This window comes from Miscanthus floridulus, chromosome 1 (genome assembly GCF_019320115.1).
Source record: "Miscanthus floridulus cultivar M001 chromosome 1, ASM1932011v1, whole genome shotgun sequence".
In the NCBI taxonomy this organism is placed as follows: Eukaryota; Viridiplantae; Streptophyta; class Magnoliopsida; order Poales; family Poaceae; genus Miscanthus; species Miscanthus floridulus.
This window is the reverse complement of record NC_089580.1, coordinates 135,953,820-136,097,998: the sequence shown is the minus strand read 5'-3', so window position 1 is coordinate 136,097,998 and position 144,179 is coordinate 135,953,820. Positions and strand designations below refer to the sequence as shown.

At 43.4% G+C, this 144,179-nt stretch overlaps 5 protein-coding genes across 14 annotated transcripts; 1 reads left to right on the top strand and 4 right to left on the bottom strand.

Moving 5' to 3' along the window:
• Positions 1 to 58,287: 58,287 nt before the first annotated feature.
• On the bottom strand, positions 58,288 to 59,394 carry LOC136494582 (uncharacterized). The gene is made up of 2 exons (XM_066490742.1): positions 58,834 to 59,394; positions 58,288 to 58,763 (listed from the first exon to the last, which is right to left on the bottom strand). The coding sequence occupies exons 1-2, from the start codon at positions 59,378 to 59,380 to the stop codon at positions 58,288 to 58,290; spliced, it is 1,023 nt and encodes a 340-aa protein (XP_066346839.1). The 5' UTR covers positions 59,381 to 59,394.
• A 617-nt stretch (positions 59,395 to 60,011) lies between these two features.
• Positions 60,012 to 60,963, bottom strand: LOC136494589 (L10-interacting MYB domain-containing protein-like). The gene is made up of 2 exons (XM_066490749.1): positions 60,658 to 60,963; positions 60,012 to 60,563 (listed from the first exon to the last, which is right to left on the bottom strand). Exons 1-2 carry the CDS (start codon positions 60,961 to 60,963, stop codon positions 60,012 to 60,014), a joined length of 858 nt encoding a protein of 285 aa, XP_066346846.1.
• A 2,675-nt stretch (positions 60,964 to 63,638) lies between these two features.
• Positions 63,639 to 72,749, bottom strand: LOC136542119 (disease resistance protein RGA2-like). 9 transcript variants are annotated; one of them, XM_066534422.1, is made up of 5 exons: positions 69,904 to 70,452; positions 69,681 to 69,772; positions 68,694 to 68,810; positions 64,562 to 68,353; positions 63,639 to 64,478 (listed from the first exon to the last, which is right to left on the bottom strand). In XM_066534422.1, the coding sequence occupies exons 2-5, from the start codon at positions 69,686 to 69,688 to the stop codon at positions 64,412 to 64,414; spliced, it is 3,984 nt and encodes a 1,327-aa protein (XP_066390519.1). In that variant the 5' UTR covers positions 69,689 to 69,772; positions 69,904 to 70,452; the 3' UTR covers positions 63,639 to 64,411. The 9 variants fall into 9 exon arrangements, with proteins under 9 accessions (XP_066390519.1, XP_066390549.1, XP_066390510.1 ...); XM_066534452.1 differs by lacking the exons at positions 69,681 to 69,772; positions 69,904 to 70,452 and adding an exon at positions 72,546 to 72,749 and having other exon boundaries at positions 64,562 to 68,350; positions 68,689 to 68,810; XM_066534413.1 differs by having other exon boundaries at positions 69,681 to 70,452.
• Positions 72,750 to 99,135: 26,386 nt separating this feature from the next.
• Positions 99,136 to 100,903, top strand: LOC136463825 (uncharacterized). The gene is made up of 4 exons (XM_066462812.1): positions 99,136 to 99,289; positions 99,371 to 99,648; positions 99,916 to 99,973; positions 100,857 to 100,903. Exons 1-4 carry the CDS (start codon positions 99,136 to 99,138, stop codon positions 100,901 to 100,903), a joined length of 537 nt encoding a protein of 178 aa, XP_066318909.1.
• A 1,773-nt stretch (positions 100,904 to 102,676) lies between these two features.
• LOC136494570 (PI-PLC X domain-containing protein At5g67130-like) lies at positions 102,677 to 105,215 on the bottom strand. Of its 2 annotated transcripts, none has more exons than XM_066490722.1 (9): positions 104,989 to 105,215; positions 104,749 to 104,871; positions 104,404 to 104,541; positions 104,204 to 104,302; positions 103,806 to 104,109; positions 103,468 to 103,691; positions 103,254 to 103,340; positions 103,046 to 103,146; positions 102,677 to 102,936 (listed from the first exon to the last, which is right to left on the bottom strand). In XM_066490722.1, the coding sequence occupies exons 1-8, from the start codon at positions 105,091 to 105,093 to the stop codon at positions 103,117 to 103,119; spliced, it is 1,110 nt and encodes a 369-aa protein (XP_066346819.1). In that variant the 5' UTR covers positions 105,094 to 105,215; the 3' UTR covers positions 102,677 to 102,936; positions 103,046 to 103,116. The 2 variants fall into 2 exon arrangements, with proteins under 2 accessions (XP_066346819.1, XP_066346826.1); XM_066490729.1 differs by having other exon boundaries at positions 103,263 to 103,340.
• Between the last annotated feature and the right edge of the window lie 38,964 nt (positions 105,216 to 144,179).

The following is a 144,179-nucleotide window of genomic DNA, read 5'->3' as shown; positions in this document are numbered from 1 at the left end:
GTGCATGTGTGTGGATGTATATGGTGGATATATATGGTGGCTAACCTAATTCTACTTTGCTCCTTGAAAACATATCTCACTTTTGAAACTTAGAAACAATTTTGCAAGAGAACATGGGCTATCTTATTCATCTCTTTCTTTTTTAGGCAGGCATAGGAGTAAGCATTATTTTCAATATCTCGAACACTTGTCCATTTTTTTCTTTTTTTTATGAATAACTTTTGCAAAGCCCCATGTCTCGTTTGATTGCAAATAAACTTTTGACAGATAGAAACAAGAACTTGGAGCGTTTATTTGGTGGATATCCTATAGGGCATATTTTTGGTGTTTTCTCCTAGTGTAGGAGTAAAACATTTTTGGGTGAATCTAGATGGATGGCATGTTGTTATGCCTACCCCTAGTGTAGGAGTAGTGCATATTTGGGTGGTGTGTACGTGATCTTGATTTTAAGAGCATGACAAACCTCTCATAAGGCATCAACAAAGCTTGACTAAACTCAATGCAAAACAAGCAGCGTATATGAGTGGAAGTTTTCCTAATCTAAATATCATATATGGCTTTGGTAGGAATTCAAGTTTTATCATACAGGAGCTCATCATGTAAGATTTTTATGTTTTTCAAACGATAAATCTCTAGAACTTTAGTATCACTAGGAACAAGATAAACAGCAGCTTAGACCTTCTCATATCATATCTGTTAATTACCTAGACTCAGATCAAGCATATGCTACCTATGAGTTTCAAGTTTAGAGTAAATTCTTAGATCAAAACAATCTTATCCAAAACTCGAGAGAATTCAAGGCTGAAAACTAGATACTTGAAAGGAATTACGATAGAGCAACTAGTCATCATTTTCATTGCAAGAGATTATCCTCAGAGCTCATTTATTTAACTCCTAAAAACTAGACACACTCCTTTATTTTGTTTTTGATTTTTAAGATCACACTTACTATATATATAGCTAAGATGAATTTTTATTTTGTTTTTGTTTATTATGCATCTTTTTATGACTTTATCAAATATATAGAAAACTCAAAGATAGTAAAAATGAAAAGGGAAAGAAATACTTAGCTAGATACATGGGGGATGCTCCTCCCCTAAAGCTAGATGTTATTGTGGTCTTTCTTAAGATCTTTCTCATCCTTCCAGAAGTTGTTTTCCTCGTGCAGCGGGTGTAGTAGCGGTTCGAAAGAATGTACTTCGGATGGATGGTTTTACTTCTGATCATCCTACAAAATACTCCAACAAGAACACCAAAGCTCATGGCACATATTAGGATTAGGGGTTAGTGGTCAACCATTTAGAGATTTTTTCTTGTGGGTTTAGATAGATTTTCTAATGGTAGAATTTTAACAGGATGTCTATCTAATATTTTTTGGATTTTCTATTTTTTTATATGCAAGAAAGAAAATATGTAGGTATAGTATATATATATATTATTTTTATGCCACCACGGTGAATATTCCTTGGGCTTGTTACACCATGAAAATTATTCACATGGGACTTAAGGATGCAATAATATTTTTATTTTCTTATTCCTTGGGCTTGTTACACGATGAAAATTATTCACATGGGGCTTAAGGATGCAATAATATTTTTATGACCCTGACATGGGAGAAGAAGAAGAAGAAGAAGATGTACCTATTATTCTTGGAAGACCGTTCCTCAACACCACCAATGCGATCATGTATGTCGGATCTGGACAAGTCCACTTCCAATTCCCTAGACAAAAGATATTGTCGGTGTTTTGTAAACCAAACTCATAAATTTATATGATTGCCGCGCTGCTCTAGGAAGACGATGGTAGCATCTAAAAGATATGAGGATTTATACTGGTTTAGGCTAGAGCCCTACATATAGTCTCAGAGATGATCGAGTATGTGTTCCTTACTTGAATGCTCTAAAGTTCTTATAATGGGGGGGGGACAAGAATGGTGGAATAGGGTGGAGAACTAGAGCTAGGAGATGGACTACCTGAGGGGAAGCCCTAGGAGCCCTACTATGATGGATAATGAGTAAAAATGGTCGAGGATGTCCTAGATGGGCGCCCTGGCTGCCCTTATATAGAGTTCGGGGCTAGGGCATATACAAAGAAGAAGGTTCTCCCAACCAAAGGGTTGTAGCCTAAGGTAGGTCCTAGCTAACTTAGCTTGCAAGCTATGCCATCTTGTGGAGCATGTTTGGGCATGGTTGTCTTCATGGTCTTGTGGCCACATCATGGCATGGTGTGACATGGTGCTATTGTGCTGGCCGTAGCGGCACTATAGGCATGGTGGTGGCTCGGTAGCCATCCTATGCGATGTGGTCCTTGCTGTGATCTTTGTCACCACCTCCTGGTTTCCAAGGGGCATCGTACAGGAGTTGGTAGCCACCCCTAAGATGTTGATCGTCTTGTTGGTTTAAGGAGCTATGGGCCACGGTCATGATCGTTGGGGTCGTAACTCCCACTAGGTTGGATGGCTTCTAAGTCAAGGCCATCGTCGTGGATCCCATCCCATAGTGGGTAGAATCGTACAGGCATCTTGTCGGGCCATATCTGGATGGTGGGTTCTATGCCGGCCATCACTGCCTTGGGCGGTGTTGTCTTGTCCATGCCGCGTGGCATAGGGGTGACATCTGACCGGACTGAGGTGACAATTGTCCCCTCGATCCTTGCGGGGTTAGTGCGGCATGCCTACTCTTATCAGAGTGGGCATATTTGGTAGGGTGTGACCTCTCCCTGTTCCTCCCAAGGGTCAGGACGGTGTGGAGGTCATGAGTCTTCTGTTCGTTATGCGGCTGAGACAGAAGGAAGAGGTCATGCCTGACCCTTGCCTGGGCATCTGGCCTGGTTCACTTAGCTCAACTAGGCTTTAGTCGCTCGGGCTTTCGCTAGCCGATGTCTCATGGGCCGCTTGGCCTACTAACTAATCGGTGCCTTGAGACACCCCGAGGTTATGACCCTGACATGTACATTGCTATTTCAATAGTTATACCACTTATAAATAGCCAAAGAAGACCCACTCTAAGAGAAGACGCCGAACGTCCCAACGCTGGAGGAATCAACTCTCCAAGAATGAGGATGAAGAAGTAGAAGTTCTAAAGGATGAACCTACTCTGCCAAAATCAAGTTCACAGACCAAGCAGGTCTGGAAGGAAAAGGTGGCATCACTAGAGTCACCATCACAAGAGGTGCAACCATCAAGGTCTCCATCTCTAGGACCGACTGATGCACCCAAAGAATGAACAAGACTAGAGAAGAGTCCTGTCCGGAGGACTTAAAAATCCAAACCCTCGCTGGGAGGTAAACTCAGTAATTATCCATATTTATCCTTTAGCATTGCATGAATTATTTTTACTTTAGCACATTTACTTTTCTGTATTAGCATTGAATTTAGAAAAGAAAACAAAAAGTCTCATTATTGCATTATAAAAGGGAAAGCCCCATGTGAATAATTTTCACGGTGTGTAAAAATCCGCAAGAATATTCACCATGGTGACATAAAAATAATTAAAATATCATGCATACATCTAGAAATATTTCATTGCAATATAAAGTATTTTCTGCGAAGCACAAATAAAAAAACCAACATGAGATAGACATCCTGATAAAATTCTGCCAATTCAAAAATATTTCGAATTCCAAGAACAACTAATCTCCGGATGGCAGACCGCTAACCCCTTATCCTAATATGTTCCACGAGTTTTGGTGTTCTTGTTGGTATTTTGCAGGATGATATGATCAAGAGCAAGTTCACCCAGTCGTCTTCATCTTGTTCCACCCGAAGTACATTCTCCCAAACTGGCTCCAACATGAACAAACCACTTAGAGCCATTGCCCAAGAGGGAGCCCAACTTCCTGATGGACGAGAATAATATCTACTAGTAAAACTGCTCTGAGAAGGATCACTCAACTTCAACACTCAACCACGACAACAACCAGCTTGGGGGAAGGGCATCCCCATGTATCTAGATAAGTATTTCTTTCCCTTTTGTTTTACTATTATTTAGTTTACTTTATAGTAGTTAAAAAAGATGCATAATTGAAAACAAAATAAAAGTTTATCTTAGCTAGTTATATATATTAGTAATGTGTGATCTAAAAATGAAAACAAAAAAGTGCATGTCTAGTTTTATGTTTTTAAGAGCTAAATAAATAAAAAGGACTCCGAAGGTAATCTCTTGAATGAAAATGATGAATAGTTGCTTTATCGCAATTCCTTTCAAGTACCTAGTTTTTAGTCTTGAATTCTCTCGAGTTTTGGATAAGACTGTTTTGATATAAGAATTTACTCTGAACTTAAAACTTGTGGGTCGCATATGCTTCATCTAACTCTTGGTAATTGACAGATATGATATGAGAAGGTCTGAATTGTTGTTTATCTTGTTCCAAGTGATACTAAAGTTTTGGAGATTTATCTTTTGAAAAACATAGAAATGCTACATGATGAGTTCCTGTATGACAAAGCTTGAATTCCTACCAGAGCCATACATGTTATTTAGACTAGGAAAACTTCCACATATATACTACTTGTTATGCATTGAGTTTAGTCAAGCTTTGTTGACCCTTATCAGAGGTTTGTCATACAATGGAAGCTTTGAGTTTTATTTTGAAAACCTATAAAAACTCCAGAATAATGGTTGAGCAAAGAACTTGAGACAAAGTGCTTGACTTGATCGTTCTGTCTTTCAATTGCTTAAGACCCAAGTGAAGGCTAAGAAGCCCCATGGTTGAAGGTAATATGGGTCGGTTTGAAAGTAAGATTAGTTTATTCTAATCCGGAGGAGAATTCTTGTTTGAACGCCTGTGTACTTTTGAGGAATAAAAACATTGAAGAAACTAATGATCCATTGCTGAGTTTAGCATTGCTCAAGGACGGGCAAAGGTTAAGCATGGTGGAGTTTATTGATGGTAGTTAACAACCATTATAATCCATCAATATAACTTGTATAAGGGCATAAAATAATCACCAACATAGGTTTAGGGGCTTAAACTAACAAATTCCATAAGTTTTGGTGAATCTATGTCTTCAGCAGGGTTTATTCAGAAAACCATCAAGGTGCACCAAAATTTTAGAATTAATCTCGCTTATCTACAATGAGAACAATTCCTGAAGGTTCTAGAGGACACTAGAAGGCAAACCACCGAAGAAGACCGTGGGAGCATGATAGTGGTATTTGTGATCCTCACTAAGGCAATAATCATGTTATGCCTTTTTCTCTTCCTACCACTAAGGCTTTATGTGGAGTTTATAGGTAGGGAGAAAGCTAGAGCATACTTGCAATGCATATATTGTTAAGTCAAACAATGGATCCAAAGAGAGTTGAGTCATACAACCAAATCAAGATGTGCATGTGTGTGGATATATAAGGTGGATATATGTGGTGGCTAACCTAATTCTACTTTGCTCCTTGAAAACATATCTCTCTTTTGAAACTTGGAAACATTTTTGCAAGAGAACATGGGCTATCTTATTCATCTCTCTCTCTTTTCAGGCGGGCATCTAAGTACCCATTATTTTTCAATATCTCAGACACTTGTCCAATTTTTTTTCCAATTCTTTTCTTTTTTTTCTTTTTTTTATGAATAACTTTTGCATAGCCCATGCCTCTTCTCTGCAATAAAACTTTTGAGAGATAGCAACAAGAACTTTGGAGCATTTATTTGGTGGATGAAAAAACCTATCAAGCATATTTTTGGTGTTCACTCCTAGTGTAGGAGTAAAACATTTTGGGTGGATCTAAATGGAAAGAATGTTTTTGCACCTACCCCTAGTGTAGGAGTAGTGCATATGTGAGTGGAGTGTACGTGATCTTGATTTTAAGAGCATGACAAACCTCTCATAAGGGTCAACAAAGCTTGACAAAACTCAATGCAAAACAAGCAGCATATATGTGGAAGTTTTCCTAGCTTAAATAACATGTATAGCTCTAGTAGGAATTCAAGCTTTGTCATACAGGAACTCATCATAGCATTTTTTTGTTTTTCAAAAGATAAATCTCCAAAACTTTAGTATCACTTGGAACAAGATAAACAGCAGCTCAGACCTTCTCATATCATATCCGTCAATTACCTAGACTTAGAGCCTCTTTGGTAGGGCTCCTGTAGGGGCTCCAGCTCCAGCTCCTGTAGGAGCTGTGCCAAACGCCTGTTTTGGAAAGGGCTCCGCATGGGGAGCCAATCAAGAGCCGGAGCCATTTTTTGCCTATGTAGGAGAAGCCTCAAAAATGAGCTTTGCGTGGCTCCTTGTTGTGGGTTCACATCGTCTAGTGCGAAGGAGCCATTTTGCCAAATGTTTTCTAGAATGGCTTCAGCTCCTCCAAAGGAGCCAGAGCCCTACCAAACAGGCCCTTAGATCAAGCATATTGTTGACATAGAATTTTTGTCCCCTATCGAGGACACACGTAGTAAGCCAGATGGGTCTGCTCAATAGAGCTGTAGATCCACCTAGCTTCAGCGCTGGGGTGGTCGATCCTACGCACTCCTCTCGAGACGTGCCAATCAATTTGACCCTGTAATTGATAAGGAGAGAAAACTTATCAGTAATTAAGGGCGGAACTTGCCAGTGTTGCCAGACAGTCCCGAATGTGCGGCTCTAAGAGCCGATATGAAAGGAGATCGACTAAATAGTCAATTTTAGCATATTTATGAGAATAAATCGGTTAAAGCTCATCGAATTGTATAAGAAGAATCAATTATCATTCAAGATAAATGTCGTTATTTGAGCAGATACTAATCAATGGCAATAAGATATCAACAATGATTGGTTTATGCTGAGCCAATGATTACAAGCAACCGAACCCCTTTTTTATATAAAGAAACAATTCAACATCATTTAACTATTTAATAATGATAAATCTAATGAACATGTTAGATCTCATCTATCGCTAAGACTAGTGGGACATGAGGCAGAATCATAAAGGCCATAGAAATAATAATAGACTCAATGACCCTAACTCATTACTAATATCAGTGGAGCATGAGGCAGAATCATGCAGGCCGTAATACAATAATAAGATCATGGGGCTAACACATCTTTCAACCTATCTTTAATTCAATGGTCTCGTGATGCGAACTGCTCGTGAAAGCACTCAATATCAGCTAAAATAGTCTATTCAGGCATATCACACAGTTAAAGTCATGCCTTATCAGGAATAGATCTACCGAATAACGATCCCCACTTCATGGTGCTAACAGTGAGGTGCGAGGCAGAATCACATAGGCCATGATAACGGGCCATGAAACGGTTTTCGCTAGCCAATAAATCTACTCAAGACACAACATGCTTTAACTACACGCTATGCATGATCAAGATTGATGTAAAATAGCCGATAAAACGTAACTCATCGTTTAATGTATAGATTAGATCAGTTTTTGATTAACAAACGATGGTCTAAACAGGATATAAGGCCGATCTAGATCAATCCCAATTGGGCAGAGTGATATTGCTATAATTTAGATGAATAATGAAAGCAATAAGCAATATCGGTAACTTAATGAATCTACCAAAGACTGCCATTCTAAGGTAGAGCCGATAACTTGACCTTGATCTAGTTCATGCAGTGGGGGTCGACCGGATCGATGCAGCCATACTTAAACTAGGCAAGAATCGATAACTAACTTATACCAGAGTCATAGTGGAGGTCAACTGGATCGATGCAGCCGTACGAACAGAGGTATAAGCCATGACGATACTTACAACAAGCAGTGGAGGTTGACTAGATCGATGCTGCCGTACTTACTAAAGAACTCGCTGAGATCTACTCTACTCCTACTCCTAAGGGTGGCTGGAGCCAAAAAAGTAAATGACTTATATTGGATTGATTGTGGTCCTTTTTACAATAGCCGGGGTTCAGTATTTATACCCAAGACCTGTGCATGACTCATGTCTAAGCACAACTCATCACAATTTTTGACCCTAGAGAAAACATTCATAATTTAAGATAACTTGGACTCTAATCTTTCTCCTTTTGCAGAGTCCATCATGTTTCGTCCTGGTGTCGATCGTAGCCTTTGTCATTATCTACCAGCGGTGCCTGAAGAAAGCCGATTCTAGTGCTGCATTCAAATCAGCTGATCCCGATCCGCACGCAATTGATTCCCTGCTGACATGATCTTGGGAGCTTTTGAGTCTCTATGGCTCTTCTTCCAAATTTGGTGTAAACACATGCCCCCAATTTTGGGATAAAAGTAATTTTATTCCAAAATTATCACACCAACGCCCTCAATAGGTCCGCAGTCATGGGTAAAGAATCTTGATCTGGGGTCTACTGTTTGTCCTCATCTATGTTTGCTCATGAGCCCATGCTTCAAAACTTTTACGAGAGCATCATTGCTTCACGGGCACTTGGACTCATCTTTCCGGGCCGGCTATAAAATGCTTTCTGACCCTAGCGGGAGCAACTCAACAATTCAGCCATGTTTCTCTTCTGTCTGCCTCCTCGAGTGCTCCCAACTCCGCCAGACCCTCCATGGTCTATCCTTTTGCTATGAAGGTCTCAAGCGGTTAGAAGAATTCTTATGCATAGGGTGATTGTGTCACTTATTCTAGCACCTCGTTGAGCAAGAAGACCAGCCATTGTGGTTAGAAGAATTCTTGTGATATCACCTAAGTCTTCTCTCCATGCTCACAAAGCTGTTCTAGTGTTTTGTGAGGGCTAGAATGTGTAGACACCTTCCCCTTGTTGCTCCTCCAAACGCCCACTAGGAAAGCCTCAGGCTTCTTTCCCATAGTTTCTCAATTTATCAAGAAATTTGCTGAGCATATGTTAGGCGGGTGACCATTCCTCTTCTTTGGTAAAATTTTATCAATGGGCCGATGTGACTCAGTTCACAATGAGTTTCGGCCTTGTGGAGATCCAGACTCCCTTCAATCTAAAGAAGTCTTGGTGGGTTATTCTCTGGTCAATGTATCCTTCCCATGATATTTTGTAATCTAGCGAAGCAATAAATTTGAGTCTATTATCTCTTCGTTATTCGTCCCCTAAATTTCTGGAGTGTTGATTCGTTTCTGTTTCTGATTTCAATTTCACACCTCCATTGAAATCTATCTTCTTGCTTTATTGAGCTATATATATGGGCTACGGCGTGGATCAAAAAACAACCCTCGTCGTCTCAATCCTTTTCCATCTTTAGTATATTTCCTGCCTTTCCGTAGGTTCAAGGTCATGGAGAACAACAAGAGGTCTACTAAAGAAGCCCTCAACATATCTGCATCATCACGCCAATGCCTTCATTGCTAAGAGCATGCATCTTGGGGTACTCTCATCGCTTCAGATTAGAGGGCTGGCTCCGCCCAGCCTTTGGGGTCATCTTTGGCACCAATTCGCCGCCAACTTCCTTATTACTCGAGGCAACTGATCGATAATGATGATCTGCTGGCCTCCATTGATCGGACTAACCAGCATCTAGCCAACTGCCTTTTCATAGTGGAATCAGCTTTGGCCATGATTGAAGAACGACCCCCCCCCCCTAAGGTCGGCCTAGTGAGAGAAAGGTTGGCCAGGGCTGAAGCTAGAATGATGGGTGAGATGTCTGCCATTATCTCTCTGTTTTTCTTAATTTTGCCCTCAAGATTTCTAATCACTCTTTCCTTGAATATTTTAGATCTAATTGTTCAGTTGGAGAGTCTTCGATCAGTTGCGGATCATGCGGCAGGATTTCTCAATGTCAGGGGCATCGTTCTAGTGGTTTGCTTGCATGACATCCTGAATCGTGTCAGTGAGGTCGCCCTTCATGGCATTCGTCATGGCGCTGCCATGGTGTTGACTACTGCACAAGCCCGTTTGGGCCGTAATCTTCAGCTTCTTCCCCATGGTTTTCTAGACACAACGTACCCTAGGGAGCATGAGCGCTTGGTTGAGTATTTTATGAGCGCTGCCAACTCTGTAGCTTTCAATACTCTAGCTGATGATATAGTAGGCAAAGTGTTTTCTGATCCGTAGCTTGTAATAGGTGACGTTTAGCAAACAACCTCCTCTCCTTGAGTGATTTCCCTTTGTTTCATGCTTCATACCCATCACCTCATTCGTGTTTGCTTTGCTTCTATAGGCGATACACATTGTATCGGCTTTTACTCCTTTTGGTTCATTTTTGCACTGGAGACGATACCTTTTCGATATCGGCTATTAAGGCTATCGACCGAATAGATCGCTTATTAAGTATTGATCCAAATGCTAGGATAATATTTTTTTAAATATTTCCCATTGATTGCTCGACCAAATTCTTCCTCTCCTTTTAGTGTTTCCAAAATATAAGCATTACCAGGCGCACGCCGTTTGATCCGATAAGGTCCTTCTCAGTTAGGTGACCATTTGCTGAATTTACTGTCCTTTGATCCGATCAGCAATTTCACTTTCCAGACCAAGTCTCCTTCATAGAATCATTTAATCTTGACCTTTTTATTGTAATATTTCGCAACCCTCGGTTTATTGGCTTCGATATTTTTAAGAGCATGTAGCCGAAGGCAACTCAAGTCTTCCAAATTGTCTATCATAAGATTCTTGTAGACTTCAGCTGACAAATCATTCTGTAGTGTAATACGCCTCGATCCAGTCTGAACTTCCTAAGGAAGAACTGCATTATGGCCATACACAAGTTTGTAAGGTGATGTTTTAATTGATCCATGGCAGGCCATCCTATATGCCCACAGCGCCTCATTTAGCATCGAATGCCACTTCCTTGGCTGTTCCTCGATCTTTTTCTTGATCAGCTTAATCATAATCTAGTTGGATGCCTCTGCCTGGCCATTAGCCTGGGCATAGTAAGGGGATTAATTCAATAGCTTGATTCCCATACTGGCAGCAAAATCCCTGAACTCTTTTGATGTGAACATTGTCCCTTGATCGGTAGTTATGGTTTGAGGAATCCCAAAATGATACACAATGTGTTCCCTGACAAAATTAATCATGTTCTTTGAGGTTACTGTCTTCAAAGGAATTGCCTCAACCCATTTAGTGAAGTAATCTATTGCTACCAATACGAACTTATGTCCTTTTCTTGAAGGCGGAAAAATCTAGCCAATTAAATCAATCCCCAACCTCGAAACGACTACGGTTTGATTATTGGATTCATGGCCGATGTAGGTGATCTCTGGACATTACCAAAACATTGACAGTCCTGGCACCCCTTATAATATTCAAAGCAATCTTCCAGTATCATTGGCCAGAAATATCCAGTTCTGTGAATAATCCATTTCATCTTATAAGCCGATTGATGAGCTCCACATATCCCTTCATGCACCCCACCCATCAACACCTTAGCCTCTTCTTGGTTCAAGCATTTGAGCAACACCCCATCGACTGTTTTATAATATAACTGATCATCTAACAAAACATATTAGCCGATTTATACCTTAGCTTTCTGGTAACTTTCTGAGATGGATTTCTAAGGTAATCGGCTATTTCAACTCTCCAATCATTACTTGAGGTTTCACTACTCAAGATTTTTTGAAACATTCGATATCTTGATGCACTTTGAGCTAGATGATTAGCCTCTTGGTTTTGTGCTCTTGGAATATGTTGGAAAGAGATACGAAGAAACTCCATGAGCAACTTTTAGCACTCATCATAATATCCTTTCAAAGTCTCTTCTTTGCACTCATATAGGCCGATCAACTGATTAATAATTAACTATGAATCTCCAGATACTTCAATTGCTTCGGCCTTTACTTTATAAAGAAGTTGAAGTCCCTTGAGAATAGCTTCATACTCCACTTGATTGTTAGTGATCGTTGGTTCAGTCAGAAAAGCAAACTCAAAACTTGCTCCCCCCCCCCCCCGAGGCAAAATAATAACAATACCAATGCCACCACCCTGCTTGCATGATGACCCATCAAAGAACAGTGTCCAAGGCATCGGCTCTACATAACTAATGCTTGGCTTGTGATGCTGGGTTATAAAATTAGCCATTACTTGTCCTTTGGCTGCTTTAGCCAATTCATACTTCAAGTCGAATTCCGATAACGCAAGAATCCACTTTCCCACTCTTCCATTCAGTATTGGCATTGATAACATGTGCTTAACCACATCAGCCTTGGAAACAATTGTACACTCGGTCGATAATAAGTAGTGTCGTAATTTAGTGCAAGAGAAATATAAACACAAGCATAATTTTTCGGTGGGAGAATATCTCGTTTCTAGATCCAGTAGTCTTCTACTCAAATTGAAAACAACTCTCTCTTTTTCTTCAAATTCTTGCATCAGGGCTGATCCAATTGTCTTGTCATCAGCCGATATGTACAACTTAAATGGCTTACCTTGCTGAGGAGGGACCAGCACAGGTGGACACATCATATATTCTTTTATCTCTTCAAACGTCATTTGTTGTATGTCACCCCACTTGAATTCTTGATCATTTTTCAACTTCAACAAGGGAGAAAATGGTAGGATCCTTTCCGACAAATTTGAAATGAATCTTCTGATGAAATTAATCTTACCAAGCAGAGACTGCAATTCTATTTTGGTACTCGAGGGAACTGCTTCATCAATTGCCTTCACGCTTTTTTGACCAACTTTGATTCCTCTCTCATGGACCATGAATCCTAAAAATTGTCTAGCTGATACTCCAAAAGCACACTTATGAGGATTCATCTTCAAACCATGCTTCCTTGTGCATTCTAGAGTCTCACGCAAGTTAGCCAGGTGTTCTTTATACCCTTTGGATTTTATCATCACATCATCGATATAGATCTCAACAATCCTACCGATCAACTTATGGAAAATGTAATTCATCGCCCTTTGATAAGTTGCACCAGCATTCTTCAGACCAAAGGTCATCACAACCCACTCGAATAGACCGATTGCGTCGGGGCACCTAAAAGCGGTCTTTGCTATGTCTTCCTCAGCCATGAAAATTTGGTTGTATCCTACATTATCGTCCATGAAGCTAATAACCTTGTGCCCGGTTGCTGCATCTACTAACATATCAGCTATCGGCATCGGATAACCATCCACAGGTGTGTCTTTGTTCAGATCCCTAAAATCAATGCAAACCCTGAATTTTCCATTCTTCTTATATATAGGGACAACATTCAATATCCATTATGCATATCGGCATGGTCGGATAAATTTTGCTTCCAGTAACCTTTCAGTCTCCTTTTTAATATCATCAAGCATGTTCGGGTTGAATCTCCTTGGAGCTTGTTTAAACGATCAATATCTAGGTTTGATTGGCAACCGATGTTCAACAATGGACCGGTCTAAACTAGACATCTCATAGTATTCCCACGCAAAGCAGTCTTTAAATTCCTTTAATAAATCAATTAATTCCCGCTTATACTTCGGATCCAACTTAGCAGTTATGTACGTCAGCCTAGGTCTATTGTAACACCCAAAAATTTCGGTCTTTTAAAATAAGAAATTTTGATTTAATTATGTTATTATGTGAGCATTGAAATATAGGAAAGAAATATTTTTTGTGAAAATAAAATCAAATATAAGGTTAGTAACATGTTGATGCATACATGCTGCTGCATATTCATTCTTGGGATGATTGGTTTGACCAAATTTGAAAACAAGAATTCAAATCCATTTGAAAAATACTTTTGAAAAACTCTAAAAAAGGGATTTCTTCTTTTCTCTCCATCTCTTCCTCACTTTCGGTCCGCAGGCCGTTTCCTTGGCAGCCGGTGGCCCAGCTCCCCTCCTTCCTGGCGCACGCAACCGCCCGTGCCCTGGGTCGCATGGCCCAACAACGCGCCGGCCCAGCTCAGGCGAAGCCATTGCCGCGCGCCTCCACCCCGCTCTCAGCCGCTGCCAGCCCGGGCCCACACATCAGCGCCATCCCTCTCCTCCCGCAACCGTCGCGCCGGGTCCAAGCCGAAACCGCTGCCACGCCCACCTTGCATCGTGGGAGCGTCGCCCCACGCCCGGCCGCTACAAAAGGGTGTCGTGACCCCTACGCGCACCCCTGCTGCCTATCCCCGCTCCCATTTCGCACTCGCTCGAGCCGTGGAAGCCAAAAACCGCCACGCCGAGGATTGCTGTGGTCCGCCATCCGCCTCCGCATGGCTGCCGTCCCCGAGCCGCCGCCGACGTTGATTCTCCTCGCTATGAGCATCGCCGTTCTCCCCTCTCTCTCCCCGTGTAATTTATTTCTCGTTTTGAGGCTTCTAGAGCCTTAGCCGCATGCGCCCATGAGCTTCGGCCACCAGCCATGGCAACCACCACACCAACCACGTCCACCGGCCCCATTCTCGGCCTGGCCGAGGTCTCCTTCACCCCCTCTATCCCTCGGTGTTCTCGGATGCGCAAACCAAGGCTTCAAGGCCTTGTTTCCCGTGCGCCGGTGAGGTTCTTGCCATCGGCCATGGCAGCGCCGCCGTCGGGCCACTGTTCCGGCCGGCGCCTCCCTCTCTCTCTTCCCCTCTCTAATCCAGGTCATCCCTTGATTGATCGACGGCCTAGAATGGCCGATACCCTTTCGCCCTGGCAGTTTTGCTTAAGAGACCCTAGGTTTTTCTAAGTCCTAACCCACAGTCCAAAGCACGTTTCCTGAGTACGCTTTCTCATTTTGAAGACATAAAGTATATTGTTTTAGTCCAAAATACGTTTTCAGTATTTACAGAAATGCCACTTGATTTGTTTTGCTCATAAAAACTTTGTTTTAGCTCTGAATTAACCCGATCAAATTGTGTTAGCTTCATAATTTCATAATCTATGTGTTAGTACCACTATTAATCAAGTTTGCAACTTTTAAATTTCATGGTTAGGTTTAATTAAATAGAGTGCTACAGGAAACCCCGTTTAATTCATAACTTTCGCGTTTTAGCTTCGATTTTCGTGAACTTCTCGTTGACGTGATCATAGCGAGACAAAGATTCTTTTCATAAACATTATTTCTTGTTTTCTATACTGCTGGTGTACTATTCTAACTATAGGATTGTTTGCTTTGCATGAATGTTCCTAGAATGTTGTGTGATGCCATGTTGGTCGTGTTCAGACGGTGAGGAGAACGTTGGAGATCAAGAGTTCTTCGATGACTAGCAGGACCAGCAGGAGTTTGTGAACCAAGGCAAGTATAGCATGGGCCTACCTTGATGTCCTATTCACTTTAATCATTCACTCATGTGCATGTGTCTAAATTTGATAACCATAAGGACATCCTAGTTACTTGATGACATGTTCCCTTGACTCCTTTGGGTTAATTGCATATGGGTAGATTGCTAGTGCTCTAACTAAACATGATCTATACAATGGTTAATGGTTCTATGGAACTAAAAGTAAAACATGATTTATAACAACTGATCCATAGGGCAAAGGTGCAAATGACTTTTGATCATGTTGCTCCCGGCCCTCCATAAGGACTTATCTGTCGGCAAAAGCTAGGACTGACAGTGCAACCATGAGAGTCATATGGCTCTGGCTTTAGCTCAGTAATAGGACCTTTTCTAGCTTGTTAGAGGTTACCTTTATGGCACAAAAGGGGCTTGCCACGTTGGGTATAGGGTTGCCTTTGTTCCTATGTGTATAGCCACGATGGATATGTGCCATAGGAAAGGGGGGTTCCAACATCTATCTACCGAGGAAACCTAGTGGCCCTAACTTGTTAGAGAAACCTATGAAATGGCTTCATAGTGTACCCTGCCCGCTCACCTTGGTAGTGACATGGGAGTAATTAACCCGGGCATATGGGAATCACGACTCGCGGTGAATGTGCACCACCTCTGCAGAGGGTTACAAACTGTTATAACAGTCGTGCTCACGGTCACGAGCGGCCTAGAAAACTCACAGAATAAATGATTACTCATTGTGGTACATTTATGATGGTATACGATGATACTATGATGCAAATGGTTCTGATATCTGATTATGTGGGTATAAATGGGAGCTTAAGCATAACTTGATTATACTTGTTAATAAAATCTGGACTTACTAAAAGTGCTAACTGCAGTAAACCTATGTCATTCTTTTTGAGCTACATAACCCCATGTTATCTTGTTAAGTATGGGAAGTACTTACACTTGTTTACTTTCTATATTTGGATAAAAATCCCAGATGGGTAACAGATGACAACGGGTATGAGGAGTTTCCTGAGGATTATTAGGCTTGTGGTCAACTAGTTGACCTTCCCTGTGATGGTGTTCCACGAGAGAGAGTTATCTTTTATTTTCCGCTGTGATGTGTAAGACTAAGTTATGTTATTATCGTGATGTAAGATACACTGTGATGATACTCTTTTATAATTTGTTAGCTTGTGTGTGTGACTGATCCCTAGGCCCACATGAGTTAGTGCATTCAATTTTATCCTTAAAATTGGGTGTGACAAATTGGTATCAGAGCCATGTTGACTGTAGGACGCAAGCCTAGTTAGAAACGGTCGTTTTAGCATCTTTGCTCCTCTGGTTTCTTGCTTACTGTCTTAATCTTGTTATTTTATTAAAACATTTATGTTTTTCATACCTTAATCTAGTATATAAAATTGTTGATTCTAATTCTATCTCACTTTAAATCTATAGATGTCTCATAACCCGAAGATCGCTCGCTTCAGCACTGCAGGCTACTGTGCCTTGTTCACTCCACGTGCTCCATAGGTGGAGAAGTTGATTGTGATCATCTCCGATGATGAGGAGATGGCTACCCCGACACCTGCACCTGCTCCTACTCTAGCTGTTGCACCGGTCTATCCTGCTATAGCTACACCCGAGGAGTCATCAGCTACTTCACCTACACCTGTGCCATCCCTAGCTATCCCTGTGGTGGATGAGGAGATAGGCTGGAAGTGCAAGTACTACTTCAAGCCATCCCCTGAGACAGCCTACTACCACACCCTCCTCACCCATGTGCTGGATGACTACTACCCTGATCTGCACACCTCCATCAACTATTATTGTGCAGAGTACCAGCATCCTTTGGAGGCAACCTTTTGGAAGGTAGAGCCGGTTGTCACTACTTGGAATGACATTAAGAATGGACATGAGGTGGAGATTGTCCACCATGCCACTGCTAGGAGGGCCCATGCATTGGATGAAATGGAAGATGCAGCACAGGACGCCTACATCTACTACCATGGTCGTCGCTTTGAGGCCATGAGGGAGGATCATTTCAGGTTTCTTCCTCGCAATGATCATGAGGGTGTTTGGCAGGTCCTGGCTCCACTAGAAGGTGATCCAACTCTGGAAGCAACAGTGCAGCATGTCCATGCTATGCAGGGGGTGGATGAAGAAGTCAAGGGAGAGCCGCGTGCATCATAGAGGGCCGAGAGACGCCTCCAGAAGCAAGTTGATGAACTACATGCTCAACTTGGGCAGCCACCGATCTACAAGAAGAAGCATCGGTCATTCACCATGATTGACACCGCCCCATAGGTGTTAGGTGCCTTGTTAAGATTTCAACATTGTTAGTGTGTGTTTCATGTTTAGTCTTGTCTGGTCTTGTGAACTTTGATGATTAGATGTTTTTAATTGTGAACTTGGTTGATTTGGAGTTTGGTTGTTTGCTGGAAGTTCGTGGGCATGTCCACAAATTCCATAGGTTGGAACCTTAAGTTTAGATGAAATCTTAATGCAGATGGTTTGCTTTATCTTATCTCTGCTGTGCTGTTTTCTAGAGCAGCCAGTGATCTTTATTTTGTATCTTGAAATCTGGGCTGTCAAAAATTCTAAAATTTTTGTGGAGATAACTAGACTTCTGTATCTTTCAAATGTCTCTGGAATCACGTCAATAGCTATTCTGGTTTGTGAGATCTAGCTGTCACAAGTTGTGGTTTCTGCGCAGACTGGAACCCAGAACAGATTCAGTTTAGCTCTATTTATGACCATGTGTATATCAGAATCTGTAAAAGTGATCTAAATAAAAGTTGTAGCTGATCTCCTAAGCTTTCCAACTGTTCTTGGTACATATCTGTTGGATCTCTAAAACTCGAGTTATACCAGATTTACTGAACTGCTGAATTTGAATTTTGTCCAGAAAATTCTCAGCATTGTTTCTTATCTTTTATAAGCTCTCTATAATTTAGAAATCTCTAAATTTTGCGCATTGGTTGGAAAACAGATGGCTGCAAGAGGAGGAAGAGGTAGAGACCGTGGTCGTGGACGTGCTGCTCTCATAAATCCACCACCACCGACACCAGTGACTATGGAACAATTGATGGGAATGCAAGCATAATTGATGCAAGCTATGATGCAGCGCTTGGATAACGAACCTGCAAGAGGACCACCGCATGTTTAGGTCAGAGATAAGCATGGAGAGTTTATGAAGGGTCGCCCATTGGTGTTCACCCATGCCTCAGATCCTATGGAGGCAGATGATTGGTTGCGTGCTGTGGAGAAGCAACTTAACATAGCACAATGCAACGATCTTGAGAAGGTGTTACATGCTTTTGGTCAACTCCAGGGAGCAGCTCAGGATTGGTGGGATTCTTTCTAGTATGGACACCCCAACAATGCTCCTGCTATCACTTAGCAGGAATTCAAAGACAATTTCTAGTCTTATCATGTCCCTGATGGACTCGTGGAATTGAAGCAGGAGGAATTCAGATCTCTCAACCAAGGATCCATGACTGTGGTGGAGTATCATGACAAGTTTGCTCAACTGTCATGCTATGCTCCAAATGATGTAGCTAAGGATAAGGAGAAGCAACGCTGTTTCCTTAAGGGACTTTATGATGGCATGTAGCTCCAGCTGATGTCCAACACCTACCCTAACTTTTAGTCCTTGGTGAACCGCACTATTGTGATCGATGATAAGCGCAAAGAGATGGAAGCCAAGAAGAGGAGGCTTCAAGGGCAAGCTTCTAGAAGCAACACACGCCCACAAGCCTATCCCCAGTAGGGTTTTCAATAAAGGAATCAAGGACAATCTAACTAGGGAAACCGTGGTCAGTATCCATAGCGTAACCAGTTCCAGCAATGCCCTCAGTACCAACAATAGTTTGGTAATCAGCGTCCCCCGCAACAAGCTGACAATCCGGCAACACACCAGGGAATGCCCAACAATGCTCCAGTGAAGAGTGGTGCACCCAATAACCCCAATGCATGCTACCGCTGTAGAGAAGTAGGTCACTATGCTCATTAGTGTCCAAAGAAGTAGAACCAGCAGGCTCCTCAGAACTAGACTGACAATCAAAAGTTCAACGTCCGACCACCTCACACTGCGAAGGTGAACTATATGTCATCTGATGCAGCTTAGGAGACGCCAGAGGTCATGTTGGGTACGTTCAGCGTCAACTCTATCTCTGCTATAGTACTTTTTGATTCTGGTGCTTCGCATTCCTTTATTTCCCAAGCTTTTGTTAGAATGCATAGCATACCTTTGTGTGCCATGAAAAAACCCATACTAGTAAATTCACCAGGAGGTAGTATGCCCGCTTCTTATTGGAGTCCCTCAACTAGCATTTCCTTAAGGGGGGTAGACTTCAAAGTGAAACTAATTGTGTTGAGAATAGCGGGAATTGATCTTATCCTGGGAATGGATTGGATGAAACAACACCGAGCAGTGATTCAGTGTTAGGAGAAATCTATGGTTGTGACATCACTCAATGGAGATAGAATCTGTGTGGAAGTGGTAGTGCAAGCTCAGCCTACAGCCACAGTGAACCAGCTAGATGGTGATGCCCATAAACAAGATCGTGTTGTGGAGGAGTTCCCGGATGTCTTCCCCGATGACTTGCTAGGTATGCCACCTAACCGAGACATTGAATTCATTATTGAATTATTATCTAGAACTGCACCAATAGCTAAACGTCCATATAGAATGGGGGTTAATGAATTAGAAGAGCTTAAGAAACAACTAAAAGAGTTGCAAGAAAAAGGTTTTATACGCCCCAGTTCTTCCCCATGGGGGCACCTATGATATTTGTGGATAAGAAGGATGGTAGTCAACAGATGTGTGTGGATTACCGTTCACTTAATGAGGTTACAATCAAGAATAAATACCCTTTGCCTAGGATTGATGATTTGTTTGATCAGTTGAGATGAGCCTATGTATTCTCCAAGATTGATCTCCGCTCAGGATACCATCAGCTTAAGATTCAAAACTCGGATATACCCAAGACAGCATTCACTACACGGTATGGCTTGTATGAGTATACTGTTATGTCTTTTGGATTGACCAATGCACCTGCATACTTTATGTATCTGATGAATAAGGTGTTCATGAAGTTTCTAGATAAATTTGTGGTGGTATTCATAGATGACATACTGATATTCTCCAAGACTGAAGAAGAACATGCTGAACATATAAGGTTGGTCTTGCAAAAGCTTAGAGAACATAAGTTGTACGCTAAGCAGAGCAAGTGTGAGTTTTGGTTCAAGGAGGTCTCTTTTCTAGGTCATGTTGTCTCCAATGGTGGAATAGCAGTGGATCCAGGCAAAGTACAAGATGTGTTGAATTGGAAGCCACTAACCAATGTAAGTGAGATTCGTAGCTTTTTGGGATTGGCTGGTTACTATAGGAGGTTCATTGAAGGTTTTTCCAAGCTTGCTAAGCCTATGATAGCTCTATTGGAAAAGAATGCTAAGTATGTATGGTCTAATAAATGCCAGGCAAACTTTGATGAGCTAAAGAAGAGATTGACTACAGCTCCAGTATTGATTTTGCCCGACTTAAGCAAGAACTTCTCTATATATTGTGATGCATCCCGTTTGGGCCTTGGATGTGTGCTTATGCAAGAAGGAAGAGTGGTGGCATATGCATCTAGACAATTGAGGAAGCATGAGTTGAATTACCCTACTCATGACTTGGAATTGGCAGCTGTGATTCATGCTTTGAAAATCTGGAGACATTATCTAATTGGGCATAAGAGTGATATCTATACAGATCACAAGAGTTTGAAGTATATCTTTACCCAGTCAGATCTAAATCTGAGACAACATCGTTGGTTGGAATTGATCAAAGACTATGATTTGGAAGTGCATTATCATCTGAGAAAAGCAAATGTCGTAGCTGACGCACTTAGCAGGAAGAGTTATGCTAATGAACTTGGGAGGACATTTATGTCAGCAGAGTTGTGTGCTAAAATGGAGTATCTCAACTTGAGTCTTGTCACTAATGCAATGGAATTGGTGATAGAGCCTACATTGGAGCAAGAGATACGCAAAGGTCAATTGGAGGATGAAAAACTAAAAGAGATAGCAGAGAATGTAGCGCTTGGAAAGGCACCAGGATTCAGGATGGATGAGAATGGTACTCTTTGGTTCAGGAAAAGGATATGTGTACCTAAAGTGAAGGCTATCTGTGATGCAATTCTGTGAGAGGCCCATGAATCTGCTTATTCTATACATCCCGGAAGTACCAAGATGTATTTGGATCTCAAGGAGAAGTATTGGTGGTATGGTTTGAAGAGAGATGTGGCAGAGTATGTGGCTTTGTGTACACTTGTCAAAGAGTGAAAGCTGAGCATCAAAGACCTGCAGGGTTGTTACAACCAATGAAGATTCCTGAATGGAAATGGGAAGAAGTTGGTATGGATTTTATCATAGGTTTGCCTCACATTCAAATAGGATATGATTCAATATGGGTAATAGTGGATCGACTCACCAAGGTTGCTCACTTTTTACCAGTCAAGACTACCTATATGGGTGCAAGGTTAGCAGAGTTGTACATGGAAAGAATAGTGTGCTTACATGGTGTTCCCAAGAAAATTGTGTCGGATAGAGGCACTCAGTTTACATCACAATTCTGGCATAAAGTACATAGATCTTTGGGGACAAAGTTTAATTTCAGTTCTACTTACCACCCGCAAACTGATGGACAGACTGAAAGAATCAACCAGATTTTGGAAGATATATTGAGAGCTTGTGCACTACAGTATGGTAATAGTTGGGATAAGAGTCTGCCATACGTAGAGTTCTTGTACAACAACAGTTACCAGAAGAGTCTCAAGATGGCACCTTTTGAGGCACTGTATGGATGTAAATGTAGAACGCCTTTGTTCTAGAATTAGACTGGTGAAACTCAAGTGTTTGGACCCGATGTCCTTAGAGACGCGGAAGAACAAGTGAGAATGATTAGAGACAACTTAAGAGTGGCTCAGTCACGACAGAAGAGTTACGCTGATACTCGCAGAAGAGAGCTGACTTTTGAAGTTGGAGATTATGTGTACTTGAAGGTGTCACCAATGAGAAGTGTGAAAAGATTCAATATGAAGGGAAAGTTGGCACCAAGGTATATAGGACCTTTTAAGATCCTAGAGAGACGTGGAGAAGTAGCCTATCAATTGGAACTGCTAGAAAGTTTGTCAGGTGTGCATGATATGTTCCATGTTTCTCAATTAAAAAGACCAGATTCCTTTGGAAGAGCTTACTGTTAAGGAAGATCTTACATATGAAGAGTATCTGATAAAGATCTTGGAAACTACAGAAAGAGTTACAAGAAGCCAAACTATAAAAATGTGCAAGGTGCAATGGAATCGGTATACAGAGGATGAGGCTACTTGGGAAAGAGAAGAGGATCTGAGAAAATCTTATTCGCAACTGTTCGAGTAAGCAATCATCCGAATCTCGAGGACAAGATTCATCTTAAGGGGGGTAGAATTGTAACACCCAAAAATTATAGTCTTTTGAAATAAGAAAATTCGATTTAATTATGTTATTATGTGAGCATTGAAATATAGGAAAGAAATATTTTTTGTGAAAATAAAATCAAATATAAGGTTAGTAACATGTTGATGCATACATGTTACTGCATATTCATTCTTGGGATGATTGGTTTGACCAAATTTGAAAACAAGAATTCAAATCCATTTGAAAAATACTTTTGAAAAACTCTAAAAAAAGGAATTTCTTCTTTTCTCTCCATCTCTTCCTCACTTTCGGCCCGTAGGCCATTTCCCTGGCAGCCGCCAGCCCAGCTCCCCTCCTTCCTTGCGCACGCAACCGCCCGCGCCCTAGGTCGTGCGGCCCAACAAAGCGCCGGCCTAGCTCGCGCGAAGCCATTGCTGTGCGCCTCCGCCCCGCTCTCAGTCGCTGCCAGCCCAGGCCCACGCGTCAGCGCCATCCCTCTCCTCCTGCAACCGCCGCGCTATGTCCAAGCTGAAACCACCGCCGTGCCCACCTTGCATCGTGGGAGCATCGCCCCACGCCTGGCCGCTACAAAAGGGTGCCGTGACCCCCACGCGCGCCCCTGCTGCCTATCCCTGCTCCCATTTCGCACTCGCTCAAGTCGTGGAAGCCAAAAACCGCCACACCGAGGATTGCCATGGTCTGCCGTCCACCTCCACATGGCCACCGTCCCCGAGCCACCGACGACGTTGATTCTCCCCGCTGTGAGCTTCCCTATTCTCCCCTCTCTCTCTCCCTGTGCAATTAATTTCTCGTTTTGAGGCTTCTAGAGCCATAGCCACATGTGCCCACGAGCTTCGGCCGCTGGCCATGGCGACCACTGCGCCAACCACGTCCACCGTCCCCATTCTTGGCCTGGCCGAGGTCTCCTAATTTGTCACACCCAATTTTAAGGATAAAATTGAATGCTCTAACTCATGTGTGCCCAGGGATCAGTCACACACACAAGCTGACAAATTATAAAAGAGTATCATTATAGTGTATCTTACATCATGATAATAACATAACTTAGTCTTACACATCACAACGGAAAATAAAAGATAACTCTCTCTCGTGGAACACCATCACAGGGAAGGTCAACTGGTTCGCCACAAGCCTAATAATACTCAGGAAACTCCTCATACCCATTGTCATCTATTACCCATCTAGGATTTTTATCCAAATATAGAAAGTAAACAAGCGTAAGTACTTCCCATACTTAACAAGATAACATGGGGTTATGTAGCTCAAAAAGGATGACACAGGTTTACTGCAGTTAGCACTTTTAGTAAGTCCAGATTTTATTAACAAGTATAATCAAGTTATGCTTAAGCTCCCATTTATACCCATATAATCAGATATCAGAACCATTTGGATCATAGTATCATCGTATACCATCATAAATGTACCACAATGAGTAACCATTTATTCTGTGAGTTTTCTGGGCCGCTCATGACCGTGAGCACAGCTATTATAATAGTTTGTAACCCTCTGTAGAGGTGGTGCACATTCACCATGAGTCATGATTCCCATATGCCCGGGTTAATTACGCCCATGTCACTGCCAAGGTGAGCGGACAGGGTACACTATGAAGCCATTTCATAGGTTTCTCTAACAAGTTATGGCCACTAGGTTTCCTCGGCAGGCAGATGTAGGAACCCCTTTCCTATGGCACATATCCATCGCGGCTATACACATAGGAACAAAGGCAGCCCTATACCCAATGTGGCAAGCCCCTTTTATGCCATAAAGGTAACCTCTAACAAGCTAGAAAAGGTCCTATTACTGAGCTAAAGCCAGAGCCATATGACTCTCACGGTTGCACTGTCAGTCCCAGCTTTTGCCGATAGATAAGTCCTTATGGAGGGCCGGGAGCAACATGATCAAAAGTCATTTGCACCTTTGCCCTATGGATCAGTTGTTATAAATCATGTTTTACTTTTAGTTCCACAGAACCATTAACCATTGTATAGATCATGTTTAGTTAGAGCACTAGCAATCTACCCATATGCAATTAACTCAAAGGAGTCAAGGGAACATGTCATCAAGTAACTAGGATGTCCTTATGGTTATCAAATTTAGACACATGCACATGAGTGAATGATTAAAGTGAATAGGACATCAAGGTAGGCCCATGCTATACTTGCCTTGGTTCACAAACTCCTACTGGTCCTGCTGGTCATTGAAGAACTCTTGATCTCCAACGTTCTCCTCACCGTCTAAACACGACCAACACGGCAACACACAACATTCCAGGAACATTCATGCAAAGCAAACAATCCTATAGTTAGAATAGTACACCAGCAGTATAGAAAACAAGATAAAATATTTATGAAAAAGAATCTACGTCTTGCTATGATCACGTTAATGAGAAGTTCATGAAAATCAGAGCTAAAACGTGAAAGTTATGAATTAAATAGGGTTTCCTATAGCACTCTATTTAATTAAACCTAACCATGAAATTTAAAAGTTGCAAACTTGATTCACAGTGGTACTAACACGTAGATTATGAAATTACGAACCTAATGCAATTTGATTGGGTTAATTCGGAGCTAAAACGAAGTTTTTATGAGCAAAACAAATCATGTGGCATTTCTGTAAATATTGAAAACATATTTTGGACTAAAATAGTATACTTTATGTCTTCAAAACAAGAAAGCATACTCAGGAAACGTCCTTTGGACTGCGGGTTAGGACTTAGAAAAACCCACGGTCTCTTAAGCAAAACTGCCAGGGCGAAAGGGTATCGGCCATTCTGGGTCATTGATCAATCAAGGGATGGCCTGGATTAGAGAGGGGAAGAGAGAGAGAGAGGGAGGCGCTGGCCAGAACAGTGGCCCGATGGTGGTGCTGCCATGGCTGATGGCAAGAACCTCGCCGGCGCACGGGAAATAAGGCCTAGAAGCCTCGGTTTGCGCATCCAAGAACACCGAGGGATAGAGGGGTGAAGGAGACCTCGGCCAGGCCGAGAATGGGGCTGGTGGATGCGGTGGTCACCATGGCCGGTGGCCGAAGCTCGCGGGCACACGCGGCTAAGGCTCTAGAAGCCTCAAAATGAGAAATAAATTGCACGAGGAGAGAGAGGGGAGAACGGCGAAGCTCACAGTGGGGAGAATCAACATCATCGGTGGCTCGGGGACGGCGGCCATGCAGAGGTAGACAGCGGACCATGGCAATCCTTGGCGTAGCGGTTTTAGGCTTCCACGGCTTGAGCGAGTGCGAAATGGGAGCGGGGATAGGCAGCAGGGGCACGCAGGGGGGTCACGGCACCCTTTTGTAGCGGCCGGTTGCGGGGCGACGCTCCCACGATGCAAGGTGGCGCGGCGGTGGTTTCAGCTTGGACCCGACATGGCGGTTGCGGGAGGAGAGGGATGGCGCTGACGCATGGGCCTGGGCTGGCAGCGGCTGAGGGCGGGGTGGAGGCGCGCGGCAACGGCTTCGCGCAAGCTGGGCCAATGCGTTGCTGGGCCGCATGACCCAGGGCGTGGGCGGTTGCGTGCGCAAGGAAGGAGGGGAGCTGGGCCGGTGGCTGCTAGGGAAATGGTCTGCGGGCCGAAAGTGAGGAAGAGATGGAGAGAAAAGAAGAAATCCCTTTTTTAGAGTTTTTCAAAAGTATTTTTCAAATGGATTTGGATTCTTGTTTTCAAATTTGGTCAAACCAATCATCCCAAGAATGAATATGCAGCAGCATGTGTGCATCAACATGTTACTAACCTTATATTTGATTTTATTTTCACAAAAAATATTTCTTTCCTATATTTCAATGCTCACGTAATAACATAATTCAATCGAATTTTCTTATTTCAAAAGACTGAAATTTGTGGGTGTTACATCTATCTCCAGGACCAATATCTACTTCTTCTAATTCATCGGCCGATGTGAAGCCATGTCCTAGTTTGCCATCTGTACCATCTATTGGATTATCCATTAATACAAATTTTCAAAGACGACTGCTTGGATCGGCTGTTGGCTTTCACCATTGACTCTGAATTCTGATGGTAACAGAAAAGTCATTTGGATATTAGCCGATGGTTGCTTTATGTCGGTTGTCTACTTGGTATGCCATACCTGAGGTTTACCGGATGCCTGAGCCTATTCCATCTCTTTATTCTTTAGGCATTGCACCCTTCTCTTCTGGCTTCTTGTTAAACCTACTAGACATCATTGGCCCTCCTGCCAAACATATTTTCTTTCGTTGCCTTTCTCTTCATAATTAGCCTAGTCCTGGTCAACAACTCTTTTTCCAAGCCGATCATGAACACTTTTATTTTTTAAGCGTCGATCCATGTTATTATGATGATATGCACCTTGAGCATGGATAGATCGGTGGCTGGTTGGAGACTGCCTATACTCCTAATATTGATTGCTACATTCTAGACAATCATGTCTGGTAGGCAACTTCAAACCTTCATTCTAGCAATGTCTGAAGAAAGGATAATTCCAATGTAATTTGGCTTGTTTCCTTTCATACCTCTCTTCTTTCAGTTGATGCTGGTACGCTTGATCCTTTAACCAACGTTGATAATCCTTTTCTTTCTACCACTACCACTTATTCAACAGAATCCGAGATGTAACCCATGGCTTTGTCATCTCTACTTTTGACGTCTCCCCCTACTCATATCAGTTCTTTTGCTCGGTACGACGTCTTCTAATCTCTCTGTACTCGTCAGCCGATATTTGCATCTTGGGATCGACTGTTCTAGCTTCTTTTGATTTGGTTGATGTTAGGACCTTAGTTTTTCCTTTGAATAGCCCAGCATCAACCATGTTTAGATCTCTTGGGAAAGGATTATCGTCAACTTTCATTTTCTGAGGCGTATCAAATTTAAGCCTCCCCTGCTGAATAGCCCTCTGTATATGCTGCCGGAAAATTCTACATTCGTTGGTGGAATGAGAAGTAGCAGTATGGAATTTGCATAACTTCTTATTATTTAATTGATTAGGGGGCAACATGACATGACCATTGGGCAACTTGATCTGTCCTTTCTCAAGTAAGAAATTGAAGAGCTTGTCTAATTTGGTGACATCAAAGTCATAGCTCTCCTGAACTCCTCTTCCCCAAGGATTTGGCACCATTACTGTCTTCTTGCCCCAATTCCATTCAGCCGCAGCAACCTCTTCTTCTTCATCTTCATAGTCGTCATCGACTGAGTATGGATCATAAGCTTCGGCTACTGTGGTACTCTTCTAGAACTGGGTATCTCTGCGCATACTCTAGAATTGGCTATTGAGCGCTACTACTCGTTGAGCCAATTGACCCAAGTTGTCAAATTCTTGTCCCAGCAACTTTTCTTTCCACATCGGTAGCATTTCTTGAATAGGTAAAGCAGCTAGTTGATCATTGGCCAAGTTTAAGGAGAAGCACAAGTTCCTAGTTTCTCGGAACCTCTAAAGAAATTCAGTGCCTAATTCATTAGTCTTCTGTCTTATAGTTGTCAGATCGGTAATCTTCTTTTCTCCAGTCCCAATGTAAAAATTTGTATGAAATTTCTTCTCTAGGTCAGCCCAACTGGCAATGGAATTGACTGGCAATGATGAAAACCAAGTGAAGGCTGGCCCTGATAAGGACAAGGAGAAGAAACAGACTCGATGGGCATCCTCAACTAATGCTTCGCCCAATTGTGTAAGATACCGACTGACATGTTCTATCGTGCTTGTACTATGTTGGTCAGTAAACTTAGCAAACTCTAGGAGCCTATAATTTTTGGGAAGAGCGACCAAATCATACCATTCTAGATATGGGTGTTTGTACAAAAAGGTCAGCCCTTTTGGCTTCAGACCGAACTGATTCTTCATCATCTCGGTCACCCTCAGCAATAATTCATCAGCTTGCGGATTTAGATTTCTCTGCACCTGCTCACCCATCTGTGGATTGAAATCCCATGTACCTTGGTATCCTAGATTTGGCATCATGTGAAGGGTGTTATAATCCATGCCATAGTGATACCCTTGTGGAATTTCAATCTGCTGGGTTCTTTGCTGGCTTGCTGCTTAAAGTCTCTGATTATAGACATAAGGATTTATATCCCTACAGATCCTTTGAATTAATGATGCTATTTTTTGAGCCAACGATGGTATGTGGACTGATGTGCCAAAATTGATCACCTGGTTTTGACTTTGCCTCGCCGGCTGTTGCACATGTTGTACTGATGGTCCAGGATTGTACTGTATCTAATTCGTAGTAGTTCCTTGAGCCTATTTAGATGAACCCTGAACTATCTGGACATCACCATTACCAGCTGGTGCTACTTCTTGATGGCTAGTACCGACTTGATTAGTCCCTTGGATCGATAGATCTGGAATGTTGTAATAAGTCGGTCTGCCTTGACCAACTGGAAATCCATGAATCGCCTCTCTCATGGTGTTGTGGAATATGTCCATGAAAGCTTCATTATGGCTTGATATGGCATCACGACCAGATTTGCCTATAACTTCCTTAAAGAAACGCCTGTCTTCATCTTCAGTTGTATGTGTCTGCCCGTGTAATAGAACTCTTGGTAGTGGAAATTTCTGAACAATTGTGTTGTCACGTGTTTTGGTGCAGGAAAACAAACATTTGTTTTGAAACTCTTCTGTAGCTTTGCTGATGATACCCTTATCCCCATCAGGTAGATCTTCATAATGCAGCATGAGGATGTTGTTGTTGTTGTGAACCGCCATGACGATTGTGGGGTCCCACCGGCCATGCTAGAAACGTGTGTCGACACAGAATTTTCATCCTGTGCCAAGGACACATGCAACAAGCTGGAAGGGTATGCTCGATGGAGCTGTAGATCCGCCTAGCTTCAGCATAGGGGTGGTCAATCCTATGCACTCCTCCTAGGACTTGCTAGTCAATTTGACCCTATAATTGACAAGGAGAGAAAGCTTATCAGTAATTAAGGGCGGAACTTGCCGGTGTTGCCAGACAGTCCCGAATATGCGGCTCTGAGAGCCGATATGAAAGGAGATTGACTAAACAGTCAATTTCAACATATTTATGAGAATAAATTGGTTAAAGCTCATCGGATTATATAAGAAGAATCGGTTATCATTCAAGATAAATGTCGTTATTTGAGCAGATATTAATCAATGACAATAAGATGTCAACAATGATTGGTTTATGCTGAGCCAATGATTATAAGCAATCGAACCCCTTTTTATATAAATAAACAATTCAACATCATTTAACCATTTAATAAAGATAAATCTAATGAACATGTTAGATCTCATCTATCGCTATGACCTATGGGGCATGAGGCAGAATCATGCAGGCCATAGAAATAACAATAGACTCGATAACCCTAACTCATTACTAATATCAGTGGGGCATGAGGCAGAATTATGCAGGCCGTAATACAATAATAAGATCATGGGGCTAACACATCTTTCAACCTATCTTTACTTCAACGGTCTCATGATGCGAACTGCTCATCAAAGCACTCAATATCGGCTAAAACGGCCGATTTAAGCAGAGCGCACAGTTAAAGTCATGCCTTATCAGGAATAGATCTACCGAATAATGATCCCCACTTCACGGTGTTAACAGTGGGGTGTGAGGCAGAATCACACAGGCCATGATAATGGGCCATGGAACGGTTTTCGCTAGCCAATAAATCTACTCAAGATGCAACATGCTTTAACCACACGCTATGCACGATCAAGATTGATGTAAAACAGTCGATAAAACGTAACTCATCATTTAATGTACAGATTAGATCAGTTTTAGATTAACAAACAATGGGCTAAATAGGATATAAGGCTGATCTAGATCAATCCCAATCGGGCAGAGTGATATTACTGTAATTTAGATGAATAATGAAAGCAATAAGCAACTTTTGGTAACTTAATGAATCAACCAAAGACTGCCAATCTATGGTAGAGCCGATAACTTGACCTTGATCTAGTTCATGCGGTGGGGGTCAACCAGATTGATGCATCCATACTTGAAATAGGCAAGAATCGATAACTAACTTATACAAGAGTTGTAGTGGAGGTCGACCGGATCGATGTAGCCGTACGAACAGAGGTATAAGCCACGACGGTACTTACAACAAGTAGTGGAGGTCAACCGGATCGATGCAGCCATACTTGCTGAAGAACTCACCGAGATCTACTCTACTCCTACTCCTAAGGGGTGGTCAGAGCCAAAAAAGTAAATGACTTGTATATTGGATTGATTATTGTCCTTTTTACAATAGCTGGGGTTCGGTATTTATACCCAAGACCTATGCATGACTCCTGTCTAAGCACGACTCATCACAATTTTTGACCCTAGAGAAAACATTCCTAATTTAAGATAACTTGGACTCTAATCTTTCTCCTTTTGTAGAGTCCATCATGTTTTGTCCTAGCGCCGATCGTAGCCTTTGTCATTATCTGCCAGCGCTGCCTGAAGAAAGCCGATTCTAGTGCTGCATTCAAATCAGTTGATCCCGATCCGCACGCAATTGATTCCCTGCTGACATGATCTTGGGAGCTTTCGAGTCCCTGTGACTCTTCTTCCAAATTTTGGTGTAAACACATATGCTACCCATGAGTTTCAAGTTCAGAGTAAATCTTTATATCAAAACAGTCTTATCCAAAACTCGAGAGAATTCAAGGCTTAAAACTAGGTACTTACAAGGAATTACAAGAGAGCAACTATTCATCATTTCCATTTTAAGAGATTATCTTTAGAGTCCTCTTTATTTTGTTCAGCTCTTAAAAACAATTAAAGCAAACTAGACACACTTTTTTTAAAATTTTGTTTTCATTTTTAGATCACATATTATTATTATAACTATATATACTTATTATAAGGATAACTATTTGTTTAGTTTTTAGCTATTCATCTTTTTTTAAAAGGAAACCTAAAAATAATAAAACAAAAGGGAAAGAAATACTTGGCTCGATATAATGGGGTGCCTCTCCCCCAAGCTGGTTGTTGTCGTGGTTCTTAATGCGATGGCTAGATGTGGAGATGCTGGAACAGAGCCTCCCAGTTCTAGTTTTGCTATTGATGTTGTTGCTGGAGACTAGCCACCTCGTGTCCAATAGTAGTTTGCCATTGTGTTTGACTATAACGTACCTTGGATGGCAGTTATCCTCTCATCAATGGTTGTGAGCCTATTGTTGATTCAGAACTTCCACTTGTTGAATTTTGGGCATCAACTCCCCTACACTTTAATCGAAGTATGTTTTGCTCATAAAGACAAGGTAGAGATCAAGTGTATAGGCTCTGTTGGTGGGAAAACACCAACAGAACCAAAATCTTATTTATTCTTCTCAAGCCTTAGGCACATTGAATCATGATAAGATTGATGTTGTGTGCATTGTTCATTTATAACATGGGTGATAAGATCAGAAGGATGAGCATGAATGTAGCATTTTGACTGTGACAAAAAGAGTGGAGTTGCTTAACCTATGGAAGGATTGTCCATCTTTATACAATGTATCAAACTTTTCATGACTATGACTATCATCTTCCAAAGATAAGATATGCAACATTTTAGCTCATTTGGTTAAGACCGAGATCAAGAAAGTGGTGCTATGAACAAACTTAAGGAACAAGACATGTTGAGTTAATCAGATTGGATCAAGTAAAGTTGTAACTTGAACATGTTTGTGTCTTCATTTATGTGCATACCAAGATCAAGAGGAAAACGATGACCACTTAACTTAAGATGTTACCTTCATCATTGGAGTGTGATGACACCATGTGATGAAGGGTAGACGACTTTTGGTGGTCCAATCCTTCCTTGCATCTTGAGTTGTTCATTAGCATCTAGTCTCATATGTTGCACTCCTTGTTTCTCACTCTTCCATCATGCCGTCTTTTGTTCTTTCTTAGCATTTTGATCGGACCTTCTGCTCCTCTCATTATTTCTTCTCTACAAGGGATTAGTAGACAACACATACCCAAACGAGTATACAAATGATTCAAAGTAAGGATAGTGTTGCCATAGAGTTAAAGGTCAATCTGTATCCCATGTTTTAAATAATATGCCTTTATTATTCACCACTACTTAAAATTTTCAACAAGGTTTAGGCAAAGATGTGCAAAATTGTTTTGAAGAATACCTCAAACCTTGATTTGTTTCTATGAATGATCTCCTAACATTCCCAATAAAATTTGAATATTTTCCTGCAAGTGTTAGTCCACATATACAACCAAATTCTACACAAGTATGTTTTGATTTAATAATTATGTTCGAATAATATTCTGAAGCATACTTACAAAAGAACAAGGAAGTTTGAAAGACTAAAGAGATTCATTCAAGTAGAAACAAGAATATGTATGGTGAACCAAAGGAGTATGATTATTTAAATTTTTATTCATGATTTAGCAGTTTAAGCATGGCATAAAGGTAGAGATAACCAAGACAAATTAGCAACGTGTTATGAGATATTTTAAAGAACTCCATCCCCTAGACTTGAATTTTGCAGAGTGCAAAAGCAAGTTTGGATGATATAACTGTCATATGAATGTGATTCAATGTTGCATCATGTTTGGTTGAACATACCTTATGTTTTTATCCTTCCTTTTTTACTCAGATGATTAGTGATAGAACTACCTAAAGGAGGTATGTCTGATTTACCTATTGGTGAGAGCTCGTGGTCTGTTGAGCAGGACCTTTTCATACATTAAGCTTTGTCTTTGCACCATCCGATGAAGATACGGGCAATTGCGTGCTCTTCTTCCATCAACCTTTCTTGATTTTTGTTGATTCTTGGTTGACGGGTTGGGGTCCATTGGAGATGCAAACTCAAGTTCCTCCTTGGTTATCTTTGTCCTCTAATGGTGTGGCAGAGAGTTCTTCTTCTTTGTTTGTTAGTGATACGCCAGCCATCTTGATAGTCGAGGAAGGAACCTCATTGGAATTTGCATGAAAGCTTCATCTCCGATGACTTAGGGATGTCTTCTTGTGCCCATGGTTGTTCATGATCCCATGAGACACCATTGATAGACCACCACTGATTGATGATATTTTGTTGACACAAGATTGCATGCCATGATGTAGTGGCATCTCGTTGTCCTAGTTCTTACTATCAACATGTGAATCGGTATCTCTGAAGATGATGGGAGCAGACGTATTCTGGATAATACAAGGTGGGTTGCATCCTGCTTCTCGTCAGCATCCAAGCTTGAGTCTTGGGAAAGGTTAATGCTTGGTTGTCTTTTGATGTTGCTCTTGGCCTATCGATTTGTTCATCCACTTTCATAGCTGTAGTGGTGGTTTGGTAGGTTCATACAAAACCTTGAACAGGCATAGCTTATATTCATTCTTCCTGCAAAATGTTAATGGACACATACCCGAGGGAATAGAATGAATTTGAAACACGGGTTATTGTCCATAACTTCTGTAATTTTCCTCTATGCTAATGAAAGGATGGTTTTAGGATTACTTTAGCATAGATTTTGTTCTTGTAGCCAATTTTATGTGGTTGTTGCATTCTAACATGGTTCAATGCATATGTAACTTGCAACAAAAGATAAGTGAATAAATTTTTGATACTCACAATTCTTCCTTCCATGAAGAATGAGTTGGGTTTTCTTTGTGCAAAGTTATTGGAGTTCATCACATGCCTTGATTCATCTTTGATGTGAATTTATCTCTTGACTTACCCCGATTGAATTTGAGAGTTCCCTGTAAGGTTAGTCCAACAAAAATAACTAGTGTCCACTAAAACAATTTAAGTTCAATAACCAAACTAGACTCCATGTCTAATTTGATTAAGGAAGACAATTTAACCTAAGCACCACGCTTAATTTAAAAAGCCTTTGGAAGTATGTCCAATACTTCTAAACCAAAACTTACTATGGCAGACAAAGGTAGCATGAAAGCACTATAGAGATGTACTTAAATAGAGATGAAAGAGCATGATCATGGCGAGGACTTTTTTTTTGTTTTTTTGCCAATCATGAGCCTTCATGTGCTCATATATATTTTTTTTCTTTTTAAATATAAATGATATGGATATATGTAGGTAACCACATATGCTGTGGATTTGATATGACAAAACTAAACGAGATGGATGCATGGATTGTTCCAAGTAAACATGCAGTGGAATGCAAAATGTTAAAAGATAACTACTCATCAAGTTTAAAGTCCATAGGCAAGACTATCTCACCTTTCTTGATTATACTTACCATGACTCACATAATGGAGTTTGTGAGTAGTGCAAATATTATATTCGTCACTTGAGATGTGATTTGAATTCTTGTGACGTCGACCTTTTTTCCAATCTACACATGGTTAGAGAATATATATATGCTTATACAAACCTGTGAGATGGCAAGATTCCAGTATTGATGGATCTTAAATGCTCAGGCACCCTGGGTTCTTCAATGTCTTTCTTCTTTTCTTGTGGAAGCTTGCCAGAAGGTCAAAACAACATTTGTTGTCCTGTCTTATTCCATAATTCAATAGAACAGGGGTAATCCTACTAAAGCTAGTGGTATGTTAATGATCTAAATCTTTACACCAATTGTTTCCCCTACAACGGCGCTAAAAATGCTTGTTGGTTTTATTAACGCCAATAGAATATGAAGGGTTCCGCAAGCGCACAAAATACCATTGTAGCATTTTACCGGAAGTATTCCAGGTATCGTTATTTATATTTTACCATAGGGAAACAATGGAATAAAGATTATTAAATAACCAAAGAGTATCTACTAATCAACATACCAGCATAGCTAGAGTAGGGGTAAATGTAATGATAGGAATTATGTATAATGACACTCAAGGGATATATCACTAAGATAAACTAAACTAGTCAACTCGGAAGAACAACGGGTGAGTAGATTCCTATGATATTCTTATTACATGGTCAAAGTATATATATCCAACTATAGCTAAGACTAACTCTACTCTTGTGCACTTTGGGACGCCACTTAGACGGTATAGTACCGCTAACAGATAACTCTACCGACGCGACTACGGTCCTGCAATTTAAGAACCTGCTCAATTCGGTGTGGACTATAAAGGATAGATGGGGTTGTCACCTCCCGCTGCTACCACACAACCAGGGAATAGGGTGTACTCATAGGCAAAGCACCATGCTTACATGAGGCTCGGCTACTTAGCCCAACTGGTAAACTAGCAGGCTAAGCGCTTTATGAACCCGCACACAAAAGTAGTGATAACCTTAACTAAGCAAGATATAGATTCAAAGTAAGTGTAGCCATGTAGATAGGAATATGATAAATTGATAATAAGTCTTATAAGATATAGAAGTAAAGATACAATGCTTTGCCGAGCCTCCAAGACTAGATCTGAAACTTGAGCATGAGCCCAACTTGACCCTCACTTCCGAGCTACTAATCTACTACATTGGAGAGCTCTAGATCTAATCCTCCTAGTGTGTGTTGATCTGGATGAGAGATATGAATTAGGGTTTCCAAGACGATCTCTAGGAGGGGGGTATAGGGTCGTATATATAGGGGTAGCGTCAATTCTGGACACTCAGATCAAACCTACTTGAATAAACGGCATAGATGTAATCTTTAAGGTGGTAGAGAACTGATGTAGCGAGGAGGGGCTAACACGTGGGGCCCATAGGCCGGCCGGCCCCCATGTTAGCCTCTCGCGGTCATCTTCGGTGGAGAGTCCTCTAGTGTCCTCTAGAACATTCTGGAGTTGTTTACACCGCGGAAAAATGTGATTTACTTTAACGAATAGGTCCACCTTGACGGTTTTCTAAATAAACCCTGCTGAAAACACAGATTCACCAAAACTCATGTAATTTATTAGTTTAAACCCCTAGACCTATGTTCGGTGATGAAATTAAGTATATATGCAGGATATGTTGATTGTTTATAATTGGTGTGAGTGACCGTCAACAGATCCACATTGGCTAATGTTACTAGAATCAATGGCATGGAGAGAGAGGAGGATGTCATCAAGAGCTTCGAGCTTGTTCCAGGACTCAATGGTTAGTTGGGTGAGTAACAAGAAAACACGTCATGATCAGATCTTTGGACAGCATAGCACCTCAAGAACTACAACTGTTCGCTTGAACTTATCAGCCTGGCTTATCAGCTATGGTACAGTGTTTTTCTCTCACAATAAATCTGCGAACAGTACTTTTTAGCCTGGCTTTTTAGCGAAACGAATAGGGCAAAGGCGAATTCCGCATTTCTGCAATCGCTTATTTAATGTTTTCCTAAACGGTAAACGGTCTTTACACGGGCGCCCTTCGTTTAGCTTTTAGGCTATTTATACGGTATTTAAATGAAGTTAAACGGTTTTATACTTTAAAAAAATACATATAATTATATATGTGCATGTAAAAAATCAAGTATTCTAGCATTTATACATATTTATCCGAGTAAAAATCAATTATTTTGGTATGTATATATATTTATGCATGTGAAAAGAACCAAATATAGATATTTATGCATGTAACATATCAAGTGTACACATTTATAAATATAATAAACTTAAGTATACAAATTTATCCATACAAAACTGAACTAGATTTACCTCGTGTCCGCCTAAACAGTCGTTTAAACAGCTGTTTAGCCCGTTTAATACAGTTTATCTTCGTTCCGTTTAGGCTATTTTCCCCATTTTTTGACCGTTTAAATGGTCAACCATTTAATTTCCGTTTACCCTCTAAACAAAATAGTTTACCACCGTTTACCATTTAGTGGTCGTTTAGGCGGTTTAGGCGAACACTGCGCTTATTACTATCTTCTTGATTGCGCATATATAAGCCGGTTCTAGAAATTGTTCCAGGCTTGATAAGTTTTGGCAATTCTCAATTGTTGTATCATTTAGGGATGAGAAAGTGCAGCAATAAGCATTCCTAGTGAATATCTAGAATGCACAATTGCTGATCTTGAGCTCCTGCAGTGATGGAAAACCCCAATTTCATAGCTCCATGACAGTCAAAGGACAACCTGTTAAATGGCCAGGCCGTTTCGAGCGCGCCCATGACGAGGGCCGAGTGTTAGGTTGATCTCCTCTGACTTAGTCCAACAACCGAGTAGGGCCTTGATCCCACGCCCTGATCGGGGGTGCCCAACCAATTCATGGTTGGTGGGCCCCCATTGCGCATCGCCATATAAAAGGGGGTGGGGTGTCGGGGCTCGAGGTACAAGGTTCACCGTGCCGCCACAAACCCCACTAACACAACCCTAAACGATCTAAGAAGGGGCGCTGAAGCGATGGGAAGCACCGCCATCGACTCCATGCCGCCACCCATCTTCACCGACACCGCGCCACCACCGACCAGGGCTGCCTCACCTTCCCCATGGCGACCTCAAACTCCTCCGCCAAGATCGATGGTGACGGAATGCCTGACCATTGGTCTTGGCGAAGGAGTTCGAGGTCGCCATGGGGAAGGTGCGGTAGCCCTAGTCGGCGGCGATGCGGTGTCGGTGAAGATGGGTGGTGTGGGGGTATTAACCCCTATACCCTTACGGCTAAGCTTGGGCTGGCCCGGATCGATGGGTTCAGTCCACGCGAAAGACGACGTGCGGCTCAGTCAACCTGATCGGAGTCCTGCACAAGGAATCAAGATGGGTTTGGCGACCAAGCAGGATCCTGGTCGGTTAGAATAGGAATCCTTATCTGGCCACATATGGCAATTGTAACTGACTAGGATTAGTTTCCAGATCTGTAACCCTGCCCCCCGGACTATATAAGGCGGGCAGGGGACCCCTCTAAAAAACATCTCTCATTGACATACAGCAATACAAATCAGACGCAGGACGTAGGTATTACGCCTTCTTGGCGGCCGAACCTGGATAAAACCTCGTGTCTGTCTTGCGTCACCGTCTTGTTTGGAGCTTGCGCATCTGTCTACCGATAATCTACTACCTTGGGCATACCCCTAGGTAGACTGCCGACCATATTTCGTCGACAGTGGCGCGCCAGGTAGGGGGTGTGTGTACTGCTCTCCAAGCAAACAAGATGGTCATCGTCTCCGGCTCCATGGCTACGCCCAACGGCCTCACGTTCACCGTCGGCCAGATCACCTGGACCACCGGCCCCGACGTCTCCATCGCCATGACCACGGAGGAGGCGTGGATTCAACCCGCGCCGACGACTACTTCACCTGCATCGGCTACGGCTCCGACCACGGTGGACACGGCTCCGACCACGACGACCGTGGCTCCGACCACGATGGATCTGGCTCCGACCACGGTACATCCGGCTCCGACCACGCTTACAGCCACGCCGACAACCCGTCGTCCGCTTCCCCGCTACAAAGGGAAGCAGATCGACGACACCGACTTGCTCGACTCCATCGATCGGGTCGGCATCAAACTCGCTGAAACCCTAGCTCTGGTAAGTACGATTCAAAGCCAACCTAATGAGCAGGTAACATCCCCCCACAACAGATCTATCCGACCAGCTCGGACCAGTCGTCCTGCACGACTTGGAACAGATCTTGTGGTCGTATCTACTCCTGAGGGGCGCTCCGCTCGTCGCCAGCCAGCCTTCGCGACGGGTCTCCGACTCTGCGAGTACGAAGTCCCGAAGGAGAACCACCAGGTCCAGCCCTACGGCCTGCGAAACGCTGCCTCCAGCTACGCGTACAACCAACGACGCCGCTCGGATCTGTGTCCTATACACCAATCTCGGCCGAAGCCATGCAACATCGTCAACATGGTCCGGATTGAAGATTATCAAGAAGGATCCGTCCACACAGTCCGAGAGGGTGACTCCAGCTCCTCATCCGGCATTGCTTCCAACGCATCGGTCCACACCGAGCTTCAGCGTCACGAAGATGAAGGCGTCAAATACGATCTGGATCTACCAGACCACGCCCCGGGTTTCCCCCAATTTCCGTCTTTCCCGCCAAGACGAGGGGATTTAATCCATGTTGTCAGCAACGACGAGCCGCCAGCGGTTGGCGAAACAGAACAAGAAAAGACTGCACGCGAAGCACGCAATATTGACCGGTTTAATCGCCGGCAAACCGAAGCTGAAGCAGACCAGGAGGCACGACGCATAAGGGTCCAGCCACGTGACCTCAACAATGCTTTTGACAGGGTGGGGGACAAACAAGTCTTCAAGACCCCAAGTGCCAACGTAGCCGTCGCCATGGCGACAATGCAGCGGCTGCCCAACACTCCCGAGACTCAATTAATCCGTGATGACATACAAGCTTATCTGACGGCTGCTATGGCTCAGACCGCAGAGATGAACCAGGCCCGGGCTCCATCCGTTTCTGTCGAATCAAGCCACAGCCGCCAATACTCAAGTCGCTCACAGCCACTCAACCAACGTGACTCGCGCAATAACGACCCATCAGACAACCGTCAAGGCGGAAACGGTGGTCGTGATGGTGGTCGGGACGACAACCGCCGCCGGGAGGATAACCGCCACGACGTTCGAGGCGACAATCGCCGTGACAACCACGGTCGCAGGGCTAACCCAGATGGCAATCGAGATCGCCGCGATGGCAATAACGATCTCCGCCATCACCTCGGCGGGCGTGATCTACGTGCTCGCATCAACCAGAGAGCCGACGATCGTGCATCCCATGAAAGCTATCGCCGTATGGAGTATGACACCGCCCACGGTCCGCCGGGTCTGAAGCAGTTCACTCCACACCTGCGCCAAGTCATGTGGCCCAAGAATTTCAAGCTCGAGAAGCTTCAGAAGTACGACGGCAAGGAAAACCCCGAATTATGGGTCATGCTCTACGAAACTGCGTGCCGCTCAGCCATGGCTGACGAGCACGTCATGTCTAACTACTTCCCAGTCGCTGTTGGTCATGCAGGTCACCAATGGCTGGTTAGCTTGCCAGCGAACTATTTTGACTCTTGGCAGGAGCTCAGGCAGGCCTTCATCGACAACTTCATCGCTACTTGTGAACAACCCGGCAACAAGTACGATCTGCAGCGGATCCGAGATCGAAAGGATGAACCACTGCGCGAGTACGTTCGGCGTTTCTCGGAGATGCGCATCAAGGTCCCATCAATATCCGACAACGAAGCAATCGAGGCTTTCGTCACCGGCCTCCGCTTCCACGACGCCCTAAGAGACAAGCTCCTCCGGAAGAGACCCGAATCGGTCACAGCGCTTTTAGCCACCGCTAAGAAATATGCGGACGCTGACGACGCTAAAAAGATAATCGTCGAAGAAGCAGCAAGGGTTCCACGCTCCGACCACCCCCCACACCGCGACGATTACCGTGGCAATCGTGGTCGGAACGACAATTTTGACCGCCGCAACCAGCGCAACGACTCCCGCGACCACCGTGATCAACGTAATCAGCGGCGCAACCGCCGCGACGATTACAGGAGCAAGCGCGCTCGGGAAGACGACGGCGAGGTCAATACCGTGAAAAAGGGCATCGGACGTCGAAACTACGAGGACGACTACGCCAAAGCATTGAAGGGACCCTGCCAGCTCCATCCCAAATCGAACCACACCATGGAGAATTGCCGCGTCCTCAAGACTATCTACACGCGTCAACAGGCTCCGGATACGTCCGACAAGCCCAACGACGCGGGGGGACAGCGCAACGAGGACAATGACGACGACGATGCAGATCCTCGTCATAAATACGTCAAGCCGACTGATCGCGTGCACACCATCATCGGCGGCAAGGTGTCCATTGAGACCAAACGAGAACGCAAGCTGCTCGCCCGCGCTTGCTTGAACGTGGCGAACACCGATAACCTTCTCACCGATCCGCGGCTCCCTCCGTGGTCTCACCGTGAAATCTACTTCAGCAGGAAGGACCAATGGGCCGCCATACCCGAGCCAGGGCGTTTTCCCCTGGTCCTCGATCCTTGTATCAACAAGGTTCAATTCGACAGGGTCCTGATCGACGGCGGCAGCTCCATCGATATTCTGTTCAAGAACAGTCTGCCCGCTCTGAAAATAGCCCAGGCGGACCTAAAGCCGTACGAAGCGCAGTTCTGGGGCGTTCTCCCCGGACAGAGCTCCACACCTCTCGGGCAGATCACGCTACCTGTGCAGTTTGGGACCCCGGACCACTTCCGTACCGACTACGTCAACTTCGTGGTCGCTGATTTCGACGGCACCTACCATGCTATTCTTGGTCGACCGTCGCTCACCAAGTTCATGGCCATACCTCATTACAGGTATCTGGTGCTCAAGATGCCTACTGAGAAAGGAGTTTTAACCCTCAGGGGCAACGTATACGCAGCTTATACCTGCGAGGACGACAGCTTCAAAATAGCAGAGGCCCACGACCTCTCTATTCGCATGGCCGAGACCATGCTCGACGCTAAGAAGACCCCGGCCGACCACCTGGAGATCCCAGAGCTCGAGGCTCCGCGCAAGAACATCAGATCCAAGGAGCACAAGACGATCCAGCTGGTCGAAGACGATCCCAGCAAAACGGCCCTCATCGGGGCCGACCTGGATCCCAAATAGGAAGACGCGCTCGTCAGGTTCTTGAGGGGCAACGTGGATGTGTTTGCATGGAAACCTTCCGACATGCCCGGTGTACCTCGGGACTTGATCGAGCACTCCTTAAATGTCAGCAGCAAGGCCAAACCAATCAAGCAGAAGCTACGACGGTTCGCTCGCGACAAAAAGGAGGCGATTAGGGTAGAAGTTACGCGGCTTTTGGCAGCCGAATTTATCAAAGAAGTGTATCATCCGGAATGGTTAGCCAACCCGGTTCTTGTACGCAAAAAGAATAATGAATGGAGAATGTGCGTTGATTACACTGATCTCAACAAACACTGCCCTAAGGACCCCTTTGGTTTACCTCGCATAGACGAGGTCGTAGATTCAACCGCCGGTTGCGAGCTGCTTTCCTTTCTCGATTGCTACTCTGGTTATCACCAGATCGCTCTCAAAAAAGACGACCAGATCAAGACATCTTTCATCACGCCTTTCGGCGCCTATTGCTACACGACTATGTCGTTCGGGCTCAAAAACGCCGGTGCTACCTACCAACGCGCTATACAGGCCTGCCTCAACGACGAGATAAAAGACGGCCTCGTCGAGGCTTATGTCGACGACGTAGTTGTCAAAACCAAGGAAGCTCATACCCTTGTTGGCAATCTGGAACGCACCTTCGCAGCCCTTAATACTTTCCAATGGAAATTAAACCCAAAGAAGTGCATCTTTGGTGTCCCTTCTGGCATATTGCTTGGCAACATCGTCAGTTACGACGGCATACGCCCTAACCCGGAGAAAGTCAAAGCTGTCTTAGACATGAAGCCCCCGAGAAAGGTGAAGGATGTCCAGAAGCTTACCGGCTGCATGGCTGCTCTAAGCCGTTTCATATCAAGGTTAGGAGAAAAAGGGCTACCGTTCTTCAAACTGCTCAAAGCATCCGAGAAGTTTGAGTGGTCGGAGGAAGCAGACGCTGCCTTCACGCAGCTGAAGCAATACCTCACGTCACCTCCGGTACTTACTGCTCCCAGAGAAGACGAAACTCTCCTACTTTACATTGCGGCAACCGATCGGGTGGTTTCCACTACACTGGTGGTCGAGCGCGACGAGCCGGGCCACGCCTACAAGGTACAGCGGCCAATTTATTTCATTAGTGAGGTACTCAACGAATCCAAAACCAGGTACCCACAGATTCAGAAACTGCTCTACGCCATACTGATAACATCCCGAAAGTTGAGACATTACTTCGACGGATATCGTGTGGTAGTCATGACCGAGTATCCTTTGGGGGACATCATTCGCAATAAGGATGCGAACGGGCGCATCGTCAAATGGGCAATGGAGCTATGCCCCCTTTCCTTGGAATTTGCAAGCCGTACTACAATCAAGTCTCAGGCACTCGTCGATTTCATCGTCGAGTGGACAGACTTAAGCACGCCTGCCTCTCCGGGATCCGACGAATATTGGACGATGTACTTCGATGGTTCTCTCAACATTGACGGTGCGGGAGCAGGAGTTCTTTTCGTGTCACCATCCAAGGAGCAGCTCCGGTACGTCCTCAGGATTTATTTCCCAGCATCTAATAATGCCACCGAGTATGAAGCATGCCTGCATGGTCTACGCATTGCGATTGAGCTTGGGGTTAAACGTCTCTATGTCTACGGAGATTCGGCTCTGGTCATCAACCAGCTCAACAAGGACTGGGACACGACCAGTGAAAAGATGGACGCATATTGCAAATCGATAAGAAAGCTGGAAGGCAGGTTCTATGGCATCGAGTACATACACGTGGTCCGGGACAAGAACCAGGCAGCAGATGCGTTGTCAAAGTTAGGATCATCCCGAGCCAAAATCCCACATGGCGTATTCGTCCAAGACCTGCTCACGCCATCCATTGAAGACGAAGATTCAACGACCGACAAAGTTTCAGACCAGCAATTAGTGGCTACGGTTCCGGTGCCGAGCACAATCGAGCCGCTTCCGACCACTCAAGAGCCGGACTGGAGAACGCCTTTTATCAAGTACTTGACAGATGGTAGCGGTTATATCGATCGAACAGAAAATGAGCGCCTGATGCGTCGTAGTAAGCAGTATCTGCTCGTCGATGGCAAGTTATGGCGCAAAAACGCTAAGGAGGAAATCTTGATGAAGTGTATAACCCAGGAGGAAGGTGAGCATCTCCTAGACCAAATCCACTCTGGCTCCTGCGGCAACCACGCGGCCTCAAGAACACTGGTCGGTAAGGCTTTCCGAGCAGGGTTCTATTGGCCGTCAGCAGTGGCCGACGCAGAGAAGCTAGTCCGCCGCTGTGAGGGTTGTCAGTTCTTCTCCAAGAGAATCCATGTACCAGCACACGAGATCCAGACGATTCCAGCCTCTTGGCCCTTCGCATGTTGGGGACTGGACATGATCGGGCCTTTCAAACCAGCCCCTGGGAAATTTACATGCGTCTTCGTGCTGATTGATAAGTTTTCTAAGTGGATAGAATACATGCCTCTGGTACAGGCATCCTCAGAGAGAGCTGTCACATTCCTCGACCAGGTCATCCACCGTTTCGGCGTGCCCAACAGCATCATTACTGATCTAGGTACTCAGTTCACCGGGAACGTTTTTTGGGACTTCTGCGATGAAAGGAGCATAGTTGTAAAATACGTCTCGGTGGCGCATCCTAGAGCTAATGGACAAGTCGAGCGGGCAAATGGCATGATCTTGGACGCATTGAAGAAGAGGATGTACAGAGAAAATGATAAAGCTCCTGGAAGATGGCTCAAGGAGTTACCAGCCGTGGTCTGGGGCCTCCGAACTCAGCCCAGTCGTAACACCGGCGTCTCACCATACTTTATGGTTTACGGCGCTGAGGCAGTCCTCCCACCAGATATAGCTTTCAGATCAGCACGGGTAGAGAACTTCGATGAAGGCAGGGTCAATGAAGTACGGGAGCTAGAAGTCAACAGCGCAGAAGAGAAAAGGCTTGATTCCTGCGTACGCACGGCCAAATACCTTGCTGTTTTGCGCAGGTACTACAACAAGAACGTTAAAGAGCGTTTCTTCGTGGTCGGGGACTTAGTCCTGAAGTGGAAGACGAACCAGGCTGGCGTCCACAAACTCGCAACCCCATGGGAGGGACCCTTCATGATCAAGGAAGTCACACGTCCAACGTCTTACAGGTTAGCTCACCTGGACGGCACGGACGTACCGAACTCGTGGCACATCGACAAGCTTAGACGTTTCTATGCTTAACTACTGAGATATGTACTCTACTTACATTTTCGATTTACTTTAATAAAGCAATTATGATTTCTCCGACCACTCTAATGTGTCACTCCGAACTTTATGGTTATTCTAACCTAAGGCAGTACAAGCCGACCACCACTCCTTCTACGGTTTTCGGAGCAGGCCCTGTCTCCGGTTCTTCCCAACACGTGCACGGGATCTGCTCTCTGCGTTGCGGGTGATCGGCAGGTCCCCTCTGGTTTGACTTGTCTGCGTCCACGTATGCACAGGTCATAGTACCTCATACTCCGACCACATGCCAGACTGGGGCCGCACAAACTTTTCAGGATGACGTGTCGAGCAAAATGGTACAACTAAAACAGAGCGTTAACACGTTCCCACTTAGTTACACCGACAAAAAAAATTTCAAGCTTAAAGTGCGTTTTGTATAAAACAAATAAGCTTATAATGATATACAGTTACGTTATTACAAGCTTGCCTGAAAAGGCTCAAGTTTACAATAACACAACTATGTCCTCCTTCTACAGCTCTAAGCCTATTACATTGGCTGGTCGGGGCGCATGGCATTTACTGCTCGCCGCCTCCGATACCCTACTCGATTCTAGGGGACTCTAGAGCTAGTCAAGCTGAAGGGGATGGCCCCGCCGGTGCCTGGCTGGTCGAGACCGCAGGCTTCGTTGGTTGGCTTGAAGGTGATGGCATTTCCAGCTGGCTTGTCGATGGCATACCCTGCACAGGTGCTGTCCCACCTCCGCACAGGTTAATATCGCCAATTATCCTTGACGACAAGTCCAGCTGGGCCGTCCGAAGCTCTTCGGCCTTGTCTGGGTCTATCTCCTTCGGGTACCCAGCCTCCAAGCGTTTGAGATCGATCAGGGGGTAGTGAGCACGCACCATGCTTAGCACATGGGCGCCCGTGTACTCACCTGCCTCCTTCACGAAGTCTTGGAACCATCCCCATGCTTGTTTGCATCTCTCGACCAGTCCGAGCTGAGGCGTCCTTAGCTCTTCCTCTGTGAGCGCTGGGTCGATGAGGTCGAGGACGGGCACAATGCCAGTTGCCATTTCTTGGCACCGCTTGCTCCACGTGTCCCGCTCCTCGACGGCCTTAAGGCATTGTGCTTTCCAGTCGTCGCGCTCCTTGATCACGGCCTCAAGGTGCCTCTTGGCATTGACTTTCAAAACTGAAAATATTACAAGACATCAAACGTGATGACACGACAAGGCAATGTGGGCAGTTGAATGAGCAAGGCGGTCTAGAGTGCTTACTTTTCAGGTCGTCCTTCATTCTGTTAGTGTGGTCTTGGAGTTCCGACTGGCGGCGTGCCAATTTCTCGTTGTCTTCCTTCAGGCGACCACATTCTGCAAGCGCGCGGCTGTTCTCCCCCTGGAGGCGGGTCACTTCAGTTTCTAAACCTGCATTACAGCTATTACTGTCAGGAACAAAAAAAAAAAAAACACAAGTCCAGCACTTGCTATGATACAGTATACATCTCAATACAATACACCAAAGACACAGGACGGTGAACACTTACATGTTTTCTCCTGCTCTTTGTTTTTGAGCTGGCCGACCAGGATTTGGTTCTGTGCTTCTTGTTTTGTCCTCTCCTGGTCGGTGGCTTCAAGTTGGCGCCGTAGGCGTTCAACTTCAGCCGTCAGCTCCTTATTGGTCTTCATGACTACTTCTATCTGGTCGAAGCACCTTTTTCGGTACCTCGCAGTTTTCATCACGTCCTGCATACAGACAAGCTACGTCAGACAGCTTGACTACACAAGAGGTTTAAGGACTAAAGCCAAATATACCTGGACTTCAGTCACCAGGCGTTTGGCTGCTCGCTCAACTCTTAAGGTTTCCTCGGCCTCTGGGATCTCCTCGTGCATGACCCATTCGTCGTTCCGATAGCGCGACACATATACATGTTGTCGTCTATCTTGGGGGCGGCCCAGGACTTCTTCCACTTCATCCTCTTCAGCCTCCTATTCGGAGGCGGCAGTGGTCCGGAGTTCGCAGACTCCACGACCATCAGGGCTTTCCCACGAGCCGTCGCGTCGGCACCCTTGTCCTGGGCAACTTCTGGCTGCTGCCCCTCGGCTAGATCCAGCTCCTGTGGTGCTGTGGTATCCTCCTCATCAGGGTTTGTGCTCGGAGCACTTGTGTTCTGCTCGGGGACTGGCGTCTGGTCGTACGCCTGCCGAGGCCCAGGCAGAGTCCCTTCCATGGGCTCCTCCACGGCTTGTTGCTGTGCAGTTTGTCCCGCTGTTTTTGGAGAAGACGTCCCGCACCCTGCTAGCTGGTCGGGGCCTTCGGTGGACGCCGATCTAATACATTCAGAGACAAATTCATAAGACAATAGCATCCAATGCAAAATGACAAGCTTACATCCAAAATATATATACTTACAGTTTTGACTTGCGGAAGGATGTGGCGAAGGAACGTCTCCTCGACCGCCCCTGCTCTGCTTGCTCGGCAGTTTCCACCGGGACTTGTTCAACCTCCGGTACGGGCGTCGGAGGGTGATGCGGCATGTTCCCTTCGTCTGTGCTCTGTGTTGCCGTGGTCGGTGCTGTGACCACTGCTGGCACAGAGAAGCCACCCTGCTCCGACGGCCCCACCTGCCTTCTCCTCTTTCGGGGGACGAGCCGGAAGATGTCCGCATCCTCTGCTTCGTCGTCCGACTGGGAGATGATGGCTTGGCGTCGTTTGCTGGTAGCCGGACGCTTGCCGGCGGCTCTGGTCGAGGCGTCCTCAACGGTCTCGAGTACCGCCCAGTGAACGCCGTCGGTCCTGGCGCTGGTCTGGGCGGTTGGTCCCGTAACTTGCGGCCACTCTACACCGGGGGGAGGCGACACAAACACTCCTGCCCGGTCACGGCCATTATACTGAGACGCAAAATGAAGGAAAAGACAGTTATTTTCTTGGTGCAACATGACTTTACAGTTAAAATGAGGCGTCATTTACCTTTGGGGGAGGGCGAGCCAGCTTGAAGGCGTGTTCAATGGCGTTCAATGCAACATAGTTGGGATCGGCCAGGTTGAATAGCTCTCCAATCCTGGCCTTGATCTCCAGCTTGTCGAGCGGCTCCTTTCTGGTCCTCGTCGGATCAGCGCCTCCCTGGTACTCGAAGCAGGGGTGAATCCTTTTCTGGCACGGCTGAATTCTACGGCTGATGAAGTTGCCGACAACGCTCGGGCCGTCAAGCTTTCCCCACGGAATCAACCCGAGTAGTTCGGCGATCTGCTCCAGGTTGTCGGGCCTCTCCGACCAGCTGCTCTTCTTCTCTGGAATCAGTCCCACATCGCACAGAGTGATGGTGTTTGGCTCTTCACGGATGTAGAACCACTTCTTGTACCACTCGTCCAATGAGGTGTTCCAGGGGCAGTGCAGGTATTGAGCCTTCATACCGTCCCGAAGGTTCAGGTAGACACCTCCGGCGATCTTCGAGCCACCGCTTCCCTTTTTCCGAAGGCAAAACAGGTGGCGAAAGAGGTCGAAATGGGGCTGGAAGCCACCATACGCCTCGCAGAGATGGATGAAGGTAGAGACGAGAAGAATCGAGTTGGGATGCAGATTGCAAATCCCAATCTCATAGTACAAGCAGAGCCCCTGAAGGAAAGGGTGCACTGGAATCCCAAAACCCCGTTTGAAAAAATCTTCAAAGACCACAATTTCACCTGGTTGTGGATCAGGGAAGCTTTCTCCTTCGGGTGCACGCCATCCCGCAAGTGCCTTGTTGTGGAGCACTCCCATGGCGACGAGGTCCTCGATGGTTTGCTCGTTGCTCCGCGACTTCCACCATTCCTTCGCCATGACCCCGCCTTTCTTCTGGGCGTCTCTCTTCGCCATTAGTTCGTCCTTACTAAGTGGGTGGATGCGGGAGACCGAGGGGATTGGTGATGATCTTTGGGGAATAGGGTTTGGCAGGAGGAAGAAGAAGGTTGCGGCGGCGGATGACAATGGGGAATGGTGAGGGCAACTTACCAGACCTACATTATATAAAGCAAAAGGGCACCGTCGTTTCGTCTGCCCGAGAATATTGGGAGTCGTGCGCACGCGCCGCGGACGGTTGTTCACACAACCCCGAAATCTGCGCCAATAAACGCGCTCCTTCGTTAACAGTGTACGCGCCTCTTCGTTGATGGTGTAAGAGGGCCCACACTGACACACCTCAATACAGGTGTCAACCGACTGTTTGCCAGAAAACAAAAAGAAGACAGAATGACGTACTATACCTATTTGTTTTTTTGACCAGACGTGTCAGACTGGACAGACTAGACTTGGCAGAGAGTAGAGAAAAATAAATACACCAAATAATAGTACAAGCAGTGCACGCGATCGGGGACTGCCCAGACCACTACGGTGCTCGGGGACTGCCCAGACCACTACGGTGCTCGGGTACTGCCCAGACCACTATGGTGCTCGGGGACTGCCCAGACCACTACGGTGCTCGGGTACTGTTCAGACCACCTTTTTGCTCGAAGGCTGCTCCGACCACGGTTGTGCCCGGGGACTGCTCCGACCATTACTATATTCAGGAACTGCTATGACCACCGCTGTGCTCGGGGACCCTCCTGACCACTTTTTGGAGTTTTGCTCTCCTCGGCTACATGTGATTTATACTCACATACAGTTGAAAGACATTTATTTGGACCTTGCTACAAGGCTCATACCTCGCCTTCCAGCAAGCTCGGGGACTACATCGGTACGATGCACCTGCCGGTGCATCTCGTATCGCCTGTACGACGATTGGATTCTTAACTTCAGCTGAATTTCTTTTTTAGAGCCTGGCACCACGTGCCTGAGTCACCTACTACCAGGCTCGGGGACTAAGTGGGCACACTTCACCTTGCGGTGAATGTGTTTGTGCTTTGAATGATTATAAGGATTATTAATATGCTCGGGGACTGCCCCGACCACTGCTTGAATAGTGTTTTTCCTTGGCTACATGTGATTTGTACTCACATACAGTTAAGAGACATTTCTTTAGACCTTGCTACAAGGCTCATACCTCGCCTTCCAGCAAGCTCGGGGACTACATCGGTACGATGCACCTGCCGATGCATCTCGTATCGCCTGTACGACGATTGGGTTCTCAACTTAACTGAGAATTCTTTTTTAGACCCTGGCACCACGTGCCTACGTCACCTACTACCAGGCTCGGGGACTAAGTGGGCACACTTCACCTTGCGGTGAATGTGTTTGTTTTTCGACCCCTACGCTTCTGATATTCAAGGGCGCTATGCTTCAAGACCACTTACATTTCTTTTCAGAAATACAAGTGGGCACACTTCTCAGGACAGAAATCTTTTTCTTTTTTCTTAAGAGCACCATACATTCTTCGGACAACCTACTTCTCCGGTGATGACGGTGGTCGGAGGCGTCAAGGATTCAAGCCTCGCTTGTCGGAGAAGGTTAAAATGGCGTGTCGCAGCATAATACATGATGCTCGGGGACTAGCTGTGGGGGTATTAACCCCTATACCCTTACGGCTAAGCTTGGGCTGGCCCGGATCGATGGGTTCAGTCCACGCGAAAGACGACGTGCGGCTCAGTCAACCTGATCGGAGTCCTGCACAAGGAATCAAGATGGGTTTGGCGACCAAGCAGGATCCTGGTCGGTTAGAATAGGAATCCTTATCTGGCCACATATGGCAATTGTAACTGACTAGGATTAGTTTCCAGATCTGTAACCCTGCCCCCCGGACTATATAAGGCGGGCAGGGGACCCCTCTAAAAAACATCTCTCATTGACATACAGCAATACAAATTAGACGCAGGACGTAGGTATTACGCCTTCTTGGCGGCCGAACCTGGATAAAACCTCGTGTCTGTCTTGCGTCACCGTCTTGTTTGGAGCTTGCGCATCTGTCTACCGATAATCTACTACCTTGGGCATACCCCTAGGTAGACTGCCGACCATATTTCGTCGACAGGTGGCGGTGCGGAGCACGTGATGGGCCTTCGGGCCGAATAAACAGTACGCCCTGTGAATTAGTTTTATTATTTTTTAGAAGCTTTTTTGATGTTTTTTGTCTAGTTTTGATCTCTATTCAATTGGAACCCATGGGATAATTTGTTTAGAGAGTAGATGAGTACGTTGAGACGCTTCTGACCAAGAATTATTATTTTTCAAGTCCTTTTTCATGTTTCCGCTGCTATGAATATGTTTATCCTCTAATTAAATTAGAACCAACGGGAAAATCTTAATTGGAGGAGTAGTTATATTTGTTTAAGTTAAAATTATGATATTGTTATTTTCTGACCAACATTGATGATAACAATATTATAAGTTTATTCATGAGTTGTTTCCATGCATTAATTGCATTTCTGCCCAATGGTGAAATAGAATTAATGTAGAAGAATGTTGTATTTATGATATTGCTATTTTTTTACCAAAGTTGATGATAGCAATATTATATTTTTTTATTAATGAGTTTTATGCATTAGTTCTATTTCTGCCCAACAGTGATGTATGGTTAATGTAGAAGCACATTGTATGTTTTAATTTTGACCAACGTTAAATTATGGCATGCAATTATTATGTCAAATGTTTCTCACTTTCTCTGATGTTGTTTTCCGGATACAACCCAATGATGTTTATCTCGTCCATTCCGCCTCTTTATGGAAGCAACTATAATGTACCATGAGAGAAGCTTGAGATAGCACTTGCACTGTCCGACAATGATCTAGCGCTTATCTCTCCGTGTCCCACTGAGCCTGCGGACCCGGTGCGGGCAGAAAATGAGACTAATACAGCTTTCGCTACTCGGCAGCATGACCATGCATCAGTAAGAATGAAGTACGACCTTGATCGTGCGAAGTGGGATAGTTCAAACCACATGTGTTTGATGGTGATTAAGGGCTCCATTGAGGATCCTATAAGAGAATCAATCTTAGAATGTACCACCGCCACTGAGTATCTAAAGAAGGTGGAGAGTCAGTTTGTTGGCTCTTTAAAGGCTTATGTAGGCACTCTTATTAAGAAGTTAGTCAGTGAGAAATACACTGGTGGAGGGATAAGAGAGCATATACTGAAGATGAGCAACACGGCGTCCAAGCTCAAGCCAATGGACATAGGGCTCAAGGATGAGTTCCTAATTCATTTGATTTTTGCTTCTTTTCCCAAAGAGTATTAAACCTTTGTTGTTAATTACAACTTATAGCCAGATAAGTGGGACATTGAAAAGCTCATTGTCATGTGTGTGCAAGAAGAGGAGAAGCTTAAGAGCTCAAATGGTGACTTCATCAACCATGTGAAGGAAAATAAAAGGAAGAACTTTAACAACAAGAAAGACAAACCACAAGGGAAACCTTAGTGGGACAATAGCTCCTCTTCTAAATCACAAGGAAAGGCTCCACAGAAAGATCACCATCAGAAATCCAAATATGTTGAAGTAGACAAGGACACCTACAGATGGTGCAAAAAGACTAGACACTACTAGAAGGATTGTCCAGAGTTCCTGAAGCACCTGATGAAAAAAGGTGAGGACATTATTATATTTATAGATAAGTCCTTGTATTTAAGTTATGCGAAATCTACTTGGTAGATTGATTCAGATGCAACTATTCATGTTGCAAATTCATTATAGGGATTTCATACACGGAGGACCCTGCAAAGAGAAGAAAGACACATTAAGGTAGCAAATGGAGTCAAAGCTAAAGTTGAAGCCATTGGAGAACTCCCACTAGAATTAAATGATGGCTTTGTACTTAAGCTTACAGATGTCCTTTATGTACCCTCTTTGTGTAGAAACTTAATAAGTGTCTCACGTTTATATGATGATGGATATGATTGCCATTTTGGTAATGGCCAATGTAAGATGATGTTTAATCATAAATGTGTTGGCCTTACCTTCTGACAAGACAAGCTTTATTTGTTATCACTTTGTGAGAATGTGAATGTTGTGAGCACTAATAACGAGAATGCCTCCTCATCTATGAATGTAAGTAATAAGCAGAAGAGAATTCAAACGTATCATTGAAATTATGGCACTATCGTTTAGGCCATATTTTGAGGGGGGAATACCATGATTGATTAAGAAATCAATTCTTCCACCATTAGAATTTTTATACTTAGAACAATGTATTGATTGCATTAAGGGAAAGTATGTTAAGAAAATAAAGAAAGACGCCAAACGAAGCATAGGAATTTTTGAAATAATTCACACAGATATCTGTGGTCCTTTTCTTGTGAAAAGTGTGGATGATTATGATTCATTTATAATATTCACATAAGATTATTCTCGTTATGGTTATATTTATCCAATTAAGGAAATATCAGAAGCATTGGATAAATTTAAGATATTCAAGGCTGAAGTAGAAAATCATCACAATTTAAAGATTAAGATAGTAAGATCTGACCGTGGGGGAGTGCTATAGTCGACATAACCTATATGACCAAGCTCCTAGACCTTTTGCAAAGTTCTTACAGGAAAATGGCATAGTTGCCTAGTACTCTACACCAGGCGAGCCTCAACAGAATGGAGTAGCTGAAAGACACAACCGTACATTAATGGATATGATGAGAAGTACGATAAGTTACTTCACTTTACCGATAAGTTTGTGGATGGAGGCATTAAAAACCGCCATTTATATTCTCAATCGAGTACCAAGCAAGTCGGTGCCCAAAACACCATATTAGTTGTGGATAGAAAGAGAACCCACACTTAACCATTTACGTGTGTGGGGCTGTCCAGCTGAGGCTAAAGTATTTAACCCAAACATTGGGAGGCTAGACTCCAAGACAGTCAGTTGTCATTTCATTGGCTACCCAGATAAGTCAAAAGGTTATCGCTTCTATTGTCCTGATAGACAAACAAAGTTTGTAGAAACAAGACACGTTGTGTTCTTGGAGGATGATATGGTCAGGGGGAGCATGGTAGCGCGAGAAATTAATTTTGAAGAGAAGCGGGTATACGTGCCCACTCTGATGGTTCAGGAACCATTCTTCATGCTACCTGTTGTTGTACCAACAGTACAAGACACTATAGTAGCAGCACCTATTGTTATTTCTCCTGTGGCAACAATAAATGATCACGAGGAACCTATCTTTCAAGATCCCTTAGAACCCGTTGTCACACATGAGGAAGAGCAACAACAGCCTCATATAGAACAAGCATCATCTAACGAGGCCCCTAGAAGGTCTCAAAGAGTCAGGAGATCAACCATTCTTGATGACTATGAAGTTTATGAATGTGAGAAATTTTAAATGGAGGGTGATCCCACCTCATTTGAAGAAGCTATGAGAAGCGCTCACTCATCAAAGTGGCTCGAAGCCATGGAAGATGAAATGAAGTCAATGAAAACCAACGATGTTTGGGACTTAGAAACAATTCCTAAAGGAGTCAAGATAGTAAGTTGTAAATGGGTCAATAAAACTAAACATAACTCCAAAGAGAATATAGAAAGATTCAAAGCGTGACTTATGGCGAAAGGCTTCACGCAAAGGGAAGGTATAGATTATAATGAGACACTTTCTCCACTCTCATGTTAGGATTCTTTTAGAATCATAATGGCGCTTGTAGCACATTACTATTTAGAATTACATCAGATGGATGTAAAGATGGCGTTACTAAACGGGGATCTAGAGGAAAATGTTTATATAGCACAACCGAAAGGTTTTGTTGTGGAAGGAAAAGAACGTATAGGATGTCGCCTGAAGAAATCCATTTACGGATTAAAACAAGCTTCAAGACAGTGGTATTTGAAATTTGATAGTACAATAAGAAAATTTGGGTTTCAAAAAAATATAGAGGACAATTGCGTTTATGTAAAGTTCAAGAATGGAAAATATATTTTCCTAGTCTTGTATGTGAATGACATCTTTCTCGCTAGCAGTGATGTTAATCTACTACTAGAAACAAAGAAGTTCTTGTCCTCAAAGTTTGATATGAATGCTCTCGGTGAAGCTTCGTTCGTCCTAGGAATAGAGATTCATCGAGATAGAGAAAAGGGGGTTTTAGGATTATCACAAAAGGCATACTTAGAAAAAGTTCTAAAGAAATACAGTATACAAAATTATAAGTCTTCACCTGCTCCCATAGTCTAGGGCGATAGATATGGGAAATTTTAATATTCTAGGAACCAATATGAGATCGATCAAATAAAAACGGTTACATATAGTTCAACTATCGGAAGTTTACATTATGCTCAAGTGTGTACTTACCCTGACTTAGCATTTGTCACCGGGTTACTTGACAGATATCAGAGTAATCCAGGAATAGAACACTAGAAATTAGTAAATAAAGTTTTGCGTTACCTGCAAGGTACGAAGGGTCTCATGCTAACGTACAGAAGATATGATTCCCTGCACATAGAGGGGTATATAGATTCTGATTATACGGGAGATGACAGAAAGTCCATGTCATGATACATATGCACTCTCGCAGGAGGAGCTATATCATGGAAAAGCTCAAAGCAAACCATCACTACATCGTCCACAATGTATGCTGAGTTTGTAGCATGCTATGATGCCAAGGGCAGGTGAATTGGCTGAAGAAATTCATGCCTGGGTTAAAAGTGGTAGAAGACATACATAAGTCACTCAAGTTATACTGCGATAATAATCTACAAACACATTGACATAAAGTATTATGTTGCGAAAGACAAAGTCCGAGATCATATAATTAGTCTTGAGTATATAAGAACAGAAAAGATGTTCGTGGATCCGTTTACAAAAGGCTTACCACCCATCGTGTTTAGAGAATCCATTTCAAAACAGAGAGGTGCATTGTAGCTGTTTAATCTAATGGCAACAGACCATGATGATGAGGCACGCTCTATGCACTGATCTGTGATGGAATGAGAACAAGATAAAGCAAGTAAGTTGACTTTATGTCATAAGGTGAGATCAAGGAGGAGAATGTTAGATTGATCTCCACCAGTTGGGGCCAATTGGACCCTTAGATCCGCGCCCTAATCGGGGGCGTCCAACCGCTCCATGGTTTGTGGGCCTCCGTCACACAGCGCCATAAAAAGAAAGGTGGGGGCCAGGGCACAAGGCACGAGAATCACCTGAGCCGCCAGACGCCCCACCTACAGTCCCTAAACCCTAAGCCGATCTAGTGAGGGGGCGTTGTCAGTGATGGGAAGACCGCCACCTGCCACCGTCGCCTCTGCACCGCCGCCACTGCATTCGCGACTTCACCGTCAGACCTCACCGCACCACCGACAAGCACCCCATGACAAGCTCGTCTTCTATGAAGACGGCCGATGGTTTACACCTCCGCAACCCCTCTCTCTCTATTTTCTCTCTGTTTCTCGCACTAGCACGTTCTAGGGTTTGCTATTTAATCCGATGTCAGTATGTATGCTAGATCTATGGCTAGATGATCCTGTCAAGTCTATCAGCCTTCACCCGGAATGCCGCACCGAGCGCCACCCCAGCACCGAAGACGGTGGCAAGACCAACCGGCGGACACACCGCGGCCGTTGCGCCGAGAGCCACACCCGCACCGAAGACGCTAGCGGAAAGACCCACCGACGGGCAAACCGCCGCCGCAGCCGAGCACATGGGACGCAATGCGATGGCGATGCTCGCCATGGCCCCCATTGTCTCTCTTCCACTCTTGATTGCCTGGTCTTCCTTGGTGTGTGACGCCAGGAGATGTAGAACGGTTGATTTATAGCGAAGCTGGACGTGCATTGGGAAGATGCAGCGTCTGCCGCACGGCCGCAGTGTTACTCCCAAGTATAGTTGGGAAGCCATGCACAGACCTCGAGCAGACCCAAGGTGCCGCCGCTTTCAGCGCACAACTCACGAAGAGTCGTCGCTGCTATACGAGTTTTTCCCAATGCTCCAAATGGCGGGATTTAGCCCCAGCTATAGCGGTATTTAGCGTTTTAGAGGGTTTGACGCTAGGCATTGAAGCATTTAGCGCTACAGGTAATTTTTCCGCTATTAGCGGCTAATAGCGCGCTACGTCCGCTAAACAGAGGTCCTTTTAGCACCGCTATTGGCATTCTGTGTGGGCTTTCATTTCCCTTCGGCCCATATCACGTGCAGGCCCAAAGCAACTTAATACACTGCCCATTGGAATGTTGTCGCACTAAACCTATCCATTCTCTGATTCCTCTCCGACATGCAAGATTCCTGTATAGTATGTTCTTTACGTATTTGGCTGCATCTGACTAACTGATTCGCTTAGAATTTTCTGTAATTGGTATTTGTGATGTCTTCAATTCTTCATCTTCCATGTTTATTGTGTTAAATTCTCCTAAACTGGACATATTTTTGCTCAACCGCTAAATGATTTAGCCCGCTATATCCTTTCTTAGCCTTTGGGAAAACCAGCCGCTAAGAGGCTTAGCCCGCTATTTAAAGTATTGGTTTTTCCTAGGTGGTTGCCAAATGCCAATCTGGCAGCCTTGCCATGACCCGAGACCATTGAACTGAATAAGTAGTACGTAATTTCACTTTAGTTTCTTTTTTATGACTAAAAATAAAAACATCGACGCAATATGAGATTGCATACTACCCAATGTGTACAAAGTACCCGTGGGTGAAAACCCTAAAGCCTACAGGGTGCGGGTTCGGGTGAACTTTTGTGTCCACAAGTACAAACGAGAATTTTTATTTGTGCCCAACAAAAAGACTGGCGGGTATAGAAAAAACCTATCCGTGCTCGTGCCTGCTCTACCCAAACTCTGCTTCTTATGTAACTAACATGTGGGGCGTTTAGGCCCTGTTTGGCATGACTTCAACTCTGGATAGAGCTGCTCCACTCCAGAACTTCTGGTGGAGTCAGCTCTGGGTGGAGTTGGAGTTGTCTGATGAAGGTGTTCGGCTGGGAGGGTGTCCCTAGCTCCAGAAAAGAGGAGTTTAAGGATAGATTGCCATTGTTGCCCCTGGTTCGATTTGAACTACTTCTCACAAATATGAAATGAAAGTACATGCAGTGAAGTACTACTGTTGTACTATGCCAAGAAGATTTTAGAAGGCACACTTTCGTTTGACTGTCATCGATTTGTGGCAACTACCGTGAAAAGATGAAGAGGGTAGCTGCTGCACTAGCTGATTGGTGAAAAGATCTGTGGCAACTACCGTGAAAGTACATGCACTAGCTGATTGGTGAAGCTGGCGGCCGGTTCAGAGTGGCAGAGCAGCATTGCATTGCATTTGCATTCGGAATTTCAGATTTCGATTCAAAATTGAACAGAACAAGGCAGTTCAGACAATGAAGAATGACCTCGACAATGGTCATTAACCAACTGCAAATGGTTGCAATGATTGATCTGAGTACACATAGATCCAAAATAAGTTCATAGTTCCAAAATAAGGTCGTTACAATAATCATTGCACTAATTCCATGCTAGGGCGATGGATGTAGCCATATTATCACGAAATGTGTCCATAGTCACAAAGCTTGATTCCGAAGTTGATCCATCGGAGGCATGTTGAGACACGGCATACTTGTTGTACCTTTCCAGAATAGTAGGCATGAAGGTAGGATCTCTATCAAAATTAGCAAAGTCCACATCAACACTAGCATGTTCACGTATGAAATTGTGTAGGACCATGGTAGCAGCAACAATCTTCTTTTGTGTGACCATTGAATAACCGGGCATCTTGTAAAGGATTTGCCATTTCATTTTTAATACTCCAAATGAGCGCTCAATAACATTACGAACAGATGAGTGTATACGGTTGAACTTCTCTTTTGGAGTATTTGGTTCCATACCTCGATGCCACTCGGGTAAGTGGTATCTTTCACCCTTGTATGGAGCTAGGTACCCCGGACGATTAGGATAGCCCGCATCTACAACATAGTACTTGCCTACACATATGTAAAACAAGATAAGTTTGTGCATACAAATATGAAAAAGAACGTAAGCAAAAATATTTACCTTGAGGTGGATGTGGGAAGACATCTACATCTGCTTCCAATGCATGGTACAATACACTAGTGTCATGCAAAGAACCCGGTTGACCCGCAGCCACATACGTGAAGCGCATATCAAAATCATAAACGGCAAGCACATTTTGAGTTGCAATTCCAGTCTTATCAATATAACTCACTTGTTCTTCAGGTGATAAAAACACACGAATATGGGTTCCATCAAGTGCACCAATGTAATCCTTAAAATGTGGATATGCTCTCTTGTCATTCCTAATCCTCTTGTGCACATTGCGGAAATTAGGATCTGTTGGTCTCAAGAAATCTTGTGCCATGACAACCACACAATCTAGAACTTCATGAAATTTTCTACTAATGGTTTCACCTGAGTGTTTGAACTTATTTTGTCCTCTTCTATTTGACTCACACCCACCACATGTGAATAGGAAAATGGCCAACATCTCATATGTATTAATGTGTTTCGATGGTTTTAATCCGTACCTCTCAACCAACACATCATGAAGATCATGAAAAATAACCTCATTCATCCGAAGCATTCGATGACACTCCCCTGGAGTGTTTACCGTCTCCATCAGCCATCCCATTCCACTTTGTTGTGAAAACATAAACCTCAGCGGTGTCTTGTCCATATACAATTCATGATAACTTTGTGCTAGTTTTGCACTGCTCTCAATCATTTTTAAAAAAATTCCCCATCACTAGAATCATTAGACTCACTTGAAGACATCTGTGAACATTGACATAAATGAAATGTAAGATACAACTGCCATACAACTGCAAGAAAATAAACTACACAAAGCTACAGAAAAGCTACAGAAAGCGTCCTCCTAAGCCAATTGCCATACAACTGCAAGTACAGAAAGATACAGAAAGCTACAACTGCCATACAACTGCAAGAAAATGAACTACACAAAGCTACAGAAAGCGTCCTCCTACAGAAAAGTACAGAAAGATACAGAAAGCTACAACTGCCATACAGAAAAGTACAGAAAGTACAGAAAGCCAATCGACAAGAATGAATCAAAGAAAAGAATATAGCATACAACTGCCATACATAAATGAATGGCAAGAAAATAGAATATAGCATACAACTGCCATACATAAGTGAACTGGAATAAAATAGAATATAGCATACAACTGCCATTGAACCTAATCTCACTACCATTTCTACTTGTCATATTTATCATTGTACTTCCTCCTAAGCCAAGTGAACCTAATGTCATTAGTAGGCAAGGTCATGAACATCTCCCTTTGCTCCTTCTTCACAAATAGTTCAGTTGCAATGTAATGTTCATTGCTATCATAGCCGGCCCCACAAGCAATCACAACCTCCATCACTTCATCAATAGAGTATTTTCCATGTCTCTTCGAAACATATTCATTGGCTGAACTTGCCATACTGTTTACTGCTTCTTGAATTAGGAGTGCATTTCCAGACTTCGCCTTCTTGCCACTTTTTTCAACAGGCCTAGCCAATCTCTCACCACTTGCAGGTGGAGGAGAAATGCCAATATCCTCCTCTTGTGTTTCAGGAATGACATCATCATCTTGTGGATCAAAATTGGTTGCCTCCTCTTGTGTCTCATCAACATTTTCAACATTCACAACATGAGGAGACCAATGATCAATACCAATAGTAGTGATGTCAGCAAAACACTTAGCTAAGTCATCTTCATTCTCAAGGCCCTTCTTTTTGAACTTTCCACAACCCGGAATGTCCTAAAACAAGCAGAACAACAGGTATTATTATAAGTATTACCAACAAATTTCTCATATGTAAAACAAATATAGCAAAAATTTTGAACCAACTTACAGCTCTAGCTTTTTTCCACCATTCATCATCCATAGCAATAGTCTTCTTTATAGGATCCCAACCAGTCCCTGTTTGCCTCAGCATTAGTTTCTTCCATGCCTTGAAATCTTCCTTCAACTTGTCCCATTTGTTCTTGATCTGAACTTTGGTAGCCACAATTCCAGTCCTTTCTTTGAACCCTTTCTCAACCTCAGCATAACCAAGTGCATTCAAGTGTGTGTTTGGCCGATTTCCTTTTCCAACTTGTTCGACAAACAACATACACAGCACTCGAGTGTTCTCCGAGTTCCAATCAATTTCAGGCATCTATCGAACTCACAAATTTCATATTAGAAGGCAAGTTACCTAATGTTACTTGCAGTTGCTTATGTACATAGTAAACTCTCAGTCTGTTGCATTGCCAAGATCTGGCAAGAACTGAGGAACCAATATAATCAATAACCCTGAGAAAGGTGTACTGGAAACTGGTAATGCAACAGACTGAGAGTATAATCAATAAACAGTAAACTGTGTACATAAGCAACAGAACTGAGGAACCAAGATCTGGCAAGAACTGAGGGTTATTGATTATACACAGTAAACTCTCAATCTGTTGCATCTATACCCTCACTTCAACTATATCCCCATCCTAAACATGGAGGTGAAGCAAGGAGCAACTTATTATTATACCAAACAACACACTCTTTTCTTTGATTCATTCTATAGAAAGCTACAGAATGCATCCCCTATAAGCTCAGGTTCTCACCAATCATAACAATCAACAGAAGTACAGAAAGATAGTAGGTCTGTAAGCTATAGAAAGCATCCCCTATAAGCTCAAGTTCTCACCAATCATAACAATCAACAGATATCATCATTGCTTAAATGTTCAGAAATCATAACAAGCACTACTTGTCCATTAACCCAAAGCAACTTTCTCTTCAAACAGAGCGTGATGGAAGGATGGAATTTCATCACATGGTATTTACCTTTTGTTTGCAAGACATAATATTAGTGTTGAGACAAGAGATATCATCATTGCTTAAATCCTTGTAAATTTCAAGCTAGGCAATAATTTCAGCACACAGAGCATCGAACGGCAGCCAAAAGGCACCAATAGAACGGCGGCGGGCCTCTATGGCGGGCCAAAACATCGAACTAGCAGGCACCATACCTTGTGAACGGCGGCGGGGGATCTACGGACGACTGTTGGCGGGCCTCTGCGGCTGTCGGTGGGGAGCTACGGCCGGCGAGGGATCTCCGATGGCGGGAGGATGCACCAGGCGTCGAGGCTTCTGCAGACATGGCGGGAGGCGGAGCTAGGCGCTCGAGCGGGGCTAGGAGACCAGCGGCGGGCCTAGGGTGGCCGGGTGCGGGGCTCGGCCGGCCGACAGCGGGTGGACGGCGGCCGTCGGTCTGCTGGCGACGGCGGAAACCCTAATGCGCCGCGCCGTCTCGCGAGAAGAGGCAGGGCCGAGAGAGCCACGGGACTGGGAAGCGAAACGTTTTTTGCGGGGGGAGAGAATAGAAGCGAAACGTTTTTTTTTCTCTGTAACCAGTGGCATTGGTGGGTATTACCCATCAACTCTACGAGAAAGTTCAAAAGAGAGGGTTCTAGAGCAGCGAAAGAGGTGCTCCAAAACTCCATCTCCATTTGCACTACAGCTCCATGGAGTTGGCACCTCCATGGAGTTTTGGAGTTGGGGTGTTTGGCTGAATTTTTTAATGGTGTTGCTAGAGTTTAGAAGTGGAGCCATGCCAAACAGGGCCTTAGTCTAGTATATAAAGTGAGGAGTTAGGGTTCCATTCGCTCATTGAGACTTCTCTAACCCATACGCCAAGAGCCCATGACAAACATCCACTACGGGAAACACGTAATTTGCCGAGTGCAAAAATCTTTGCCGAGTGCCAATTTTGGGCACTCGGCAAAGACCTGCTGGCACTCGGCAAAGGCAGACACTCAGCAAAGATTGGTAGGGGCTTAACGGCATCCAGCGGCGTCCTCTTTGCCGAGTGTCCCCCGTTTGGCACTCGGCAAAGAATTTATTTTGTCGAGTGCCAGAACTTGGCACTCGGCAAAATAATTTTTTTTTTTGGGTTTTCCACCAATTTTTTTTGAAGCTTTAGTACACTACCACAAACAACATGTTTAAATTTGGGACATTTTCATTGCCTTTTGGCATATTTCTATAGTTTATTTTGTTTTGTTGAATTTTTCTAGAAAATGTAAGTTTGAACTGCATGTGCATCGAATAATGGATTACATTCGTTCAAAAAATGTTATCCTTGTTTCTTAGTGTAAATTTAGGCTAAATCCAAGAACTGTCTCAAAATTTCGATCAACGTGCTCACGGGGCAACGCCGCCAACTTGCGTGGGAGTGGTTTTTTAATTGTATAAAATGCGAACGAATTCCGAAAATCATGAAACTTGTCGAGTTGTCGCCGTATCGTATGCGTATGCCATGGAAAAAATTTAAAAAAGTTTTGAGCACGTTGTCACGTACGATGCTCATAAACCAGGACATCTCCACATGTGATCACGGATGTTGACATTGCATCCCCGCTCGTCCAAGTTCCTAATGCCATTGAGAGACAGGGGCGAATGAAACAACAAGCTAGGCCATCAATCCATGCTGCTGCACGGGCTTAATCAAAGGAGTTATATGACGTTGTTTCCAAATTTGCTACATCATGTAAAATAAAAAAAAAATACGAATGAAACATTCACTCTTAATGCATAGTTTCATTCTATAGTTTCATAGACATTTAATTTCATAATTCATACAGAGTTGCTAATCGTGTCAAGAGAGTTTGATCTATATGAAACTCACTCCTCTCTTCTTAAAAACGTTAACATGTCATCAGAAACGTCTATATGACATTCTATTAAATACAAATGAAACTTACGTAGAACTCCCATCCATGCCAACCTTAGAAGTTTGTGTTTAATAACTGTCACTATAAAAATACTTATTTTTTGTGAGCTCTCTTTATTCGTTCCTTTTCAACAAGATAACGGTATAGGTACTCGGGGGAAGTGGACAGCAAATGGCGAATACTCTACACAACGGCACACAAAGCTCAGTTCTTCGGAGTGGTCAAATGCGAAAAATACTATGCTAATCCGACGGGCCCACATAGAAAACAAATGCAATTTGTACACTTGGATCATAATTCAAAACAAACTACTATAACCTCGCATCCAGGGATGGCCCACACGAAACCTACCGCCCGCTCTACAATGGGCATCTCGAAGCTAAGCATCACCTTTACCTCTTGTCTTTGGTCACAAGTCTCCACCTGGGAACAATTCGTGATCCCGCAGTATGCCTTCTCCCGTAAATTTCGACAACACTAGAGATTGGCAAGTAGTTGTCAGGTCGATTCATAGAAGCCAAAGGTGCAACTTCAACGGTGGAACCAAAGAATCTTCAAGAACAAGCACCTCACTGTTGCAAAACGTTGAAAAAACAAATAATGCTTAGTTCAATACAGAAGAGAGTTTGATTTGCTGGGGTAGATTGGCCTTTTGTTTTTCCTTTGGGGTTCTCTTTCCTGTTGTCCCTAGGGAGTGTTGTGAGAGGGAACCCCTGTGTTCGGTGGTCAAGCAGCCATCCTGTACATAAATTGTCTTCTTCTAAAGGGCAGACCTAGTGCCGGAAGCTCCCACATGAGTTGGGTCGGTGGAAGGGAAAAACCGAGGCAAACCTTTCTCCCGCAAAATCTGCAGAGGCTGCTTCGAACCCGTGATCTGGTGACTCAGTGAGACAGCTCTCACCACTGCACCAGGCCTGCCCTTCTCATAAATTGTCTTCTTCTGCTTAACTGAAATGCAAAGCTCCTGCCATTTCATTAAAAAAAGTTACCATTAACATACAATTTATTATTGTAATTACTTATATACTAAACAAGTGACATTCTTACCTCTGATTGATATCGCCTCTAATCAGTGGCTGGTTCACTTCCATCAACTTTGGGCAGTTGACAATGTACACCTTTTTTATGTTTGCAATTGCTTCCTGTCCAATTTTTTCGAGGTCTTGACAACCGAGAATCAGCAATTCCTGGAGTGATACAAGATTATTGCCCCACAGGCGTGCTGGAATGGATACAATGCCTTTGCAATAACTCATGTCCAGTAATTCGAGGGAGGTGAGGTTCTCCAGGAAGCCAGGAAATGAGGCAGATAAATCCCCACAATCATCTAAGGAGAGCCTTTGGAGGGACGATGGTAGCACCATCCCATTTTTCCAGTCGAGATTTGGACAGGCCCAAATGGACAAATCCTTCAGAAGAGGAAAACTCCCAAATTGTTCAGCGGGCAGGGTTGACAGGGATCCACATTGGCTAATATTAATACATTCGATGGCATGGAGAGAGAGGAGGATGTCATCAAGAGCTTCGACCTTGTTGCAGGACTCAATGGTAAGTTGGGTGAGTAACGGGAATTTAGCAACACTGCCTCCAATAATTGTCATCAGCGATGCGCAATCACGGATGTTGAGCTGCTGTAGTAATGGAAGACTCCACTTTTGTAGATCGATGGATACCTGATGGGTACGGAATAAGTCAAAGCTGGTGATAGACCCACAATCAATATCATCTCTGAGATTCCCAGAATCTACAAGCTTGAGCTGCTTCAGGGATCGGGAAAACAGTCGTTGTGATCTGATCTTTGGACAGCATAGCACCTCAAGTACTTCAAGGAAATGCAAATCTCCAAATCTTTCGGTTGGGACGAATTCCACATTTCTGCAATCACCTATTACTATCTTCTTGATTGCAGGTATATAAGCTGGTTCTAGAAATTGTTCCAGGCTTGATAAATTTTGGCATTTCTCAATTGTTATATCACTTAGGGATGGGAAAGTGCAGCAATATTCTTCAAAAGAAAGCCAATGGAAAGGGCAGAAACGAGCACTCCTAGTGAATGTCTGGAATGCACAATTACTGATCTTGAGCTCCTGCAGTGATGGAAGACCCCAATTTCGTAGCTCCATGGCAGCCAAAGGACAACCTGTTAAATGCAAGATGGTGAGGGAACCACAATCAATATAGCCTCCGACATTCCCTGAGTTCTTCAGCTTTATCATCTTTAGGGATGGGGCCCTTAGACGTTTTGATTTGATCTTTGGGCAATTCCAGAAATTCAATTCCTCAAGGAAACGAAAATCTCCAAAACTTCCTGTTGGCACAGATTCCATATTTTGGCAGTCTGCAATTACTATCTTCTTGATGGCAGGTATATAATCTGGACTTAGAAAGTGCTCTAGGCTTGATAGGTCTTGGCACTTCTCAATTGTTAGCTCAACGAGGTAAGAGAAAGTGCTGGTACCGATGCTGTCGCCTACTACCATGTTATTAAAGAGCACCGCTGGTATCACATTTAGGTTTGTTTGCTGTGAGTTCCGAGAAACCGATATGCTCTTTAATCCATTGCAATTGTGGATTGAAAGTAACGTTATGTTGGCAAAGTTTTCTGGATTAATCGAGTTTGGAAGAGATGCACCTTGATAATCACGAAGCCTAAGTTGGTTTCCCTGCCCAGCAGTAGCACTTGCATGAATTGGCAAAGCATGTTCTTGACAAAATTGATACGTCGCCGACTCAAATCTCTGCAGGTTGATCAACTTAGTGGAACCACCAGGAAAGTTGTCGAATTTGCACCTCCTAGCGTATAGTATTTGTAGATTGTAGAGGCAACAAAACACTGACGGGAGGCTCTTCGAAACACAATTCTTGGAGATTTCAAGGTACCGAAGGTGCTTCATGTTGGACATATTCTTTGGTAATGCCCTTATGGAGGCAAAAATAATGACCCGCAAGCGTCCAAATTCACTAAACCAGTGCTCCAATACAGCACTGTTATCAATAGACTTTCCATAGAAAAGAATACTTAAAGACTTGTTGCAAAATAGGGTGCGCAACTTTCGATGCTTGCTTAGCCTCAGCAGGTCATTACCGTCCACATCACTGTTTTGCAGTATCGACAGATGGCGAACATTCTGAGGAACATTTTGAATGTCGCTTGTGTTATTTATGATGAAGCAATCCTCCTTTGAAACAAGTTGTGCCATGTCATGAATCAAGTCATGGATTACGTACTTAGAACCGAGAATCTGAAAGAAGGACCTATTTACAAGGTCTTCAAAGTACCGAGAACCAATTTCTTGGAGTGGAATGTTGCCTTCAGGTACCACAAAGCCTTCTGCTACCCACAATTCAGCTAGACTTTCCTTTTCGAAATTGTAGTCTTTGGGGTAGACAGCACAGAATGAGAAACATCTTTTCAAGTAGAATGGTAAATACACATAGCTCAACCGAAGAGCAGGCAAAATGTCAGTCTCCTCTTGCCTAAGCTGCCATAGTTCACTCTCTAATATACTGCTCCAGTGTCTGGTGTCAAGCTTCATTCCTAACAGGCGTCCAAGAGTTTTTGCAGCTAACGGAGAGCCCTTTAACTTCCCAAGTATGCCTCTACCAATCTGCTCTAACTCGGGATCAATGTGAGAAGCATCAGACCCAAAGGCACATTGTTTGAAAAAATCCCAAAAGTCCTCATTATTCAAGCTACCCAGTGGAAAAGACTCCATTGTACCCACTCTATCAGCAACCTTCTGAGACCTTGTGGTCACCAACAACATACTTCCCTGAACAACATTTGTGAGGGGTGCACAAAACCTCTCCCAGCATTGTCCATTCAAGGCATCATCCCACATGTCATCAAGGATGATCAAAAACCTTTCTTTGTTCAATTGTCTTACGAGAGCTTGCTGAAGAGAATCCAAATCATCAGTTGTTGCTTGCTTTCTAGAAACGGATTGTATGGCATCTTGGGTCAACCTCTTGACATCAAATTCGTCTGAGACACATACCCACCCGATCTTTTTGAAGTGGGAATTCACCTCTGGATGCTTGGAGATTTGTTGTGCTAATGTAGTCTTTCCAATACCTCCAATTCCAACCATTGGCAGGACAGAAACACTTGTCATCACTGGCCCATTACCACCTGGTACAGTAGCTTGGTTACTAGTTGATGCAATAGTTAAATTTTCCATTATTCTCCTGCGTTTAGGACAAACCACGCCACCATTCATGGGCACACAAAGCAGTGAAATCAAATCCTTCAATTCCTTGTCACGACCAAAAATCCTTTTTTCAGTGGGGAAAGAACTGGTCTTTGGTCGGATTGATTCATCAAATATCTGCGGTACTGCACGTAGACCCGTCTTTTCCAGCTCACTAGAAAGAGTATCTAGCCTTTTTTGAATGTCATCCACTCTGCTGAAGCTGCCCTGAACAACACTGTTAAAGAATTCAACAGAAGGAGGTTGAGTTGCATTATTCTCCACTTGCATCTTTAGCTCATACCATTTAAACTCATCAAGAAGGTCCTCAGCGTCGTACACCGCATCCTTGAGTGCTGGAAGGTGCTCCGCTACATTGCTGACGTGGCTCCTCCACTCTGCTCGGTCAACGAGATCATACATTGCAGGAAGAGTTGCTTCTCTGAGGCCCTGAAGGCTACTTTCTAAGCACAATACCTCTGCTGCAAGCTTTTGCTCCTCTCGGCTGCTCCACTTGGAGTGCAGAAAAGAAAAGGCTGATTTGACCCACTGAATAAGGGTAGCACACTCGTTCAAGCCGGTAATGGCTCCCATGGCTTGTGGAAGATTCATGGTGACAGGTTTATGAAAAGTATTCCTTTTTTCCCTGCTGACAATGATAAACCAATACAATGAACATTTAAGCATCATAGAAGTTGTTCGATTGGTGTAAATAAAAATATTATACCAGTATGCGCAAAATGTTCGAATCAAATATTCATTTCATAACAGTAACTTAGTTTGAGGTGGATATATATTTTCTCAAAATTTGTACAGCAAAAAAATATTTAGAAAATATTGATAGATAACATTGTAAAACTATTTGTACAATGGAATTTACGATTTTTCACTGAGCTGAGAGCTAACGAACAAAATGAACTTTGTTACCCACACTTGTTATTATTGGAATCGTGATTTTGCTTCACAACATTCTCATAGACGGACCTTACCAGCGATGGTGCACAGCTATTGGTAACTGCACCACAATCTGGGCATCCTCTAATCTGCGCCCTTCCTGCAAGACACAGAAGTCCCAAAGTAGCTTTCCCAGCTTCCAGCTAAGAGCTCTGCCAAACAGATTTAGAGAGAAACTAATATATGCTAATTCTGTGAAGGGATCATCTTAACCACACTGAATTATATTACTTCCTACGTATAATTTATTTAAGTGAATCACTTCTCTAAAGAATCACTTCTCACAGGGAAATATAAGGAGCTCTACCAAACTACTATCAAACAAGCTCTTAATATTACTTCTCACAGGGAAATATAAGGAGCTCTACCAAACTACTATCAAACAAGCTCTTAATATTCTAAAACTCATGTTAAAATTATCTTACTAACACTAATCGAAGATTACTTCTAGAGCCTTCACTCTATTCCACACAAGAGGTGTTAAAAAGAAAATGATTCAATTCTCATAAAATAATAAATATTTATCCTTCAATTTTAGTAATCTCTAGTGGTCATCATCGACAATAATAGATTAATAGCTAGTATCAAATATATTAAATTCTCTAAAAAAAACACCCGCTTTTGACATAATATAACGTAACCCATTAAGCCTATATCATACTCTTCTTCTTAATATATAATGATGCGCAGCTCTCTTGCGTGTTCGAGCAAAAAAAAGCCTATATCATATCAAAATTACTCACCTATGCAATTTGATCTAGAGTAACTGAATTTGCATCTAATAAATTACCCACATCTCACATTATCAAGATAATTTAAAATTCCCTAATCTTCACGCAAATTACCCATGTCAGCCATTATTAAAAAAACTAAAATAACCCCTCAATCTACGTTTAAACTACCTACATATTCTATTATAAAAAATACCATAAACTTTCCCTAATATACTTCTAAAATACCCATTTCTGCCACTATTAACAAACACTAACTCAAGTAAGCATAGATAATGTGCGCCACCATACATGGGCATAAATATCTGGACCGGCTGGGCTGTCTACGCTCAGGTCAAGGAGGCCCAGGAGGCCAGGAACCTGCTCCGCGAAGCCTCCTCCGCCTGCGTGTTTCAGCTGACGTGAATGATTTCTCTGGTAGATCTAGGAGTTGGACGGATCCGGCCGATCGATAGCGCAAGTTCAGCTGCGGTGCAAAGAGATGCATGGCGGACAAAATGAAGAGAGAGGTTACCTGCGACTGCGAGTGGGAGATCGATTGGCAGGAAGGAGCGGGGCAGCTCAGCTGATGGCTTGGAAGTTGGACTCGGCTCGCTCGCCTCGCACTTCTGAATTCCTGCCCGCGCGCTCGCCTCTCGCCTCTCGCCCTGCCCTAGGCGCGCAAGGGAGATGAACCTTACTCGCGGGTTCCAGCGTTTGCAGACGGAATGTTCGAGGAAGCAGCGCCCCTTGTACAGAACCGGACAGTAGAATTGACTTGGGAGTCTCCGTCGGCAGAGGTCCAGGCCCCAAACTGATGCCTGAGCCGCAGCGGTGGGTGGCCAAGAGCCGGAATTTTTGTAAACTCCTTTTTAAATCAATGTTATTACTAAACCTATCCAAAATCTATTTTCAGATCCGACCTGTTTGGTGCAGGGTTCAAAATTTCAGCGAAATTTCGGCCCATTCTTTGAAATTTGGTAATACACTGATACATGTGTTATATAACTCTAAACTTATATTTTTTCTATTGTTTATATTGCATATTCTTCTATTCAATAGATGGATAGTCATAAATCATACTAATATTTGTTTAGATCTAAACTTTTTTTTAGAAAAAACATACTTCATGTGCTAATCTTTAAAAAAAATAGGCGAAATTTCAGCCGAATTTCGCAAAATTCAGTAATTTCGGTGGTGGCCAGATTTTTTACGATATCGAAATTAAAAACCATGTTTGGTGTCACGCCACATGCATCGGAAAAGGGCGCCACGGTGACGTGGCCGGAGACCCATTCCTACGTGGCCCAAAACGGGCCCCACCTTGTCGTGCCACCGAAGCGGGCACGATAGAGCTGCCACGCCAAGCGAGATGACGCGACATACTCATATACAGCCTGTTCGCTTGCTCGTAAACGATCGTAAATTTTCAGCTGAGAACAGTGTTTTTCTTTTACACCAAACCAGCCAGCAGTAAATAATCCACGATACGATACGGCCTCCCGAACAGGCTGAAAGAGGTCGCAGCTTGGTCCAGTTTTCTTTCTCTCTCTCTTTGCCCACGTCTGGACACCGAGCCACCTAGGCGCACCCGCCGTTGGCGATTTGGGCGGGGCGCCTCCCTCCGTCGCCGGTGCTAGCGCCGCCAAGCACCCCCTTGTCAGCTCCCCGCGTTCCTTCATCTATGCTTTGCTAGCTAGGGTTGGGAACATTGGGGATTTCTTGAATGTTTGTGTGTGTTGCTTGGTAGGATTTGATACATACAATAGGTTTAGGGTAGTCTTTGTCCAGCTATGGTGTGCGGTGTAGGCATTATCCCAGAAGTTAGTGAACGACGTTACCAAGAATTTCTGAAAAAAATAATACAAAAACATTGATTCCTAGCAATTGATGATATATTATATGGCCCCGTTTGAATCCTTGAATTGAAATCCATTCTGATAATTATAATCTAAGCATAGATTAATTAAGCTAATATATAATATATTTGTATGCTGAATATATTTATATACTATTGTTGGCTATACAAGGAAGATACTTGTATGATGCATTTCTGTTGTAGGGGAGTGAGCCGAAAAACATGCCATATAAGTTGCAAAGTAGAAATATAGTATAGTGATTTATGGAATTAATTTTCATCTTTCACCCTATTAATTTAAGATAGTATTATATCTGAACTTTGAAAAGTTGTGGATGTTAAATTCTAAACCAAATAGCCTAGTCCAAACGAGCCCTAAGGAAATTTCATGGTCAAAATATAAGGCTTGAGTTTTCAAATTCTAAAACGGCTACTTAAAACAGAGGCAGTACAAGAGGACAAGCAGCTGAGATATAGCATGGGTTGGCTTCTACAATTTGCATTAAAGCTTGAATAGAAGATAAGACACACTATCTGCTCTAATGCTGAACCTTATACCATGTCGGTCTTGTGCAAAGGACCTCTAATGAACTAAATCAATATTGGCAGCTGAAATTCGTTCACTCAAGAGTTAAAAAGATCAAACATAAGATTGCCTATAAATTAGCTTAGATTTAGCATAGAAATATAGCAGCATGAAAAGTACTAGATCTATGCCGAACAAAACAAGAAGGGACTCGTATTGTTTTCATTTCCAGGATCTACAGAAGTCAAATCTCCAAAAAAAAAAAAGAAGAAGAAACTAAAGGAAAGACATATGTGCATGGCTCCAGTTTAATACTTTAATTACAGTTAGCCAAGAAAAGGTGTCACTATTAGGACTCATGGCCCAAACAAAAACAAAACGAGCCCATCTGTCGAAATGCTTCAACTTTGCCACTAATGTATATTTTAATACTCTGTTCTGAACAGAATATATGGCATTTCAGACAAACGACAAGCTAGGGATGGTCCTGAAACATAAGCACTCACCACAACTATTCTATCCACTATCTCAACGAAATACATATGTAACATATCAACATAACTACTTTCATGAGCATTATGATTTGTGTGCTATTGATAAAAAAAATATGTTTTTTCCTTTCAATTGTAAAATGGAAACACATATTAAAACTTGCAGTTTAAAACTAAACATCCAGATGCGATCATGAAGAAGAAAAAACAGACTGCATTCGACTGTAGTACCATCAATTTGTGTCAATTAATTAAAGCCGCAGATTTGTGAGCATAGCTTAGAACCTTATATTTCCTTGTACCATTATTATTCAAGGTCATGCAATCTTCGAGCACTCCTGACACAAGAGATGGCCTTTGGATCTGCACTTTGTGCATGGAACCAAATTCAGCTTCAAGTGATTCGTAGAGATCATCTAGCATGCCCAAACTAAGTACGCCTCCTTTCTGAACTGAGCCCATTCCTTTGCACTGTGAGCATGCTACAATCTGAAGATCACCGCACCTTTTACACATACCAAGTGACCTGCAGTGGATTTGTACATTGCTCAGACAAAATATATACGAGTGGTTAGTAAGGATATGCAGATTGCAGAGCACTTTCTGAACTTGTGTCCTACTCCTATATATGCCATATCCTTTCTCATGGTACTTGGTCATGAATTTTCTAAACATAAGTCATCTACTGATTTTTTTTTTTAGAAAAATGGAACTTGTTCCTTTCCTCTGAAAATAAGTTATCTACTGATAAGCTAAATACATCTTTTTCTGAAAAATTGTTAACCCTTTTCAAATTCCCCAAATATTGTATTTAAATTCATGCTCCCTGCTGGTCCAAATTAAATCTGCGTTCTGTTCCCAGTTAATCATTGCGAATCACTTACAGTAACAGCGTAGCTATCCTTCAGCAAGATACTATAAACAGCACAAATGGGGCTAACCAAACAAAAGACAGAGAAAGAGAGATGGGAAGGGAAGAGACCTTCTTTGGGAGGAGGCAATGAAGCCATCGACCTTGGGCGCAGCAATGGTGGCACCGAGCAGCAGCGCACCCACCACGAAGCCGGCGATCTCGCTGCCGGTCAGCCCATCCATCTCTTCTCCCTCTGCTCTGGTGCCCACTGGGGACGGATGAGGTTGCGAAGATCGGTCGAGGGAGCTGGCCGAAGGCCGGCTTGTCCAGTCGCTCCGTAAGACTGAGGTGGGCCGTGTGCCACGGGAAACATTAGCTTGGGCTGAAAATAGGAAGACTAAAAGAGAAAAGGCCCATTCTAACCTATCATTATTGCCCCAGGCCCAGTCTAATTTTGTTCGACTGCAAAAACATAGATCATTTCCTACTCCAATTATTCAAGGCCTTTTTGATCTACTAAATTTAATTACTAGTTGCAGCAAAAAATTAGCCACTCCCTCCATCCCCTTAAAAAAAAGTTCTAGGATTTAGGACAGATTAGTGCTCAATAAAAATTACTCGCGTATCACTATTTATTGAATGTGAATTGTGCTATTAATGAATAAATCGCTCGTTAAAAAGGAACATACGGAGGCATGCAGACCATAATCTCAAGCTGATATGGCCAAACTACTATCCAAGAGCTAAAACATAAGGCTTTTTTTTTGGAACAATTTGAATCCTAGAACAAAGTTTTTTCCAGGACGGAGAGAGTAATATATAGTTAGCTAGCTAAGAGCAACTCTAGCAGGAGCCCTCAAATCATAACCTCTACTTTTGAGGGTTCTCTTAACTTTTTGATGGCTTGATTTGTTTGCATCTATTTTAGCAAGAGCTTTCGAATTCATCCTAATAGACACTTTCACATGAGACCCACCCGTCATTCTCTATCTTAGCTATGCGTGCTGCTCCTCCGGGGAGACCGCACCACTTGATGGAGCCCAGGCGATGGGCAACGGGAAGAGGGCGACCATCGGGAGCACGCAAATGCATTGGGTGTTAGGCGCCCCACGACGGTCATCGATCGGTAGGAGGCTACGCATCTCAACGGGTGTTGGGACCCGACACATTGCACATCAGGCCACTAGGAGGAATCACGCCTCTGGCCATCTAGATGAGGTTGCATGCCAAGCGTCCTCTAGCTACTCGGAAGGAGTTTACACCGAGGTAGCACGTCAGGAGTCCTCTAGCCGTCGAGGAGGAACGCCTCCAGCCATCGAGGAGGAGATCACCACCCGCCGAGGAGAAGGCCACGCGTGGGCATCCTTTGGTTGTCGGGGAGGATCGCCTCCAGCCGCCACCACGCGTCAGGGAGGTGCCCAGACGGAGGTGCGTCAGGCTCGAGTGAGCCGGTTTCAGATGGAGCGGGGAGGTAAAAGTTGAAACCGAAAAGTAGGGGTCTCCTAGAGGGTCCCTCGGAATAAGGGCCTAAAGGGTGAATTTGAGGGGTACTTTTGAAAGTATGAGAAGAGGCATGTTACACCTATGTTTTCCACCTGAGCTCTCAAATTTTTGTTTAGAGGCTTGTTTGAAGGTCCTGCTGGAGTTGCTCTAACAGGGGAGGGGAGAAGGGAGAGTGGATGGATCCAGGGAGGGTAAGAGAGAGAGAGTGTGTGTGTGAGGGAGATAGGAGTAAGACTAAAGCCTAAGTGAGAGAGGAGATAAGGATAATGATGATGAGGAGGATGTGACAGCTACAACCGGCTATAATCTCTTCTCTACACCTAAAAGACTCTAACATCATCATCTATCCAGTGATACTAAAACTCGGTCCTTGCTCACACGCCCACGTCTAATACGAATCATCATTCATTCGAAGCTCACGTGTTCCTGTCCTACCTAGTTTCGATACTAAAACCGGATCTACATGGCCGTGTCTAATACGAAGTCCCCGAAACTCACGCGTACGCGTCCGATTATTGAGGATTATGGTCCCACTGCAACACAAGGGCATATATCTACTACTCTCTCCATCCTAAATTATAAGTTAATTTTAACTTTCTTGAGAGTCAAAGCATCTCAAGTTGGACCAAATTTATATAATAAAGTAATAAAATTATGATACCAAATAAGTATTGATAGATTCTTCATCTACATACTCTAAGCTAAACCCCACTAGATGATTTTTCTCTTCATGCAAGGTGTCCATATCATTTCCCACTAAGTGACCCAACCAGATGTTCTATCTCTTCATGCAAGGTGCCCATACTATTCTCCACTAAGTCCATGTCATCCCTTATTAATTACAAAAAAAAAATATCCACGCCATCTCTATCATGTGCAATACTTTTAATCTTTAGTCTACTAACATGCAGGTCATATACATACGCTATTTATTTCATCATCTATTCCTCTATAACATAATCACATATTCTATTGGTTTTTTTTCTATTAGCTTACCGATTTTTTACCAGATATGATACAATAAAATAACATGCAAGTCAAATTCATATATATATATACATAGTATACAGAATACCATATAGTAATGCTATGTATATAACAGATTTATTTTTTAGAAAAATCTCGCGGCAACGCGCGGGGTATGCTTCTAATTAACTATATTTTCATAATATAACTATTTGATGTAATAAATCTTTGAAATTCTTTCTATAATTTTGGTCAATCTTAAGATGTTTCGATTCTTCAAGAAAGTTGGAATGATTTATAATTTGGAATGGAGGGGGTAATTAAAAAACGTTTAAGGCATGGATCGGAGTCTGACTAGCACCACACAAATGAAATGATGGGGGGTCCGCCGGTCGGTCGGTGCTTCTCTGGTCGACCACCTTGTCCTAGCTAGCAGCTATCCTATTCGACTCGTCAATCGCCACACCACACACTGGCCGGTGGTCGTCGTGACCTTGCCGACGACGATGATATGCATGCTGATGGCAGTGGTGGATCGGAGTCGAAGTCGATCGAGAGCCCGGCCGCATGCAGCGTGCCTAACGACCTACGTAGCTGTAGGCTGGGGTCGGCGTCTCACTCTTCACAGAGCATTATGTACGGTTTGACGCGCTTGCTTGCATGCACATTGCGCTTCACGACGAATAGCTAGCTCACAAATGCACACACACACTGCATGTGATCGATCGAGTGCCGCCGACCATGCAAAGCACTAGTGTCATCATATCATAACATATATGGATGCATCACGGTCAGATCATATGCATGTGTGGACTCCTACTATCTATCCAAAGTTCCAAACATATGTAAGCACCAATCAGCAGACTCGTGGCTCTACCCTAGCCACGGTCCTGCCTTAACGCTGGATCACTTCTTTCAGTTCAGATATTTGAAACATGCATGTCCCTGTCCAGCATGCCACCACAAAATAAAGCATTCATCTATCCATCACCATCCATCTCGCTCATTCGTCCCTTTCACTAACCAGGGGGCCGGGCTTTTGTGTGTTGCCAACTTGGCGCACGACTGAGCAATCTAGTCACACAACAGCTTCCCTGAGACCGAAAGAGCATGAAAAAGGCAGTACCATACATGAACATCTGGTTCCACTATCTCCCAACTAGGCCGTGTCAACTTTGGCCACTGTTTCCTCTCTAGTACATAGCACCAGCCAGCATACAATGCCTGGTTGACTGGTTCAGAGTAAACAAGCTAAGGATAAAATCTAGTGTATATATAGTGCGATATACATATGTGATGAGGTTCTTGGTCCCGATCTTCATGACGTAGGATCCGATCTTGATAACTAGCTGAAGATCAACCGATAACTTGCTGCAAGCAGTGATAACTAGTGCAACCCGACGACACGCACAAGGAGCCAACCACCGTCTCTATACGGCAGCCTGAACTAAAGATTCACCCAACCACACTCTCAAAGAAACCAACCTACGCAACCTGAAATCAATGAACCAGGAGCACGGATTGGGTGCCGATGCCGATGACGCGGCCGCTTCTGTAATCTCCACGAAGGAAAACACAAGAGCAAAGGGGTAGAGATCTCTCTCTGGATTTTGTTAGCACACAGCTGAACAAAGGGGTTGTATTCTCATTATCAAAAGTCTTCGTCTGCTTGGGAGCACATGGATATTTATACAAGAAACAACTCTCCTAGATAGGTATGAAAATGAAATGGAAATGAAAAGATAGAGTATGTGAAAAGGCTTTCACGAAATGGATTTCCAAGGGTCTTCACGCGGCTGTCAGTTTCCAGAGCAGTCTCCACTAAAAGAGTTGTAACTCCCTAGTGGGAAGTCGAAATGATGAGCCGTTTGTTGGTGCGAAAGTAGACTCACTAAGCTTTCCATCCATGTGCAGCATGCATCACAAAACATTGTAGATTGGTACAATTTTGCATGGGAAGTTGTACCAACATTCTGTCCCGGGAAGACTTGTTGACCTTCTGAGCAGTCTTCACTAATCTGGACGTATCTCATTACCTGGAAATCCAAAATTCTTGAAACTGGTACCCTTGGAAACTAGACGTGATAAGCTTTCCAAAATGTCCTCACGCACCCTCGTAACTTTTGGGAATCAAAAGTTATGGCTATTTCTTTCTGAGGTCCGATCGTCCATGCTACTTTTCCGACGGAGCTATTTTGTAGCATCGTGTCTTCCATGTCTTCATGCGCATACCTGAGCAGCATCAAGATAGAACATTTAGGTAGTATAGCATTCTTAGAAGTGTTGAAATTATAATCAGTTAGAAATGAATTCACCTGCTCTTGTAGTTTCTTGGCACGACTTCGTGTAAGTGGCCCTTGATTTGTATCCTTAATGTTGGATGGTGAATGATTGATACTTGAGCTAGCATGTACCGTTGGAATGTTCTCGTCAACATGTGTCCCTCTAGCACAATCTTCTCTACACATCATTTCCATTAGAAGCAAAGAGCCTTCTCTACACATCATTTCCATAGAAAAATCCAGAGCACCACCCCATGGTAGAATAACTTGACCAGATTATTATGAGAAAACAGAAGCATGCATTAAACGATTTTTTCTTGATGAACTAACCTACTGCTTGAGATAGTGCCATTTTTTATTCATAAAACAAGACGATGGTTACAAACCCAAGGGCAAAAGGGAAAAATGTACAGCAAGAAATGGAGGAGAGAAACACCTACACAAGGCCTTATTTGGATTCACATGTATTCATCTAAAGTTCTAAACACATGTGTGTTGTAGTGGGTTGAGATGGAATTTAGTTTAAATTGCATCACAACCTACTTCAATGCACATGGATTCAAGTGGATACATGTGCATCCAAACAAGCCCCAAGGTGTGTTTTGTCCCTGCTAGTGCCCAAATTCTCATTTCGTCTTTAATCTTCTCCAAGATAAAAGGTGACCGAGATAGAGTTCTGTCTATTGTAAATCTCTCCTATTCCGTTCCTCCAAAGTTTCCCGAGCCACCAGGAGTATCAATGTCAGAACACCCTTTTGGGGGCACAAGGAGTATGGGCCAACAACTTTGTCCACCACTCATGACGGGTTTTGTACATTCATCCCATTACTAGTGAAAATTTAGATGTGTTTACTTTGAGGAACTATCTTATTCTAGATAAGGGGGTGCATCATGAGACTATTACCCAAATTTCGTAGAATGACTCAATTCCTCAAACTAGTACTACTTATTAACTTGTGAGAGGTACGAGGTGACGATGCATCAACTCATTCCATCACTTCTACAACACGGATTCTATGAGATAGGTCCTCTAATTAACTACACCACCTCTAAAAATGGTGAGATGGGCTCTAGACAAATGCACACCTATGTTAATAATTTACAAAGGCAAACATCCTAAGGAGACCACCTCTGTTAATCGATTATTTAAAGAGATGGTAGTATTAGGAAGACCGCCTCTGTTAATCGACTAATAGAGATAGACTCCTTAGCATGTCCATCTCTGAAAATAGCTACTAAGAGAGGTGACACTCTTAAGAGGCCTACCTCTAAAGATAGTTGCATAATTGTTGTTGCTTCTTAGCATAAGCAGAAAAGCCCGCAAGCGCACAGAAGTACCGTTGTATCACTTCACTCGGTGGTATTCAGGGTATCGTATTTCTATGAGGAACGGAGGTGTAAGTAGTCTCTTGGCTAGTTTACCCAAGAGAACAAGAGGAAGGATTGGGTAGTGAGGTTCTTTCAATGATTAGAGATCCTAAGAAAGGTAACTTTGCTACTACAGACTTGCTTCGGGCACCGGTGAATGCTTGGTCTGCCAACCGTAGCCGGCCTACAACTCTATGTCGTATCCAAACGTGGGGGATTACAAAGGATGGACATGCCTATCACCACCTATTGCCTACCCCTCAACCAGAGGATACGAGACCAGGAACTTCTGTCTTTATCAGGAGTCCTCTACTAGAGTATTCACCCTAGGGACAAACAATGAACCTGTAAGTTTGTAAGAACAAAGATAACTTTCTTAAGAACTCATAATCAAAAGATGAACACAAACGTCTTACTCCAAGTAGCAAGACAATCATAGAGGTACAAGTGTAGAGGAGGAAGCCGACAAGTCCAACACTCCATCCTCCCGATGTACAAGGCTTGCCGAGTATAAGAAGTAGAGGGAACCGCTACTTCGCTATTCCTCTCACTCTTTCCTCACTCACTCCCTACTCTAGTCTAGCTAGAAGCTAATGGAAATGTAGGTGCTCTTGCTCTTCTTCTCCAAGTGTATGATGATTTGAAATGTGAGGAGGGGGTCTTCTTATATAGCCTTGAGTATGACAGTTTGGTGAGGTATTTTTGGTAAGCACCCATGCAACCGTCCTTGGGGTCATTAATTGCACCGCCTCCTAAAGAGTGGGCCCAAGAGGTGGCAAGGGGGGTGCAGCCACACCTAGGGTGCGCCCGCACCGCCTTCGCAAGTGGGCTCTTGGGTGGACCTAGACCCCTGCCATGCTGGTGTTCTGCCCAGAAATGGAGTTGGATGGGCTATCTTGGGCTTTGCTTTATGTTTTGCTTGAATACACCTTCTCTACTGTGCATTTTAGTGTGTTTTCACGTGTTGCCTCTGCAAAACATCTGTGTACCAAAACTCATGGAGAATGTTAGTTAAAAGCCCTATTCCTAAGTTTTGGTTTTCATATTTGTTAATTTTGTTTAAATGTTGTTGGTATAAATACGAGTTAAGCAATGTCAACAAGCTCCCCCACACTTAGTCCTTTGCTTGTCCTCGAGTAAAGCTCTAAATACTAAGCGGGTTTGTCTTCTTGATTTGAAAATCTGCATATAGGTTATTCCAAGCTTCACCTGAACCTGTGAACTTCCAAGTGTCTACCAAAATATCTTGGGTAATTGAAAAATGGAATAGCTTGGATTCTAATCTTCTCACTTTATTCATGCTTAGAAACTTGGGTTTTGTATGATTTTGAAAATAGAAAGATAACTTTTGTTCCTTGAAAGATTCTCTTAAGTCATTCAGATTTGTAAGTGGTTCCTTTCCAAGGCATATTTTGAAATTTTGCCTCTCTTTGATCATCCTACTTCTAAAATCTTATATGGAGCTTTGGGTAGTGATGAAAGTTTTTGAGGCATGCTTACCTTGCATATATTGTAAAGTCAAATCCTAGACCTCACCGGAGAGAAGTATCATACCCTTAGATCAAAATAGTGCAAGTGTGTGGAATTTTTTTGGTGGAACTATACTCCTCTATTTGATATGATCTCTTTTCTAGCTTTTTATTTTGAGACATGGCTAGCTTATTTTCTCTATGAGCCTCCATGTGCTCATCATTCATCATTTTTTAAAATGCTTTTGGGACCTTCATGTGTCCCTCTCTTTTTTTATATACTTTGGGACCTTCACGTGTCCCATTCTTTCTTTTTCAATACTTTTCTACATAGCCTTTCTGTCTCTTAATGCTAGAAAGATCATAATTTAGAGCATGGGGTATTTATTAGGCTAGTGATGGAAAGATGTTTTAGTGTATTCCCAGCGTAGGAATAGCTGATTATTTGTGGCGTGTACATGAGTTTTGATCTTGGGAGCATGAAACATCTCTCAACAGGGGGTCACAAAACTTGACCAAACTCAACACAAAGTAAGAGGCATATATGTGGAAGGTCTTGTCATGTATGATCATATATGGACTTGGTAGGTATTTGAATGTCATTCAAGGAACATGCTATTTTGAATTTTGTTTTGTAAAATAAACACCAAGTACTTTGCAAGAATGAGCAAGTGTCATATCATCCTACTATCTCTCATTCATCAATTACTTAGATAAAATGGGTTCCCTATGATAAGTGTTCACAAGTTTTTAAGAATATTAGCAAGGAATAAAAAGTATGCAAACTCTTTAATCATAGGAAGACATGGAGATGGAGCATTTTATTTTTAGTTTATTAAAAAATTGTTCATTTTAAAGCTTCTATTAAATGTGGAATGAGAGAGTGAAAGTTGCACAAACCGAGTTTGAATTTGGCCATCTTTTGTGCAACTGAGTTCGAGGTGAGCGTGGTGCCTCCCCCACACTTGTTTTCTTTCCTGTTTTATTTAAACAAAAAGAACAAGAAAACAAGTGCAACAAATATTTCTAATAATAAAATCTTTATTCAATTATCAAATGATAGGCGCATTACATGATGAAGTTCAAACATGATTGGAATGAAAATCTTGAAAGATAAAGATGTGCCTAATTATTTTGGCGGGAGTGGCCTAGAAAGGCTGATTTAGAGCATGCTCTACTCCCACCGCCTTTGCCACCCCTAGCAACCATTTCTCCAAAGCCACAGCGAAGCTCATTGATCTCATCACTGAGGTCTTTGATCTTCACTAGACTCTCGATGAGACGATCGTTAGCCTTTCTAATGCTTGCGCGTAGGCTTTTGTTGCTAGCACTAAGTGAGGCGAGCATAGGTCCTTTTGATGGCTGCTCACTATCACTATTGCTGAAGAATCAAATGGGCTGCCCTCTAATAGGAGGCTTCACCATCCTTTTGAACCTAAGAGGTGCATCCGAGGATTGTGTCGTCTCTTTTCCTGACGGGGTAGGCTTGCGTACCGGTTCTTTAGCAGGCTTGTGCATGAGCGCCTTCCCATACCCTCCATCGGGTTTGTGTAGTCCTACCACTGTTGGAGAGACTAGGCCTAGCGGTATGCATGGACGAGCTAGCGTGAGAGACCGTATTGCCCGAAGGTGTTACAAAAGAGTGTTTCTTTGATCGTCTAACTTCAGGTGCCTTTCGCTTGAGGCTGATGGCACCGGTGGTTGGTCATGTTGGCGCCGTCTTCTTCTCCTTGGCGCTACCAAGGGGTGCCTTGGAACGCGCCGTGGACTTCAAGCTAGTGCCACCGCTCATAGCATAACTTGGTGGTGGCATGATAGCAAGCAGCGCTTTGGTGATCAACCGTGCTTCTTCCCTCACATAGGAGCTCTCAGGCACTAAGTCGATGGACACTAGCACTCCTTCAAGGTCCTAGGTTGAGCTAGAGGCCATGTACAAAGTGAGGGTGTGGCTAGCCATGCTAAGCTTAGGCTTGAGAGAGCTTTGTGGAGGGAGAGAAGAAAGCTTTGAAGCTTGGTGTGAAGAGAGGGAGAGGCTTGGGGTGGTTTAAATAGGAGCTCAGGCCTCTATCGTGAAGGAAACAAATAGAGAACTGCCATGGCCATGATTCACAGAGGATCAAAGAGATGTGGATGAAGATTGGGGGCCAGCGGAGCCACGGGTGGTGTGGCCGCACCATGGGTGCGCCCGCACCCCTAGCTCCTCCCCCTGGCCTGAGGTTTCATCTAGATGCTCATGCATGTATGTGGATTCAATGGATGCTGGTGCTTGGATTTGATTCAGCAAGATCAGCGAGTGATATTGTGGGATGCACATGATCATGGTGAATCAAAAGAAAATTCATTTTGCAAAAAATCACATGATTGTGTAATAATGAATGGATACTCATGTGATCAGAAAAAATCAAGCAAGAACAAGCAAGGATCATGGTTTGTCTAGTGAGGGTAAAAAAGTCATTTAGCCATGATGTCTTGCTTAGGAAGTTAAACAACATTTTTATATTTTTAATAAATGAAAGAATATGCTAGAATAAATATTTTTTGTTATTATTTTTAATTTTTCATAAGTTTTGAATGAATTTATCAAAAGCAATTAAATCTATTCTATCTATTTCTAAGTGTTATAAGAAGGCTCTAGGAAAACTTTTAAACATTGACCGTTAACTTTGAAAATGTTACCGTCATCGTCTTGGATGGTGATCGCGCCATGTGGTGAAGTGTTGATGACGGTATACAGTCGTTGCCATTTGCTTCTTAGTTTTCCTTCACCGAAGAGTTTGACTTGGGAGTTGAATAGTAGAACCTTGTCTCCCTCCTTGAACTCTTTTTGTTGGATTTCAGTGATCATGCCATCTCTTAGTTCTTTCTTTGTAGAGCTTGGCACTATGGTACGCCTTCTCTCGCCATTCTTCTAGCTTGGCAATTTGTTTTTGTCTATTTTTGCCGCCTAACTTCACATCCATGTTTTAGCTTTTTATAGCCCAGTGAGCTCGATGTTCAAGCTCAACTGGTAGATGGAACTCTTTCCATAAATAAGATGGAACGGCGACTTGCCAATGGGAGTTTTATAAGTTGTCATGTATGCCCAAAGTGCATAAGGTAGCTTATCTTTCCATCCTTTTCCCATTGCATTGGCCATTTTCTGCAGGATATTTTTGATCTATTTATTTGAAGTTTCTGCTTGGCCACTTGTTTGAGGGTGGTATGGGGTGGCAATATTGTGCTTGGCCCCAAGCTCCCTCGGGAAGGCTCTGAAGGTTTTGTCGATGAAGTGAGATCCCCCATCGCTTATCACCATTCGCGGTGTTCCAAAGCAAGGGAAGATCACTTCATGGAACATCTTCCTAGTGTGCCTGGCGTTAGCAGCTCTGCATGGTAATGCTTCCACCCATTTTAACTCGTAGTCAACGGCGATAAGGATGTACTCGCTGTCATGGGACTTTTGGAATGGCCCCATGAAGTCAATGCCCTAGACATCGAAGATCTCCACTTGCAGGTTGTAGTGGAGGGGCATTGCATTGCGAGCAGTGATGCCACCTTGCAACTAGCATTTCCGACACCTTCGGATGAATTCCTTGGTGTCTTCGTACATCGTTGGCCAGAAGAATCCACACTGCTAGATTTTAGCTTGTGTGCGGAATACTCCGTAGTGGCCTCCGTACAGTGCTGCATGGCATTTTTCAATGATTTGCAAACCTTTTGCCATTGGTACACACCTCCTCAACAGGGCGTCAGAGCATACCCTGTATAGGTATGGGTCATCCCAAAGGTGACACCTGCTTTATGCTTGCAGCTTTCTTTTGTTTTTGACCGGCGGTACATATCCTAAAACCATGAAGCTCACGATGTTTGCGTACCATGGGTTTGTGTCTGTCACCTTTAGTAGCATGTCTTCGCATAGGAAGTCATTTATTGGCAGTTCCTGCATGTTAGTGACTTGCAAACATGATAGATGATCGGCAACAGTGTTCTCTACTCCCTTTTTATCTTTTATCTCAAGGTCAAATTCTTGAAGTAAGAGAACCCATCTTATTAATCTAGGTTTAGCGTCTTTCTTAGTGAGCAAAAATTTAAGTATAGCATGATCAGTAAAAACGATAACTTTTGCACCCACTAAGTAAGACCTAAACTTATCGATAGCAAAAATGACTTCTAAGAGCTCTTTTTCTGTGGTAGTTTAATTAAGCTATGCTCCTGTCAGCGTTTTGCTAGTTTATGTGATTGCATGATGCTTCTTATCTTTGGTTTGGCCAAGGACCGCACCAACAGCATAGTCACTAGCATCACACATGATCTCAAACGGCAGTGACCAATTAGGTGGTTGGATGATTGGCGTTGAGATGAGTGCTTTCTTAAGAGTGTGGAAAGTAGTTAAGCACTCATCGGTGAACTCAAAAGGTGCATCCTTAGCTAATAGGTTCATGAGGGGTCTAGCGATTTGTGAGAAATCTTTGATAAATCGCCTATAGAACCCTGCATGACCTAGAAAGCTATGTATTCCCTTTACGTTCACGGGGGGGGGTAGTAGTTGCTCGATAACTTCAATCTTAGCCTTATCTACCTCAATCCCCCTCTTAGACACAAGGTGCTCGAGAACAATGCCCTCACGGACCATGAAGTGGCACTTTTCCCAGTTAAGTACCAGGTCCTTCTCTTGGCATATCTACAAGACTTTGTTTAGATTATCTAGACAGTGATCAAAGGTTTTGCCATAGACTGAAAAGTCATCCATGAGAACCTCCATAATTTCTTCTATCATGTCTGAGAAAATAGACATCATGCACCATTGAAATAAAGCGGGCGCATTACATAACCCGAACGACATTCTACGATAAGCGTATGTTCCATACGGGCATGTAAAAGTCATGTTGCTCTGATCATCTGGGTGGATGGGAATCTGATGATACCCCGAATACCCATCGAGAAAATAGAAGAAAGAATGCTTCGCCAACTGCTCTAACATTTCATCAATGAAAGGCAGTGGGAAGTGCTCTTTCTTTATTGTCGCGTTGAGTTTCCGGTAATCAATACACATTCTCCACCCCATGACGGTTCGCTGTGGGATTAACTCATTTTTATTATTTTCAATGATCATCATTCCTCCTTTATTTGAAACCACTTGGACAGGACTAACCCAGTTGCTATGTGGTACGAGATAAATTATCTTGGCGTGAAGAAGTTTGAGGACTTCCTGCTTCATGACTTCCCGTATCTCATTGTTGAGCCTACGCCGAGGCTCTTGAGTTGGTGTACTCAAAGGGTCTATCGAAATGCGATGGATACAGAGAGTCAGGCTAATCCCCTTGAGATCTTGCAAGGAATACCCGAAGATTAACCTATGTTTTTCTAAGATGGCGATGAGTTTGGGCGTCTTCTCATCAGAAAGCGTATCGCTAATGATTATAGGAGTTTCTTTGTCGCCATTCAGGAAAGCATAACGTAGGCCAGCGGGTAGGGGTTTTAGCTCATCCGGAGGTCATGCCGGTACTTCCTCTTGGGGAAGATCAATGGCTTCTCCTAAATTGTCCTCTTCTTCTATGAAGAGTTTCGCATCCTTTTCTAAGGATGACTCAGGAGAATCAAAAGGTACAACCGACATACTTCCTTGGGTAGGTCAGAATGGGGGAGAGATTCTGCCACCGAGTTTTTGGCTCGGGTGATAGGAATGGAAAAAGTGTCTCTCCCTAACTTTACGTCCAAATCCCCTACTTTTGGTAGATCGAGGAAGAGTTTTTCTAGGGGATGCCCTATTAAGATATCAAAATCCTGGATGTCGAAGACGTGGAAGTCTAGGGGGACTTCATTGTCATTACGATAAAGTGAAATGTTATGAACAATCCCTAGTCCTTCTAGTCTAATATGTGGTGTAATTCTATAGGTTTTGATTGTCAGAGTGATGGTGTCATCGCTAAAATAGGTGTGAGCAAAAGACGTGAACATGAGGTTAGCTCCGACTGTAGGATTGTAGAGGACATCCACCAAGGTTCTACTGATTGACCATCGGATGGTGGAGGAAGGGGTGCGTATCTAAATTTCTTCAGATGAAAGCTCCACTTCTTCTACCCATTCGGAACTCATGATAGCTATCAACTCCTTGACGGATTTTCTGAGAAATTCTTCGAAAAAGTCATCCTCAAAATATGGAAGGTCTGAAGGTTGGAAACCTTCCTCTGGATCTTTTGGTTTGGGTGAGGGTCTCTTTATGGGTTCTAAAGGTTCAGTCTCAGTCGAAGATACTTTCTCATGTTTTAGCTCGGGTTCTACACGGAGGGGTTCTAGCGGGGGAGTGTTCTCTAGAATGCGGTCTAGGAGGGCTTCTCCTTCTATCGTGGTTTTATGGGTAAACGAACTTCCGGCAGCTATATCAAGCTGTAGGGCAAATTCCTTGCTAAGCCCTAACCAGAAATGTTGTAAAAGCACATGGTTAGGAATAGACAAGTCTGGGCTAGATCTTATTAAAATTGTGAATCTGTCCCAGGCTGCACCTATGGTTTCCTTCTCTTTTTGTTGGAAGCTGAGGATCTCTTGTTGTAGGGCAGCAATTCAGGATATAGGAAAGAACGCAAGACAGAATCTGTTCCTTAGTTCTTCCCAATCGCCAGCTACCTTCCCTACGTTATGGGGGTACCATTGTTTCACCCTTTCATCAAGTGAGAAGGGAAACAACTTCCACCGAAGTGTTTCTTGTGACATGCCTGAGATAGTCAGGCAAGCACAGAGCTGCTCAAACTCCCTTAGGTGGTGGTAGGGGTTTTCATAATCTAACCCAAGAAGGTCTGTTCCCGATCCATGGCTATGAAGCCAGGGCAGAGTTCGTAACTAGAAGCTATGATTGGCTTCGATGATTGTGGTGGTTCAATGAACTCACCCTTGGGAGCAGAAAGGTTTAGAATGGTAGGTTGCTCCATTAGAAAAGAGTAAAAAGAAAAGAAAGGTAAAAACAAATGATACGCAGGCAAACTAGGTGCGAAGGCTAAAATGACAACCGTTCCCCGGCAACGGCGCCAGAAATGCTTGTTGGTGCTTCTTAGCGTAAGCAGAAAAGTCCGCAAGCGCACGAAAGTCCCATTGTAGCACTTCACCCGGTGGTATTCAGGATATCGTATTTCCATGAGGAACGGAGGTGTAAGTAGTCTCTTGGCTAGTTTACCTAGGAGAACAAGAGGAAGGATAACTTGGGTAGTGAGGTTCTTCCAAAGATTAGAGATCTTAAGAAAAGGTAACTTTGCTACTACGGACTTGCTTTGGGCACCGGTGAACGCTTGGTCTGCTAAGCATAGCCGGCCTACAACTCTACGCCATTTCCGAACATAGGGATTATGAAGGACGGACATGGCTGTCACCACCTACCGCCTACCCCTCAACCGAAGGATACGAGGCAACCGAAGGTGACTTCTAGCTTAGACACCATGTCTACGCTATCAATCACTACTCTAGCATTGGCCAGGAACTTCCGTCTTTATCATGAGTCCTCTACTAGAGTATTCACCCTAGGGACGAACGAAGAACCCGCAAGCTTGTAAGAACAAAGATAACTTTCTTAAGAACCCATAATCAAAAGATGAACACGAACGTCTTACTCCAAGTAGCAAGACGATCGTAGAGGTACAAGTGTAGAGGAGGAAGCCAACAAATCCGGCACTCCGTCCACCTGATGTACAAGGCTTGCCGAGTACAAGAAGTAGAGGGAACCGCTACTCCGCTATTCATCACTCTTTCCTCACTCACTCCCTACTCTAGTCTAGCTAGAAGCTAATGGAAATGTAGGTGCTCTTGCTCTTCTTCTCCAAGTGTATGATGATTTGAAATGTGAGGAGGGGGTCTTCTTGTATAGCCTTGAGTATGACGGTTTGGTGAGGTATTTTTGGTAAGCACCCATGCAACCGTCCTTAGGGGCATTAATTGCACCGCCTCCTAAAGAGTGGACCCGAGAGGCAGCAAGGGGGGGTGCGGCCACACCTAGGGTGCGCCCGCACCCTGGTTGGCGCCTCCCCACACCGTCTTCGCTAGGTGGGCCCTTGGGTGGACCTGGACCCCTGCCACACTGGTGTTCTGCCCAGAAATGGAGTTGGATGGGCTATCTTGGGCTTTGCTTTGTGTTTTGCTTGAATACGCCTTCTCTATTGCGCATTTTAGTGTGTTTTCACGTGTTGCCTCTGCAAAACATCTGTGTACCAAAACTCATGGAGAATGTTAGTTAAAAGCCCTATTCCTAAGTTTTGGTTTTCATTTTTGTTAATTTTGTTTAAATGTTGGCGGTATAAATACGAGTTAAGCTTCACCAACAATTATTCATAACTTTTTTCTTACAAGTCGGATGAAGATGAATTCACAACAAAATTGTAGATGCGATGTACAATTTTGTAGTTGGTATGTTTTATTTGAAACTATTTAGAGTCTATAAAAGTTGTTTTAACTTCTTGGATTTTGAAATTTAATTGTAATTTTCAAACAATCTTGGATGTTGACATTGTCAATACCAAAGTTGCAGTTCTCTTTACAATCTACAACTTTGTAGTTGATTAGTTGTTTATTAGAAATCGTTTAGAGTTCCAAATATGTGTTTTAAGTTCTTAGATTTTGAAATTCAAAATTTGAAATTTCCAAACGACCCTGAATGTTCACATGGATAGTACCAAAAATGTAGTGTTCAGCCCAATCTACAAGTTTACAGTTGATAATTTTTTTTATTTGAAGTTTTATTTTATTATTTTTATATTTTGAGTTTCAAATTTTTAAAAATTTTAAACTATCTCGTATAGAGACATCATATACTAAAGTTGTATTGCTTGACAAGCTTTAAAACTTTCTAGTTGAAACTTTTTTTTTCATTTGAGATCATATAGTGACTAAAATATTCAATACAAGGCTACTTAATACAGTAAGATATCATCCTATATATACTCATAAATAAGTGTGTGGCAATGAGGTGTTGTCTAAGTTGAAGGTCATGGGTTTGAATACTAATAAACACTTGTTTTTGTTTTTTTCCTAGAAATCATTTTTAAATCGATGTACTTATAGCAAAAATATCCGCCTCTAGAAACAAAAAAGTTAAGAGTGAAAAGATGATAAACTACTTCATTCCTCAAACCAAACACTCGGCCTGATGTAATCCCCATATCTCAAAATAATGTTGTTTTGGATACCAACCTACCAATCTTATCACTACATTACTATTTACTACTCCCTCCTGTCCTGACGTATAAGGGATTAGAGATCCAAGCGATTTTTAGGAAAAATAAGGAGCTTGGCAAAATACCACCTTGTATTTCACTAATTAGGATGGAGGGTGTAGTTCAGTTACTTTCCTTAGTTATCAGATGACGCCAAGTTTAAAAGGAATCTCAGTATTTTCTAAAAAAAAAACAGAAGAGAGAGGTGTTTGAGAACCCAAAATACATTATATTTTGGTAAATTTTAAACTTGGATCTCTTATATTTTAGAACGGAGGGAGTATTATATAAAATATATGAAAATTATAGCAAGGTGAAACTACTTTATATTTAGTTCAATTGAAATATATGCAACAGATTTTGATGGTCAAAACTTAAATATCCTGACTACTCAAAACAACACTCCTTGCGTAGGAGAGAATTGCAACCAAACAACATCTGCACACCTTTTCAGTACCTTCGGCAGAAGTCCAAGAGAATTCGTACACATATTACTGTTGGCATTGTTTTCCTAACTCTGTTACACATATTACTGTTGGCATCGTTTTCCTAACTCTGTTACTTCGTTTGTTCGGTCGCTTTCAGTCTGGTCGCTTTCAGTCTGGTTAGGTTTGTTCAGTCGCTTTCACCTGTTTGTTTATATACGACCGTGGATTATAAGTTAAAATAGTATTTTTCTTCTACACCAAACTAGTTCGTAGTAAATAATCTAAAAACGTTTACGACGAAACGAACAGGCTGTTTGTCTGCCAACCGTGATGGTTGTTATTATTTCTACCATTGTCATGGTAGGGTACACAATCGGTTCGAAAATTGTACAAATGGTACGGTTATCACTCGACTGCAAACGTGGTTTGTGCTGGTAATCATATCATAATGAACAGATTTGTTTATTTGTCATTAACGCTAAATCCGGCCAGCATAATAATAGAGGCTATAGATCGTCCAAGCAGCACAAGGCCAAGATATACAACAAAGGGAGATCTAAACAGCAAGATCAGCTAGTAGGTTGCATTGGCGCGACCGATTAGATGCTCGTTTTTTATCTGAAACATCCATGAACGCTTCTTAGAAACAGAAAGACCTTTCGGAGAGATGCACAACAGGGTGTCTTAGGATTGGCAAGACTACCTAGAGTGTTGATAAATCACGTCGAGAAAAGTGCTGAAAAGTCGAGAAAAGATAGGGTTTGGAGGTAAAAAAGTGTTGCTACATCTATCGCAAAAGAAGTTTTGCACCTTAGGTTTCAATTCTATCAACTAATCTATTAAGTTAGACTAGAAAGGTAAAGCACACAACCAAAGGAATGCAAGTAATGTGGAAGCGTAAATGTGGTATAGAAGGAAAACTCCCCTTTACGACGATATTTTTTCCGAGGTATCGAGAAGCTCACGCTTCCCCTAATCCTCATTGGAGCCCCTCGCAAGGGCCAAGCTCCCATTTGAATAACTCTATAGATAGCCCATGGTCCTTCCCCACATGCAGTGTGCCTCCGTGTGGTCTTCTCTCAGGTCGCTCCCTGCTGTCTTCACTATCAAATTTTTGGCCAAATCGTCGTGGATCACTCATTCCCGGACTACAACCTAGATGGCTTGTCCACACATCGAAGGGTCTTGCAAGACTACAAAGCACCTAGAGTAGAAGAGATGGTGCACGCAAGCATGGAAGGTATGGAGGTGTGCAAACCTCATTAAACACTAAGCCTAAGCCTAGAGAAAGTGCCAAAACAACCTTTAACTAGATTAAGCACTTCACAAAGCACTCTCACTAATCATCTAATATTTATCAAAGCACTTTTGGTGTCTCAAGCATAAATGGATGAGCCTCAACTCTCCACACACTTTCCTTGACTCTAGTACATCTTTCTTAGACATTTGGAGGGGTATAAATAGCCCCAACACCAAAAACTAGTTGTTACTAGCCGTTCAACAGCTTATCTGTGAGCACCGGAGCTTTCCTGTGATCACCTTTACTTCTGGTGTTTACTGGGGTTCTGTCATCAGAGCTTCCTTGTGTGCACCAGAGCTTTTTCCGCTAGTAGTTCAGTTTTTAGCACGATATGCTTTCGTGTTTTGGGCATAACTCTTTGCTACGAACTTGATTTTAATAATCTTGGACTTCATATAAAGCTAAAGAAGTGTTGTACAACTTTGAACTCATCCCATGACAATTTGAGTTCTGATAAGAACTGAAAAGTCACCATAGTTCAGCATGAGAGATTTTCGTTGCTCTTTTTTTAGCACGACGCAATTTCGTATTTTGGGCGTAACTTGTTATGATCTTGGACTTCTTCGAAAGCTAACGAAGCGCTCTACACCTTTTAGCTGATTTCAAATCAGTTTGAGCAGATCCAAAATCATACAAGATCAATTCATTCATCTTTGTCTCGGCTTTGATCTTTCAAATACTTTTGTTGTCTTGCGTGCTTTTCATGTCTTCTATGGTCTTTAACACTTTTATTTGAACTTCATTTGAGGTGTTGATTACTTTGATCTTCAATATAGCGAACCAAAGTCCATCCCTGCATCTATAGAACTAAAACCCTCTATACTAGCAAATAATGTTAGTCTCATTGACCATGTTATCATACAATCACCAAAATACGACTCCTGCTAGGCAGTGGCGTAGCTAGGATTTGTAGCTATGGTGGTCCATTGTCTAAATTTTTTTACCACTATGAATTTAACATATACATACACAAGTATATTAAAACGCAATTAATGATAAAAAGGACATACATAGTTCACAAAATAGATGAGTATAACTTTCTTAACATAGAAATGAAATATTACATACCCATAATATTTGAAGAACAATATGTTTCAATATCACCACTCCTCTTCGATCATGTTTCAACAATTCTGCAAAAGAATTATATAATGTTTCAATATATCAAACCAATAATCCAATACTGCAAAAAATCATATATTGAAATAAAATATTTCAGTGTTGTTGCACTTGCAGAAAAAAATCAGTTTTGCGTACGGACCTTGGTTGGGCCGAGCGCAGGGTGGTCCACGGCCCACAGGGACCACCCTGTAGCTTCGCCCCTGCTGCTAGGTGTCATTTTCCTTGCAATTATTATTCTAAGAAACTATGGAGAGGTAAAGGAAGTACTTGGCTAGAGGCTTGGATGTAGAGAAGACCAGCGTGGGCGTGCAAACTAAGTTGGAGACCCAAAGCAAGTTTGATTCCACCTTGGACTCAATTAAGGAGCAGCCCACAGTAAAATTGTGGCTCACATCACATATAGACTTCGTTTTACATTCTACATGTGCATGGAAAGCTAAGAAGATAAAATTTCCATTATATGGCACTAGCCCTATGTCCAAAGTTCTTAAAAGTCCGCGAGAATCGTCAAAACAAGTGGGTGTATAAAATCTTTTAGGGTGCTATGTCACTGTCTTTTGGACCATCTATCACATCAGATTCCATTAGGGACACGTCAGGGATCCTTGTCCGATCCTATGACCACACATTCAATAGCCATCGCCCCAAGTTAGGGTTTGAATTTTACTTAGATTAATCTATCATTGAATAGTTCCGCTATTCATTGGATTGTAAGAACCCAACTTTGAGTGCTTAATCTATTTCAGCAAATTCGGTTGAGTTCTTTCTTATTCTTGTTTGTGTTCTTCGATTAACAGGCAAGGATTAGTCGCCATGGAGAGGTCAACTAGGCGGTGCAAGGTTAATAACCAAAGGTGCGCTGCGATTGCATCGTTTAGATCTTGTTGTGGTTGGAGGCTGAATAGTATGCCAATTCTCCACCAATTTCCACACGATGGAAGATCGGGCACCCCGTCTCCATCAGCCGTAGCCACCAAATGGCCCCTAATAGCTTTTATTAGTCCATGATTATACTAAATAGAATTCTTTTGTTACAACAGCATTCTTCTACTTACGGGAATTTGTTTTTCTAGCTTTATTAGTGAGCTTGAGAGTCACATGCTGGTGTAGTGGTGTCGACATGGCCATATTCAGACACTGCAATGCAATGATTAGCCGCCTAGACGGGCGGACAAAAAGGATGAGATTCTTACTCTACTCTTTGATCCATTAAAAGCTCTCGTTTTCGGGCTACATGACATTTGATCTGCAATTCCGGATGTACCGGTGCCGCGCATTCCTCGGCCATGCCCTCTCAGCCTCACGTCCAGCATTCCAGCACCACCACCACGACATATATGCATCCCCCCTCGACCCTTCTGGCCTTCTCCATCGCCTTTATAAGCCTACTGATCTAACTCTACTAGCACGTCTACGTAGCCAACAGCCCGACCGCCGCAATGCATTATTCCACCATCCTCATCTAGCACATCATCAGGCAGCTCATGATGATGCAGAGCCGGCGGCGGGAGCACGGCAGCTCCGGAGAGCTCGACGTGTTCGGGGCGACGAGTTACTTTGCCAGCCTGCCGCCGGCGCCTGACGAGGACTGTCGTCGTCCCAGCAGTGCAACAGAGCCGTCTGCCGACCGGCTGTACTTCCAAGCTAAGGTGGTGCAGCGTGACACGACGACGGTGACGATGGAGGACAACAGTTTGCGCGGTACACATCAGCAGCAGCTTGCTGGGTTGCATGGTCACGCAGAGCGCCACGCCACCAATAAGCAGCTGCAGGTAGTAGCCGCCAAGCGGCTGCCTTCAACAGGTAAGAGCAAGCTCGCCGCCCTCTTGAGCTCCATGGTGTCGCCGTCGCCGTCGCCGAGAACTAGCTTTCGCAAGGAGAACAAGAAGCAGGAGGCCCCATCGTCGACGACTAGGTTGCGGCAGGCGGAGGTGGCATCAGCAGCAGGCGGCGAGAAAGAGACTGCCAATAATACTTTCAAGGCGGCGGCGAACTCCCCGTCGCCGTCCTCGCGCGAGAGCAGCATGCAGCTGCAAGGTCTGTTCGGCGCGCACGACGATGACGACGAGCTTGATCTGGGCGTGGCGACGGGGGACAGGAGGCTGCAGGGCATCACGGTCGTGAGGGGCATCGGCGGCGACGAGGAGAGGTGGGTAGTGAGGTGCGTGCCCGGCGGCGGCGCTTGGGACGACGAGGAGCACCGTCAGAAGATGCTCGATGTCGACGCAGCAGAATCGGCATCAAGTGAGCAGCAGAACATCAAGGACGAGCTGGTTGAGGTTGAGCAATTGCAAGGAGATGATGCTGCTGCTGCTGGTGGTGGTAATATTAACCCTGCTCACGGCTGGGACAGCGATTCGAGCTCTGATCTCTTCGATTTGGATCTTGAGTACAGATAGATGATGATGATGTCGTTGATCATCTCTGATTTCTTCCACCGCTTAAATTAATATAATATATATACTATAGGATCAGAAATATAATTAATCTACTAGTTAGTTGTCTACATATAATATCTATCTATCTATCTATTTATCTATGGCCCTGTTCGCTTCTCTTATAATCCGTTTTTTCAGCTTTTTTTTAGCCGAAACAGTATTTTTCTCTCACAACAAATCAACCGGAACAATGTTTCGACTTGTTTTTTCAGCGAAGCGAACGGGGCTATCTATATGTTGTTATTGATCAAGCCTAATAATATAAGCTAGCTAGCGTGTGAATGAACTACTTATATACGTTCTGTTCATGTTCACACACTTTGCGCGCCTTTTGTTTTGTCACTCAAATATGATGAATTAATTAAGCGTGTGTGTACGGGGCCATTTGGCGAGCTCCAGTTTCATCTTCTCCAAAAAAAAAAAAAGAATCACTCCTAACCAGCTAAACGCTCAAAATACCAACGGATTCAGATGAGGATCATGAGATAATCACTTCTCCATTTACACGAGGTGCTAGGAGCTTATATTTTGGTGGACATCAGTGGAGCATCAATTCTCGTCGGATCCTCACCCTGCTCCATCTTAGGAATACAATAAAATCACTAATACAGAGATGGGCTTTACTCCCGGTGGGGAACCCCCTCTAGTCCCGGTTCCCCACCCGGGAGTAAGCATCCGGGACTAAAGGGTCTACCTTTAGTCCCGGGTCAGAAACCAATCGGGACTAAAGGTCCTCCCAGCTTTAAAAAAATAATGCCTCCCATCGTTGCGTCCCGTGAGATTCGAACCCAAGACCTCATGCATTGCCTCGCGCGTAGCTTACCACCCCACCTACACAACACATTTAACAATGGATGGGATGCTTCCCTTTTGAACTAACCCATCAGGGAACCTTTAGTCCCGGTGCGTAACACCAACCGGGACTAAAGGTCTACCTTTAGTCCCGGTTGGTGTTACCAACCGGGACTAAAGGTTTGAGGACTTTTAGCCATTGGGCAGGGACCTTTAGTCCCGGTTGGAGACACCAACCGGGACTAAAGGTCTCTCTAGTCCCGGGCGCAAAAAATACCGGAACTAGAGTCCATTTTTGCCTCGGATAAAAGGTCTGTTTTCTACTAGTGAATCACTCCATAATAAAATCACGGAGCAGAGCTAAAGAATCAGAGAGTGAACCTCTCTTAAATATTTGGGTGCCTACGTATATAGCCCACTGCACAGCATGCATGCAATAAATAATTGAGTAGCTCAAGAAATGAACAATATTCTTTGAGTGTACAGTTAGTTACTTATTGTGGATCGGACCTAGCTGCGTACTACGTATATACTGTTGCAAGTAGCTAGTTCGTGTTTGCCTTATTGCTTGTGTACATGTATGCATATGTAGCTGGCTGCATGCATGTCCTGTGCACAAAATATAGGTAGATACATGTACAGGAGCAGCTCTAAAAAAAGCTTTGTGATGATATTGCAAAGACTGTATATCGATCGAAGACATGAAAAGCTTGGGTGGTGTTGGTGTTGGCGACGGCAAAAGGAATCAAGCGTGTGGCCCATGTAATAATGTGTTTATGTGCAGTGTGTACGTACGTGTACGTGGAGCATGACGTCTGTTGTAGGGACGCCAATGCAAAGTTTCTCTGCTGGACAATCTTATCCCTTGCTTGCAATCTAGCTGTACCTGTCCGTGCCCATCTACAAGCGCTGTCGCTGGGCTGTGTTAAATGAGTGTCTCCTTCGCTTCGTACCACACGCCTATTACATACACACTGGACACGTGCATCAATCGCTCCATCAATGCGCGATGATCGGCTGTGGCTACATACGCCCGGATGCGCTCATATAGATCCAGACCACCCCGCTGCCGAATCCTTCAGCCAAGCCAACGACAGCTAGCTAGGTTGCAAGAAGCATGGAGGACGCGGCGACAGAACTGGAGGCTCCGTCGAGGAGGTGCTCCACCAAGAGGAAGGCTGGGAACAGGGCCGGATCGGTCTGGCGGCCGCCAGACATCCCCGCCGGCGACCTCTCCCCCGTCGTGGCCTCTCGACTGCTCTCCCACGTCGCGGTATCAACTGCTCTCCCCCGTCGTAGGCTCGACTCTTCCCTATGGCGAACCCTCGCCCGTCGCGCGGGCTCGATTGCTCTCCCCTATCGCGTACTCGCGTAGTCTCGACTGCTCTACCTGTGCGGCCATGGTTCTGCGTGTATTTGACGGAGGTAGACGACGATGGTTCATGAGGACGTGCGAGTGAACCTGGTGACGAAGAAGGGGAAGATTTTTCTGGCATTGGGCCACATCCCGGCCCTGTAGTGAGTCGGGTCAGTGGAATTTATTTTGCCCTTTTACCATACCGCTTCCACTTAGGCTATCTGCAGCGAGCACCGCTAAACAGCCCTGCAGCACGTGGTGCCGTACTGCGCGCACCGTGCCTGCAAACGGCTCTGCAGCACGCGCGCTTGCCTTGCCCACCGCTACTTTCAGCGTACCGGCCGCACAGCACGCTAAATACTGTAGCAGAAAGAGAAAGAGTTGGTGAGAGAGAGAAAGGGAGAGGGAGGGGAATAAAATATGGAATAGTGGGTATAGAGTATGGAATAGAGATAATATGGGTGCGGAAGAAATAGATATAGAGTAGAGAATCTCGATGACTAGGATATAATATTTTTTTTAAGTATGGAAATAAAGGTTGGCGAGTGCGAATAGCCTTGGTCTCATCTATTCAATTCTCCACTGTGCCATGGGCCACCACAGCCAATACGTGGATGATAGACTGTCTTTTCTTTTTTTTAATTAGCAGTGGGACCCATTCAAACACGAAAGGAGCATTTGCAGATGCTTTTGTAAGCATAATAAAAATAATATTAAATGATTTCGAACATTTACATGTGTAAACTAAAAGAGAAATGATTATTGGCTTAGCTTTTTTAGTTTCTAGAGAAGCTTTAGCTTTTTTAGTTTCTAGAGAAGCTATGTAAGAGCAACTCTAAGAGAACCTTTACATCCTTCCAAATTTATACAAATAGAGATTTAAGTGAAAAAAAAAACCTTCAACGGTCTTTTTAAATGGATCTATAAATATAGACATCCGCAATACGGATTTTTCACTAGTCAAAAATGGAGAGTGAAGGATGACTCTATAGAGTGTATACAACATACAGAAAAGCTATTAGAGGCTACAAAGATATAGCTATCTTTACTCCAATGGTTCTCCTAATGATGATTTAGAGAATAAATTTTATAAATAATCTTAGACCATGAAAATAATGGTTATTTATTTTTTTATTTTTAAGAAAAAATAAATGATAAAGATCATGAAACTACTTTGTATTTACTATGTAATTAGATTTGTAGGTTTTTCAATATGTTCGCCTGAGCAACAAGCAACGTGCGTCCATCATACGAGCGTGCAAAAATTCGTGACCCCGTGCAACGCACGGGCATATATCTAGTTAAAATTAAAAAATGTTGTGGGGTTTTTAACATGCCGCGAACCTAGGAGGATAGGGACCACCATTTATTTGCATTATTAATTTAGTACTATCTCTAGCACTACTGGAAACGTCAAATTTGCCGAGTGTTTTTATGTTTGCCGAGTATATTTTCTCGGGCACTAGACGAACAAGTTCTTTGCCGAGTGCTGCGCTAAAAACACTCGGCAAAAAAAACACACGGTAAAGAGGGGGTTTGCCGAGTGTCAAAAAAAACACTCGGCAAAGAGGAGGTTTGCCGAGTGTTTTATTTTTTGCACTCGGCAAAGAAATAAAATCTTTTTTCTGGGAAAGAATGACAAGAAAAAAATTAAAAAAAACTTTGCCGAGTGCCCTAGGACACTCGACAAAGGACAAAAATCCTAATTAATTCCCCCGCCCCTCCCCCTTCTTGATTCCCCTGCGGGCGCCACTCCCCTCCCTTCTTCCCCCGCCGGCGCCCCGGCCCTCCCCTCCCTTCTTCCCCCGCCGGCGTGAAGGGCCAAGGCGAGCTCTAGGCCGATGGATCCGCGGCGGGTGGTCCTCGCGACGGCGGCTGGCATTGGATCCGGCGAGGAGGGCCAAGGGGAGCTCCACGACGGCGGATCCGCGGCGGGTGGGCCTCGCGACGGCGGCATGCGTCGGATCCGGCTGCTGGGGCTCGGATCTGGCGTGGGTCAGAGGTAGGTCAGCTCTCCCCATCTCCCTCTCTTTTCCTCTCTTCATCTCCCTAACTCTCTCCCTCGCCGGTGATCAGATCCACGACGGATCCGGCGGTGGGCGGATCCGGCGGGGAGCGGCAGTGTGGAGGCAGCGGATCCGGTGGGGGAGATGCCCTCCGATGGCGGATCCGGCAGGGAGGAGCGCACCGGAGAGCGGCGTGGTGGTGGCCGGCGGCGGGGCGTGGTGGTGGTGGTAGTAGTGGCCGGCGACTGTGGTGGTGGTGGTGGTGGCGGCAGCGGCGGCGGCGGGGCGGCTTTGGTGGTGGTGACCGACGGCTGTGGTGGTGGTGGTGGTGGTGGCGGTGGCGTGATGGTGCCGCTGGCGACTTGTTTTTTTTCGAAAAATGTTTGCCGAGTGTTTTTTGGGACTTGGCATAGTCTTTGCCGAGTGCCTGACGTTTGACACTCGGCAAACAACTCTTTGCCGTTAAAACCTTTGCCGAGTGTCGTTTGCCGAGTGTAACACTCGGCAAACGATTTGCCGGGCACTCGGCAAAGCTCGTGTATCCCGTAGTGTAGTCCAATCAGAATTTCAAAGGTTTCTTCTCCCGCATCATCGTCTGAACATTCACACCTACAGGACAACTCGAGCCTGCAGCTTTCAGTGAGGACTGAGGAACAGGCGAACAGCTTCGTACGTATGTGTACTGCATAAAAGTTATGTATAAGAATTATGCATAAATTTCGACATCACTAGATTGAGTACTACAGATTCAACACGTGTTTAGAACGTCAACATATCGTGACATTACTGACATTTTATTGAAAATACGACATTTCAAATAAATATACGGTTTGATCCTGGCAGCTAAAATAGTACTAGACTATCTGTGGTTCCAAACATACATGATAATAGACCAACTATTATTAGCTAAAGAGCTGATAGCTATTAGTTTTATTAGTAGATTTGGGGCTGCTAATAATTGCTAATAGGTACCAACCACTTATTAGTAGCCTAGTAGGTAGATCCAATCAACCCATACTACCAATTGGCAACTATTAGCTACTTGACTAGTGATGCTAGTAGATCCAAACAAGTTCTAACAATACGGCAATATGTACTAGAGTAATTATATATAAATTGATGAAGAAAGATAAAAATACGGGTATGAATACTATATATATACCGCCTTTACATTTTCATTGGAATGAGTACTTCATCATATCAAATGACAAAGAGATGCTAAACTTTGTTTTTAGGCGTGGAGTATATATGTGAAGAGAAATTTTATAATGGTTGGAAAAATATGGATAATCCATCGCGTAAAATCAGACGATGCAAGAACATTAATTCCGTGCTTTTGCTAGTAACACTTTGGTGAAAAATATCCTCATTATTTATATCCTTTTTATTTTTTTAGTGATAAGGTTATGCAAAAGCCTATTTATTTTCTCGATGAAGATTTTGTTTCCATAGCAGTAGATTTCGGTTGACTGTCTTCAAATGTCCAGTATACAATTCTGATACCATAGAGACACAGAGTGTTCTTTTATGTTTTAAACGTTTATTTTTTGCTTCAGTTTACTGGTTCATGTCTTCCATACATGGAAAACATTATGACTACTAGTACATGGATTTATGTTTGCTGCTTATTGTTTCTCTGTTGAGGTGGATCTAGAGAAAGAAGTACTAGGGGGGCTCCTTCCCATCCCCTTCTATATATGCCCCAAGACTTGACTTGTGCCCTTGTGGCCTTTCAGGAGAATCTCTGACACCTGCTCTTTTCGTTGGTAGCTTTTCAGGAGGGTCAAATGACACAGGGTTCGCTTCACACAAGTACCAGAACTTAAACGCAGTTTCACCACAGGAAATCAGAACATAGGAACACAGATTGAATTCCTCGGTATTAATCAAAGTTTTCACAGCTACAAAATTGTAGGATACACAGGGGCTCTATGCTAGGGAACTCAAGCCCCCGCGCGCTCCGTCCTAGTGTTGGATTCACACCTGTCTATTTTATTATCTTGCTACATAAAACAATTCTACATAGATTGCGAAATTGCATTTGTAAACATCATACTTGTTGAGAAGAGAAAGAAAAATCAGCCATTATCGTTGTCGGCCCTGTTCGCTTATCTTATAATCCGTACTTTTCAGCTTGTTTTTTTCAGCCGGAACAGTGTTTTTCTCACAACAAATCAGCCGAAACAGTGTTTCAGCTTGTCATTGGTTGCTTGCATCACTTAGTTGGAAGCATGGTTTACAGTATGTGATATAGCTGATATTTGGTGTTTATCGGTGCCTCCAATAGCAGGGAAAAGGAATCATTTGTCAATATTTGTTTAAATTCATTTAAACTTTTTAATTCTTTTCAAATTTTATCCGATAGTTCGGATGTACTGTATATAATATATCGTGTTTATTGGTGACCCCTGATATTTTTTTCATCGATAACATAAACCCTGGTTTAGACGATGGCAGATCTTCCGTAGAAGTTTTCCGAGCCTTTTGTAAATTGAACTGATTTTGCGTTGGTGTGTGCTGTAAGGGTTCTCGTCCCTTTTCTTCTCTTAATACAAAGAAACACAACTCGCCTATGTTTTCAAGAAAAAATAAAAGTTTCCCCATTCTTTATGTGCGCTTATATGATCTTAGATCTGTTGCAACTCATAGGCAGCTGCCCAGTATTAGTCCTAGTGACACTTTATAAATGTTACCACGCTCCTTCGTTAAGATAAACCCAGAGGGATGCCATCTCCCCATGGTCAAACTTCTTTTTAATACTTCATCCGATCTAAAGATGTTTTGATTTTTCTAATACATTATTTTTACAATATATCTATACATTATATATCTAAGTGCATAGCTATGAACCTAGTCAGCCAAAAGGTCTTATAATTTGGAATGAAGACAACAATTGATACACACACTCCTGGATATCCCATCGGATAATACAACAACAACAAAGCCTGTCAGTCCCAAGCAAGTTGGATAAGCTAGAGTTGAAACCCACCAAGAGTCCTAAGTCACGGTTCAGACACATCGATAGCTGCTTTCCAAGCACTCCTATTCAAACATAGATCTCTAGATATATCCCAAGCTTTTAAATCTCTTTTTATTGCCTCCCCCGTGTCAATTTTGGTCTACCTCTACCTCTCCTCACATTATTAGCTTGGCTTAGGACTCCACAATGCATTGGTGCCTCTAAAGATCTCTTTTGGACATGGACAAACCACCTCAACCGATGTTGGACAAGTTTTTCTTCAATTGGTGCTACCCCTAGGCGGTCACGTATATCATCATTCCTAACTCGATCTATTCTTGTGTGACCAAACTCGATCCATTCTTGTGTGACCACAAATCCATCGCAACATACACATTTCTACAACACTCAGTTATTATCGTATCGGATAATAACTTCTACAAAGTATATTTCTTTTTTTATCTGCATATTCAGAAATGATTCAAATCTGGACTATGAAGTCTCAGTGCTTTTCCAGTTCAAAACTAGAAGAATTGAAAGTAAACTCTCATTCACAAACATGAAACTTCTGGTTGTCTTCCATATTCCTATCGTTTACATTGTTGTATTGCTGCATCACTCCCAGGTAATCTACATTCTAATTATGTCTTCCCTTAAAACTACTATCATCACACCACCTGCATTGCAAATAATATGTTCAGAGTTGAGAGTTACAAGCATTTAAGTACAACAAGAGGATGTACGCAGCAAGAAGGTCAAGCAAAAGAAGTCTTGTCATCACCATACCAAGTAAATATTGCATTTCTGTAATCTTGCATGAATGTACCACTCCAATCAAATTCCTATTTCTTATGAACTTATGCAGAACATACTACACCGGAACCTTGCTGCAAATGGCCAAAACAAAGGGGGGTGAATTCATGTAGTGGTTAGTATATCACCAAAAGAACAATGCACATTAATCCACATAACAGGAAAAGGCATCTTGTCTAACCGAGCATGCCTTGATATCCTGGCACCCGCATAACAGTCTACCGTTGAGCAAGTCTGTGGCCTGGAATGCGCCCCCTCCGTCGCTTCTCTGCAATATTTCAGTCCAAAATAATGTCAGCCTCATCTTGTAGGAAATCTGAAAAGTCTGAACAGTGCTTCCATACACAACTAGATAAAATTTCTTGTGAAAAGATTGATTTTCATATTCCAAGTACCTTGTAGTAATCAACAGCGATAAAATTAGCCCATCGATTCCCTGCTGCGCCATAGCATGTATTCACCATGTCAACAAGACTCTGGGAATGCTGCAGACATGCTGTCAACTTCACAGGGACCGATGGGAAGTAGTTCATGAGGACCAGCGATTTAGTGTTGTCATTGAGAGGAGCAGACTCAGCACGGTTTGAGCATTTCCCAGCATCCATCCCATCATCACCATCTGAGATCAAGTGAAATAGTATGTTATATTCAAGCATACCGGTGGCGTCTAATTGAACTTCAATCTACCAAACAAAAAAGTAAAAAGAAAAAGAAACAGGAACCGATGCCTCACAATTATTCTCAACCATGAAATTCCACTGGTAAGCAATGCCTTCTGTGCTCTGCTTCGAGCTGATAGAGGTGAACACCAGGAGGCGCTGGTTGCTTGCAATCATGTCGCTGACAAGTGGCCAGTCCTGACCGCTCTGTGGCATTTTCGACACCGGGAACCAGTACTTCGACAGGCCAGAGGCGTTGAACACATTCGTTAGTCCATTCGGCGCGTGAACGTAGTCTTCTAGGATTATCGTGACGATTTCGGACGGATTTGCCGAAAGGAATGCCTCGATCTCCTTGAAAGTGTCCAGTGCAGGTTCCTACAATGACCCCCAAAGTATGGTAAAACACGGCGTAGTCTGAAATGCCTTCAGTTGAGATGCTAAGCCATGTTCAGTGAATCAGTGTACTCACGAATGCGGTGAAGTCGTTGCATTTCCCTCCACTTGAATGGCACAACCATACATCGTCTTTGAAGTCATATGTGTCGAGCATCAGTGCCCGGACTCCGTTCTGCATATATGTCATAGCAAACGCGGCGAGAATGTGAATTCCAGGTGGGGAGATGCACAGCAGGACATCTGAAATAATCAGAGAATCAGAAGGGACATTACATTCAACTGATCAGTGACCGTATCCTCCTGATTGTCAAAGGTGACGCGTGGGATTCCGGTGTGCGAAGGCTCCCCGACGATGGCGTATGAGTTGTGCGTCGTGAGGTAGGCATACTTGTTGAAGGGCAACGAGTTGTTCTGCGAGACAAAAAAGCAGAGCCGTGGATTCATTCAGGATTGCTGAATTGATTTGCAATCGATCGAGAACATATCTGGGGAGCCAGAAATCATATTAAACAAAGATAATTCGTAAACCAAACGCACAGGGCCGTAACTGCTCGCCGTCCGTTTTCCTGAACTACTAGAAGAGAAGAAACAAAGAAACGAAGCGGCGGCTAGGCTTACAATGAGCTGGAATGGGTTGGTGGCGGCGGAGCGGACGCAGTGGGAGCCGGAGAACTTGGGCTCGCAGTCGAAGCACCACTGGCCGGCGCCGCAGTCCGCGCTCGTGGAGCAGGAGTCCCCCACCTGGAAGAAGAACCCGCCAAGGCTCATCAAACCATTAATCAATCCATCCAGGGAAGATAAAAGGAGAGGATTTTCCGACGGGTTAGTAGTTCTTGACGTCCTCCGCCGCTTAATTACATTGGCAGCCGCAGGTCGGAGGAGGCCGAGCAAGAAGAAGAGGAGGAGCAGGAGCGGCGGCGCGAGCACAACCCGAACAGGCGCCTCTGTAAAGGAGCGGCCCATGTGGCCGTGTGGGTGATTGATCTCGCCTTTCCTTTTGCTGGTGCGCCGCGCCGGAGAATTCTGTCGAAAGGTGGAGAGAGAAAGAGAGCGAGAGGAACAGCGGCGAGAAAGAATAATGCCGTTCAGGATTCCTCAAGGTCTCCGTCCACCTTGGACTAATCAACAAATCAATCGTCAGAGAGAGATTGTTGGGAAGGTGGTTGGAGTGCAGGGTTAGCTTTGTCCCAAGATTTATACTAGGACTGTAGGACTGCCAGTAGATTGAGTACAGATCGCAGGTGGATTTGCAGGAACGGAAGGCAATGCTTGCCACATTCAGACGAGGAATGGCCGTGCTGATTTGGCAACTAACACTGTCAGTGCTTGTAAAATCAGATCCTCCTGCAGTAACGACCGCGCTGCTGCTATTATCTATTAATAAATGATGGATTTATTATTATTTTTGAAAAGAAAGAAGTTTGTTCGCGTCCGCCCAGGACAGCTGCCGCCGATCTCATCGTGTGAATGAACGGAAGAAATTTCGTGAACAGAACAATCGGCCGTTCGGGGTTGGTGTTGCTTCCAAGGCTCCGGTTTCGTCAGGTCACCGCTGGTTGTTGCTTCATTCAATTGCTGTGGTCAAAGTCAAAGGATGACAAAAACCCAGCTGAGCGTGAGGTCGTCAGCCCATGCAGGCAGGCGCGCGCCAGACATGAATCAGTCCTGGATACTGGCCCCGTCCCGTAACAGTAAAAAGCGGCTCTCTCCCAAAGTACTGTAGCTGAAGACTTGGAGTAAACGGCTCGGCCTTGTTTAGATTACAAGTTTTTTCACTCTCTTCATCACATCAAATCTTTGACACATGCATGGAGTATTAAATATAGATAAAAAAAATAACTAATTATATAGTTTGATTATAAATTACGAGACGAATCTTTTAAACCTAGTTAGACCATGATTGAATAATAATTGTCAAATACAAACGAAAGTACTGCAGCCAAGCCGCAGTCGTAGCCGCTTAAAAACCGGAAACAAATTCGCGCAGGCTGGCTGCACCCTCCCACGTAGTAGACTTGTTGGGAGCCGATGACACGTGTCCCAAAAAATCTATCTTATGGCTATATGGTACTCTAAAAATAAGAAACTAAAAAACTTTACCTCATGACCGTGTGATAGATTTTTTGGGACACGTGTCACCAAGCAGTTCTTGACGGCGGGAGGATACAGCCAGGCTGAAAATCGGCTCTCTCAAAAAGTACTTTAGTTAGAATAATAGCAGCAGCGCGTGGTTGATGCTGTTTTTTGTGAGAGAAAATACTGTACCATAGCTGATAAGTTGGATGATAAGTTCAGGCGAACATGGAGTTTCTATATTGATTTGCTACAAAACAATGAAAATACTCTAGAATATTTAGGTGATTTCATTTTTGTTAGATGATTTTTTTGTGTGATTTTTTGTTTTGGTGATTTCATTCGGTACCGACTTGTCCATCCAAACACAATACGAAACATCTCAAGCAGTAGAAAGTGTTTCCGGTTATAACTCAACAATTTCATGGTACCACTCACAAGCCCATCAAAACTACATGTGCATTTATGTGTAACTCTTGATAATATAGGCAAATTAACTAAAAGGGTACCCAAATTTCTTTTGTATGATTTAGGTTGTAATTAGACATGTTTTTGGCGAACTTCAGAAATTTCATTAGTATTAGCCCTCGTTCGTTTGGCATGGATTAAGGCTATGAACTATTCCGGCCAATTAACGTTAATACAAATAAGCCTATCATTCAAGCTGGAACCGTTCCAGAGTAAACGAAGAGTCCTTAATTAGTTCAAATCCAACCTTTACTTATTTAAAAGTTTCTGCAACAATTATGTTGCCGATCGATCCGCTCCTATCAAAAGGTAATCAAAATCTAAGAAAAACATAGCGGGCGAGTAGGGCATGTAGCACCGGCCGAGTGGGGCTCAAACACCCCTGCCACTTTCTCGATAATGAAGCCTTTACTTTAGCCCTTTCTAATTTCTATAGACACGGAAGACGAAAATGAGTAGCTCCAGAGATTAAAGATGACTTGAACCCTTTGGTATGATTTCTAGATTCGTGGATGAATATATATAATAGATGGAAATTCAATAAAACAAAAAATGTCTATAATGTTTTACTATGGCTAGTTCTGAATGGATATTGTGCATACAATTTACTATTATATAATCATACCATTATGTTATTCCTGGGACAATCTATGACCCGAAATGCTCCCTGTAGGGTGTTCGGCTGTCTGGAGGATGGCTTCCTAAGCATGTGCAATGGACTGACCCAACATGCCCGCGCTTCTCTATTAAAAAACAACTATTGAACGGCGATTCCCCAATCCTCCTCACTCACCCGTCGTGGCATTCTTCACCGCCGCACCACGCCATCAATCACCACAGTAGATTCCACCGCATCGCCCACCGCTCACCTTCTCCAGCACGGGGGCGCTCGCCGCGACGTTCTCCAGTTTGGGAGCACCTCGCCGCGGGCACGACACCAGCCCACCGCGACCTTCTCCAGCAGTGGGGGTGCCTCGCCGTGGGAGGCCGCATGTAACACCCTCGGTGTTACACCGTTAATCATCTACTAAAACATGTCATGAGCTCATACTTGTGTGTTAATGCATGTGGTGAAGTGAGTAGATAATGCATTGCAATTAAAACGATCAACAAAAATGCGAAACGAAAGTTGCTCCACGATTCGTACAGTTAACAATTTGGGGGTGTAAACTAATTTTTTTAACAAAAATTACTATAGAACCTATATATGAGACTTAAATAAAGTTTAAAATACAAACTTTGTAGATAACAATGCAACCCTTTGAAAGCTCTAGTTGATTTTGGTGAATTGATGAAACCCTAAGTGCTAACCTAGTTTATCAAGTGATCATGAGATAGGTAGCACACTCCAAGTGGTGAAGCAAATGAAGATCATGACATAACAATGACAATGCCATGGTGATGATCAGGTGCTTGGACTTGAAAAGAAGAAAGAGAAAAACAAAAGGCTCAAGGCAAAGGTATAAATGATAGGAGCCATTTTGTTTTGGTGATCAAGACACTTAGCGAGTGTGATCACATTTAGGATTGATAGCCGTACTATTAAGAGGAGTGAAACTCGTATCGAAATGCGGTTATCAAAGTGCCACTAGATGCTCTAACTCATTGCGTATGCATTTAGGATATAGTGGAATGCTAACACCCTTGAAAATATTTGTGAAAATATGCTAACACATGTGCACAAGGTGATACACTTGGTGGTTGGCACATTTGAGCAAGGGTGAAGAAAATAGAGTTGAAAACAAGTTAGTCACGCTGGTCACACAGTGACCAGACGCTGGTCTTGGATGGACCGGCGCGTCCGATCAGTTGCTGCTGAAGACGCACAACATCGGTCTTCGACCGGACGCTGGATGGCTGCGTCCGGTCGCACTGACGTGGCAGCACACTGAGAGGCAGTGTGTGACCGGACGTTGGGTGCGTCCGGTCAGGCTTAATCGGACGCGTCCGGTCATGCGTGGAAGCTTACTAAAATCAACCGGACGCTGAGGTCCTGCATCCTATCGTGATCTAACTAACGCGTCCGGTCGTAGCTTGTACCTTACTAGAAGCGACCGAACATTGGTGCTGAAGTGTCCGGTCAACACTTGACCATTGAGATCTGATGAATAGCGTTTGAAGCCGATGACACGTGGCAAGCATCGGGCGACCGGATGCTGAGGTCCAGCGTCCGGTCGATCTGACCGGAGCGTCCGGTCACCCCGAGCAGTACCCAGTGAAGGGGTACAATGGCTCTATTTTGTGGGGGCTTCTATTTAAGCCCCATGACCAGCTCAAGCTCACTTGCTTGGCCATTTGCATTGACATAGCAACCTTGTGAGCTTAGTCAAAGTCCTCCCACTCATCTCCATCATTGATTCAACATCTTTGTGAGATTGGGAGTGAATCCAAGTGCATTGCTTGAGTGTTTGCATCTAGAGACACTCGGTGTTCATGTTTCACTGCGAGATTCGCTTGTTACTCTTGGTGGTTGCCGCCACCTAGACGGCTTGGAGCAGCGAGGATTGTCGAGCGAAGGTTGGTGATTGTCTCCGGCTCCGATCGTGGTGATTGTGAGGGGTTCTTGACCTTTCCTCGGTGAAGAGCCAAAAGGTACTCTAGTAAATTGCTTGTGGCTTGTGTGATCCTCATCTTGTGTTGGTTGTGTGGCACTCTATTAAGGGTTTGGCATGTGATGCCAATTAGCGCATAAACCTCCAAGTGAGTGAATCGCCACAACGAGGACTAGCTTGCCGGCAAGCAAGTGAACCTCGGTAAAAAATTATTGTGTCATCATTTGATTCTAAGGTGATTGATCTTTATTGGTATTCATCCTTGTGATTGATTGGTTCACTCCTCGACACGGCGGTATAACCATCTTGCTCATTCTCTTTACATTACCGCAAACTAATTATCAAGCTCTTTAGTGTAGCTAGTTGTGAGAGCTTGTTAGTTTGGTTAGTGTGGCTCTTTAGTTAGCCTTTGAGAGTACACTAACTTAGTGTAGTGCCTTAGTCATTGTGTGGTTAGAAACAATAGAAACTAGAATTGTGGTAGTGTCGATGTTTCACCACCGATAGCCTGCCACGGGGGTACCTGGGGCAGTATGTTCAGGCTTCAGCGTATGCGGAACTTGACGGTAAACGCAAGAGACAGTCGATTTATCCTGGTTCGGGCCCTCGACTATGATCGAGTAATAACCCTACGTCCAGTCGGCGTTAGCCTTTGCGTTGGATTGATTGTAAAGTGTTGTGTTGTCGTCAAAATCATGTCTCTAGGAACCCTGTCCTCCTTTATATAGTCAGGAGGTCAGAATCCTAGTCGATTTACAATGAGAGTTCCTAGTAGGATTATAGAATAATACTACTACTAAGATTACATGGGAAAAATTCTAGTTAGACTAGATCCTCTCCCTTCCTTGCTGGGTATCCCGTGGGTCCCGCACCAACAAGCCCCCAAGCACTTCATGGTTGAGCTCTGGAAGCCTCGTCTTGTTCCTTCAGGTCTTGTTGAGCAGGAACAAGCGTCGTCCGAGTGCTTTCTTGAGCGAAACCGTGTAGCCCTTCATGAGATCTTCGTGTGGTGTGTACCTTTTTGAAGAAAAAAGTACTCCCATTTGGGTGTAGCCCCCGAGCCTCTTGCTATTTGGCACAAGGAGCTGGAGGGTCTTCTCTTGAAATCGCTCTGATTCTTCATCGAAGGGCTCCTAAGCATATACCCGGGTTCTTTATCAAAAAGAGCTTGGATATAGCTATGTCTGCCCTGAGACTATCCGGTGTAGATCAACACCATATCCAGCATCACATCGGACTTGGGTAGACAGATGTCTGCTGGCCTTCTCTGCTCCATGTTGTCCCACCGTGCTGCTGATTTCTGCCTTGGATGCACTGCGTCCATCCTTTGAAGAAAATAGTATAGCCGAGTGCGGTTTGTTCTACCAAGTAGCAATTTGGAACACGTAGTCGTTCCGGAGTCTAGCTGTGTCTGGGTTCCTCTTTGCTACCTTGCTTATCGTAGTACCGAGTTCGTTGGGTCTTGTAAGATGTGTAATCTTCTATTTTTTTGAAACCATTTATAATGGAAAGAATCTTGTCTTCTAAGTTATCATTCTTTATTCTGCTGATGTCCCGGTTGTTTATGAGATTCTCTAGTTCTTTCTATAAGGACCGGGTTGTTGCGTTCCTTGTGAGGTAACCCTTCATTGCTTCATGGATGATGAGTTCTTTTTGTAGCAATATGATAACTCCGCCGTGGTGCTGGATGGATAAGTCTAAAATCTGCCCGTTAAATTGTACCATTGTGTGGATTTGTGCCGTCCGTCATTTTAGCTGTGTCAGTAAATGGACCGTTGTGTCCTCATGCCATGTTAAAAACGGGCCTAGTGGGCCATGTTTTTACTGGTGTAAAATCTATTTAAGGGCCTTTCCTCTTCTTTTTCTTTACTGCCCTGATTTTCCCTTGAAACCCTAGTCTTCAAACTTCCGCCGCCGCCATTGTTGCCGTCATCTGAGTGCCGCTGTCCAAATCATCATTGCCTCCTAGTTCTTTATTGCTCCCACTAGTATATGGGTAGGAAGAAATCAGCGAGCAAGTCCCAAGCAGCCTTTGTAGACAAGGAGGCATCACTTTCCGTGATTGAGAATCAAGAGTTTATGGCCATGAGGGCTGCTCAAAAGATTTGGCTGGCTCCAACAACGACTGAAGATTAGCTTCATGAGCTTGTTAGCGATGGTCTGATTTAGAGCAAGGATATTGCTGATTGGAGAGCTCTAGGCAAGCATCGAGTCCCTCCAGGTCCTGGTGAGATTATTCTTTTCGTCTACTTTATCCATGCCGGACTCTGCCTTCCTGCTTCTGCTTTTCTTCACCGATTTCTCAACTATTTTGGGATTAGCCTTAACCATCTTGCTCCTAATGCTATCCTTCATCTTTCTATTTTCGTTCATCTTTGTGAAACTTTCCTTGGAATTCCTCCTTCTCTTTCTCTCTTTCGTTACTTCTTTCGTCTGAAGCCACAACCCCACCGTGATGACACCAATGTTCTTGGTGGCTGCGGGATTCAGTTTTGCCAGGGTCTTAAGAGCAAATTCTTTGACTATGACCTGGTTGATTCTGTGAGGGATTGGCATGCCGACTGGTTTTATGCCGCCAATTTGATTCCTCCTCTTTCCGTTCATTCTGGATCTGGTCCCTTGGTTAATGACCGATGGGAAAAGAATCCTATGATGATGGCTGAGGTCCAGGCGATCAAGTGATTTCTTGAGAGGATTTGTACTCTGAAACAGCAAGGCTTGACCGGCTTCGAGATTATTTCTAGTTTTCTTTGCCGCCGAGTTCAACCTTTGAAGGAGCAAGAAAATTACGGTTTTGAGTACTCTGGGTGGATGACCCTTCTTGTATGGTCCCTACCCTTGAGTTGACTGATGAGGAGGTGCTCGAGCATCTTTAGAAGATGTTGAAAGGAGTAAGCGTCGTCCCGCTTGCTGTCCTTGAGTACAGTGCTAACAACTCGCCCCCTGCTATGAGTTGTTCTTTTCTTATGTGGGTACTTTTGTGTGTCTTTTGTTGTATCCACTTTTTGCTTAATCTTCCTTATCTTGTTGTTTTACTCTTTTATAGGAATCGGGGTGTAATTTCGCTGATCCAATTCCCCTTGATGATTGCCCTGCAAATGTGGAGGCTGGGGATAGTCTTGCTGGGGCATCCTTGACCAGTAAGTTTCAAACCACCACAATATTTCCTGGCATTTCTTCCACAAACCTTGATGTATATGTAGAGTATGTTCCTCATCTAGTTCCTCGAGCTCCTTATACTATTGGAAAGAGGGGGTGAGCGGATAGTTCTTCTTCTGCTCTATCTGCTGCCAAGAAGTCTCGCCAGTCGAGTACTCGTCCAAGTACTCTAGTTGTAGCTAGCATACTCTTAGGTAAGCATATTAATACGCTCTGTCCTTTTGTTGTTTGTTTTTATCTTTGGCCGAGTACTTTTGTCCTTTTTCAGCTAGTGCTATGGTGGCCTTGGTTGAGAGTGAGGAAGAAGAGGATGATGATGCCGCCCTTGTTACTCGTCGGTGAGTTGTTTTCTTGTTTTCCTGTTGTTGAACCCCTCTTTTTGTTTTGACTTTGGTTTTGTTCTCTTGTAGTAAGCGGTCATCGGGTTTGAGTTCTTCTGGGGCTCCAGTTCCGGCCGTGCCGCTCCTGTCGTAGGGTGGCGGTGATGTTTTTGCCGCTATAGTTCCCCCTCTTAGGTCCTCTGTTGGTTTTCTGAAGAAGAGGGTAGCTGAGTGAGTGATTCCTTGTTATACTTCTTTGCTTCTATTTTCTTTTTCCTGACTCATATTCTTATCGTTGAGTTTTCTTATCATCTTGGAGACCCTCGCCTTCTCTTACTCCTCAGCTGCCCTCTTGTCAGTCCTCTGGTGTGCCCCCGCATACTGAGTCAAAGGACTCGGAAAGTACGGTCGGTGAGGTGGCTGTGAGGAAGACGGGGCCCCCTGGTGATCATGCTGCTTTGGATCTGCTAACTCTGGGCGTGACCGTGGCTGTGGGGGTGGATCCATCTGAGGAGGTAGCCAGGGCTTCCCAGGATACAGCCCTGGTTTTGCCTTCTTTACCTGTGTCAGCTTCTCCTTCTGCCTCTCTTGGTACCGGTGCTCCACGTTTGGATGATGATGTGTTGCATCAATTTGATGCTACTCATCGGTTGTCAAAGCTGACCGCTGCCTGGGGAAACTTGGCGATCTTTGCGACTTCTTTTGGGGAAAAGCTCCAGGTAAGTTTTTCTGAAGTTCTTTCTTTGGATGTTGGTCTTTCTTCTACCCTTATGTCTTGTTTTTCTCTCTCTCTTTTTGCTTAGTCTTTTTCTTGTGATCATACCAGCTTCTTTTTCTCGTCTGAAATCGAGAAAAAGTTGTCTTCTGAGGTGAGTACCCTAAAGGCAGAGCTTGACCTCTGTCGGGCCGAGTTGGAGACCGAGCGTCAGACGCATCAGAAGGAGGAGAAGGCTCTCCGTGCTCAGGTGGTTGAGGCAGAAAAGCAAAGGGATGCAGCTGCCTAGGAGGCCTTGAAAAATGTGGAGGCCATGAAGAAAGAGTGCACTGGTATTGTGAGTTCTTTTTCATTTCCTTTTGTATTCAAATTTCCCTTTCTGCTGACTTGTTTTTTGTTGCCTGGTCTAGCTCTCCGAGTTGAAAAGCAAAAGCTCTTAGAGGGTATTGAGGAGATGAAGACACTTGTTCATACTAACCACAATAGGGCTGAGGAGGTAATTACTCGAGCTAGAGAAGAACTCGTGCTTGCTAAGTTGATTAGGCATGGAGCTGACAGGGATCTTGTGCAGGCCCAAAAAACTATCGAAGTCTTGACTGGCAAGTTGGCGACGGCTACTGAGAATTGGAATGCTTTGTGGAAATCTTTTTAGTTAGTAGCCGACCTTCTCTAGACTCCAGCAGATGATGGTCAACCTTGGGCTCAGTTTATTCCCCAAGTGTCGACCCGTTTCCAGGAGTTCATGAAGAGGTGCGCCCAACTGTGTACCAGAAATGTTCTTGCCTAGGTCCGGGTTCTTTCTCTAGAGTTTCCTTTGTCCAAGGTTGCTGATGAAGCTGAGAGTCAAGAATATCTGGATGCTGTTGAGAAGGTGGAGCCTGAGGTCAAAGATTTAGCCAGGAGGATTGTTAATAATCTTAACATTGCTATTTCTTCTCCTAATGACAATGCTTGATGTAATTGACCTTTGTACTCTAGCTTCTGTAATAGAACACTATACTTCTTTTTGAATGAAGATTGAATGAAGATTCTTTATTTTTTGTTGATGTCTTCTTTGCCTGTATTTCTTTGTCTTGTAAACAACCCGGTTTAGGTAAATCGTTGTCTTGACAAACTTTCTTGATCTGTCGAGTGCTTTTCTGGCTTTTGTTTGTGCCGTGTAAACAACTTGGTATATGTAGATTGATGTCTTGACAGACTTCCTTGATTTGTTGAGTGCTTGTCTAGCTTTCGTTTATGACTTGTAAACAACTCGGTATAAATCATTGTCTTGACAAACTTTGTGTTCTTGTTAGTACTAAAAAGTATCTTCAGCTTCTTCTTTTCGGCTTAACTCAAGATGTGGTCAGCATCTGGTCCTTTCCTTGGTTGCAAAAACATCCTAGGATCGACAAGCCTCTAAGCACTTCATGGTTGAGTTCTGGAAGCCTCGTCTTGTTCCTTTAGGTCCTGCCGAGTACGAACAAGTGTCGTCTGAGTGCTTTCCTGAGCGAAACCATGTAGCACTTCTTGGGATCTTCTGAGTGTAGCCCTCGAACCTCTTGATATTTGGAACAAGGAGCTGGAGGGTCTTGTCTTGAAATTGCTCTGATTTATGCTCAGGCTTAGTTTTAGTCGCTTTGCTTTTTGGTTCGGGTGTTAGCTTATTAGATATCCTCATCGGCGGGCTCAAGCATCTTTTCAGCTCTTTTGCTCTCAGCCGGTATGCTTAGGCATATTTTCAGCCATTTTGCTTTTTGGTTTGGGTGTTAGCTTATTAGCTACCCTCATCGGTGGGCTCAAGCATCTTTTTAGCTCTTTTGCACTCGGCCAGTATGCTCAGACATATTTTTAGCTATTTTGCTTTTTGGTTTGGGTGTTAGCTTATTAGCTACCCTCATCGGTGGGCTCAAGCATCTTTTCAGCTCTTTTGCTCTCGGCCGGTATGCTCAGGCGTATTTTCAGCCATTTTGCTTTTTGGTTCGGGTGTTAGCTTATTAGCTACCCACATCGGCGGGCTCAAGCATCTTTTCAGCTCTTTTGCTCTCGGCCGATATGCTTATTGGAAACAACTCGGTGAAAGCCATAATAAGACATATATTGTCGAAAAACCATCTTTATTGATCATGAACGTTGATAAGCCATAATAATGCATATGTTGTTGAGGAACACCATCTTTATTGATCATGATCATTGATCTGCTGTGGTTTGTATATATATTCTTCCTTGAGTTGTTTTCATGCGTAGAATCTTCTTAGCTGGTTGATGTGCCATGTATTATTGACTTCTTTTCCATCTTTAGTTATCAACTTGTACGTGCTTGGTCTGGTGACTTTTGTGATAATAAAAGGACCTTCCCATGGACTGAGTAGTTTATGGCGTCTGTCAGTTTTTTATATTCTTCTTAGTACTAGGTCTTCAACTTGTAGTGATCGAGGCTAGGTATTCTTGTTGTAGTGGCGTCTTAATCCTTGGAGGTATCTTGCTGATTGAAGGGTAGCGTTTACTCTGACTTCTTCTATACTATCGAGCTCTAATCTTTAGGTGTGTTCTGCTTCTCCTTCGTTATATTGTTCTATCCTTAGTGACGTCTAGATCAAGTCGGCAGGTAGTACGGCTTATGATCCGTAAACTAGGAAGAAAGGTGAGTATCCGGTGGCTCTGCTTATTTGAGTCCATAGCCCCCATACGACCTTGGGTAATTCTTCAATCCATTTTGATCCATAGTCCACTAGTTCTTCATACAATCTTGGTTTTAATGCAGCTAGTATGAGTCCATTAGCCCTTTCTACCTGTCCGTTGGCCTCTGGATGTGCGACTGATGCGTAATCTATACTAAAGCTGTAGTCCTGTGCCCAACTTTGGAATTCTGTGGCTGTGGAGGGAGAACTCAAATCTGTGATGATTCGATTGGGCATGCCGAAGCAGTGCATAATGTCTTGGATGAACTCGACTGCTTTGGCTACGCTGTATTTTGCGAGTGGTTTGTATTCAATCCACTTGGTGAACTTGTCAATTGCTACGAAGATGTACTCAAAACCGCCTTTTGCTTTCTTGAGAGGTCCTACTTGATCTAGCCCCTAGCAGGAGAAAGGCCAAGCGGGTGGGATGCAGATGAGATTGTGAGCTGGCACATGAGCTTGTCTTGCAAACATTTGACAACCTTTGCATCTTCTGACAAGTTCTTCTACGTCTTTCAAAGAGGTTGGCCAGTAGAATCCGGTGCGGAATGCTTTACCGACTAGTGTTCTTGAAGCGGCGTGATTTCCACAGCAACCTGAGTGTATTTCATCTAGGATCTCTTTGCCCTCTTCAAATGAGACATATTTTAGGAGTACTCCTGATGATGCGGCTCTTCTGTAGAGCTTGTCTCCCACTAGGACATAGTTCTTGCTTCTGCGAACAACTCGGGTAGCTTTCTCTTTATCCGCTGGCAACTTGTTCTCTTTGATGTAATCAATAAAAACCTGGGTCCATGAAGTGGTGATTACCAAAATCTGGGTGCCTTTAGCTAAGATTTCAGGGGTTATCTCATCGAGTTGTTTGATAGAGGGAGATGATAACTCCTCTATGAATGCACCGGGTGGGACCTTTGCCCTGTCCGATCCAAGCTTGGTGAGGACGTCTGCCGCAATATTAGAATCGCGTAGGACATGTAGAATTTCTAATCCTTGAAAATATTTTTTGAGCTTTCATATTTTAGCACAGTAAGCACCCATGTTTTCTTTGGTGCAATCCCAATCTTTGTTGACTTGATTGATGACTACTGCTGAATCGCCATATACGAGTGAACGCTTGATTCCGAGGGTAATTGCCACTCGTAGCCCATGGATGAGGGCTTCGTATTCTGCTTCATTGTTTGTAGCTTGCTATAATATCTGAAGGACATACTTGAGTTGTTTTTCATTTGGAGAAATGAGGAGAACGCCTGCACTGGCTCTGCCTAGCTTGAGTGATCCATCAAAGTACATCTTCCAATGATCAAGGATGGTATTTGACATAGGTTGTTGAATTTCTATCCACTCGGCAACAAAATCAGTCAGGGCTTGAGATTTAATTGCCTTCCATGGGGTAAAATCGATATTGAGAGCACCAAGTTCAACTGCCCACTTAGATATGCGCCCTGTTGCATCTCTGTTGTGTAGGATGTCTCCGAGTGGGAAATCTGTCACCATGATAATTTTGTGGCTTTCAAAATAGTGGTGAAGCTTGCATGAAGTGATCAGGAGGGCATAGAGTAGTTTTTGCACATGCAGGTACTGGATTTTTGATTCTGACAGTACTTCGCTAATGTAGTATACGGGGCATTATACTTTATATACACGCCCTTCTTCTTCTCTTTCTACGACAATCGCTATGCTGATCACAGTAGAAGTTGCCACAATGTACAGCATCATGTCTTTGTATTTCTTTGCAGGTGTGAGAATGGGCGAGGAGGTGAGGTATGCCTTAAGCTTCTTGAAAGCTTTGTTGGCTTCTTCTGTCCACTTGAACTTGTCTATCTTCTTTAGCAGTTTAAAGAAAGGTAACCCTTTTTTGCTGAGTCTTGATATGAAACGATTGAGGGCCGCCATGCAGCCTGTTAGTTTCTGCACATCTTTGACACTTCGAGGATGGCCCATCTCTGTTATCGCTCGAATTTGCTTGGCTCTTGCTTTGATTCCGCGATGACTGACCAAGAATCCGAGTAGTTGTCCTGAAGGAACTCTGAATACACACTTGTTTGGGTTCAATTTCCACCTCCATCTTTTTAGGTTTTCAAAGGTTTGCTTTAAGTCTTCAATTAGTGTATCCATGTTCTTTGTCTTTACTACTACGTCATCCACGTATGCCTCTATGTTTTCCCCGATCTGATCACCAAGGCATATTTGGATAGCTCTTTGGTAAGTGGCACCAGCATTCTTGAGTCCAAATGACATGGTTTTGTAGCAGTAGGCACCGAACGGAGTGATGAAAGATGTCTTGCTCTGGTCTTGTTCCTTTAATGCGATATGGTGATATCCTGAATAGCAATCAAGGAAGGATAATAGGGCAAATCCTGCTATTGAATCAACTATCTGATCAATGCGTGGTAGCCTGAACGGATCTTTTGGGCAGTGTTTGTTGAGATCTATGTAGTCGACACACATGCGCCACTCGTCCGTATTCTTTTTCTGTACTAGAACTGGGTTTGCTAGCAATCTGGATGGAGGATTTCTCTGATGAATCCGGCTGCCATTAGCTTTGTGATTTCTTTTTTAATTGCTGCCTTCTTGTCAGGTGAGAATCGTCATAGCCGTTGCTTCATAGGCTTGGAGCCTTCATTGATATCAATTCTGTGCTCAGCCAACTCTCTTGGGACACCTGGCATGTCGACCGCCTTTCAAGCGAAGATATCTTTGTTGTCCCAAAGAAAGTTGGTGAGAGCGAGTTCCTATTTTGCCGAGAGGTGGGCGCTGATGGTTGCCATTTTGGAGGGATCACCGGTGCCCAGGTCGATTTGCTTGACGTCGGCTTCTTTTGGTGGTGCGAGGATGCTAGGTTTTTTAGCCGGTATCTCTAGCTCTTCTGGGCTTATTTCTGCTACGATAATGGCTATTTCTTTTCTACCATCGGCGGCTTGTGCTTTTGCTGCAATTTGGATTGCCTGAATGTCACAGTCAAAAGCGCACTTCAAATCACTCCATAGAGAAAGGACACCGTTAGGCCCTGGCATCTTAAGCAATAGGTACGGATAATGCGGTATCGCCATGAATTTTGCTAGTGCTGGGTGCCCGAGGATTGCGTGATATGATGAATCGAAGTCTGCAACTTCAAACTTGATGAACTCTATATGGTAGTTCGAGGGAGTCCCAAAAGTAACCGGTAGAGTGATTTGTCCAAGTGGCATCGCTGCCTTGCCGGGTACTATGCCATAAAAATGGGTGCTCGTTGGTGTAATCATCCCAGCGAGTTGTAGTCCCATCTTCCTTAGAGTTACTAAAAAAATGATGTTGAGTACGACTCCCCCGTCAATTAGTACTTTTGTGACAGTCATACTAGCAATAGTTGGATCTAGAACTAGTGGGTAATGGCCTACGTTTCCTATGCTAGTCCATTGGTCTTCTGTTGAAAATTGGATTGGATACTGTGACCAATTGAGATATCTTGGTGTAGCCGGTTCTGCTGCCATGATGGTTCGTAGTGCTAGCTTTTCTTGATGTTTGCTTCTAGAATCTAGAACCCCGGTAAAGATTACTGCTACTGTCCCCCTGGATTTTTGAAATCCCTTATCTTCGTGGTTGTCTTCTTCTTTTTTTGATTGCCTTCTTTGATATTCTCTTTACTATCTTTTCTTGTGTATCGATCTTTGAAGGTGTAGCAATCTCCGATGGTGTGATTTCCTTTGGGGTGCAAGATGCAATGCATGTTTTCAATGTCGTCATACCTTCTGGGCTTGGGAAACTTCCTTGATTTGTCAGTAACCACTACGGTGTTGTCTGGTCTACGTTTTCTCTCTTGATGTCTGTTGTTTTGATGATTTTGCTTGTCCGGGTTGTCTTGGTTGTTTCTATCCGGGAACCTTTCTCGTGTCTTCTTCTCCGCAGTAATCATCTTTTCTATTGTTCGTCTGAATTCTTCATTGTTTCTCGGGTTTTCTTTGTAGAAGTCTTGTAATTGCCACCTAGCCATGATTCCGTGAGAGAAAGCTTCAATTACTTCCCATTCGGTGATGTCATGTACTTGAGCTCGTAGTTCGCCAAATCATCGATAGTAATTTCTGAGACTTTCACCTCCTTTCTACTTGAGTCCTTTTAACTCTATGTGGGTGATTGGGTATGTAATGATACCCACAAAATTTTCACAGAAAGCTCTTTGCAAGTCCTCCCAATTTCTGATTGATCCTGATTCAATTTGTCAAACCATTGAAGGGGCATGGTTTCTAGGGCCATGGGAAAGAACAAGGTCTTGATATCATCATCTCCTCTAGCCAATTCAATCGATTGCGAGTAAATCCTGAGCCACTGCCTTGGTTCAGTCTTGCCATCATACTTGGAGTGGTTGGACGGCTTGAACTTGTGAGGCAGTCGTATTGAAGCAAGTCTATTTGCAAAACAGGGAATCTATCATGTGTTCTAGCTTCTATGTATTCTGATTCAGCACCCCCTTCTTGCCAACTGTTGTCTTGGTGAGAGTAGTTCTACGTGGCTGTCCGAGTAGGTGCTTTGCTTCTGACCTTTCTTGGTTGTTCGACTCAGTCGTTTTGACTACAGTCTCTTCTACTTTCTCTGTTGTGACTTCCACTTAGTCCAAGTCTCTCGAAAGCAGACTTCCTTTGATTTTGATCTTCCTGCTCATGAGATGTTGACCTAGCAGGTAGTTTTGAGCGGGTCCTTCTGTCGTGTGTCCTTAGGACTATTGACCAGAAAAAGTCCCGGAGCTGTTCTTGTTTTTCACTGGGATATGAGGTCGCTCTGAGTTCTTCTAGTGCTTCTCAGATCTTACCGTAGGGAGTATTCGCCGCGCGTCCTTCTTTGACCTCTCACTCTGATTTTCTTCTATTGTACTTAGCTAGATCTGACTCATATCTGATCCAAGCTTCCTTGCACTGCCTAGCACGGTGTTGACGTCCTTGTTTCAATTTGTTCTTTCTCTCTCTAGCTTTCCTCTAACTCTTGGTCTCACCATCATGTCCCTAGGTAAAGGGTGATATGTTGGACTTAGATTCATCTGATGACCTGACATCGAGTGCTTCTAGGGGGACCAATGGTGATCGAGGGCGGCGAACCATGAGTACTTCTCGTGTGTGAATTGTTCCGCTATTAGTGTTGGTTTCCACACTATCGGAGTAGTTGATAACTTTAGTAGAGGCTTTGAGGTCACAGATAGAGTCTCCTTCTTGGTAGGGTAGAATTGTTGTTGTCGTATTATGACTAGTTGGGTGCCGCTATCCTCAGGAATGGAACCTGGCCAGTGGACGATGCAGTCTTGAGATGTTATAGTTAGTACGAGACCTTCCTGAGCTCCTTTCAGTGGCATTCTAAGCACTAGATCGATGGATCCTTCGGGCCATGTCTGATAAGATGTTGTCATGTTGTGGAGTCCGAACAGAAAAGGACCTGACTTCTTGAAAAGACTTTGAGTGCACCCCGAGTTGTAGTCTTGATAGACCAAGGCCACATTCTTAAGCCCCATCAGAAAAGAACTCGGTTTCTCAGAAGAACTTGGGTAAGACTCCATTTCAGATGCAGAACCTAAGTTTGAGTCAGATGCGAAGGTCGTGAAATCTAAATCGAATTGGACATCATGAGTTGTGCGAATCTTCCAGTGAGTTGACCTGTCGTAGTCGCCGAAATAGAATGGTCTTCATGGTGATTTGAATCTTTGAGGAGATGGCTTTGGAGCTTGCCATTGTCGTCCGCCTCGTAGATCCATGAGCTGAAGATGAAGGTTGATCCCATTGAGAAGATCATGTTGTCGAGGTCCATCAAGCTCTCGGATGCAAAGTCGTCGAAAGCCCCTACCTGGCGTGCCAGCTGTTGATGTTTCACCACCGATAGCCTGCCATAGGGGCACCTGGGGCAGTATGTTCGGGCTTCAGCGTATGCAGAACTCGACGGTAAATGCAAGAGACAGTCGATTTGTCCTAGTTCGGGCCCTCGACCGTGATCGAGTAATAACCCTACGTCCAGTCAGTATTAGCCTTTGCATTGGATTGATTGTAAAGTGTTGTGTTGTCGTCAAAATCGTGTCTCTAGGAACCCTGCCCTCCTTTATATAGTCAGGAGGTTAGAATCCTAGTCGGTTTACAATGAGAGTTCCTTGTAGGATTATAGAATAATACTACTACTAAGATTACATGGGAAAAATCCTAGTTAGACTAGATCCTCTCCCTTCCTTGCAGGGTATCTCGTGGGTCCCGCACCGACAGGTAGGTGGCTTGCATTTTGTAGGCTAGCGCAACACTTGCTTCGCCTCATAATTGTCTAACCGGTTTGTTAAGTGTTGTTTTAGAAATTTTTAATAGGCTATTCACCCTCCCCCTCTAGCCATTAGGACCTTTCAAGTGGTATCGGAGCTGAGGTCACCGTGATTTGAGGCTTAACAACCTTCGGTATAAAAATGGCTCAAATCAACAATACCAAGAAGCCACCCTAATTTGATGGCTTCAACTATTCCTATTGGAAGGATAAGATGACAACATATATCAAGTCAATCAATAGGAATGTTTGGAAAGTGGTGGAGACCAAGATTGAGATTGAGGATGAAGAGGCTCCCACCGCCGCCAAAGAGATGCTACTCCAAAATAATGACATTGCTCTTAGTGCCATCCATGATACTTTGGATGAAATAACATTTGAGCAAATCAAGAATATTGAGAGAGCTCATGAGGCATGGAAGAAATTGGAGGAATCATTTGAGGGCACTCAAGCCATGAAGGGTGCAAAGGCATACATTCTCAAAGAGAAGTTTGCAAGCTTCAAGATAAAGGAGGATGAGAGTGTGCCGGAGATGTTCCATTAGCTTCAAGTGCTTGTTAGTGATCTCAAAGCACTTGGAGAAGAGGTGAAGGACAATGACTTCTCCCATAAGTTCTTGAGATGCTTACCTTCAAGATTTGGCACATTGGTCACTATTCTAATGAGAAGTGGTTTGGATACCATGACACCAAACCAAGTGTTGGGAGATATAATGACCGATGATACATATAGAGATGATGATGAGAAGGAAGAAAAGAAGGAGAAGAAAGATGAGAAGAAGAAGAGTGTGGCATTCAAGGCCACATCATCCAAGGGCAAGGCAAAGCAAGAACCATCAAGTGAAGATGATGGTTCATGGGATGATGATGACAATGAGAAGATGGCTCTCTTTGTCAAGAGATTTGGTAAGTTTATGGTGAAGAAGGTCTACCATGCTAGAAGAAAAAAAATCTTCATCCAAGAATAAGGAAGAGTCAAGAAGGTGCTTCAATTGTGGAAGCAAAGATCATCTTATTGCTCAATGTCCATACAATAGTGACAAAGATGATGATAAGAAGAATAAGAAGGAGAAGAAGGAAAGGAAAGAGAAGAAGGACAAGATAACCTTCAAAAAGAAGAAGGGTGGTTCATATGTGGTCACTTGGGATAGTGATGCTTCCTCAAGTGATGATGATGATAGTGATGATGACAAGACCACCAAGAAGAAGGCACTTGTAAGCATTGCTATCAATGAGAAGCCTTCTCTCTTCGACACTCCATCATGCTTCATGGCTAAGGCCACTAAGGTACAAATTTGTGATGATGGAAGTGATGATGAACATGATAATGAAAATGATAGTGATAGTGATGATGATGAACCTACTAAAGATGAATTATTTGACATGCTAGAAGATGCCAAAGAACACTTTGACATTAAGAAAAGGGAATACAAGAGCTTGAATAAGGAGGTAAAAGCTCTTAAACAAGCCCTTGATGAGCTCAAAGAAACTCATAAGAGGCTAGAGGAAGCCCATGAGAAGCTTGGCAAAGCTGACAAGAAGCTCATTCCTCTTTGCTTAATGAGCAAAATAAAAAGAAGCATGTTAAAACTTGTAATGTAGGTTTAACTTGTGATATAATTGATGATTGACAATCTATGCCTATCATTGTTGCTCCCGCTAACTCTTCTTGTAGTATTTCTACCTCCACCTCATCTAGTAGTGATGGTCTTACTTGTGATGCCTCACTAATGGTTGAGAATGAGAACCTCAAGAAGGAGGTCAATAAGCTCACTCACACCTTGGCTAAGGCCTATGGTGGTGAGGACCGCTTGCTTATGTGCTTGGGTAGCCAAAGAGCTTCTCTCTACAAAGAGAGATAGACCTATATCCCCAAGAAAGGCAAGGCGGCCTTTGCTCCTCACAAGACTAGTTTTGTGAAGAACAATGGTCGGTTTTGCACTAGTAGCAAGCAAGTTGGTCATGTAGAGCAAAAGTGCATGAACAAAAAGTCACAAGCTAATGTATCATCCATTAAGCTTGATTCTTTCTATATGCTTACCAAGGGTGCAAATTGTATAAAGGCTAAGTTCATTGGTAAACCATGGATGGGCTCAAAGAAGAAAGCCATTTGGGTGCCAAAGAGCTTGGTCACTAACCTTCAAAGACGTAAGCAAGTTTGGGTACCTAAAAAGAATTGATCTTCTTTTATAGGTCAATTACAAAGCCAGAGGAAGGCATTAGGGTTTTGATAGTGGGTGCACTCAACACATGACCGGTGATGCAAGAATGTTCAACTCAATCAACACCAATGGCAATGATGGTTATGATAGTATCATATTTGGTGACAATGGCAAAGGTAAGGTCAAGGGGCTTGGTAAGATTGCAATATCCAATGACATGAGTATTTCTAATGTGTTGCTAGTAGAGAGCTTGAACTTCAATTTGCTATTCGTGGCTCAATTGTGTGATCTTAGATTCAAATGCATATTTGGGGTAGATGATGTAGAGATCATAAGTGTTGATGGCTCTAACTTGACCTTCAAAGGCTTTAGATATAAGAATCTATACTTGGTTGATTTCAATGCTAATGAAGCTAAATTATCTACATGCCTGTTTAGTAAATCTAGCATGGGTTGGTTATGGCATAGAAGGCTTGGTCATGTTGGAATGAAATAATTAAATAGATTGGTTAAGCATGACTTGGTTAGAGACTTGAAAGACGTTGTGTTTAAGAAGGATAAGCTTTGTAGCTCTTGTCAAGCCAGCAAACAAGTTGGAAACATTCATCCTAAGAAAAGCATGATGAGCACTAGTAAAGCATTTGAGTTATTGCACATGGATTTATTTGGGCCAACTCAGTACACTAGCATTGGTGGTAGCAAATATGACTTTGTGATAAAGGATGATTACACTAGATACACATGGGTATTCTTTCTAGTGGACAAAAGTGATGTGTTTGCAACATTCAAATCATTTGTTAAGGGCATTCACAATGAGTTTGAAACAACCATCAAGAGAGTTAGAAGTGACAATGGTAGTGAGTTCAAGAACACTAGAATTGATGACTTGTGTGATGAATTTAGAATTAGGCATCAATTCTTGGCCAAGTACACTCCTCAATCAAATGGCCTTGTTGAGAGGAAGAATAGAACGCTCATTGATATGGCAAGGTCCATGCTTAGTGAGTACAATGTGAGTCAATTTTTTTGGGCCAAAGCTATCAACACAGCTTGCTATTGTAGCAATCGCCTCTATTGTCACCCATTAAAAGAGAAGACATCATATGAGCTCTTGAATGGTAGAAAGCCCAATATTGCATATTTTTGGGTCCTTGGTTGCAAATGCTATATCATAAAGAAAGTCACTAGATTGGGCAAGTTTGACAAGAAATATGATGAAGGATTTCTACTTAGATACTAAACTACAAGCAAAGCATATAGAGTTTGGAATTTGAATAGTGGTACTCTTGAGGAAGTTCATGATGTTGAATTTGATGAAACCAAGGGTTCACAAGAAGAGAATGAGAATTTGGAAGATGTTAGAGGCATTCAACTTTCAAATGCCATAAAGAGCATGGATGTTGGTGAATTGAGGCCTAGGCAAGTGAATGATGATGAAGATGATCAAGTGCAAGTGCTCTCTAACTCAAATGTGCAAGATGATACAAATCAAGCTAGTACAAGTTGCTCTCATGATAATGAACAAAATCAAGTGGCTAGTACATCATCTCAACCTAATGATCAAACAAGTGCAAGCAATCTAGTTCCAATCCTCCAATCAACCAATGTTACAAGGGATCATCCATTGGACACTATCATTGGTGATATTTCTAGAGGTGTGCAAACTAGATCAAGATTGACTTCATTTTGTGAGCATTTCTCATTTGTGTCATCCATTGAATCAAAAAAGATAGATGAAGCATTGAAGGATGTTGATTGGGTGAATGCTATGCATGAAGAATTGAATAATTTTACAAGAAATCAAGCATGGGAACTAGTGGAGAGACTAAAGGGACACAATGTGATTGGAACCAAATGGGTCTTTAGAAATAAGCAAGATCAAGATGGGATAGTAGTAAGGAACAAAGCAAGATTGGTAGCACAAGGCTATACACAAGTTGAAGGTCTTGACTTTGGAGAAATATATGCCTCGGTTGCTAGATTGGAAACAATTAGAATCTTGCTAGCCTATTCTTGTGCCCACAACATTAAGCTCTATAAAATGGATGTTAAAAGTGCATTTCGCAATGGTTATATCAATGAAGAAGTATATGTTGAGCAACTTCTCGGATTTGAAGATGACAAGAAGCTCGACCATGTGTACAAGTTGAGGAAGGCATTGTATAGCTTGAAGCAAGCACCTAAAGCATGGTATGAGAGATTGAGGGACTTTCTACTCTCTAAAGGGTTCATAATGGGCAAGGTTAACACCACTCTTTTCATCAAGAAGATTGGAAAAGATTTGTCTGTATTGCAAATCTATGTTGATGACATCATATTTGGATCAACCAATCAAGATTTTTGTGATGAGTTTGGAAAGATGATGGCTAATGAGTTTGAGATGTCCATGATTGGAGAGTTGAGTTACTTCCTTGATCTTCAAATCAAGCAATTGAAGAATGGTACATTTGTAAGTCATGGAAAGTATATCAAGGACATAATCAAGAAGTTTAGCATGAGTGATAGCAAAGCCATTAGCACACCAATGGGAACGAATGGCAACTTGGATAGTGATGCAAGTGGAAATATGGTGGATCAAAAGTTGTATCGGTCTATGATTGGAAGCCTACTCTATGTAACCACATCAAGGCCGGATGTCATGTTTAGTGTATGCATGTGTGCAAGATTTCAATCCTCACCAAGAGAAAGTCATTTGAAGGCTACAAAGAGAATATTAAGGTACTTAAAGAATACACAAAATGTTGGTTTGTGGTATCCAAAAGGAGCAAAGTTTGAGCTAGTTGGTTACTCCAACTCAGATTATATGGGATGCAAGGTTGAAAGGAAGAGCACCTCGGGCATATGTCAATTGTTGGGAAGATCACTTGTTTCATGGTCATCAAAGAAGCAAAATAGTGTTGCATTATCAACCGCCGAAGCCGAATACATTTCCGCTGGTAGTTGTTGTGCACAAATACTTTGGATGAAGGCTACTTTGAGTGATGTTGAAATCAAGTTCAAGAAAGTGCCATTGCTATGTGACAATAAGAGTTCAATCAAGTTGACCAACAATCCAGTTCAACATGCAAGAACAAAGTACATTGATGTCCGCCACCATTTTATAAGAGGTCACCAACAAAAAGGAGACATTTGCATTGATAGTGTAGGCACCGAAGATCAACTTGCCAATATATTCACCAAGCCATTGGATGAGAAAAGGTTTTGCAAGCTAAGAAATGAGTTGAACATATTGGATTTCTCAAATATGTGTTGATGCACCCCCCCCACTTATATGACATGCCTCTCCTTCGAGCAATCCAAGGTAAAAGTTGATTGGTATGGCATACATCCTTGCTAAGGACATGCTTAGTGCATCTAGACATCTTTCACATTCAATAGGCTCATTCATGAAAATCAAATGAATTTGATGATTAGATGGCACCACTATTGCTTCTATGCTTATTTTGATCTAGTGGTAGCATATGACATGTTTGTGGGCTTATAAACCTGGTGTTTAATCTAGACAATGAGCTCTAAGTGTTTAACTCAACATGGTACAAGATAACCCTTATTTAGAGGTGTGAAGAAGCTTGTCCTTGGATCAAACCAAGTTAAATATCTTTGACAAATGATCTATATTGAACCATATTTGGGAAAATGATCCTCACCCTATTGATTGACATTGATAATCCTACCCTATCTATAATTTAAGCCTTTATGGTCATTGATGACAAAGTGGGAGAAAAACAAAGATATTAGTAATATTAGTATATGGGGAGAAATAGTGTACAAAGATAGTGAAAAGACTACAAAGAAGAATTTTTGACATAGGGGAGAGATATGACAAAGGAAGGGGTCAATTAAAATTTTAAGCACACAAGTAGGGGGAGCAAGCTCATGAACTTGTTGGTGCATTTGAATGTGCATTTCATATGTTTGCTTGCATGGCACAAGTTTTAAATTTCAATATCCATGCTTGTGTGGTGTATGCTAGTAGGTTTGGATGATAAAATGAAAAACTAGCATGCATAGGTTATATAGTGACTTCATTTCCAAGTGGTATAGAGCTAACCATGGTGCTAAGGATGATATATTTGTATCACACTTTAAAGGTCCATCTTTTATACCTTAGCATCATTTGGTAGACATTGTCTCCTATATTTCCTATTTAAGCATATGTGCAAGTTACAATCCAAACTCTTAGCACATATGTAGGGGGAGCAATTGCTACCATTTGGAGTTCATGAAACTTGTCCATATTTTTTTACACATAGTAAATATGCTTAGACAAGCAATATGGATTCAATTGAATTTCAATTTATATCTTTGTGAAAGGGTTGTCATCAATTACCAAAAAGGGGGAGATTGAAAGCTCTAGTTTGGTTTTGATGAATTGATGAAATCCTAAGTGCTAACCTAGTTTATCAAGTGATCATGAGATAGGTAGCACACTCCAAGTGGTGAAGCAAATGAAGATCATGACATGACAATGACAATGCCATGGTGATGATCGGGTGCTTGGACTTGAAAAGAAAAAAGAGAAAAACAAAAGGCTCAAGGCAAAGGTATAAATGATTGGAGCCATTTTGTTTTGGTGATCAAGACACTTAGCAAGTGTGATCACATTTAGGATTGATAGCCATACTATTAAGAGGAGTGAAACTCGTATCGAAATGCGGTTATCAAAGTGCCACTAGATGCTCTAACTCATTGCATATGCATTTAGGATCTAGTGGAATTCTAACACCCTTGAAAATGTTTGTGAAAATATGCTAACACATGTGCACAAGGTGATACACTTGGTGGTTGGCACATTTGAGCAAGGGTGAAGAAGATAGAGTTGAAAAGGAGTTAGTCACGCTGGTCACGTAGTGACCAGACACTAGTCTCGGATGGACCGACGCGTCTGATCAGTTGTTGCTGAAGACGCGTAGCGTCAGTGTTCGACCGGACGCTGGCGTTGATGTGACCGGATGCTGGATGGCTACGTCTGGTCACATTGACGTGGTAGCACACTGAGAGGCAGTGTGTGACTGGACGCTGGGTGTGTTCGGTCGGGCTTGATCGAACGCATCTGGCCACGCTTGGAAGCTTACTGGAATTGACCAGACGCTGAGGTCCTACGTCCGGTCATGATCCAACTGACGCGTCTGGTCGTAGCTTGTACCTTACTGGAAGCAACTAGACGCTGGTGCTAGAGCATCTGGTCAGTTTGTGCAGAGTGTCCGATCAACACTTGACCATTGAGATATGATAAACAACGTTTGAAGCCAACGACACGTGGCAAGCATCGAGCGACCAGTCGCTGAGATTGGGAGTGAATCTAAGTGCATTGCTTGAGTGTTTGCATCTAGAGGCACTTGGTGTTCATGTTTCCCTATGAGATTCGCTTGTTACTCTTGGTGGTTACTATCACCTAGATGGCTTGGAGCAATGAGGATCATCGAGCGGAGGTTGGTGATTGTCTCCGGCTCCGATCGTGCTGATTGTGAGAGGTTCTTGATCTTTCCCCAGCGAAGAGCCAAAAGGTACTATAGTAAATTGCTCGTGGCTTGTGTGATCCTCATTTTGTGTTGGTTGTGCGGCACCCTATTGAGGGTTTGGCATGTGATGCCAATTAGCGTGTGAACCTCCAAGTGAGTGAATCGCCACAACGAGGACTAGCTTGCCAGCAAGCAAGTGAACCTCGGTAAAAAATCATTGTGTCATCATTTGATTCTGAGGTGATTGATCTTTATTAGTATTCATCCTTGTGATTGATTGGTTCACTCCTCGATACGGCGGTATAACTATCTTGCTCATTCTCTTTACATTACCGCAAACTAATTGTCAAGCTCTTTAGTATAGCTAGTTGGGAAAGCTTGTTAGTTTGGTTAGTGTGGCTCTTTAGTTAGCCTTTGAGAGCACACTAACTTAGTGTAGTGCTTTAGTCATTGTGTGGTTAGAAACAATATAAACTAGAATTGTGGTAGGTGGCTTGCATTTTTGTAGGCTAGCGCAACACTTGTTTCGCCTCATAATTGTCTAACTGGTTTGTTAAGTGTTGTTGTAGAAATTTTTAATAGGCTATTCACCCCCCTCTAGCCATTAGGACCTTTCACTCTTTCTGTAGAAAACTAATGTTACTAGCTAGTATTTCTAATAGTCTAGAAACGGAACTTGAAAACAAATCCAGCTCAAGACTTAGAAAAATTCCTAAGGTGAGCAGTAGTATGACAAAGCCATGTTTGGCAAATTATTCTATGAAATTGAATTATGAAGGGGTGTCATGTTGTAGCTCTTGTTTATAGCCTAAGGTGCCCTTTTAGAGTAGTGAAGATGGCTTGGTTTCAAATTGAATCGTTTAGTTTTTACGGGCGCTTTAAAATTCATGCGCGTACTCAGTCTTGGGTCGCCAGGCTCGGGCGCGTGGTCACCACGCGTGGCCGTTCTACATCATTGTGTGGCTATGTCGTGCACTTGCGTGCATGGCCGCACACCGGCCGCCCAAGGCTGCCCTTGGTCTAGCTGTGGCCTAGCTGCGGCTTGGCCGCTCTGGCCGCACCGCTTGCAGCTAGTTGTAAGCCTCCGTGCCCCGCTAGCCCTCTCTTTGCCTGACCGCCACTGCCACCGTGACTACTACTGCTACTGTTGTTGCCCTCCATGTCGTGCGTAGCGACATAATCACGGTCGTAGTCGCTGCCACTGCCATCGTGTCACTCCTGCACACATGTCTGCTCACTGCATCGCGCTGCCCCCTCCCTGGCCTGGTTGGGTGTCGTCCGCACATGGCTATGCACGCCGTCATCACACCATTAATGGCGATGTGGTGCGTAGGCCATGGCCGGTCATGGACGCTCACACTTGTCCCCTCGTGCTTGAACATAGGTCCCTTAGCCACGACAACCACGCTAGCCGAACCACTGACTGCACCTGCCGCCTTTTTTCCTGCTATGCCTCTGCTTTCCGCCGTCGTTGAGTCATGGTCATGGTGAGCCAGAGAGCAAGCACCTCTCATCAATTTCTCATGCTCGCGTCTCCACCTTTATGTCCTCTTGCCGACCGCCCCTTCCTCGCCTTGATTGCTGCCAAGCCGAGCTCCAATTTTGGAGCTTTGCTTCCGCCACCGCACCATTAAGGTCTAGCCCGCCTCACCGTGGATAGCTTCCACCTCGCCATCTCAAGCCAGACTGACTGCATCGCTAGCCCAGTCTAGAACCCTTCTTCGCCATGTGCTCCTAAGCCACACTCCTACCACCATATCTACGTTGCTGATGCGGTCGTGCCACCGTGGACCGTCGTCAAACTTGTCGTGCACACGCGGCCAGTCTCGCTCGAGGCATCTCCGGCCGAGCCATCACCATGGGTAGGTTCGTGGTGAGTCATTGGTGCTTACCAGCTATTTCTGCCACTTCTGAAAGGTCGTGGCTCACAGAAACTTGGCTGACGCCACTGTAGGGTGCCCATCATCATGGAGAGGCCATTCTACTGTGTCTCGGCTCATCCAACCGTTGCCCGAAGTTGCGCGTTGTACCATAGGTGAGGATCGACCTCCTAGGTGCGTCGGAGGGGCTCTCGGTTGGCTGGTGTGGCAGCCCCGTGTCAACCGACGCCGTGCCAACGAGCGTGGGGGCGTCGGGGACCGGACGGATGTAAAAATGGGTTAGGGCGAGGGCATATTGGCATAAGGGCCAACTATAGGAACAGGGCGCATAAGAGCTATGTTAATACTAAAAAGAGCAAGGACATTTCTGTAGAAGCGCCACGCGCACAGGCTCCCTCCCACCGTGGGTCGGCCTGTGTGCGTGCGCGCACAAGTGGGCCGCGTCCGCGTGGTTGTGGGCCACACTGGTGAATTCAATTTTCCTTTTATTAGAAAATAGAAATAGCCTTATATTTTAGTCTCTGTGTTGAACTTTGATAATTAACAACAATTCATATAGGTGTCCAAAAATCATGAAACCAATTTTGTAGGCTCTTAAATTTTTCATCTATCTGTTAGTATAATTATTTCATACATATATGTGATGAAACTGAGGTCTATTAAATAAATTGAAAATACTTAATATTATTAGGTTAATAATTGTAGGATTTTTTGTGGCAAAATGATAATAGCTTTAGCTCTAAAAAATTTATGGTAGTTTTCTGGTATTATTATGTGCTCGCTGTAATTTTTGTAGCCTTAGAATAGGCTATGCTTTAGGGTAGTTAGATATTCCTTGTTTTAATATATGTTAAATCGCTAGTAGAAGCAAGAATATATTTTAGTTGTTAAGTTAATACGTGTTAGATGAATTTGCACCTTGTTTGATGAAAATACTAGTTAGCTTAGTATCTTAGTCATTAGAGTTAGCTTAGTAGATTAGTAGATGTATTCTTATTTTAAGAGTTGCTGTTGCTAAAATATTAAGTGTTGCATCATCGTTGCATGCATGTAGAGAACGAGTTGGTGGAGTTCATGACCACCAGAGAGTAGGAGTACAAGGAGGTGATAGAGGAGTACAAGGATGAGGTCCTCGTACAGGAGGAAGCCTCAGAGCCACTGACGACTGACATAGCTAATAATCCGCCTACCCAAGGCAAGCCCCGGTGCATAACCCTTATTTTGAATAATCACTAGATATATATATATGTGATGTGCATTTACGTTAAAGGATTTATATTAAAACTACATGCATAGATAAAACCTACCTATGAGCCCTACTAGCATAGGTCGAGTAACTGCTATGCTTAGGTTATCGGTAGCATGAGTAACCTGACGTTACTCATAATAGGTGATTATTATTATTATTACTCTTATGATAAAATGGTGAAAGGAAATGGAGTCTGGGTAGGAATATGGTACGGGTATTGGTGGGTGTAATAGGTTGTGTCCCGTAGGCAACGCGACATAGCTTGGTTACACTGTTTTCCCTGTCCATGTCGGTTAAGGACCGTCCATTGTTGTGGATTGTAGTCAGGTCACAGAATTATTATCCTGAGCACATACTTACTTATGGGAGCGGGAAGGCTCGTTGCTCTCTTATCGTGGGTTCCGGCTCTTTCTGGACCGATTGATTGGAGGCAAGGATGGTGAAGTTCTAAGCACCACACTGAGTCCGGAACTCAGGAGTGGGGCCTTAGAGTCCAAGTTTGGACGGGGACCTGGACCCCTTGATAGGAGAGTGGTGGGTTAGACTTACTTGTGCCTAGGGTACAAGCGGGGTGTATGTATCGGGGTACCCAGCTAGGATACACTAGTTCATGAATCGCCGTGTGATACGGTACGACTTGGCTATGGTCTAGCACCGTAGTAAGAACTAGAAGATGAAAGGGGATGAATGGATCTGATTGCTCAACTCTTGCTTGAAAGTAGAGCAGGTGCTTACATAGAATGGTTGGCTAATAAACTAATCATGACTGCTAATAAAACACATACATAAGGATTCATTACTAGTAATGCTTTTCGCAAAAAAGGAAACCCAGCAAACCATAAAGCTTATCATATTCTTTGGAGTCAGGAAATTATTCTCACTAGTCCGGTAAGTCTTGCGAGTACATTGTGTACTTAGGGTTTATTTACCCCTGTTGTAGGTGCAGCTTGAGGAGTGGCTGTTGTGTGAAGAATTCTTCTGGTGGACACAGACAGATCCTTGTATCTTATCGTTAGATGTGTATTTCAATTCCGCTGTTTAAATTCCGCACTCTAAACTTGGTATTGTAATAATGTATTTCCGAGAACTATTGTTGTATGAAATGGACTAAGTATTATAAACTCGTTCTCATTACTGGATTCTAGATGAAAAACGTGGATTGTTCGAGTTCTCCCTTAGGGTGTGCTCTACAGAACCGTCTAGTGTAGCTTACTTTTGGGGTGCTTAGTGTCTAGTGGAAGACAAGCGCCTCCGAAGGTGTGTTATTTCGGGCGGTTCTGCCACACCGCACCCGCCTGACCTGGCGCTGCGGCCTCCACCGCGTGGGCCGCTCGCCGAGGGCGCCACCACTCGCCGTTGAGCCCGTGCCGCCGCTAATTCTAGCATGGTCCACGACGACCGATGCGGCATGCCCGGGTGCTTACTTGGCAGCATCCTTCCTCTCTCCACCGCACTGAGCCGCCTGCCTAGTGCCATCCCTCGCTCTCCACCATACTCGAAAGCCATTTGCTGGCTACCGTAGTTCTCCACAAGGTAGGTCGTGGCCGCTGGTGATGTCGTGTTTCAGGTGTTTTAGATGTATGTGTTCAAGTGTTTCATCTGGATGTTGCGTATGTTGCAAAATATATGCATGTTGCAAGCGTATGTTTCATGTTGCAAGCATATGTTTCAGATGTTTAAAATGTATGTTTCAAGTGTTTCATCTAGATGTTGCAGAAGTATATCTGGATGTTACATAACATGCATATTGCAATCATAGGTTTCAAGTGTTTCATGTGTTTCATACGTATGTTGCAAGTGTTTCATCTGGATATTGCAAAAGTAGTTGTATATGTTTTTGCAATGTATTTAAAGTGTTTTCAGGTATTTTAGACATATGTTGCAAGTGTTTTAGCTGTTTTAGATGTATGTTGCAAGTGTTTTCATTTTAATGTTGCAAAAGTAGATTAGGATATTACATATGTTGAAATAGGACTCACCTGCTGCAGACGCATGTCGCTGCTGCTGGAGCGCCGCCGTGGGTCACCGTGCGGAATCCTAGGGCCGGCAGACGTCTCCGCAGGTGGGGCAAGTGACTAGGATCCACTTGGGATTCCCGTGTGCGGGCGCGACAATCATCGGGCGAAACAGAGCGAGCGCCATGGTAGGGAAGGGAAGCAGCGTGAGGTCCACGTAGTGGGGTGTGCGAAAACAGGCGGGCGCAGGCTCTCTTATGTGCATGGCAGCGTCACGATGCTAGCATCTAGACGGACGTCCGGGCCCTAGGAGGTGGTTTTTATTTATGTTACTGTCTTCTGTTGCCCGGGGCTCACTCTCGTCCACATGAGACGTGCGCTCATTGGGGCTAGCGTCTTAATTTGTAACTGCCAACGACGACAAGCAAACTAAGCATATGCTTATAGGCAACGACATTGACGTGCTAACAATTTCCTATAACGAAATGGCGTTTACGTTTTGTATGGGTTACTTGTTAACTTCGCCACTGTTGATAGATTCAGTGCGTTAGGAGACTTGTCCACGCAGGGACGTCCCCAAAAGCTTAATTGTGGACAATTAGCTCGTCCTATGATCTAGGAGTGCTTATTTCATTATACGACCAACGAAAAAAGAACTACCACTGATATAGAAAGGATTTGTAGCACCGCTCCTTTTTTTTTTTGGACGGTTCTGTATTGAGTCGCCCATACAAATGGTTGCTAAATGAGCTGTCTCTCTACAAATCCATTTGTAAGAGTTGCTGGTGTTATCAGTTGTCCCTACAAATAACCCTATTTGTAGGACCCATTTGTAGGGACAGCTCTATATCCAGTCGTTCCTAAAAATCCGATTTCTAGAAGAGCCGTCCCTACAAATAGACGCCGAATAGTAAAAATTAAGTACTAAAATTTAAATTTTTTCAAATGGCCTCGGATGGATAAAAGACCAAAATAAAGTTGTAGATCCCAATTTGAAATCATTTAGTGTTTCAAATGGCTGTTGGAAATTAAATTTTTAAATTGTTGAAGAATTCTGATTTCTCTTTTTAATCTCTGGCTAAAATTTTTAACTAGTCTTAGTCTTTTTTCATACTATCATCAAATTTGATGATTTTTTTTCTAGAATTTTCTAAAATCATGCTCTATCAATTTATTGTGTTCTTACAGCTATTATATTTGTCACCCTTTTCATGTGACTTTGTTTTATCAATTGAAAATTTAAATTTCAAAAAATAACAACTTGAAACAACATTTTGAAAGTGTAAATGATTTCGGCTGAAAAAGTTATGAACATAAAAGTTATAGAACTGATCAAGATCTACAACTTTTATTTGGGTCATTTCTTCGTCCGACACTTAGTGCAGTAACATTGTTCATAAATTTTACATCTCTCTCATGTAATTTCATAAACTATAATAGATATGTAAAATTGTGATCAATGTATATTACCACTTTATCGAATGAACAAATGACCAAAATAAAAGTTGTAGATCTTGATGAGTTCTATAACTTTTATGTTTATGACATTTTCAGCTGAAATCATTTACTCTTTCAAAATTATTTCAAGTTAACATTTTTTGATATTCAAATTTTGAATTGCTAAAACAAAGTCACATGAAAATATGACCAAAATAAATGTTGTCGATCTCGAAAAGTTGTACAACTTTGTAGTTCACAACTTTTTTATTTGAATTCATTTTATCAGGGAAAACTATATTTGAATTTCTCAAATTTGAAATTTGAATTTTTCAAACGACCTCGGATGGAGAAACAACCGAAATGAAAGTTGTAGATATCGAAAAGTTATAGAACTTTATTGTTTACATCTTTTTCCATTTGAAATCATTTTTTCAAGAAAAATTATGTTTGAATTTCACAAATTTGAAATTTGAATTTTTTAAACGACATTGGATGGATAAACAGCAAAAACGAAAGTTGTAGATATCAAAAAGTTAGACAACTTTGTCATTGATAACTTTTTGATTTGAAATTATCTTGTCAAAGAAAACTATGTTTGAATTTCTCACATTTGAAATTCAAAATTTTTAAACGACCTCGGATGAATAAACTACAAAAACAAAAGTTGTGAATCTCAAAAAGTTATACAACTTTATAGTTGACAACCTTTTTATTTGAATTTGTTTAGGGTCTCAAACAATCAATTTAAATTCGGTTTAGGATAATATGTGGGGAAAGAAAATCCATTATAGACGTCAGTGAGTGTGAGGTGCCGTGGCTAGAGGAGGGAACAAGCAAGGGGAGGTCGTGGGTTCGATTCCCGGCGGCCGTGAAGCGTGCGATTTTCGCGCGAAAAAAGCCACGGGTGGCTGACCGAAATAGAGCCGTCCCTATAAATCATCAGCCGTTGTAGGGGCGGCTGGCCAACTGACCCTATGTAGCAATGGTTTGGTAGGCGGGGAGGTCGCGGGTTCGATTCCCGGGGGTCGTGAAGCGTCCGATTTTCATGTGAAAAAAGTTACGAGTGGCTGACTGAAATGGAGCCATCCCTATAAATCATTAGCCGTTGTAGGGGCTGCTGGCCAACTGATCCTATGTAGCAACGGTTTGGTAGGCACGGTTACCAAAACCGTTGCTACAGATCCGTTTGAGCCGCCCCTATTAATCTTGACTGTAGTAGTGTACGACTGCTTTCCTTGACGTCACTCATCCTCAAAAGGAGAATAAACATGGGTGCGTTCAGCTGATCTGCCGACCATATACACAAGTTATAAGACGCTTCAAAGTGCCGAATAAAGACAAAAACACACACGTCTGTTTGGTTGGAGGATTGGCAATGGAATGGAACAATCCTATCCCAGATTTGCTAGTGTTTGGTTAGAGAGCGGAGAGATTGGATCATCCCTCTCAAAGCTTGTTTCGGTTTGGTAGGGATTTGAGGGAGATTGAAAGGAATCGAGGCCTTATTTGGTTAATTAATGCCTTCCACAAGGGGATTGAAGAGGATGCGAGAGATTTTGACATTATAGGATTTAATCACTCTCCATCTCTTCCAATCTCCTTCAATCCCACTCTAGCTAATTCCTACCAAACCGAACAAGTCTTGAGGCTTCATTTGTATAAATAGGGAACGGTAGCGATTCATGTCCGATTCAAGCCTCCCAGGGAGTTAAACCCACGAGGAGTCAACCCTGCCAAATTCATCTTTGCCTCGGGCAGGGGTTGGAACGTTCCCACCCCAATCCACGTTGATCCAAGGAGGAAAAGAGCCACGCCACTTGAGGCCGGGAAAATTCACACGGATTCACAACGCATGGAAGGAGACGCCACCTCCACCCCTCCTGCATCTTCTCTCCCGGCAATGGATGCACGTGTGCCCCTCTAGATTTCCTCTCACTTTAGATTGTATTGTTAAAAATCCTAACTCTTCCATACCTAAATAGGAGAACCCCACTACAGGATTTCTCTAGCTTCTCATGAAGCCACATCATCATCATGCATGCCAAAAATTGTGTCTCCCGTCTTGCCGTTTCTCCTTCTCCACATCATGCGCTGGCCCATTGTCCTTCACGTCTTGCCGTTTCTCCTTCCCTCCATGTGTGCATGACTGCCATTTCTCCTTCCCGGTTTCATGCACATGCACGTGCAAACGGCTGCACGAAATCCACTCCCAGCAATTGATGCACCAGGAACTGCCAAGCAATTGAGGGGCCGACTAATGGTTGTATTTATACCCCTTCATGCATCCGTTGCTCGCAATTTGCATGCCATGAGCCATTCGTCTCTTCTCTTCCTCTCCGAGCTCTCCTTTTCATGTCTCGATTACTTCGCTTTACTACCGATGAAGTTATTTTTGTTTGCTTGGGCGATATGCATACATCCTGTTCGCTTGCTCGTATACGATCGTGGATTATAAGCTGGAATAGTATTATTCTCTCACACCAAACCAGCCAGCAGTAAATAATCCACAATCGCAGATGGTGTTGAACTTCAATTCGATGATGGGTTCAGCATGATGACCCCATACAGGGCGCTGGCGCACAAGGCCATATACATGTGTCGCGGCACTTCCAGAGTTCGCGACGCTGTTTGCTTGGGCGAACAACCAAACAATGATTTTTTTTCTATAGTTCAACTTTTACACAATTGTATTTGAGCATGTATATAATCCGGGAATCACTTTCCATAAGAAGGCATAATAAAGTTATTTATCGCATTAACCATCTAAGTTACATTCTGTCTAAGTCCTTAAACATGACTTAGAAATTGAAGTGCGCTCGCTAAACTTTGGCATTTCAGGCATCAAGTTAATGGCACAGTCAGTGTTGTACTCTGAGGAAATTAAAGCGTGCCCGACAACCATGAGTGGCCCCACCATTGCGCCTAAAAATAATAAATTTTAGGTACATATGCACCGTGAGTAAAATGGATTACCAACATGCCCAAAAATATATAAAAAAATCAAGCACCTGTCCAGCAATATATATTTATATGAGGACTGATAAAATGGTTTGAGTATACCCACCATTAATCACCAGTTTAGGATGTTTTTATAAATAATATTCTTGGTGCTCTTTCATGTAGGATCCAATTCCTCTTTTAGTTTAGCCAAAATTCTTGTTGTTGATCTTGACACTCCCCTTTATAAACCAACATAGAGCTGTCCATGCGAAAACACGGGTTCTGGAAGGTAGATCTCAACATTAGGGATGGTTTGTCCCTGCGATTTATTTGTCATCATGGCAACACTTAACCGTACCGGGGATTGTTTTCTCTTGAACTTGAAAGGAAGAGAAATATCATCCGAGAGAGACAACGGGAGCCTTGGTATGAAAACCATTTTTTTGCGCATGCTGTCCACCAACAATCTCGTCATCAATTGTATTGTCTTGCAATGCTCTGACCATAAGCCTTGTTCCATTGCACAATCCGTTGTTAGGATCTAGGCTGCGGAGAAGAATCACAGGATAATTGATTTTTAGCTTCAACTCGTGCGGGGGAGGCCATTTGGAGTTATTGAGTTCAAAAAATCAATAGGGAAGTGATTCTGAGGATCGTCAACAATAGTGTCGAAGCTGTGGTAAACCTTTTCCTCACATGGAAACCTCTCAATCACTATTGCGTTCAGTCTATCAATATGTTCATTTTTTGGTCGATAGAATGGCACGGGAGCTCATATAGGTGGTTGATGTTGCATGTTCTACAAGTGATGGGAAAACATATTGAATGAGTTTGTTGACCGCCACCTCCGTGTCAGTAAAACCAATCGCAATGTCATCAGGGAGTCGAATATAATCATCTCCAATCGTTTCCTCAGTTCCATTTCCAATTCGTAGCAGGTAATTTAAAAACCAAGGGTCAGACTGCGCCCTCATGTTACGTGACAATCTTATCTTCCTTATTTTCTCCCACAAATAGGATATTTGCAATGTTGCATCAGTTACCTGTGCTCTTGTCCCCACGTGTGACCACAGGAAGGACATGTCTGAAGTCTCCACCAAATACCATGACCTTTCCTCCAAATGGCAAACCACATTCCATAATATCCTATAGGGACATATCAAGTGTCTCGATGCACTGACGCTTGGTCATGGTAACTTCATCCCAAATAATTAAAGATGTCCTACGAAGCAACTCTGCAGTGCCACTTTGCTTCGTAAAGCTGCACATGCTGTTGTCCCCAATTTTAATTGGAATTTTAAACCTTGAGTGCGCGGTGCGTCCCCCGGGCAATATCAATGCTGCTATACCAGATGTGGCTGTTGCAATGGCTATTAATCTTTTGGATAGAACTTTAGCAAGGAGGGCCTTATATAGGAACGTCTTGCCCGTGCCTCCAGGACCATCTACGAAAAAAACTTGGCTCTTATTAGCACGGACATGCTGAAGGATTTCATCAAACCCTTCATGTTGTTTCTTGTTAAGAGATTCATAAATATCTAAGTGTTCTTGGTCTATAGAGACGTTTTGTTCCTCTCTAACCTCTTTCATCATGTCATTGGAGCTTTGACCCTCATCGCAAATAGGTGGCAAACCATAATCTCTAATATCCTTCCCCATTGAGTGAACTATATCCCGTATGTATCTGAGCACCATTTGCCCCATTGCAGAAGTGTTGCTGTTGTCCCGTCTGAAGTCTTCACCGAGAGCGTCCTTATGCATGTCCCATAGTCCAAGTATGTTAGTGGCCTCGCAGAAGACAAGAATGGTAGCAAACAACCTTCACAAGGCACAAGGCATCTGAAAAGTGGTGGCCTCAGTCAAGCAGTCGTCGATTGATTTGTCCATCTCGATAAGCCCTCTTTTCTCGCATGCTTCTCTGAAAGTAGAGTAGGTGACACCAGCCACTGTTCTCAAATCCTCATATGATGTTGCACCTCTCACATGATTCAGTAGAACTCTTAAGAAGTATCTCTCCCCTTCAGCAGGGTTTGCATAGACTATCCATCCTATCTGTCCTGACGTTTGTTTCCTTATTTGCCACACTTTTTTTCCCTTTGATCCAATGGTAGCATTTTGGGAATTCTCTATGTAATATTTTCCTTGTTGTCCTATCTTCGCGATTTTTACTGAAATACTCAGTAAGTGTGGTCCTATTAGAACCTGGACGATTGACAACATCCTCAAGGTTTTCCTCCTCATTATATGTCACAGATTGCATATCAGGCAAATGTAGTTGGAGCTGCAATACAGCAGATAGACTCCAAACATTGGGAAACCAAATATCCTATGCACAGCTTCCGGTGGAGATATGTATCTAGCATTCTTGTACTGTCGTATCTCATTGATGACACCATCATCTCTATCATGTTGATCTTCATTTACCGAGAATGATGCTTGGTCATGACCTTTATATACGTACTTAAATAGATGCTTCACTGCTTTAATGCTCGAGCATGCTTCAACATTAATGTGATAGTTGTATCTTATGAGCAGACCAGAGATGTAGGGCACCACCCACCTGTTATCTAACTCTGCTCTCCTAATCTTTACTCGACGTCCATCATCCCTTCTCCTGTATGTTGGATATGAGTCATTTCCTTGTTGGGTTGCCTCACAGAACTATCGAGGATAGTGAAAGCGACACTCTCCATCCATCATGCACGCGTAGTTTTTGTTTAGCACGTTACATGGTCCATGCAACATATGACTGATAACTAGATCATGCAACTCTGGGTATCTATCCTTGTCTGGTATCTCCGCTAAAATTACTTGATAATATGCATCTGGGGTTGTCAACTTACTCCCTTACTTCATGATCAGCAGGAAATGCTCATGTGGTAGCCCCCTTTTTTGGAACTCGGTAACATGAACGTATGCCGCAACATCACCAAAATACTCTCTTGATCAGAAGATCTTTTAGATCTCTCAACTTTGCCCTGTACACTCTTGCAACCAGTTCTGGCCTATCTTGTGGTTCCTGCCCAGGTTCGAGATTGCTTGTTATCTCTTCCCAGTAGGGATTGCATGTCATGGTGATGAAGTAATCGGGCCTTCCAAAACGTTGCACAATAGCCATAGCATTAAGGAACCTTTGCTGCATGTCTCGATCGCATTCTGGGAATGATCTTGGCAGCACAATTCTCTACCAACCTTAGAACCCTGGGTCTCTCCAGCAGAGATAACATCAACCAATCCCTAAAATACAATTAAGTACGTACGACATTAGAAAAAGACAGTAATAAGGTTGCAAAGTTCATAAACAAATAAACAAAATAATTTGAGTGGTTACCTGGTATAGCTCTGCCTGTATAAGCTTTTGGTTCTCAGGATTAGAGTACCAATCTAGCCTCATGGACTTGATCTTTATATACATATCAACAGCCCATTGCTGGAAAAGACATCCTCCAAATAATAAAATGTTAAAAAGTCCCTGTCTAACTTGCATCTTGAAGCAATAGTATTCTCGTGTAGTCACATATCTTGAAGATTGTGCTGCGCCAGCAACTCTACTTAGCCAGTCACCTTCTTGTACGTCATTGTCGCCTTCTTCTGCATGATTTTCATTATAATTATCGGCTGCAACATATATAAAAAATGCTAGATCTCTATTTTAATATATACTTACACCATAGTATGAATATTATAGCAGAAATTATTCTATAATATAATTATTCCATAGGAGTATTATAGCAGAAATAATACCTTGATAAGCACCAGTAGTGCCCTCATCCTTGTAATTAACATTAGTAGAAGCCGAGGTTGCAGATGGTTGAGTGACTGGATCAACACTGTACGGCATAAACTTGTTCCATCATGTTTCCCCTCGTGGGTTGTATAGAGGATAAGCTAATGGGTCATAACAACCATGGTATGCTCGGATATATTGCGGACGACAATCCATCCTTCCATATACAACCACACTCCTATCAAAATATCTCTGTGGATCGTTCCCCTCCATCCAGATAGCAGCAACTTGGGCTGTCGTTGGGGCATTGTGCCTTCTCTGGTCAGGCGTGATATTTGTATTGAGTTCAATCCGGTAGTCATCCAAATTTGGGAAAGTACCATTTCTCCTAAAAGTATGAACATATGGGTTATCCTGCAAAATTGTAAGGATATTTCGGATGAGGTTGATATCAAGATCAGGGGACCTTTTGATTTTGTGTGACAAGGCCTAATCTTCTATATAATAAAAGTAGAGCTGCAGATGCCGAGGGCCATGGGCACCTGGCGCCAGGTGGTCTAGATGATGGTACAACCCGCCATGAACTCAAAATGTATAAGTACCGGTCCCTACTAGAGTGTTATATCTGCGGTCAAGGGTAACCCCTAGGCTTGCGAATGTGAAATGCGAGTTGAGATATCATATATGTTGCCTGAAATATTTTGCATCATCATGCACTTGACTTGTGAATAATCTTTTCAGCTTTGCCAGAACCTCTAGTATATGTATTTGTACTTTTCCTTTTCTACAACAAAACCCGGGTGGCTCATACTGAAACCTCATCGCACCGCAGTAATGGCAGTCAGGGACATTTCTCAATGTATGTCTTTGTGGCAGGTTCTGGTAGATGAATTCATATTGATCATCTATCACACTATGGCCAGCCGCACCATCCGCAAGCACGCGATATGACTCATAATCATCACATGTGTGGGAAACATTATAACAATCATGTTACTTTACTATATATATATATATGGTTTATGTAAAG

Coding starts and splice junctions, on each gene's coding strand:
- LOC136494589 (XM_066490749.1), bottom strand. CDS start 60,963: ATGCCTGAAATTGATTGGAACTCGGAGAACACTCGAGTGCTGTGTATG. Junction 60,564..60,657: donor GGTGGAAAAAAGCTAGAGCT/GTAAGTTGGTTC, acceptor TGCTTGTTTTAG/GACATTCCGGGTTGTGGAAA.
- LOC136494582 (XM_066490742.1), bottom strand. CDS start 59,380: ATGCTTCGGATGAATGAGGTTATTTTTCATGATCTTCATGATGTGTTG. Junction 58,764..58,833: donor CTTCCCACATCCACCTCAAG/GTAAATATTTTT, acceptor ACATATGTGTAG/GCAAGTACTATGTTGTAGAT.
- LOC136542119 (XM_066534413.1), bottom strand. Junction 68,354..68,693: donor ATAGCTGTGCACCATCGCTG/GTAAGGTCCGTC, acceptor TATCATTGTCAG/CAGGGAAAAAAGGAATACTT. Junction 64,479..64,561: donor AGAGGCGATATCAATCAGAG/GTAAGAATGTCA, acceptor ATGAAATGGCAG/GAGCTTTGCATTTCAGTTAA.
- LOC136463825 (XM_066462812.1), top strand. CDS start 99,136: ATGGATCCGCGGCGGGTGGTCCTCGCGACGGCGGCTGGCATTGGATCC. Junction 99,649..99,915: donor GTGGTGGCGGTGGCGTGATG/GTGCCGCTGGCG, acceptor TCACACCTACAG/GACAACTCGAGCCTGCAGCT. Junction 99,974..100,856: donor ACAGGCGAACAGCTTCGTAC/GTATGTGTACTG, acceptor TTTTTGCTTCAG/TTTACTGGTTCATGTCTTCC.
- LOC136494570 (XM_066490722.1), bottom strand. CDS start 105,093: ATGGGCCGCTCCTTTACAGAGGCGCCTGTTCGGGTTGTGCTCGCGCCG. Junction 104,872..104,988: donor TCCGACCTGCGGCTGCCAAT/GTAATTAAGCGG, acceptor TTCTTCTTCCAG/GTGGGGGACTCCTGCTCCAC. Junction 103,147..103,253: donor AGGATATCAAGGCATGCTCG/GTTAGACAAGAT, acceptor GGCCATTTGCAG/CAAGGTTCCGGTGTAGTATG.